Source organism: Patagioenas fasciata, chromosome W (genome assembly GCF_037038585.1).
Source record: "Patagioenas fasciata isolate bPatFas1 chromosome W, bPatFas1.hap1, whole genome shotgun sequence".
Taxonomy (NCBI): domain Eukaryota; kingdom Metazoa; phylum Chordata; class Aves; order Columbiformes; family Columbidae; genus Patagioenas; species Patagioenas fasciata.
The window spans coordinates 5,502,687-5,646,865 of NC_092559.1; positions in this window are offsets into that span (position 1 = coordinate 5,502,687).

The window sequence follows — 144,179 nt, forward strand, 5'->3', positions numbered from 1 at the left end:
CAAATCTAAACCTAAACCCAAATCTAAACCTAAAATCTAAACCTAACCCCAAATCTAAACCTAACCCCAAATCTAAACCCCAAATCTAAACCTAACCCCAACCCCTAACCCCAAATCTAAACCTAACACCAAATCTAAACCTAAAATCTAAACCTAACCCCAAATCTAAACCTAACCCCAAATCTAAACCTAAAATCTAAACCTAACCCCAAATCTAAACCTTACCCCAAATCTAAACCTAAAATCTAAACCTAACCCCAAATCTAAACCTAAAATCTAAACCTAAAATCTAAACCTAACCCCAAATCTAAACCTAAAATCTAAACCTAACCCCAAATCTAAACCTAACCCCAAATCTAAACCTAAAATCTAAACCTAACCCCAAATCTAAACCTAAAATCTAAACCTAACCCCAAATCTAAACCTAAAATCTAAACCTAACCCCAAATCTAAACCTAAAACCTAAACCTAACCCCAAATCTAAACCTAAAATCTAAACCTAACCCCAAATCTAAACCTAACCCCAAATCTAAACCTAAAATCTAAACCTAACCCCAAATCTAAACCTAAAATCTAAACCTAAAATCTAAACCTAACCCCAAATCTAAACCTAACCCCAAATCTAAACCTAAAATCTAAACCTAACCCCAAATCTAAACCTAACCCCATATCTAAACCTAAAACCTAAACCTAACCCCAAATCTAAACCTAAAATCTAAACCTAACCCCAAATCTAAACCTAACCCCAAATCTAAACCTAAAATCTAAACCTAACCCCAAATCTAAACCTAAAATCTAAACCTAACCCCAAATCTAAACCTAAAACCTAAACCTAACCCCAAATCTAAACCTAAAATCTAAACCTAACCCCAAATCTAAACCTAACCCCAAATCTAAACCTAAAATCTAAACCTAACCCCAAATCTAAACCTAAAATCTAAACCTAAAATCTAAACCTAACCCCAAATCTAAACCTAACCCCAAATCTAAACCTAAAATCTAAACCTAACCCCAAATCTAAACCTAACCCCAAATCTAAACCTAAAACCTAAACCTAACCCCAAATCTAAACCTAAAATCTAAACCTAACCCCAAATCTAAACCTAACCCCAAATCTAAACCTAAAATCTAAACCTAACCCCAAATCTAAACCTAAAATCTAAACCTAACCCCAAATCTAAACCTAAAACCTAAACCTAACCCCAAATCTAAACCTAAAATCTAAACCTAACCCCAAATCTAAACCTAACCCCAAATCTAAACCTAAAATCTAAACCTAACCCCAAATCTAAACCTAAAATCTAAACCTAAAATCTAAACCTAACCCCATATCTAAACCTAACCCCAAATCTAAACCTAAAATCTAAACCTAACCCCAAATCTAAACCTAACCCCATATCTAAACCTAAAATCTAAACCTAACCCCAAATCTAAACCTAAAATCTAAACCTAACCCCAAATCTAAACCTAACCCCAAATCTAAACCTAAAATCTAAACCTAACCCCAAATCTAAACCTAACCCCAAATCTAAACCTAACCCCAAATCTAAACCTAAAACCTAAACCTAACCCCAAATCTAAACCTAAAATCTAAACCTAACCCCAAATCTAAACCTAACCCCAAATCTAAACCTAAAATCTAAACCTAACCCCAAATCTAAACCTAAAATCTAAACCTAACCCCAAATCTAAACCTAACCCCAAATCTAAACCTAAAATCTAAACCTAACCCCAAATCTAAACCTAACCCCATATCTAAACCTAAAATCTAAACCTAACCCCAAATCTAAACCTAAAATCTAAACCTAACCCCAAATCTAAACCTAACCCCAAATCTAAACCTAAAATCTAAACCTAAACCCAAATCTAAACCTAACCCCAAATCTAAACCTAACCCCAAATCTAAACCTAAAATCTAAACCTAACCCCAAATTTAAACCTAAAATCTAAACCTAACCCCAAATCTAAACCTAAAATCTAAACCTAACCCCAAATCTAAACCTAACCCCAAATCTAAACCTAAAATCTAAACCTAACCCCAAATCTAAACCTAACCCCAAATCTAAACCTAAAATCTAAACCTAACCCCAAATCTAAACCTAATATCTAAACCTAACCCCAAATCTAAACCTAAAATCTAAACCTAACCCCAAATCTAAACCTAAACCCAAATCTAAACCTAAAATCTAAACCTAACCCCAAATATAAACCTAACCCCAAAACTAAACCTAAAATCTAAACCTAACCCCAAATCTAAACCTAAAATCTAAACCTGACCCCAAATCTAAACCTAAAATCTAAACCTGACCCCAAATCTAAACCTAAAATCTAAACCTAACCCCAAATCTAAACCTAACCCCAAATCTAAACCTAAAACCTAAACCTAACCCCAAATCTAAACCTAACCACAAACCCTAACTCCAAATCTAAACCTAACCCCAAATCTAAACCTAACCCCAACCCCTAACCCCAAATCTAAAACTAACCCCAAATCTAAACCTAACCCCGACCCCTAACCCAAAATCTAAACCTAACCCCAAATCTAAACCTAACCCCAACCCTTAACCCCAAATCTAAACCTAACCCCAGATCTAAACCTAACCCCAAATCTAAACCCCAAATCTAAACCTAACCCCAACCCCTACCCCAAATCTAAACCTAACCCCAAATCTAAACCCCAAATCTAAAACTAACCCCAAATCTAAACCTAACCCCAACCCCTAAACCCAAATCTAAACCTAACCACAACAACTAACCCCAAATCTAAACCTAACCCCAAATCTAAACCTAACCCCAACCCCTAACCCCAAATCTAAACCTAACCCAAACCCCTAACCCCAAATCCAAACCTAAGCCCAAATCTAAACCAAACCCCAACCCCTAACCCCAACCCCTAACCCCAAATCTAAACCTAACCCCAATTCCTAACCCCAACCCCTAACCCCAAATCTAAACCTAACCCCAACCCCTAACCCCAACCCCTAACCCCAAATCTAAACCTAACCCCAAATCTAAACCTAACCCCAACCTCTAACCCCAGATCTAAACCTAACCCCAAATCTAAACCTAAACCCAACCCCTAACCCCAAATCTAAACCTAACCCCAAATCTAAACCTAAACCCAACCCCTAAACCCAAACCCTAACCCCAACCCCAAACCCCAACCCCTAACCCCAAATCTAAACCTAACCCCAACCCCTAAACCCAACCCCTAAATTAAATCTAAAAATAACCCCAACCCCTAACCCCAACCCCTATCCCCAAATCTAAACCTAACCCCAAATCTAAAACTAACCCCAACCCCTAACCCCAAATATAAACCTAACCCCAAATCTAAACCTAACCCCAACCGCTAACCCCAAATCTAAACCTAACCCCAAATGTAAACCTAACCTCAATCCCTGAACCCAATTCTAAATCTAACCCCAAATCTAAACCTAACCCCAACCCCTACCCCCAAATCTAAACCTAACCCCAAATCTAAACCTAACCCCAACCCCTAACCCCAAATATAAACCTAACGCCAAATCTTAACCTAAACCCAACCCCAAACCCCAAATCTAAACCTAACCCCAAATCTAAACCTAACCCCAACCCCTAACCCCAACCCCTAACCCCAAATCTAAACCTAACCCCAAATCTAAAACTAACCCCAAATCAAAACCTAAAATCTAAACCTAACCCCAAATCTAAACCTAACCCCAACCCCTAACCCCAACCCCTAACCCTAAATCTAAACCTAACCCCAAATCTAAACCTAACCCAAAACCCTAACTCCAAATCTAAACCTAACCCCAAATCTAAACCTAACCCCAACCCCTAACCCCAAATCTAAAACTAACCCCAAATCTAAACCTAACCCCGACCCCTAACCTCAAATCTAAACCTAACCCAAAATCTAAAGCTAACCCCAACCCCTAACCCCAAATCTAAACCTAACCCCAAATCTAAACCTAACCACAACCCTTAACCCCAAATCTAAACCTAACCCCAAATCTAAACCTAACCCCAAATCTAAACCCCAAATGTAAACCTAACCCCAACCCCTAACCCCAAATCTAAACCTAACCCCAAATCTAAAGCTAACCCCAACCCCTAACCCCAACCCCTAAACCCAAATCTAAACCTAACCCCAAATCTAAACCTAACCCCAAATCTAAATCTAAAATCTAAACCTAACCCCGAATCTAAACCTAAACCCAACCCCTAACCCCAAATCTAAACCTAACCCCAAATCTAAACCTAACGCAAATCCCTAACCCCAAATCTAAACCTAAACAAAATCTAAACCTAACCCCAACCCCTAACCCCAAATTTAAACCCAAACCCAACCCCTAAACCAAATCTAAACCTAGCCTCAACCCCTAAACCCAAATCTAAACCTAACCCCAGATCTAAACCTAACCCCAACCCCTAAATCCAATTCTAAATCTAACACCAAATCTAAACCTAAAATCTAAACCTAACCCCAAATCTAAACCTAAAATCTAAACCTGACCCCAAATCTAAACCTAACCCCAAATCTAAACCTAAAATCTAAACCTGAACCCAAATCTAAACCTAAAATCTACACCTAACCCCTAATCTAAACCTAAAATCTAAACCTAACCCCAAATCTAAACCTAAAATCTAAACCTAACCCCAAATCTAAACCTAACCCCAAATCTAAATCTAAAATCTAAACCTAAAATCTAAACCTAACCCCAAATCTAAACCTAACCCCAAATCTAAACCTAAAATCTAAACCTAACCCCAAATCTAAACCTAAAATCTAAACCTAACCCCAAATCTAAACCTCAACCCAAATCTAAACCTAAAATCTAAACCTAACCCCAAATCTAAACCTAAAATCTAAACCTAACCCCAAATCCAAACCTAACCCCAAATGTAAACCTAAAATCTAAACGTAACCCCAAATCTAAACCTAAAATCTAAACCTAACCCCAAATCTAAACCTAACCCCAAATCTAAACCTAACCCCAAATCTAAACCTAAAATCTAAACCTAACCCCAAATCTAAACCTAAAATCTAAACGTAACCCCAAATCTAAACCTAATCCCAAATCTAAACCTAAAATCTAAACCTAACCCCAAATCTAAACCTAACCCCAAATCTAAACCTAAAATCTAAACCTAACCCCAAATCTAAACCTAAAATCTAAACCTAACCCCAAATCTAAACCTAACCACAAATCTAAACCTAAAATCTAAACCTAACCCCAAATCTAAACCTAAAATCTAAACCTAACCCCAAATCTAAGCCTAACCCCAAATCTAAACCTAAAATCTAAACCTAACCCCAAATCTAAACCTAACCCCAAATCTAAACCTAAAATCTAAACCTAACCCCAAATCTAAACCTTACCACAAATATAAACCTAAAATCTAAACCTAACCCCAAATCTAAACCCCAAATCTAAACCTAACCCCAAATCTAAACCTAACCCCAAATCTAAACCTAAAACCTAAACCTAACCCCAAATCTAAACCTAACCCCAAATCTAAACCGAAAATCTAAACCTAACCCCAAATCTAAACCTAACCCCAAATCTAAACCTAAAATCTAAACCTAACCCCAAATCTAAACCTAACCCCAAATCTAAACCTAAAATCTAAACCTAACCCCAAATTTAAACCTAAAATCTAAACCTAACCCCAAATCTAAACCTAAAATCTAAACCTAACCCCAAATCTAAACCTAACCCCAAATCTAAACCTAAAATCTAAACCTAACCCCAAATCTAAACCTAAAATCTAAACCCAACCCCAAATCTAAACCTAACCCCAAATCTAAACCTAAAATCTAAACCTAACCCCAAATCTAAACCTAACCCCAAATCTAAAGCTAACCCCAACCCCTAACCCCAAATCTAAACCTAACCCCAAATCTAAACCTAACCCCAACCCTTAACCCCAAATCTAAACCTAACCCCAGATCTAAACCTAACCCCAAATCTAAACCCCAAATCTAAACCTAACCCCAACCCCTAACCCCAAATCTAAACCTAACCCCAAATCTAAACCCCAAATCTAAAACTAACCCCAAATCTAAACCTAACCCCAAATCTAAACCTAACCCCAACCCCTAAACCCAAATCTAAACCTAACCACAACAACTAACCCCAAATCTAAACCTAACCCCAAATCTAAACCTAACCCCAACCCCTAACCCCAAATCTAAACCTAACCCAAACCCCTAACCCCAAATCCAAACCTAACCCCAAATCTAAACCAAACCCCAACCCCTAACCCCAACCCCTAACCCCAAATCTAAACCTAACCCCAATTCCTAACCCCAACCCCTAACCCCAAATCTAAACCTAACCCCAACCCCTAACCCCAACCCCTAACCCCAAATCTAAACCTAACCCCAACCTCTAACCCCAAATCTAAACCTAACCCCAAATCTAAACCTAACCCCAACCTCTAACCCCAGATCTAAACCTAACCCCAAATCTAAACCTAAACCCAACCCCTAACCCCAAATCTAAACCTAACCCCAAATCTAAACCTAAAATCTAAACGTAACCCCAAATCTAAACCTAATCCCAAATCTAAACCTAAAATCTAAACCTAACCCCAAATCTAAACCTAACCCCAAATCTAAACCTAAAATCTAAACCTAACCCCAAATCTAAGCCTAACCCCAAATCTAAACCTAAAATCTAAACCTAACCCCAAATCTAAACCTAACCCCAAATCTAAACCTAACCCCAAATCTAAACCTAAAATCTAAACCTAACCCCAAATCTAAACCTTACCACAAATATAAACCTAAAATCTAAACCTAACCCCAAATCTAAACCCCAAATCTAAACCTAACCCCAAATCTAAACCTAAAATCTAAACCTAACCCCAAATCTAAACCTAACCCCAAATCTAAACCGAAAATCTAAACCTAACCCCAAATCTAAACCTAACCCCAAATCTAAACCTAAAATCTAAACCTAACCCCAAATCTAAACCTAACCCCAAATCTAAACCTAAAATCTAAACCTAACCCCAAATTTAAACCTAAAATCTAAACCTAACCCCAAATCTAACCCTAAAATCTAAACCTAACCCCAAATCTAAACCTAACCCCAAATCTAAACCTAAAATCTAAACCTAACCCCAAATCTAAACCTAACCCCAAATCTAAACCTAAAATCTAAACCTAACCCCAAATCTAAACCTAACCCCAAATCTAAACCTAAATTCTAAACCTAACCCCAAAACTAAACCTAAAATCTAAACCTAACCCCAAATCTAAACCTAACCCCAAATCTAAACCTAAAATCTAAACCTAACCCCAAATCTAAACCTAAAATCTAAACCTAACCCCAAATCTAAACCTAACCCCAAATCTAAACCTAAAATCTAAACCTAACCCCAAATCTAAACCTAACCCCATATCTAAACCTAAAATCTAAACCTAACCCCAAATCTAAACCTAAAATCTAAACCTAACCCCAAATCTAAACCTAACCCCAAATCTAAACCTAAAATCTAAACCTAACCCCAAATCTAAACCTTACCCCAAATCTAAACATAAATCTAAACCTAACCCCAAATCTAAACCTAAAATCTAAACCTAACCCCAAATCTAAACCTAAAATCTAAACCTAACCCCAAATCTAAACCTAACCCCAAATCTAAACCTAAAATCTAAACCTAACCCCAAATCTAAACCTAAAATCTAAACCTAACCCCAAATCTAAACCTAACCCCAAATCTAAACCTAAAATCTAAACCTAACCCCAAATCTAAACCTAATATCTAAACCTAACCCCAAATCTAAACCTAAAATCTAAACCTAACCCCAAATCTAAACCTAACCCCAAATCTAAACCTAAAATCTAAACCTAACCCCAAATCTAAACCTAACCCCAAATCTAAACCTAAAATCTAAACCTAACCCCAAATCTAAACCTAAAATCTAAACCTAACCCCAAATATAAACCTAACCCCAAAACTAAACCTAAAATCTAAACCTAACCCCAAATCTAAACCTAAAATCTAAACCTGACCCCAAATCTAAACCTAAAATCTAAACCTAACCCCAAATCTAAACCTAACCCCAAATCTAAACCTAAAATCTAAACCTAACCCCAAATCTAAACCTAACCCCAAATCTAAACCCCAAATCTAAAACTAACCCCAAATCTAAACCTAACCCCGACCCCTAACCCAAAATCTAAACCTAAACCCAAATCTAAAGCTAACCCCAACCCCTAACCCCAAATCTAAACCTAACCCCAAATCTAAACCTAACCCCAACCCTTAACCCCAAATCTAAACCTAACCCCAGATCTAAACCTAACCCCAAATCTAAACCCCAAATCTAAACCTAACCCCAACCCCTAACCCCAAATCTAAACCTAACCCCAAATCTAAACCCCAAATCTAAAACTAACCCCAAATCTAAACCTAACCCCAAATCTAAACCTAACCCCAACCCCTAAACCCAAATCTAAACCTAACCACAACAACTAACCCCAAATCTAAACCTAACCCCAAATCTAAACCTAACCCCAACCCCTAACCCCAAATCTAAACCTAACCCAAACCCCTAACCCCAAATCCAAACCTAACCCCAAATCTAAACCAAACCCCAACCCCTAACCCCAACCCCTAACCCCAAATCTAAACCTAACCCCAATTACTAACCCCAACCCCTAACCCCAAATCTAAACCTAACCCCAACCCCTAACCCCAACCCCTAACCCCAAATCTAAACCTAACCCCAAATCTAAACCTAACCCCAACCTCTAACCCCAGATCTAAACCTAACCCCAAATCTAAACCTAAACCCAACCCCTAACCCCAAATCTAAACCTAACCCCAAATCTAAACCTAAACCCAACCCCTAACCCCAAACCCTAACCCCAACCCCAAACCCCAACCCCTAACCCCAAATCTAAACCTAACCCCAACCCCTAAACTGAACCCCTAAATTAAATCTAAAAATAACCCCAACCCCTAACCCCAACCCCTATCCCCAAATCTAAACCTAACCCCAAATCTAAAACTAACCCCAACCCCTAACCCCAAATATAAACCTAACCCCAAATCTAAACCTAACCCCAACCGCTAACCCCAAATCTAAACCTAACCCCAAATCTAAACCTAACCTCAATCCCTGAACCCAATTCTAAATCTAACCCCAAATCTAAACCTAACCCCAACCCCTACCCCCAAATCTAAACCTAACCCCAAATCTAAACCTAACCCCAACCCCTAACCCCAAATATAAACCTAACGCCAAATCTTAACCTAAACCCAACCCCAAACCCCAAATCTAAACCTAACCCCAAATCTAAACCTAACCCCAACCCCTAACCCCAACCCCTAACCCCAAATCTAAACCTAACCCCAAATCTAAACCTAACCCCAAATCAAAACCTAAACTCTAAACCTAACCCCAAATATAAACCTAAACCCAAACCCTAACCCCAAATCTAAACCCAAAATTCTAAACCTAACCACAAATCTAAACCTAAAACCTAAACCTAACCCCAAATCTAAACCTAAAATCTAAACCTAACCCCAAATCTAAACCTAAAATCTCAACCTAACCCCAAATCTAAACCTAACCCCAAATCTAAACCTAAAATCTAAACCTAACCCCAAATCTAAACCTAAAATCTAAACCTAACCCCAAATCTAAAACTAACCCCAAATCTAAACCCCAAATCTAAACCTAACCCCAACCCCTAACCCCAAATCTAAACCTAACCCCAAATCTAAACCTAACCCCAACCCCTAACTGAAAATCTAAACCTAACCCCAAATCTAAACCTAACCCCAACCCCTAACACCAAATCTAAACCTAACCCCAAATCTAAACCTAACCCCAACCCCTAACACCAAATCTAAACCTAACCCCAAATCTAAACCTAACCTCAACCCCTAACCCCAAATCTAAACCTAACCCCAAATCTAAACCTAAAATATATACCTAACCCCAAATCTAAACCTAACCCCAAATCTAAACCTAAAATCTAAACCTAACCCCAAATCTAAACCTAACCCCAAATCTAAACCTAAAATCTAAACCTAACCCCAAATCTAAACCTAAAATCTAAACCTAACCCCAAATCTAAACCTAACACCAAATCTAAACCTAAAATCTAAACCTAACCCTAAATCTAAACCTAACCCCAAATCTAAACCTAATATCTAAACCTAACCCCAAATCTAAACCTAAAATCTAAACCTAACCCCAAATCTAAACCTAACCCCAAATCTAAACCTAAAATCTAAACCTAACCCCAAATCTAAACCTAACCCCAAATCTAAACCTAAAATCTAAACCTAACCCCAAATCTAAACCTAAAATCTAAACCTAACCCCAAATATAAACCTAACCCCAAAACTAAACCTAAAATCTAAACCTAACCCCAAATCTAAACCTAAAATCTAAACCTGACCCCAAATCTAAACCTAAAATCTAAACCTAACCCCAAATCTAAACCTAACCCCAAATCTAAACCTAAAATCTAAACCTAACCCCAAATCTAAACCTAACCCCAAACCCTAACCCCAAATCTAAAACTAACCCCAAATCTAAACCTAACCCCGACCCCTAACCCAAAATCTAAACCTAAACCCAAATCTAAAGCTAACCCCAACCCCTAACCCCAAATCTAAACCTAACCCCAAATCTAAACCTAACCCCAACCCTTAACCCCAAATCTAAACCTAACCCCAGATCTAAACCTAACCCCAAATCTAAACCCCAAATCTAAACCTAACCCCAACCCCTAACCCCAAATCTAAACCTAACCCCAAATCTAAACCCCAAATCTAAAACTAACCCCAAATCTAAACCTAACCCCAAATCTAAACCTAACCCCAACCCCTAAACCCAAATCTAAACCTAACCACAACAACTAACCCCAAATCTAAACCTAACCCCAAATCTAAACCTAACCCCAACCCCTAACCCCAAATCTAAACCTAACCCAAACCCCTAACCCCAAATCCAAACCTAACCCCAAATCTAAACCAAACCCCAACCCCTAACCCCAACCCCTAACCCCAAATCTAAACCTAACCCCAATTACTAACCCCAACCCCTAACCCCAAATCTAAACCTAACCCCAACCCCTAACCCCAACCCCTAACCCCAAATCTAAACCTAACCCCAAATCTAAACCTAACCCCAACCTCTAACCCCAGATCTAAACCTAACCCCAAATCTAAACCTAAACCCAACCCCTAACCCCAAATCTAAACCTAACCCCAAATCTAAACCTAAACCCAACCCCTAACCCCAAACCCTAACCCCAACCCCAAACCCCAACCCCTAACCCCAAATCTAAACCTAACCCCAACCCCTAAACCGAACCCCTAAATTAAATCTAAAAATAACCCCAACCCCTAACCCCAACCCCTATCCCCAAATCTAAACCTAACCCCAAATCTAAAACTAACCCCAACCCCTAACCCCAAATATAAACCTAACCCCAAATCTAAACCTAACCCCAACCGCTAACCCCAAATCTAAACCTAACCCCAAATCTAAACCTAACCTCAATCCCTGAACCCAATTCTAAATCTAACCCCAAATCTAAACCTAACCCCAACCCCTACCCCCAAATCTAAACCTAACCCCAAATCTAAACCTAACCCCAACCCCTAACCCCAAATATAAACCTAACGCCAAATCTTAACCTAAACCCAACCCCAAACCCCAAATCTAAACCTAACCCCAAATCTAAACCTAACCCCAACCCCTAACCCCAACCCCTAACCCCAAATCTAAACCTAACCCCAAATCTAAACCTAACCCCAAATCAAAACCTAAACTCTAAACCTAACCCCAAATATAAACCTAAACCCAAACCCTAACCCCAAATCTAAACCCAAAATTCTAAACCTAACCACAAATCTAAACCTAAAACCTAAACCTAACCCCAAATCTAAACCTAAAATCTAAACCTAACCCCAAATCTAAACCTAAAATCTCAACCTAACCCCAAATCTAAACCTAACCCCAAATCTAAACCTAAAATCTAAACCTAACCCCAAATCTAAACCTAAAATCTAAACCTAACCCCAAATCTAAAACTAACCCCAAATCTAAACCCCAAATCTAAACCTAACCCCAACCCCTAACCCCAAATCTAAACCTAACCCCAAATCTAAACCTAACCCCAACCCCTAACACCAAATCTAAACCTAACCCCAAATCTAAACCTAACCCCAACCCCTAACACCAAATCTAAACCTAACCCCAAATCTAAACCTAACCCCAACCCCTAACACCAAATCTAAACCTAACCCCAAATCTAAACCTAACCTCAACCCCTAACCCCAAATCTAAACCTAACCCCAAATCTAAACCTAAAATATATACCTAACCCCAAATCTAAACCTAACCCCAAATCTAAACCTAAAATCTAAACCTAACCCCAAATCTAAACCTAACCCCAAATCTAAACCTAAAATCTAAACCTAACCCCAAATCTAAACCTAAAATCTAAACCTAACCCCAAATCTAAACCTAACACCAAATCTAAACCTAAAATCTAAACCTAACCCTAAATCTAAACCTAACCCCAAATCTAAAGCCAAAATTCTAAACCTAACCCCAAATCTAAACCTAAAACCTAAACCTAACCCCAAATCTAAACCTAAAATCTAAACCTAACCCCAAATCTGAACCTAAAATCTAAACCTAACCCCAAATCTAAACCTAACCCCAAATCTAAACCTAAAATCTAAACCTAACCCCAAATCTAAACCTAACCCCAACCCCTAACCCCAAATCTAAACCTAACCCCAAATATAAACCTAACCCCAACCCCTAACTCCAAATCTAAACCTAACCCCAAATCTAAACCTAACCCCAACCCCTAACACCAAATCTAAACCTAACCCCAAATCTAAACCTAACCCCAACCCCTAACCCCAAATCTAAACCTAACCCCAAATCTAAACGTAACCCCAAACCCTAACTCCAAATCTAAACCTAACCCCAAATCTAAACCTAACCCCAACCCCTAACCCCAAATCTAAAACTAACCCCAAATCTAAACCTAACCCCGACCCCTAACCCCAAATCTAAACCTGACCCAAAATCTAAAGCTAACCCCAACCCCTAACCCCAAATCTAAACCTAACCCCAAATCTAAACCTAAAATCTAAACCTAACCCCAAATCTAAACCTAACCCCAAATCTAAACCTAAAATCTAAACCTAACCCCAAATCTAAACCTAATCCCAAATCTAAACCTAAAATCTAAACCTAACCCCAAATCTAAACCTAACCCCAAATCTAAACCTAAAATCTAAACCTAACCCCAAATCTAAACCTAAAATCTAAACCTAACCCCAAATCTAAACCTAACCACAAATCTAAACCTAAAATCTAAACCTAACCCCAAATCTAAACCTAAAATCTAAACCTAACCCCAAATCTAAGCCTAACCCCAAATCTAAACCTAAAATCTAAACCTAACCCCAAATCTAAACCTAACCCCAAATCTAAACCTAACCCCAAATCTAAACCTAAAATCTAAACCTAACCCCAAATCTAAACCTAACCCCAAATCTAAACCTAAAATCTAAACCTAACCCCAAATCTAAACCTAACCCCAAACCCTAACCCCAAATCTAAAACTAACCCCAAATCTAAACCTAACCCCGACCCCTAACCCAAAATCTAAACCTAAACCCAAATCTAAAGCTAACCCCAACCCCTAACCCCAAATCTAAACCTAACCCCAAATCTAAACCTAACCCCAACCCTTAACCCCAAATCTAAACCTAACCCCAGATCTAAACCTAACCCCAAATCTAAACCCCAAATCTAAACCTAACCCCAACCCCTAACCCCAAATCTAAACCTAACCCCAAATCTAAACCCCAAATCTAAAACTAACCCCAAATCTAAACCTAACCCCAAATCTAAACCTAACCCCAACCCCTAAACCCAAATCTAAACCTAACCACAACAACTAACCCCAAATCTAAACCTAACCCCAAATCTAAACCTAACCCCAACCCCTAACCCCAAATCTAAACCTAACCCAAACCCCTAACCCCAAATCCAAACCTAACCCCAAATCTAAACCAAACCCCAACCCCTAACCCCAACCCCTAACCCCAAATCTAAACCTAACCCCAATTACTAACCCCAACCCCTAACCCCAAATCTAAACCTAACCCCAACCCCTAACCCCAACCCCTAACCCCAAATCTAAACCTAACCCCAAATCTAAACCTAACCCCAACCTCTAACCCCAGATCTAAACCTAACCCCAAATCTAAACCTAAACCCAACCCCTAACCCCAAATCTAAACCTAACCCCAAATCTAAACCTAAACCCAACCCCTAACCCCAAACCCTAACCCCAACCCCAAACCCCAACCCCTAACCCCAAATCTAAACCTAACCCCAACCCCTAAACCGAACCCCTAAATTAAATCTAAAAATAACCCCAACCCCTAACCCCAACCCCTATCCCCAAATCTAAACCTAACCCCAAATCTAAAACTAACCCCAACCCCTAACCCCAAATATAAACCTAACCCCAAATCTAAACCTAACCCCAACCGCTAACCCCAAATCTAAACCTAACCCCAAATCTAAACCTAACCTCAATCCCTGAACCCAATTCTAAATCTAACCCCAAATCTAAACCTAACCCCAACCCCTACCCCCAAATCTAAACCTAACCCCAAATCTAAACCTAACCCCAACCCCTAACCCCAAATATAAACCTAACGCCAAATCTTAACCTAAACCCAACCCCAAACCCCAAATCTAAACCTAACCCCAAATCTAAACCTAACCCCAACCCCTAACCCCAACCCCTAACCCCAAATCTAAACCTAACCCCAAATCTAAACCTAACCCCAAATCAAAACCTAAACTCTAAACCTAACCCCAAATATAAACCTAAACCCAAACCCTAACCCCAAATCTAAACCCAAAATTCTAAACCTAACCACAAATCTAAACCTAAAACCTAAACCTAACCCCAAATCTAAACCTAAAATCTAAACCTAACCCCAAATCTAAACCTAAAATCTCAACCTAACCCCAAATCTAAACCTAACCCCAAATCTAAACCTAAAATCTAAACCTAACCCCAAATCTAAACCTAAAATCTAAACCTAACCCCAAATCTAAAACTAACCCCAAATCTAAACCCCAAATCTAAACCTAACCCCAACCCCTAACCCCAAATCTAAACCTAACCCCAAATCTAAACCTAACCCCAACCCCTAACTGAAAATCTAAACCTAACCCCAAATCTAAACCTAACCCCAACCCCTAACACCAAATCTAAACCTAACCCCAAATCTAAACCTAACCCCAACCCCTAACACCAAATCTAAACCTAACCCCAAATCTAAACCTAACCTCAACCCCTAACCCCAAATCTAAACCTAACCCCAAATCTAAACCTAAAATATATACCTAACCCCAAATCTAAACCTAACCCCAAATCTAAACCTAAAATCTAAACCTAACCCCAAATCTAAACCTAAAATCTAAACCTAACCCCAAATCTAAACCTAACACCAAATCTAAACCTAAAATCTAAACCTAACCCTAAATCTAAACCTAACCCCAAATCTAAAGCCAAAATTCTAAACCTAACCCCAAATCTAAACCTAAAACCTAAACCTAACCCCAAATCTAAACCTAAAATCTAAACCTAACCCCAAATCTGAACCTAAAATCTAAACCTAACCCCAAATCTAAACCTAACCCCAAATCTAAACCTAAAATCTAAACCTAACCCCAAATCTAAACCTAACCCCAACCCCTAACCCCAAATCTAAACCTAACCCCAAATATAAACCTAACCCCAACCCCTAACTCCAAATCTAAACCTAACCCCAAATCTAAACCTAACCCCAACCCCTAACACCAAATCTAAACCTAACCCCAAATCTAAACCTAACCCCAACCCCTAACCCCAAATCTAAACCTAACCCCAAATCTAAACGTAACCCCAAACCCTAACTCCAAATCTAAACCTAACCCCAAATCTAAACCTAACCCCAACCCCTAACCCCAAATCTAAAACTAACCCCAAATCTAAACCTAACCCCGACCCCTAACCCCAAATCTAAACCTGACCCAAAATCTAAAGCTAACCCCAACCCCTAACCCCAAATCTAAACCTAACCCCAAATCTAAACCTAAAATCTAAACCTAACCCCAAATCTAAACCTAACCCCAAATCTAAACCTAAAATCTAAACCTAACCCCAAATCTAAACCTAATCCCAAATCTAAACCTAAAATCTAAACCTAACCCCAAATCTAAACCTAACCCCAAATCTAAACCTAAAATCTAAACCTAACCCCAAATCTAAACCTAAAATCTAAACCTAACCCCAAATCTAAACCTAACCACAAATCTAAACCTAAAATCTAAACCTAACCCCAAATCTAAACCTAAAATCTAAACCTAACCCCAAATCTAAGCCTAACCCCAAATCTAAACCTAAAATCTAAACCTAACCCCAAATCTAAACCTAACCCCAAATCTAAACCTAAAATCTAAACCTAACCCCAAATCTAAACCTTACCACAAATATAAACCTAAAATCTAAACCTAACCCCAAATCTAAACCCCAAATCTAAACCTAACCCCAAATCTAAACCTAACCCCAAATCTAAACCTAAAATCTAAACCTAACCCCAAATCGAAACCTAACCCCAAATCTAAACCGAAAATCTAAACCTAACCCCAAATCTAAACCTAACCCCAAATCTAAACCTAAAATCTAAACCTAACCCCAAATCTAAACCTAACCCCAAATCTAAACCTAAAATCTAAACCTAACCCCAAATTTAAACCTAAAATCTAAACCTAACCCCAAATCTAACCCTAAAATCTAAACCTAACCCCAAATCTAAACCTAACCCCAAATCTAAACCTAAAATCTAAACCTAACCCCAAATCTAAACCTAACCCCAAATCTAAACCTAAAATCTAAACCTAACCCCAAATCTAAACCTAACCCCAAATCTAAACCTAAAATCTAAACCTAACCCCAAATCTAAACCTAACCCCATATCTAAACCTAAAATCTAAACCTAACCCCAAATCTAAACCTAAAATCTAAACCTAACCCCAAATTAAACCTAACCCCAAATCTAAACCTAAAATCTAAACCTAACCCCAAATCTAAACCTTACCCCAAATCTAAACATAAATCTAAACCTAACCCCAAATCTAAACCTAAAATCTAAACCTAACCCCAAATCTAAACCTAAAATCTAAACCTAACCCCAAATCTAAACCTAACCCCAAATCTAAACCTAAAATCTAAACCTAACCCCAAATCTAAACCTAAAATCTAAACCTAACCCCAAATCTAAACCTAACCCCAAATCTAAACCTAAAATCTAAACCTAACCCCAAATCTAAACCTAATATCTAAACCTAACCCCAAATCTAAACCTAAAATCTAAACCTAACCCCAAATCTAAACCTAACCCCAAATCTAAACCTAAAATCTAAACCTAACCCCAAATCTAAACCTAACCCCAAATCTAAACCTAAAATCTAAACCTAACCCCAAATCTAAACCTAAAATCTAAACCTAACCCCAAATATAAACCTAACCCCAAAACTAAACCTAAAATCTAAACCTAACCCCAAATCTAAACCTAAAATCTAAACCTGACCCCAAATCTAAACCTAAAATCTAAACCTAACCCCAAATCTAAACCTAACCCCAAATCTAAACCTAAAATCTAAACCTAACCCCAAATCTAAACCTAACCCCAAACCCTAACCCCAAATCTAAAACTAACCCCAAATCTAAACCTAACCCCGACCCCTAACCCAAAATCTAAACCTAAACCCAAATCTAAAGCTAACCCCAACCCCTAACCCCAAATCTAAACCTAACCCCAAATCTAAACCTAACCCCAACCCTTAACCCCAAATCTAAACCTAACCCCAGATCTAAACCTAACCCCAAATCTAAACCCCAAATCTAAACCTAACCCCAACCCCTAACCCCAAATCTAAACCTAACCCCAAATCTAAACCCCAAATCTAAAACTAACCCCAAATCTAAACCTAACCCCAAATCTAAACCTAACCCCAACCCCTAAACCCAAATCTAAACCTAACCACAACAACTAACCCCAAATCTAAACCTAACCCCAAATCTAAACCTAACCCCAACCCCTAACCCCAAATCTAAACCTAACCCAAACCCCTAACCCCAAATCCAAACCTAACCCCAAATCTAAACCAAACCCCAACCCCTAACCCCAACCCCTAACCCCAAATCTAAACCTAACCCCAATTACTAACCCCAACCCCTAACCCCAAATCTAAACCTAACCCCAACCCCTAACCCCAACCCCTAACCCCAAATCTAAACCTAACCCCAAATCTAAACCTAACCCCAACCTCTAACCCCAGATCTAAACCTAACCCCAAATCTAAACCTAAACCCAACCCCTAACCCCAAATCTAAACCTAACCCCAAATCTAAACCTAAACCCAACCCCTAACCCCAAACCCTAACCCCAACCCCAAACCCCAACCCCTAACCCCAAATCTAAACCTAACCCCAACCCCTAAACCGAACCCCTAAATTAAATCTAAAAATAACCCCAACCCCTAACCCCAACCCCTATCCCCAAATCTAAACCTAACCCCAAATCTAAAACTAACCCCAACCCCTAACCCCAAATATAAACCTAACCCCAAATCTAAACCTAACCCCAACCGCTAACCCCAAATCTAAACCTAACCCCAAATCTAAACCTAACCTCAATCCCTGAACCCAATTCTAAATCTAACCCCAAATCTAAACCTAACCCCAACCCCTACCCCCAAATCTAAACCTAACCCCAAATCTAACCCTAACCCCAACCCCTAACCCCAAATATAAACCTAACGCCAAATCTTAACCTAAACCCAACCCCAAACCACAAATCTAAACCTAACCCCAAATCTAAACCTAACCCCAACCCCTAACCCCAACCCCTAACCCCAAATCTAAACCTAACCCCAAATCTAAACCTAACCCCAAATCAAAACCTAAACTCTAAACCTAACCCCAAATATAAACCTAAACCCAAACCCTAACCCCAAATCTAAACCCAAAATTCTAAACCTAACCACAAATCTAAACCTAAAACCTAAACCTAACCCCAAATCTAAACCTAAAATCTAAACCTAACCCCAAATCTAAACCTAAAATCTCAACCTAACCCCAAATCTAAACCTAACCCCAAATCTAAACCTAAAATCTAAACCTAACCCCAAATCTAAACCTAAAATCTAAACCTAACCCCAAATCTAAAACTAACCCCAAATCTAAACCCCAAATCTAAACCTAACCCCAACCCCTAACCCCAAATCTAAACCTAACCCCAAATCTAAACCTAACCCCAACCCCTAACTGAAAATCTAAACCTAACCCCAAATCTAAACCTAACCCCAACCCCTAACACCAAATCTAAACCTAACCCCAAATCTAAACCTAACCCCAACCCCTAACACCAAATCTAAACCTAACCCCAAATCTAAACCTAACCCCAACCCCTAACACCAAATCTAAACCTAACCCCAAATCTAAACCTAACCTCAACCCCTAACCCCAAATCTAAACCTAACCCCAAATCTAAACCTAAAATATATACCTAACCCCAAATCTAAACCTAACCCCAAATCTAAACCTAAAATCTAAACCTAACCCCAAATCTAAACCTAACCCCAAATCTAAACCTAAAATCTAAACCTAACCCCAAATCTAAACCTAAAATCTAAACCTAACCCCAAATCTAAACCTAACACCAAATCTAAACCTAAAATCTAAACCTAACCCTAAATCTAAACCTAACCCCAAATCTAAAGCCAAAATTCTAAACCTAACCCCAAATCTAAACCTAAAACCTAAACCTAACCCCAAATCTAAACCTAAAATCTAAACCTAACCCCAAATCTGAACCTAAAATCTAAACCTAACCCCAAATCTAAACCTAACCCCAAATCTAAACCTAAAATCTAAACCTAACCCCAAATCTAAACCTAACCCCAACCCCTAACCCCAAATCTAAACCTAACCCCAAATATAAACCTAACCCCAACCCCTAACTCCAAATCTAAACCTAACCCCAAATCTAAACCTAACCCCAACCCCTAACACCAAATCTAAACCTAACCCCAAATCTAAACCTAACCCCAACCCCTAACCCCAAATCTAAACCTAACCCCAAATCTAAACGTAACCCCAAACCCTAACTCCAAATCTAAACCTAACCCCAAATCTAAACCTAACCCCAACCCCTAACCCCAAATCTAAAACTAACCCCAAATCTAAACCTAACCCCGACCCCTAACCCCAAATCTAAACCTGACCCAAAATCTAAAGCTAACCCCAACCCCTAACCCCAAATCTAAACCTAACCCCAAATCTAAACCTAAAATCTAAACCTAACCCCAAATCTAAACCTAACCCCAAATCTAAACCTAAAATCTAAACCTAACCCCAAATCTAAACCTAATCCCAAATCTAAACCTAAAATCTAAACCTAACCCCAAATCTAAACCTAACCCCAAATCTAAACCTAAAATCTAAACCTAACCCCAAATCTAAACCTAAAATCTAAACCTAACCCCAAATCTAAACCTAACCACAAATCTAAACCTAAAATCTAAACCTAACCCCAAATCTAAACCTAAAATCTAAACCTAACCCCAAATCTAAGCCTAACCCCAAATCTAAACCTAAAATCTAAACCTAACCCCAAATCTAAACCTAACCCCAAATCTAAACCTAACCCCAAATCTAAACCTAAAATCTAAACCTAACCCCAAATCTAAACCTTACCACAAATATAAACCTAACATCTAAACCTAACCCCAAATCTAAACCCCAAATCTAAACCTAACCCCAAATCTAAACCTAACCCCAAATCTAAACCTAAAATCTAAACCTAACCCCAAATCTAAACCTAACCCCAAATCTAAACCGAAAATCTAAACCTAACCCCAAATCTAAACCTAACCCCAAATCTAAACCTAAAATCTAAACCTAACCCCAAATCTAAACCTAACCCCAAATCTAAACCTAAAATCTAAACCTAACCCCAAATTTAAACCTAAAATCTAAACCTAACCCCAAATCTAACCCTAAAATCTAAACCTAACCCCAAATCTAAACCTAACCCCAAATCTAAACCTAAAATCTAAACCTAACCCCAAATCTAAACCTAAAATCTAAACCTAACCCCAAATCTAAACCTAACCCCAAATCTAAACCTAAAATCTAAACCTAACCCCAAATCTAAACCTAACCCCAAATCTAAACCTAAATTCTAAACCTAACCCCAAAACTAAACCTAAAATCTAAACCTAACCCCAAATCTAAACCTAACCCCAAATCTAAACCTAAAATCTAAACCTAACCCCAAATCTAAACCTAAAATCTAAACCTAACCCCAAATCTAAACCTAACCCCAAATCTAAACCTAAAATCTAAACCTAACCCCAAATCTAAACCTAACCCCATATCTAAACCTAAAATCTAAACCTAACCCCAAATCTAAACCTAAAATCTAAACCTAACCCCAAATCTAAACCTAACCCCAAATCTAAACCTAAAATCTAAACCTAACCCCAAATCTAAACCTTACCCCAAATCTAAACATAAATCTAAACCTAACCCCAAATCTAAACCTAAAATCTAAACCTAACCCCAAATCTAAACCTAAAATCTAAACCTAACCCCAAATCTAAACCTAACCCCAAATCTAAACCTAAAATCTAAACCTAACCCCAAATCTAAACCTAAAATCTAAACCTAACCCCAAATCTAAACCTAACCCCAAATCTAAACCTAAAATCTAAACCTAACCCCAAATCTAAACCTAATATCTAAACCTAACCCCAAATCTAAACCTAAAATCTAAACCTAACCCCAAATCTAAACCTAACCCCAAATCTAAACCTAAAATCTAAACCTAACCCCAAATCTAAACCTAACCCCAAATCTAAACCTAAAATCTAAACCTAACCCCAAATCTAAACCTAAAATCTAAACCTAACCCCAAATATAAACCTAACCCCAAAACTAAACCTAAAATCTAAACCTAACCCCAAATCTAAACCTAACCCCAAATCTAAACCTAAAATCTAAACCTAACCCCAAATCTAAACCTAAAATCTAAACCTAACCCCAAATCTAAACCTAACCCCAAATCTAAACCTAAAATCTAAACCTAACCCCAAATCTAAACCTAATATCTAAACCTAACCCCAAATCTAAACCTAAAATCTAAACCTAACCCCAAATCTAAACCTAACCCCAAATCTAAACCTAAAATCTAAACCTAACCCCAAATCTAAACCTAACCCCAAATCTAAACCTAAAATCTAAACCTAACCCCAAATCTAAACCTAAAATCTAAACCTAACCCCAAATATAAACCTAACCCCAAAACTAAACCTAAAATCTAAACCTAACCCCAAATCTAAACCTAAAATCTAAACCTGACCCCAAATCTAAACCTAAAATCTAAACCTAACCCCAAATCTAAACCTAACCCCAAATCTAAACCTAAAATCTAAACCTAACCCCAAATCTAAACCTAACCCCAAACCCTAACCCCAAATCTAAAACTAACCCCAAATCTAAACCTAACCCCGACCCCTAACCCAAAATCTAAACCTAAACCCAAATCTAAAGCTAACCCCAACCCCTAACCCCAAATCTAAACCTAACCCCAAATCTAAACCTAACCCCAACCCTTAACCCCAAATCTAAACCTAACCCCAGATCTAAACCTAACCCCAAATCTAAACCCCAAATCTAAACCTAACCCCAACCCCTAACCCCAAATCTAAACCTAACCCCAAATCTAAACCCCAAATCTAAAACTAACCCCAAATCTAAACCTAACCCCAAATCTAAACCTAACCCCAACCCCTAAACCCAAATCTAAACCTAACCACAACAACTAACCCCAAATCTAAACCTAACCCCAAATCTAAACCTAACCCCAACCCCTAACCCCAAATCTAAACCTAACCCAAACCCCTAACCCCAAATCCAAACCTAACCCCAAATCTAAACCAAACCCCAACCCCTAACCCCAACCCCTAACCCCAAATCTAAACCTAACCCCAATTACTAACCCCAACCCCTAACCCCAAATCTAAACCTAACCCCAACCCCTAACCCCAACCCCTAACCCCAAATCTAAACCTAACCCCAAATCTAAACCTAACCCCAACCTCTAACCCCAGATCTAAACCTAACCCCAAATCTAAACCTAAACCCAACCCCTAACCCCAAATCTAAACCTAACCCCAAATCTAAACCTAAACCCAACCCCTAACCCCAAACCCTAACCCCAACCCCAAACCCCAACCCCTAACCCCAAATCTAAACCTAACCCCAACCCCTAAACCGAACCCCTAAATTAAATCTAAAAATAACCCCAACCCCTAACCCCAACCCCTATCCCCAAATCTAAACCTAACCCCAAATCTAAAACTAACCCCAACCCCTAACCCCAAATATAAACCTAACCCCAAATCTAAACCTAACCCCAACCGCTAACCCCAAATCTAAACCTAACCCCAAATCTAAACCTAACCTCAATCCCTGAACCCAATTCTAAATCTAACCCCAAATCTAAACCTAACCCCAACCCCTACCCCCAAATCTAAACCTAACCCCAAATCTAAACCTAACCCCAACCCCTAACCCCAAATATAAACCTAACGCCAAATCTTAACCTAAACCCAACCCCAAACCCCAAATCTAAACCTAACCCCAAATCTAAACCTAACCCCAACCCCTAACCCCAACCCCTAACCCCAAATCTAAACCTAACCCCAAATCTAAACCTAACCCCAAATCAAAACCTAAACTCTAAACCTAACCCCAAATATAAACCTAAACCCAAACCCTAACCCCAAATCTAAACCCAAAATTCTAAACCTAACCACAAATCTAAACCTAAAACCTAAACCTAACCCCAAATCTAAACCTAAAATCTAAACCTAACCCCAAATCTAAACCTAAAATCTCAACCTAACCCCAAATCTAAACCTAACCCCAAATCTAAACCTAAAATCTAAACCTAACCCCAAATCTAAACCTAAAATCTAAACCTAACCCCAAATCTAAAACTAACCCCAAATCTAAACCCCAAATCTAAACCTAACCCCAACCCCTAACCCCAAATCTAAACCTAACCCCAAATCTAAACCTAACCCCAACCCCTAACTGAAAATCTAAACCTAACCCCAAATCTAAACCTAACCCCAACCCCTAACACCAAATCTAAACCTAACCCCAAATCTAAACCTAACCCCAACCCCTAACACCAAATCTAAACCTAACCCCAAATCTAAACCTAACCTCAACCCCTAACCCCAAATCTAAACCTAACCCCAAATCTAAACCTAAAATATATACCTAACCCCAAATCTAAACCTAACCCCAAATCTAAACCTAAAATCTAAACCTAACCCCAAATCTAACCCTAAAATCTAAACCTAACCCCAAATCTAAACCTAACCCCAAATCTAAACCTAAAATCTAAACCTAACCCCAAATCTAAACCTAAAATCTAAACCTAACCCCAAATCTAAACCTAACCCCAAATCTAAACCTAAAATCTAAACCTAACCCCAAATCTAAACCTAACCCCAAATCTAAACCTAAATTCTAAACCTAACCCCAAAACTAAACCTAAAATCTAAACCTAACCCCAAATCTAAACCTAACCCCAAATCTAAACCTAAAATCTAAACCTAACCCCAAATCTAAACCTAAAATCTAAACCTAACCCCAAATCTAAACCTAACCCCAAATCTAAACCTAAAATCTAAACCTAACCCCAAATCTAAACCTAACCCCATATCTAAACCTAAAATCTAAACCTAACCCCAAATCTAAACCTAAAATCTAAACCTAACCCCAAATCTAAACATAAATCTAAACCTAACCCCAAATCTAAACCTAAAATCTAAACCTAACCCCAAATCTAAACCTAAAATCTAAACCTAACCCCAAATCTAAACCTAACCCCAAATCTAAACCTAAAATCTAAACCTAACCCCAAATCTAAACCTAAAATATAAACCTAACCCCAAATCTAAACCTAACCCCAAATCTAAACCTAAAATCTAAACCTAACCCCAAATCTAAACCTAATATCTAAACCTAACCCCAAATCTAAACCTAAAATCTAAACCTAACCCCAAATCTAAACCTAACCCCAAATCTAAACCTAAAATCTAAACCTAACCCCAAATCTAAACCTAACCCCAAATCTAAACCTAAAATCTAAACCTAACCCCAAATCTAAACCTAAAATCTAAACCTAACCCCAAATATAAACCTAACCCCAAAACTAAACCTAAAATCTAAACCTAACCCCAAATCTAAACCTAAAATCTAAACCTGACCCCAAATCTAAACCTAAAATCTAAACCTAACCCCAAATCTAAACCTAACCCCAAATCTAAACCTAAAATCTAAACCTAACCCCAAATCTAAACCTAACCCCAAACCCTAACCCCAAATCTAAAACTAACCCCAAATCTAAACCTAACCCCGACCCCTAACCCAAAATCTAAACCTAAACCCAAATCTAAAGCTAACCCCAACCCCTAACCCCAAATCTAAACCTAACCCCAAATCTAAACCTAACCCCAACCCTTAACCCCAAATCTAAACCTAACCCCAGATCTAAACCTAACCCCAAATCTAAACCCCAAATCTAAACCTAACCCCAACCCCTAACCCCAAATCTAAACCTAACCCCAAATCTAAACCCCAAATCTAAAACTAACCCCAAATCTAAACCTAACCCCAAATCTAAACCTAACCCCAACCCCTAAACCCAAATCTAAACCTAACCACAACAACTAACCCCAAATCTAAACCTAACCCCAAATCTAAACCTAACCCCAACCCCTAACCCCAAATCTAAACCTAACCCAAACCCCTAACCCCAAATCCAAACCTAACCCCAAATCTAAACCAAACCCCAACCCCTAACCCCAACCCCTAACCCCAAATCTAAACCTAACCCCAATTACTAACCCCAACCCCTAACCCCAAATCTAAACCTAACCCCAACCCCTAACCCCAACCCCTAACCCCAAATCTAAACCTAACCCCAAATCTAAACCTAACCCCAACCTCTAACCCCAGATCTAAACCTAACCCCAAATCTAAACCTAAACCCAACCCCTAACCCCAAATCTAAACCTAACCCCAAATCTAAACCTAAACCCAACCCCTAACCCCAAACCCTAACCCCAACCCCAAACCCCAACCCCTAACCCCAAATCTAAACCTAACCCCAACCCCTAAACCGAACCCCTAAATTAAATCTAAAAATAACCCCAACCCCTAACCCCAACCCCTATCCCCAAATCTAAACCTAACCCCAAATCTAAAACTAACCCCAACCCCTAACCCCAAATATAAACCTAACCCCAAATCTAAACCTAACCCCAACCGCTAACCCCAAATCTAAACCTAACCCCAAATCTAAACCTAACCTCAATCCCTGAACCCAATTCTAAATCTAACCCCAAATCTAAACCTAACCCCAACCCCTACCCCCAAATCTAAACCTAACCCCAAATCTAAACCTAACCCCAACCCCTAACCCCAAATATAAACCTAACGCCAAATCTTAACCTAAACCCAAACCCAAACCCCAAATCTAAACCTAACCCCAAATCTAAACCTAACCCCAACCCCTAACCCCAACCCCTAACCCCAAATCTAAACCTAACCCCAAATCTAAACCTAACCCCAAATCAAAACCTAAACTCTAAACCTAACCCCAAATATAAACCTAAACCCAAACCCTAACCCCAAATCTAAACCCAAAATTCTAAACCTAACCACAAATCTAAACCTAAAACCTAAACCTAACCCCAAATCTAAACCTAAAATCTAAACCTAACCCCAAATCTAAACCTAAAATCTCAACCTAACCCCAAATCTAAACCTAACCCCAAATCTAAACCTAAAATCTAAACCTAACCCCAAATCTAAACCTAAAATCTAAACCTAACCCCAAATCTAAAACTAACCCCAAATCTAAACCCCAAATCTAAACCTAACCCCAACCCCTAACCCCAAATCTAAACCTAACCCCAAATCTAAACCTAACCCCAACCCCTAACTGAAAATCTAAACCTAACCCCAAATCTAAACCTAACCCCAACCCCTAACACCAAATCTAAACCTAACCCCAAATCTAAACCTAACCCCAACCCCTAACACCAAATCTAAACCTAACCCCAAATCTAAACCTAACCTCAACCCCTAACCCCAAATCTAAACCTAACCCCAAATCTAAACCTAAAATATATACCTAACCCCAAATCTAAACCTAACCCCAAATCTAAACCTAAAATCTAAACCTAACCCCAAATCTAAACCTAACCCCAAATCTAAACCTAAAATCTAAACCTAACCCCAAATCTAAACCTAAAATCTAAACCTAACCCCAAATCTAAACCTAACACCAAATCTAAACCTAAAATCTAAACCTAACCCTAAATCTAAACCTAACCCCAAATCTAAAGCCAAAATTCTAAACCTAACCCCAAATCTAAACCTAAAACCTAAACCTAACCCCAAATCTAAACCTAAAATCTAAACCTAACCCCAAATCTGAACCTAAAATCTAAACCTAACCCCAAATCTAAACCTAACCCCAAATCTAAACCTAAAATCTAAACCTAACCCCAAATCTAAACCTAACCCCAACCCCTAACCCCAAATCTAAACCTAACCCCAAATATAAACCTAACCCCAACCCCTAACTCCAAATCTAAACCTAACCCCAAATCTAAACCTAACCCCAACCCCTAACACCAAATCTAAACCTAACCCCAAATCTAAACCTAACCCCAACCCCTAACCCCAAATCTAAACCTAACCCCAAATCTAAACGTAACCCCAAACCCTAACTCCAAATCTAAACCTAACCCCAAATCTAAACCTAACCCCAACCCTTAACCCCAAATCTAAAACTAACCCCAAATCTAAACCTAACCCCGACCCCTAACCCCAAATCTAAACCTGACCCAAAATCTAAAGCTAACCCCAACCCCTAACCCCAAATCTAAACCTAACCCCAAATCTAAACCTAACCACAACCCTTAACCCCAAATCTAAACCTAACCCCAAATCTAAACCCCAAGTCTAAACCTAACCCCAACCCCTAACCCCAAATCTAAACCTAACCCCAAATCTAAACCTAACCCCAACCCCTGACCCCAACCCCTAAACCCAAATCTAAACCTAACCCCAAATCTAAACCTAACGCAAATCCCTAACCCCAAATCTAAACCTAAACAAAATCTAAACCTAACCCCAACCCCTAACCCCAAATTTAAATCCAAACCCAACCCCTAAACCAAATCTAAACCTAGCCTCAACCCCTAAACCCAAATCTAAACCTAACTCCAGATCTAAACCTAACCCCAACCCCTAAATCCAATTCTAAATCTAACCCCAAATCTAAACCTAAAATCTAAACCTAACCCCAAATCTAAACCTAAAATCTATACCTAACCCCAAATCTAAACCTAAAATCTAAACCTAACCCCAAATCTAAACCTAACCCCAAATCTAAACCTAAAATCTAAACCTGAACCCAAATCTAAACCTAAAATCTACACCTAACCCCTAATCTAAACCTAAAATCTAAACCTAACCCCAAATCTAAACCTAAAATCTAAACCTAACCCCAAATCTAAACCTAACCCCAAATCTAAACCTAAAATCTAAACCTAAAATCTAAACCTAACCCCAAATCTAAACCTAACCCCAAATCTAAACCTAAAATCTAAACCTAACCCCAAATCTAAACCTAACCCCAAATCTAAACCTAAAATCTAAACCTAACCCCAAATCTAAACCTAAAATCTAAACCTAACCCCAAATCTAAACCTCACCCCAAATCTAAACCTAAAATCTAAACCTAACCCCAAATCTAAACCTAAAATCTAAACCTAACCCCAAATCTAAACCTAACCCCAAATGTAAATCTAAAATCTAAACGTAACCCCAAATCTAAACCTAAATTCTAAACCTAACCCCAAATCTAAACCTAACCCCAAATCTAAACCTAAAATCTAAACCTAACCCCAAATCTAAACCTAAAATCTAAACGTAAACCCAAATCTAAACCTAACCCCAAATCTAAACCTAAAATCTAAACCTAACCCCAAATCTAAACCTAACCCCAAATCTAAACCTAAAATCTAAACCTAACCCCAAATCTAAACCTAAAATCTAAACCTAACCCCAAATCTAAACCTAACCACAAATCTAAACCTAAAATCTAAACCTAACCCCAAATCTAAACCTAAAACCTAAACCTAACCCAAAATCTAAGCCTAACCCCAAATCTAAACCTAAAATCTAAACCTAACCCCAAATCTAAACCTAACCCCAAATCTAAACCTAAAATCTAAACCTAACCCCAAATCTAAATCTTACCCCAAATATAAACCTGAAATCTAAACCTAACCCCAAATCTAAACCCCAAATCTAAACCTAACCCCAAATCTAAACCTAACCCCAAATCTAAAACTAAAATCTAAACCTAACCCCAAATCTAAACCTAACCCCAAATCTAAACCGAAAATCTAAACCTAACCCCAAATCTAAACCTAACCCCAAATCTAAACCTAAAATCTAAACCTAACCCCAAATCTAAACCTAACCCCAAATCTAAACCTAAAATCTAAACCTAACCCCAAATTTAAACCTAAAATCTAAACCTAACCCCAAATCTAAACCTAAAATCTAAACCTAACCCCAAATCTAAACCTAACCCCAAATCTAAACCTAAAATCTAAACCTAACCCCAAATCTAAACCTAAAATCTAAACCTAACCCCAAATCTAAACCTAACCCCAAATCTAAACCTAAAATCTAAACCTAACCCCAAATCTAAACCTAAAATCTAAACCTAACCCCAAATCTAAACCTAACCCCAAGTCTAAACCTAAAATCTAAACCTAACCCCAAAACTAAACCTAACCCCATATCTAAACCTAAAATCTAAACCTAACACCAAATCTAAACCTAAAATCTAAACCTAACCCCAAATCTAAACCTAACCCCAAATCTAAACCTAAAATCTAAACCTAACCCCAAATCTAAACCTTACCCCAAATCTAAACCTAAAATCTAAACCTAACCCCAAATCTAAACCTAAAATCTAAACCTAAAATCTAAACCTAACCCCAAATCTAAACCTAAAATCTAAACCTAACCCCAAATCTAAACCTAACCCCAAATCTAAACTTAAAATCTAAACCTAACCCCAAATCTAAACCTAAAATCTAAACCTAACCCCAAATCTAAACCTAAAACCTAAACCTAACCCCAAATGTAAACCTAAAATCTAAACCTAACCCCAAATCTAAACCTAACCCCAAATCTAAACCTAAAATCTAAACCTAACCCAAAATCTAAACCTAAAATCTAAACCTAACCCCAAATCTAAACCTAAAATCTAAACCTAACCCCAAATCTAAACCTAACCCCATATCTAAACCTAAAATCTAAACCTAACCCCAAATCTAAACCTAAAATCTAAACCTAACCCCAAATCTAAACCTAACCCCAAATCTAAACCTAAAATCTAAACCTAACCCCAAATCTAAACCTTACCCCAAATCTAAACCTAAAATCTAAACCTAACCCCAAATCTAAACCTTACCCCAAATCTAAACCTAAAATCTAAACCTAACCCCAAATCTAAACCTAAAATCTAAACCTAACCCCAAATCTAAACCTAACCCCAAATCTAAACCTAAAATCTAAACCTAACCCCAAATCTAAACCTTACCCCAAATATAAACCTAAAATCTAAACCTAACCCCAAATCTAAACCTAAAATCTAAACCTAACCCCAAATCTAAACCTAACCCCAAATCTAAAACTAAAATCTAAACCTAACCCCAAATCTAAACCTAAAATCTAAACCTAACCCCAAATCTAAACCTAACCCCAAATCTAAACCTAAAATCTAAACCTAACCCCAAATCTAAACCTAAAATCTAAACCTAACCCCAAATCTAAACCTCACCCCAAATCTAAACCTAACCCCAAATCTAAACCTAAAATCTAAACCTAACCCCAAATTTAAACCTAAAATCTAAACCTAACCCCAAATCTAAACCTAACCCCAAATCTAAACCTAAAATCTAAACCTAAACCCAAATCTAAACCTAACCCCAAATCTAAACCTAAAATCTAAACCTAACCCCAAATCTAAACCTAAAATCTAAACCTAACCCCAAATCTAAACCTAAAATCTAAACCTAAACCCAAATCTAAACCTAACCCCAAATCTAAACCTAAAATCTAAACCTAACCCCAAATCTAAACCTAAAATCTAAACCTAACCCCAAATCTAAACCTAACCCCAAATCTAAACCTAAAACCTAAACCTAACCCCAAATCTAAACCTAAAATCTAAACGTAACCCCAAATCTAAACCTAACCCCAAATCTAAACCTAAAATCTAAACCTAACCCCAAATCTAAACCTAAAATCTAAACCTAACCCCAAATCTAAACCTAAAATCTAAACCTAACCCCAAATCTAAACCTAAAATCTAAACCTAACCCCAAATCTAAACCTAATCCCAAATCTAAACCTAAAATCTAAACCTAACCCCAGATCTAAACCTTACCCCAAATCTAAACCTAAAATCTAAACCTAACCCCAAATCTAAACCTAAAATCTAAACCTAACCCCAAATCTAAACCTAAAATCTAAACCTAAAATCTAAACCTAACCCCAAATCTAAACCTAAAATCTAAACCTAACCCCAAATCTAAACCTAACCCCAAATCTAAACCTAAAATCTAAACCTAACCCCAAATCTAAACCTGACCCCAAATCTAAACCTAACACCAAATCTAAACAAAAAATCTAAACCTAACCCCAAATCTAAACCTAAAATCTAAACCTAACCCCAAATCTAAACCTAACCCCAAATCTAAACCTAAAATCTAAACCTAACCCCAAATCTAAACCTAAAATCTAAACCTAACCCCAAATCTAAACCTAACCCCAAATCTAAACCTAAAATCTAAACCTAAAATCTAAACCTAACCCCAAATCTAAACCTAACCCCAAATCTAAACCTAAAATCTAAACCTAACCCCAAATCTAAACCTAACCCCAAATCTAAACCTAAAATCTAAACCTAACCCCAAATCTAAACCTAACCCCAAATCTAAACCTAAAATCTAAACCTAACCCCAAATCTAAACCTAAAATCTAAACCTAACCCCAAATCTAAACCTAACCCCAAATCTAAACCTAACACCAAATCTAAACAAAAAATCTAAACCTAACCCCAAATCTAAACCTAAAATCTAAACCTAACCCCAAATCTAAACCTAACCCCAAATCTAAACCTAAAATCTAAACCTAACCCCAAATCTAAACCTAAAATCTAAACCTAACCCCAAATCTAAACCTAACCCCAAATCTAAACCTAAAATCTAAACCTAACCCCAAATCTAAACCTAACCCCAAATCTAAACCTAAAATCTAAACCTAACCCCAAATCTAAACCTAACCCCAAATCTAAACTAAAATCTAAACCTAAAATCTAAACCTAAAATCTAAACCTAAAATCTAAACCTAACCCCAAATCTAAACCTAACCCCAAATCTAAACCTAAAATCTAAACCTAACCCCAAATCTAAACCTAACCCCATATCTAAACCTGAAATCTAAACCTAACCCCAAATCTAAACCTAAAAACTAAACCTAACCCCAAATCTAAACTAAAATCTAAACCTAACCCCAAATCTAAACCTAAAATCTAAACCTAAAATCTAAACCTAACCCCAAATCTAAACCTAACCCCAAATCTAAACCTAAAATCTAAACCTAACCCCAAATCTAAACCTAACCCCATATCTAAACCTAAAATCTAAACCTAACCCCAAATCTAAACCTAAAATCTAAACCTAACCCCAAATCTAAACCTTACCCCAAATCTAAACCTAAAATCTAAACCTAACCCCAAATCTAAACCTAAAATCTAAACCTAACCCCAAATCTAAACCTAAAATCTAAACCTAAAATCTAAACCTAACCCCAGATCTAAACCTTACCCCAAATATAAACCTAAAATCTAAACCTAACCCCAAATCTGAACCTAAAATCTAAACCTAACCCCAAATCTAAACCTAACCCCAAATCTAAACCTAAAATCTAAACCTAACCCCAAATCTAAACCTAAAATCTAAACCTAACCCCAAATCTAAACCTAAAATCTAAACCTAAAATCTAAACCTAACCCCAAATCTAAACCTTACCCCAAATCTAAACCTAAAATCTAAACCTAACCCCAAATCTAAACCTAAAATCTAAACCTAACCCCAAATCTAAACCTAACCCCAAATCTAAACCTAAAATCTAAACCTAACCCCAAATCTAAACCTTACCCCAAATCTAAACCTAAAATCTAAACCTAACCCCAAATCTAAACCTTACCCCAAATCTAAACCTAAAATCTAAACCTAACCCCAAATCTAAACCTAAAATCTAAACCTAACCCCAAATCTAAACCTAACCCCAAATCTAAACCTAAAATCTAAACCTAACCCCAAATCTAAACCTTACCCCAAATATAAACCTAAAATCTAAACCTAACCCCAAATCTAAACCTAAAATCTAAACCTAACCCCAAATCTAAACCGAACCCCAAATCTAAACCTAAAATCTAAACCTAACCCCAAATCTAAACCTAAAATCTAAACCTAACCCCAAATCTAAACCTAACCCCAAATCTAAACCTAAAATCTAAACCTAACCCCAAATCTAAACCTAACCCCAAATCTAAACCTAAAATCTAAACCTAACCCCAAATCTAAACCTAAAATCTAAACCTAAACCCAAATCTAAACCTAACCCCAAATCTAAACCTAAAATCTAAACCTAACCCCAAATCTAAACCTAAAATCTAAACCTAACCCCAAATCTAAACCTAACCCCAAATCTAAACCTAAAACCTAAACCTAACCCCAAATCTAAACCTAAAATCTAAACGTAACCCGAAATCTAAACCTAACCCCAAATCTAAACCTAAAATCTAAACCTAACCCCAAATCTAAACCTAAAATCTAAACCTAACCCCAAATCTAAACCTAAAATCTAAACCTAACCCCAAATCTAAACCTAATCCCAAATCTAAACCTAAAATCTAAACCTAACCCCAAATCTAAACCTTACCCCAAATCTAAACCTAAAATCTAAACCTAACCCCAAATCTAAACCTAAAATCTAAACCTAACCCCAAATCTAAACCTAAAATCTAAACCTAAAATCTAAACCTAACCCCAAATCTAAACCTAACCCCAAATCTAAACCTAAAATCTAAACCTAACCCCAAATCTAAACCTAACCCCAAATCTAAACCTAAAATCTAAACCTAACCCCAAATCTAAACCTAAAATCTAAACCTAACCCCAAATCTAAACCTAACCCCAAATCTAAACCTAACACCAAATCTAAACAAAAAATCTAAACCTAACCCCAAATCTAAACCTAAAATCTAAACCTAACCCCAAATCTAAACCTAACCCCAAATCTAAACCTAAAATCTAAACCTAACCCCAAATCTAAACCTAACCCCAAATCTAAACCTAAAATCTAAACCTAACCCCAAATCTAAACCTAACCCCAAATCTAAACCTAAAATCTAAACCTAACCCCAAATTTAAACCTAAAATCTAAACCTAACCCCAAATCTAAACCTAAAATCTAAACCTAACCCCAAATCTAAACCTAACCCCAAATCTAAACCTAAAATCTAAACCTAACCCCAAATCTAAACCTAAAATCTAAACCTAACCCCAAATCTAAACCTAAAATCTAAACCTAACCCCAAATCTAAACCTAAAATCTAAACCTAAACCCAAATCTAAACCTAACCCCAAATCTAAACCTAAAATCTAAACCTAACCCCAAATCTAAACCTAAAATCTAAACCTAACCCCAAATCTAAACCTAACCCCAAATCTAAACCTAAAACCTAAACCTAACCCCAAATCTAAACCTAAAATCTAAACGTAACCCGAAATCTAAACCTAACCCCAAATCTAAACCTAAAATCTAAACCTAACCCCAAATCTAAACCTAAAATCTAAACCTAACCCCAAATCTAAACCTAAAATCTAAACCTAACCCCAAATCTAAACCTAATCCCAAATCTAAACCTAAAATCTAAACCTAACCCCAAATCTAAACCTTACCCCAAATCTAAACCTAAAATCTAAACCTAACCCCAAATCTAAACCTAAAATCTAAACCTAACCCCAAATCTAAACCTAAAATCTAAACCTAAAATCTAAACCTAACCCCAAATCTAAACCTAAAATCTAAACCTAACCCCAAATCTAAACCTAACCCCAAATCTAAACCTAAAATCTAAACCTAACCCCAAATCTAAACCTAACCCCAAATCTAAACCTAAAATCTAAACCTAACCCCAAATCTAAACCTAAAATCTAAACCTAACCCCAAATCTAAACCTAACCCCAAATCTAAACCTAACACCAAATCTAAACAAAAAATCTAAACCTAACCCCAAATCTAAACCTAAAATCTAAACCTAACCCCAAATCTAAACCTAACCCCAAATCTAAACCTAAAATCTAAACCTAACCCCAAATCTAAACCTAAAATCTAAACCTAACCCCAAATCTAAACCTAACCCCAAATCTAAACCTAAAATCTAAACCTAACCCCAAATCTAAACCTAACCCCAAATCTAAACCTAAAATCTAAACCTAACCCCAAATCTAAACCTAACCCCAAATCTAAACTAAAATCTAAACCTAAAATCTAAACCTAAAATCTAAACCTAAAATCTAAACCTAACCCCAAATCTAAACCTAACCCCAAATCTAAACCTAAAATCTAAACCTAACCCCAAATCTAAACCTAACCCCATATCTAAACCTGAAATCTAAACCTAACCCCAAATCTAAACCTAAAAACTAAACCTAACCCCAAATCTAAACTAAAATCTAAACCTAACCCCAAATCTAAACCTAAAATCTAAACCTAAAATCTAAACCTAACCCCAAATCTAAACCTAACCCCAAATCTAAACCTAAAATCTAAACCTAACCCCAAATCTAAACCTAACCCCATATCTAAACCTAAAATCTAAACCTAACCCCAAATCTAAACCTAAAATCTAAACCTAACCCCAAATCTAAACCTTACCCCAAATCTAAACCTAAAATCTAAACCTAACCCCAAATCTAAACCTAAAATCTAAACCTAACCCCAAATCTAAACCTAAAATCTAAACCTAAAATCTAAACCTAACCCCAGATCTAAACCTTACCCCAAATATAAACCTAAAATCTAAACCTAACCCCAAATCTGAACCTAAAATCTAAACCTAACCCCAAATCTAAACCTAACCCCAAATCTAAACCTAAAATCTAAACCTAACCCCAAATCTAAACCTAAAATCTAAACCTAACCCCAAATCTAAACCTAAAATCTAAACCTAAAATCTAAACCTAACCCCAAATCTAAACCTTACCCCAAATCTAAACCTAAAATCTAAACCTAACCCCAAATCTAAACCTAAAATCTAAACCTAACCCCAAATCTAAACCTAACCCCAAATCTAAACCTAAAATCTAAACCTAACCCCAAATCTAAACCTTACCCCAAATCTAAACCTAAAATCTAAACCTAACCCCAAATCTAAACCTTACCCCAAATCTAAACCTAAAATCTAAACCTAACCCCAAATCTAAACCTAAAATCTAAACCTAACCCCAAATCTAAACCTAACCCCAAATCTAAACCTAAAATCTAAACCTAACCCCAAATCTAAACCTTACCCCAAATATAAACCTAAAATCTAAACCTAACCCCAAATCTAAACCTAAAATCTAAACCTAACCCCAAATCTAAACCGAACCCCAAATCTAAACCTAAAATCTAAACCTAACCCCAAATCTAAACCTAAAATCTAAACCTAACCCCAAATCTAAACCTAACCCCAAATCTAAACCTAAAATCTAAACCTAACCCCAAATCTAAACCTAACCCCAAATCTAAACCTAAAATCTAAACCTAACCCCAAATCTAAACCTAAAATCTAAACCTAACCCCAAATCTAAACCTAAAATCTAAACCTAAACCCAAATCTAAACCTAACCCCAAATCTAAACCTAAAATCTAAACCTAACCCCAAATCTAAACCTAAAATCTAAACCTAACCCCAAATCTAAACCTAACCCCAAATCTAAACCTAAAACCTAAACCTAACCCCAAATCTAAACCTAAAATCTAAACGTAACCCGAAATCTAAACCTAACCCCAAATCTAAACCTAAAATCTAAACCTAACCCCAAATCTAAACCTAAAATCTAAACCTAACCCCAAATCTAAACCTAAAATCTAAACCTAACCCCAAATCTAAACCTAATCCCAAATCTAAACCTAAAATCTAAACCTAACCCCAAATCTAAACCTTACCCCAAATCTAAACCTAAAATCTAAACCTAACCCCAAATCTAAACCTAAAATCTAAACCTAACCCCAAATCTAAACCTAAAATCTAAACCTAAAATCTAAACCTAACCCCAAATCTAAACCTAACCCCAAATCTAAACCTAAAATCTAAACCTAACCCCAAATCTAAACCTAACCCCAAATCTAAACCTAAAATCTAAACCTAACCCCAAATCTAAACCTAAAATCTAAACCTAACCCCAAATCTAAACCTAACCCCAAATCTAAACCTAACACCAAATCTAAACAAAAAATCTAAACCTAACCCCAAATCTAAACCTAAAATCTAAACCTAACCCCAAATCTAAACCTAACCCCAAATCTAAACCTAAAATCTAAACCTAACCCCAAATCTAAACCTAAAATCTAAACCTAACCCCAAATCTAAACCTAACCCCAAATCTAAACCTAACCCCAAATCTAAACCTAACCCCAAATCTAAACCTAACCCCAAATCTAAACCTAAAATCTAAACCTAACCCCAAATCTAAACTTAACCCCAAATCTAAACCGAAAAACTAAACCTAACCCCAAATCTAAACTAAAATCTAAACCTAACCCCAAATCTAAACCTAAAATCTAAACCTAAAATCTAAACCTAACCCCAAATCTAAACCTAAAATCTAAACCTAACCCCAAATCTAAACCTAACCCCAAATCTAAACCTAAAATCTAAACCTAACCCCAAATCTAAACCTAAAATCTAAACCTAACCCCAAATCTAAACCTAACCCCAAATCTAAACCTAAAATCTAAACCTAACCCCAAATCTAAACCTAACCCCAAATCTAAACCTAAAATCTAAACCTAACCCCAAATCTAAACCTAAAATCTAAACCTAACCCCAAATCTAAACCTAAAATCTAAACCTAAACCCAAATCTAAACCTAACCCCAAATCTAAACCTAAAATCTAAACCTAACCCCAAATCTAAACCTAAAATCTAAACCTAACCCCAAATCTAAACCTAACCCCAAATCTAAACCTAAAACCTAAACCTAACCCCAAATCTAAACCTAAAATCTAAACGTAACCCGAAATCTAAACCTAACCCCAAATCTAAACCTAAAATCTAAACCTAACCCCAAATCTAAACCTAAAATCTAAACCTAACCCCAAATCTAAACCTAAAATCTAAACCTAACCCCAAATCTAAACCTAATCCCAAATCTAAACCTAAAATCTAAACCTAACCCCAAATCTAAACCTTACCCCAAATCTAAACCTAAAATCTAAACCTAACCCCAAATCTAAACCTAAAATCTAAACCTAACCCCAAATCTAAACCTAAAATCTAAACCTAAAATCTAAACCTAACCCCAAATCTAAACCTAACCCCAAATCTAAACCTAAAATCTAAACCTAACCCCAAATCTAAACCTAACCCCAAATCTAAACCTAAAATCTAAACCTAACCCCAAATCTAAACCTAAAATCTAAACCTAACCCCAAATCTAAACCTAACCCCAAATCTAAACCTAACACCAAATCTAAACAAAAAATCTAAACCTAACCCCAAATCTAAACCTAAAATCTAAACCTAACCCCAAATCTAAACCTAACCCCAAATCTAAACCTAAAATCTAAACCTAACCCCAAATCTAAACCTAAAATCTAAACCTAACCCCAAATCTAAACCTAACCCCAAATCTAAACCTAAAATCTAAACCTAACCCCAAATCTAAACCTAACCCCAAATCTAAACCTAAAATCTAAACCTAACCCCAAATCTAAACTTAACCCCAAATCTAAACCGAAAAACTAAACCTAACCCCAAATCTAAACTAAAATCTAAACCTAACCCCAAATCTAAACCTAAAATCTAAACCTAAAATCTAAACCTAAGCCCAAATCTAAACCTAACCCCAAATCTAAACCTAAAATCTAAACCTAACCCCAAATCTAAACCTTACCCCAAATATAAACCTAAAATCTAAACCTAACCCCAAATCTGAACCTAAAATCTAAACCTAACCCCAAATCTAAACCTAACCCCAAATCTAAACCTAAAATCTAAACCTAACCCCAAATCTAAACCTAAAATCTAAACCTAAAATCTAAACCTAACCCCAAATCTAAACCTAACCCCAAATCTAAACCTAAAATCTAAACCTAAAATCTAAACCTAACCCCAAATCTAAACCTAACCCCAAATCTAAACCTAAAATCTAAACCTAACCCCAAATCTAAACCTAAAATCTAACAATAACCCCAAATCTAAACCTAACCCCAAATCTAAACCTAAAATCTAAACCTAACCCCAAATCTAAACCTAACCCCAAATCTAAACCTAAAATCTAAACCTAACCCCAAATCTAAACCTAACGCCAAATTTAAACCTAAAATCTAAACCTAACCCCAAATCTAAACCTAAAATCTAAACCTAACCCCAAATCTAAACCTAACCCCAAATCTAAACCTAAAATCTAAACCTAACCCCAAATCTAAACCTAAAATCTAAACCTAACCCCAAATCTAAACCTAACCCCAAATCTAAACCTAAAATCTAAACCTAACCCCAAATCTGAAACTAAAATCTAAACCTAACCCCAAATCTAAACCTAAAATCTAAACCTAACCCCAAATCTAAACCTAAAATCTAAACCTAACCCCAAATCTAAACCTAAAATCTAAACCTAACCCCAAATCTAAACCTAAAATCTAAACCTAAAATCTAAACCTAACCCCAAATCTAAACCTAAAATCTAAACCTAACCCCAAATCTAAACCTAACCCCAAATCTAAACCTAAAATCTAAACCTAACCCCAAATCTAAACCTAACCCCAAATCTAAACCTAAAATCTAAACCTAACCCCAAATCTAAACCTAAAATCTAAACCTAACCCCAAGTCTAAACCTAACCCCAAATCTAAACCTAACCCCAAATCTAAACAAAAAATCTAAACCTAACCCCAAATCTAAACCTAAAATCTAAACCTAACCCCAAATCTAAACCTAACCCCAAATCTAAACCTAAAATCTAAACCTAACCCCAAATCTAAACCTAAAATCTAAACCTAACCCCAAATCTAAACCTGAAATCTAAACCTAACCCCAAATCTAAACCTGAAATCTAAACCTAACCCCAAATCTAAACCTAAAATCTAAACCTAACCCCAAATCTAAACCTGAAATCTAAACCTAACCCCAAATCTAAACCTAAAATCTAAACCTAACCCCAAATCTAAACCTAACCCCAAAACTAAACCTAAAATCTAAACCTAACCCCAAATCTAAACCTAAAATCTAAACCTAACCCCAAATCTAAACCTAACCCCAAAACTAAACCTAAAATCTAAACCTAACCCCAAATCTAAACTTAACCCCAAATCTAAACCGAAAAACTAAACCTAACCCCAAATCTAAACTAAAATCTAAACCTAACCCCAAATCTAAACCTAAAATCTAAACCTAACCCCAAATCTAAACCTAAAATCTAAACCTAACCCCAAATCTAAACCTAACCCCAAATCTAAACCTAAAATCTAAATCTAACCCCAAATCTAAACCTACAATCTAAACCTAACCCGAAATCTAAACCTAACCCCAAATCTAAACCTAAAATCTAAACCTAACCCCAAATCTAAACCTAACCCCAAATCTAAACCTAAAATCTAAACCTAACCCCAAATCTAAACCTAACCCCAAATCTATACCTAACCCCAAATCAAAACCTAAAATCTAAACCTAACCCCAAATCTAAACCTAAAATCTAAACCTAACCCCAAATCTAAAGCTAAGCCCAACTCTAAACCTAAAATCTAAACCTAACCCCAAATCTAAACCTAAAATCTAAACCTAAAATCTAAACCTAACCCCAAATCTAAACCTAAAATCTAAACCTAACCCCAAATCTAAACCTAACCCCAAATCTAAACCCCAAATCTAAACCTAACCCCAAATCTAAACCTAACCCCAAATCTAAACCAAAAATCTAAACCTAACCGCAAATCTAAACCTAACCCCAACCCCTAACCCCAAATCTAAACCTAACCCCAAATCTAAACCTAACCCCAACCCCTAACTCCAAATCTAAACGTAACCCCAAATCTAAACCTAACCCCAACCCCTAACCCCAAATCTAAACCTAACCCCAAATCTAAACCTAACCTCAACCCCTAACCCCAAATCTAAACCTAACCCCAAATCTAAACCTAAACCCAACCCCTAACTCCAAATCTAAACCTAACCCCAAATCTAAACCTAACCCCAAATCTAAACCACAAATCTAAACCTAACCCCAAATCTAAACCTAACCCCAAATCTAAACCTAAAATCTAAACCTAACCCCAAATCTAAACCTAACCCCAACACCTAACCCCAAATCTAAACCTAAACCCAACCCCTAACTCCAAATCTAAACCTAACCCCAAATCTAAACCTAACCCCAAATCTAAACCACAAATCTAAACCTAACCCCAAATCTAAACCTAACCCCAAATCTAAACCTAAAATCTAAACCTAACCCCAAATCTAAACCTAACCCCAACCCCTAACCCCAAATCTAAACCTAACCCCAAATCTAAACCTAACCCCAACCCCTAACGCCTACTCTAAACCTAACCCCAAATCTAAACCTAAACCTCAACCCCTAACCCCAAATCTAAACCTAACCCCAAATCTAAACCTAAAATCTAAACCTAACCCCAAATCTAAACCTAACCCCAACACCTAACCCCAAATCTAAACCTAAACCCAACCCCTAACTCCAAATCTAAACCTAACCCCAAATCTAAACCTAACCCCAAATCTAAACCACAAATCTAAACCTAACCCCAAATCTAAACCTAACCCGAAATCTGAACCTAAAATCTAAACCTAACCCGAAATCTGAACCTAAAATCTAAACCTAACCCCAAATCTAAACCTAAAATCTAAACCTAACCCCAAATCTAAACCCCAAATCTAAACCTAACCCCAAATCTAAACCTAAAATCTAAACCTAACCCCAAATCTAAACCTAACCCCAAATCTAAACCTAAAATCTAAACCTAACCCCAAATCTAAACCTAACCCCAAATCTAAACCTAAAATCTAAACCTAACCCCAAATCTTAACCTAAAATCTAAACCTAACCCCAAATCTAAACCTAAAATCTAAACCTAACCCCAAATCTAAACCTAAAATCTAAACCTAACCCCAAATCTAAACCTAACCCCAAATCTAGACCTAAAATCTAAACCTAACACCAAATCAAACCTAACCCCAAATCTAAACCTAAAATCTAAACCTAACCCCAAATCTAAACCTAAAATCTAAACCTAACCCCAAATCTAAACCTAACCCCAAATCTAAACCTAAAATCTAAACCTAACCCCAAATCTAAACCTAAAATCTAAACCTAACCCCAAATCTAAACCTAAAATCTAAACCTAACCCCAAATCTAAACCTAACCCCAAATCTAAACCTAAAATCTAAACCTAACCCCAAATCTAAACCTAAAATCTAAACCTAACCCCAAATCTGAACCTAAAATCTAAACCTAACCCGAAATCTGAACCTAAAATCTAAACCTAACCCCAAATCTAAACCTAAAATCTAAACCTAACCGCAAATCTAAACCTAACCCCAAATCTAAACTTAAAATCTAAACCTAACCACAAATCTAAACCCCAAATCTAAACCTAACCCCAAATCTAAACCTAAAATCTAAACCTAACCCCAAATCTAAACCTAACCCCAAATCTAAACCTAAAATCTAAACCTAACCCCAAATCTAAACCTAAAATCTAAACCTAACCCCAAATCTAAACCTAACCCCAAATCTAAACCTAAAATCTAAACCTAACCCCAAATCTAAACCTAAAATCTAAACCTAACCCCAAATCTAAACCTAACCCCAAATCTAAACCTAAAATCTAAACCTAACCCCAAATCTAAACCTAAAATCTAAACCTAACCCCAAATCTAAACCTAAAATCTAAACCTAACCCCAAATCTAAACCTAACCCCAAATCTAAACCTAAAATCTAAACCTAACCCCAAATCTAAACCTAAAATCTAAACCTAACCCCAAATCTAAACCAAAAATCTAAACCTAACCCCAAATCTAAACCTAACTCCAAATCTAACCCCAAATCTAAACCTAACCCCAAATCTAAACCTAAAATCTAAACCTAACCCCAAATCTAAACCTAAAATCTAAACCTAACCCCAAATCTAAACCTAAAATCTAAACCTAAACCCAAATCTAAACCTAACCCCAAATCTAAACCTAAAATCTAAACCTAACCCCAAATCTAAACCTAAAATCTAAACCTAACCCCAAATCTAAACCTAACCCCAAATCTAAACCTAAAACCTAAACCTAACCCCAAATCTAAACCTAAAATCTAAACGTAACCCGAAATCTAAACCTAACCCCAAATCTAAACCTAAAATCTAAACCTAACCCCAAATCTAAACCTAAAATCTAAACCTAACCCCAAATCTAAACCTAAAATCTAAACCTAACCCCAAATCTAAACCTAATCCCAAATCTAAACCTAAAATCTAAACCTAACCCCAAATCTAAACCTTACCCCAAATCTAAACCTAAAATCTAAACCTAACCCCAAATCTAAACCTAAAATCTAAACCTAACCCCAAATCTAAACCTAAAATCTAAACCTAAAATCTAAACCTAACCCCAAATCTAAACCTAACCCCAAATCTAAACCTAAAATCTAAACCTAACCCCAAATCTAAACCTAACCCCAAATCTAAACCTAAAATCTAAACCTAACCCCAAATCTAAACCTAAAATCTAAACCTAACCCCAAATCTAAACCTAACCCCAAATCTAAACCTAACACCAAATCTAAACAAAAAATCTAAACCTAACCCCAAATCTAAACCTAAAATCTAAACCTAACCCCAAATCTAAACCTAACCCCAAATCTAAACCTAAAATCTAAACCTAACCCCAAATCTAAACCTAAAATCTAAACCTAACCCCAAATCTAAACCTAACCCCAAATCTAAACCTAAAATCTAAACCTAACCCCAAATCTAAACCTAACCCCAAATCTAAACCTAAAATCTAAACCTAACCCCAAATCTAAACTTAACCCCAAATCTAAACCGAAAAACTAAACCTAACCCCAAATCTAAACTAAAATCTAAACCTAACCCCAAATCTAAACCTAAAATCTAAACCTAAAATCTAAACCTAAGCCCAAATCTAAACCTAACCCCAAATCTAAACCTAAAATCTAAACCTAACCCCAAATCTAAACCTTACCCCAAATATAAACCTAAAATCTAAACCTAACCCCAAATCTGAACCTAAAATCTAAACCTAACCCCAAATCTAAACCTAACCCCAAATCTAAACCTAAAATCTAAACCTAACCCCAAATCTAAACCTAAAATCTAAACCTAAAATCTAAACCTAACCCCAAATCTAAACCTAACCCCAAATCTAAACCTAAAATCTAAACCTAAAATCTAAACCTAACCCCAAATCTAAACCTAACCCCAAATCTAAACCTAAAATCTAAACCTAACCCCAAATCTAAACCTAAAATCTAACAATAACCCCAAATCTAAACCTAACCCCAAATCTAAACCTAAAATCTAAACCTAACCCCAAATCTAAACCTAACCCCAAATCTAAACCTAAAATCTAAACCTAACCCCAAATCTAAACCTAACGCCAAATTTAAACCTAAAATCTAAACCTAACCCCAAATCTAAACCTAAAATCTAAACCTAACCCCAAATCTAAACCTAACCCCAAATCTAAACCTAAAATCTAAACCTAACCCCAAATCTAAACCTAAAATCTAAACCTAACCCCAAATCTAAACCTAACCCCAAATCTAAACCTAAAATCTAAACCTAACCCCAAATCTGAAACTAAAATCTAAACCTAACCCCAAATCTAAACCTAAAATCTAAACCTAACCCCAAATCTAAACCTAAAATCTAAACCTAACCCCAAATCTAAACCTAAAATCTAAACCTAACCCCAAATCTAAACCTAAAATCTAAACCTAAAATCTAAACCTAACCCCAAATCTAAACCTAAAATCTAAACCTAACCCCAAATCTAAACCTAACCCCAAATCTAAACCTAAAATCTAAACCTAACCCCAAATCTAAACCTAACCCCAAATCTAAACCTAAAATCTAAACCTAACCCCAAATCTAAACCTAAAATCTAAACCTAACCCCAAGTCTAAACCTAACCCCAAATCTAAACCTAACCCCAAATCTAAACAAAAAATCTAAACCTAACCCCAAATCTAAACCTAAAATCTAAACCTAACCCCAAATCTAAACCTAACCCCAAATCTAAACCTAAAATCTAAACCTAACCCCAAATCTAAACCTAAAATCTAAACCTAACCCCAAATCTAAACCTGAAATCTAAACCTAACCCCAAATCTAAACCTGAAATCTAAACCTAACCCCAAATCTAAACCTAAAATCTAAACCTAACCCCAAATCTAAACCTGAAATCTAAACCTAACCCCAAATCTAAACCTAAAATCTAAACCTAACCCCAAATCTAAACCTAACCCCAAAACTAAACCTAAAATCTAAACCTAACCCCAAATCTAAACCTAAAATCTAAACCTAACCCCAAATCTAAACCTAACCCCAAAACTAAACCTAAAATCTAAACCTAACCCCAAATCTAAACTTAACCCCAAATCTAAACCGAAAAACTAAACCTAACCCCAAATCTAAACTAAAATCTAAACCTAACCCCAAATCTAAACCTAAAATCTAAACCTAACCCCAAATCTAAACCTAAAATCTAAACCTAACCCCAAATCTAAACCTAACCCCAAATCTAAACCTAAAATCTAAATCTAACCCCAAATCTAAACCTACAATCTAAACCTAACCCGAAATCTAAACCTAACCCCAAATCTAAACCTAAAATCTAAACCTAACCCCAAATCTAAACCTAACCCCAAATCTAAACCTAAAATCTAAACCTAACCCCAAATCTAAACCTAACCCCAAATCTATACCTAACCCCAAATCAAAACCTAAAATCTAAACCTAACCCCAAATCTAAACCTAAAATCTAAACCTAACCCCAAATCTAAAGCTAAGCCCAACTCTAAACCTAAAATCTAAACCTAACCCCAAATCTAAACCTAAAATCTAAACCTAAAATCTAAACCTAACCCCAAATCTAAACCTAAAATCTAAACCTAACCCCAAATCTAAACCTAACCCCAAATCTAAACCCCAAATCTAAACCTAACCCCAAATCTAAACCTAACCCCAAATCTAAACCAAAAATCTAAACCTAACCGCAAATCTAAACCTAACCCCAACCCCTAACCCCAAATCTAAACCTAACCCCAAATCTAAACCTAACCCCAACCCCTAACTCCAAATCTAAACGTAACCCCAAATCTAAACCTAACCCCAACCCCTAACCCCAAATCTAAACCTAACCCCAAATCTAAACCTAACCTCAACCCCTAACCCCAAATCTAAACCTAACCCCAAATCTAAACCTAAACCCAACCCCTAACTCCAAATCTAAACCTAACCCCAAATCTAAACCTAACCCCAAATCTAAACCACAAATCTAAACCTAACCCCAAATCTAAACCTAACCCCAAATCTAAACCTAAAATCTAAACCTAACCCCAAATCTAAACCTAACCCCAACACCTAACCCCAAATCTAAACCTAAACCCAACCCCTAACTCCAAATCTAAACCTAACCCCAAATCTAAACCTAACCCCAAATCTAAACCACAAATCTAAACCTAACCCCAAATCTAAACCTAACCCCAAATCTAAACCTAAAATCTAAACCTAACCCCAAATCTAAACCTAACCCCAACCCCTAACCCCAAATCTAAACCTAACCCCAAATCTAAACCTAACCCCAACCCCTAACGCCTACTCTAAACCTAACCCCAAATCTAAACCTAAACCTCAACCCCTAACCCCAAATCTAAACCTAACCCCAAATCTAAACCTAACCCCAACCCCTAACCCCAAATCTAAAACTAACCCCAAATCTAAACCTAACCCCGACCCCTAATTCCAAATCTAAACCTAACCCCAAATCTAAAGCTAACCCCAACCCCTAAACCCAAATCTAAACCTAACCCGAAATCTAAACCTAATCCCAACCCCTAACCCCAAATCTAAACCCCAAATCTAAACCTAACCCCAACCCCTAACCCCAAATCTAAACCTAACCCCAAATCTAAACCCCAAATCTAAAACTAACACTAAATCTAAACCTAACCCCAAATCTAAACCCCAAATCTAAACCTAACCCCAAACCTAAACCTAACACCAACCCCTAAAACCAAATCTAAACCTAACCTACAACTAACCCCAAATCTAAACCTAACCCCAAATCTAAACCTAACCCCAACCCCTAACCCCAAATCCAAACCTAACCCCAAATCTAAACCTAACCCCAACCCCTAACCCCAAACCCTAACCCCAAATCTAAACCTACCCCCAATTCCTAACCCCAACCCCTAACCCCAAATCTAAACCTAACCCCAACCCCTAACCCCAACCCCTAACCCCAAATCTAAACCTAACTCCAAATCTAAACCTAACCCCAAACCCTAACCCCAACCCCTAACGCCCACCCCTAACCCCAAATCTAAACCTAACCCCAACCCCTAAGCCCAAATCTAAACCTAACCCCAAATCTAAACCTAACCCCAAACCCTAACCCCAAAACTATACCTAACCCCAAATCTAATCCTAACCCCAACCCCTAACCCCAAATCTAAAACTAACCCCAAATCTAAACCTAACCCCAACCCCTAGCCCCAAATCTAAACCTAACCCCAAATCTAAACTTAACCCCAACCCCTAACCCCAAATCTAAACCTAACCCCATATCTAAACCTAACCCCAACCCCTAACCCCAAATCGAAACCTAACCCCAAATCTAAACCTAACCCCAACCCCTAACCCCAAATCTAAACCTAACCCCAAATCTAAACCTAACCCCAACCTCTAACCCCAACTCTAAACCTAACCCCAAATCTAAACCTAACCCCAACCTTTAACCCCAAATCTAAACCTAACCCCAAATCTAAACCTAAACCCAACCCCTAACCCCAAACCCTAACCCCAACCCCTAACTCCAACCCCTAACCCCAAATCTAAACCTAACCCCAACCCCTAAACCCAACCCCTATCCCCAAATCTAAACCTAACCCCAAATCTAAACCTAACCCCAACCCCTAACCCCAAATATAAACCTAACCCCAAATCTAAACCTAACCCCAACCGCTAACCCCAAATCTAAACCTAACCCCAAATCTAAACCTAACCTCAATCCCTGAACCCAATTCTAAATCTAACCCCAAATCTAAACCTAACCCCAACCCCTACCCCCAAATCTAAACCTAACCCCAAATCTAAACCTAACCCCAACCCCTAACCCCAAATATAAACCTAACGCCAAATCTTAACCTAAACCCAACCCCAAACCCCAAATCTAAACCTAACCCCAAATCTAAACCTAACCCCAACCCCTAACCCCAACCCCAAACCCCAAATCTAAACCTAACCCCAAATCTAAACCTAACCCCAACCCCTAACCCCAACCCCTAACCCCAAATCTAAACCTAACCCCAAATCTAAACCTAACCCCAAACCCTAACCCCAAATCTAAACCCAAACCCAACCCCTAACCCCAAATCTAAACCTAACCTCAACCCCTAACCCCAAATCTAAACCTAACCTCAGATCTAAACCTAACCCCAACCCCTAATTCCAATTCTAAATCTAACACCAAATCTAAACCTAAAATCTAAACCTAACCCCAAATCTAAACCTAAAATATATACCTAACCCCAAATCTAAACCTCACCCCAAATCTAAACCTAAAATCTAAACCTAACCCCAAATCTAAACCTAAAACCTAAACCTAACCCCAAATCTAAACCTAACCCCAAATCTAAACCTAAAATCTAAACCTAACCCCAAATCTAAACCTAAAATCTAAACCTAACACCAAATCTAAACCTAAAATCTAAACATAACCCCAAATCTAAACCTAACCCCAAATCTAAACCCAAAATTCTAAACCTAACCCCAAATCTAAACCTAAAACCTAAACCTAACCCCAAATCTAAACCTAAAATCTAAACCTAACCCCAAATCTAAACCTAAAATCTAAACCTAACCCCAAATCTAAACCTAACCCCAAATCTAAACCTAAAATCTAAACCTAACCCCAAATCTAAACCTAAAATCTAAACCTAACCCCAAATCTAAACCTAACCCCAAATCTAAACCTAAAATCTAAACCTAACCCCAAATCTCAACCTAACCACAACCCCTAACCCCAAATCTAAACCTAACCCCAAATCTAAACGTAACCCCAACCCCTAACTCCAAATCTAAACCTAACCCCAAATCTAAACCTAACCCCAACCCCTAACACCAAATCTAAACCTAACCCCAAATCTAAACCTAACCCCAACCCCTAACCCCAAATCTAAACCTAACCCCAAATCTAAACCTAACCCCAACCCCTAACCCCAAATCTAAAACTAACCCCATATCTAAACCTAACCCCAAATCTAAACCTAACCACAACCCTTAACCCCAAATCTAAACCTAACCCCAAATCTAAACCTAACCCCAAATCTAAACCCCAAATCTAAACCTAACCCCAACCCCTAACCCCAAATTTAACCTAACCCCAAATCTAAACCCCAAATCTAAAACTAACCCCAAATCTAAACCTAACCCCAAATCTAAACCTAACCCCAACCCCTAAACCCAAATCTAAACCTAACCACAACAACTAACCCCAAATCTAAACCTAACCCCAAATCTAAACCTAACCCCAACCCCTAACCCCAAATCTAAACCTAACCCAAACCCCTAACCCCAAATCCAAACCTAACCCCAAATCTAAACCAAACCCCAACCCCTAACCCCAACCCCTAACCCCAAATCTAAACCTAACCCCAACCCCTAACCACAACCCCTAACCCCAAATCTAAACCTAACCCTAAATCTAAACCTAACCCCAAACCCTAACCCCAAATCTAAACCTAACCCCAAACCCTAACCCCAAAGCTAAACCTAACCCCAGATCTAAACCTAACCCCAAACCCTAACCCCAAATATAAACCTAACCCCAAATCTAAACCTAACCCCAACCCCTAACCCCAAATCTAAACCTAACCCCAAATCTAAACCTAACCTCAATCCCTAACCCCAATTCTAAACCTAACCCCAAATCTAAACCTAACCCCCAACCCCTAATCCCAAATATAAACCTAACCCCAAATCTAAACCTAACCCCAACCCCTAACTCCAACCCCTAACCCCAAAACTAAACCTAACCCCAAATCTAAACCTAACCCCAACCCCTAACCCCAAATCTAAACCTAACCCCAAAGCTAAACCTAACCCCAATCCCTAACCCCAAATCTAAACCTACACAAAATCTAAACCTAACCCCAAATCTAAACCTAACCCCAAAGCTAAACCTAACCCCAATCCCTAACCCCAAATCTAAACCTAAACAAAATCTAAACCTAACCCCAACACCTAACCCCAAATCTAAACCCAAACCCAACCCCTAATTTAAAATCTAAACCTAACCTCAACCCCTAACCCCAAATCGAAACCTAACCCCAGATCTAAACCTAACCCCAAATCTAAACCTAAAATCTAAACCTAACCCCAAATCTAAACCTAACCCCAAATCTAAACCTAAAATCTAAACCTAACCCCAAATCTAAACCTAAAATCTAAACCTAACCCCAAATCTAAACCTAAACTCTAAACCTAACCCCAAATCTAAACCTAAAACCTAAACCTAACCCCAAATCTAAACCTAACCCCAAATCTAAACCTAAAATCTAAACCTAACCCCAAATCTAAACATAACCCCAACCCCTAACCCCAAATCTAAACCCAAACCCAACCCCTAACCTAAAATCTAAACCTAACCTCAACCCCTAACCCCAAATCTAAACCTAACCCCAGATCTAAACCTAACCCCAACCCCAAACCCCAATTCTAAATCTAACACCAAATCTAAACCCAAAATCTAAACCTAACCCCAAATCTAAACCTAAAATCTAAACCTAACCCCAAATCTAAACCTAACCCCAAATCTAAACCTAAAATCTAAACCTAACCCCGAATCTAAACCTAACCCCAAATCTAAACCTTAAATCTAAACCTAACCCCAAATCTTAACCTAAAATCTAAACCTAACCCCAAATCTAAACCTAACCCCAAATCTAAACCTAAAATCTAAACCTAACCCCAAATCTAAACCTAACCCCAAATCTAAACCTAAAATCTAAACCTAACCCCAAATCTAAACCTAAAATCTAAACCTAAAATCTAAACCTAACCCCAAATCTAAACCTAACCCAAATCTAAACCTAACCCCAAATCTAAACCTAAAATCTAAACCTAACCCCAAATCTAAACCTAACCCCAAATCTAAACCTAAAATCTAAACCTAACCCCAAATCTAAACCTAAAATCTAAACCTAAGCCCAAATCTAAACCTAAAATCTAAACCTACAATATAAATCTAAACCTAATATCTAAACCTAACCCCAAATCTAAACCTAAAATCTAAACCTAACCCCAAATCTAAACCTAACCCCAAATCTAAACCTAAAATCTAAACCTAACCCCAAATCTAAACCTAACCCCAAATCTAAACCTAAAATCTAAACCTAACCCCAAATCTAAACCTAAAATCTAAACCTAACCCCAAATCTAAACCTAACCCCAAATCTAAACCTAACCCCAAATCTAAACCTTAAATCTAAACCTAACCCCAAATCTTAACCTAAAATCTAAACCTAACCCCAAATCTAAACCTAACCCCAAATCTAAACCTAAAATCTAAACCTAAAATCTAAACCTAACCCCAAATCTAAACCTAACCCAAATCTAAACCTAACCCCAAATAAAAACCTAAAATCTAAACCTAACCCCAAATCTAAACCTAACCCCAAATCTAAACCTAAAATCTAAACCTAACCCCAAATCTAAACCTAAAATCTAAACCTAAGCCCAAATCTAAACCTAAAATCTAAACCTACAATATAAATCTAAACCTAATATCTAAACCTAACCCCAAATCTAAACCTAAAATCTAAACCTAACCCCAAATCTAAACCTAACCCCAAATCTAAACCTAAAATCTAAACCTAACCCCAAATCTAAACCTAACCCCAAATCTAAACCTAAAATCTAAACCTAACCCCAAATCTAAACCTAAAATCTAAACCTAACCCCAAATCTAAACCTAACCCCAACCCCTAACCCCAAATCTAAACCTAATCCCAAATCTAAACCTAACCCCAACCCCTAACCCCAAATCTAAAACTAACCCCATATCTAAACCTAACCCCGACCCCTAACCCCAAATCTAAACCTAACCCCAAATCTAAACCTAACCACAACCCTTAACCCCAAATCTAAACATAACCCCAAATCTAAACCTAACCCCAAATATAAACCCCAAATCTAAACCTAACCCCAACCCCTAACCCGAAATCTAAACCTAACCCCAAATCTAAACCCCAAATCTAAAACTAACCCCAAATCTAAACCTAACCCCAAATCTAATCATAACCCCAAATCTAAACCTAACCCCAAATATAAACCCCAAATCTAAACCTAACCCCAACCCCTAACCCGAAATCTAAACCTAACCCCAAATCTAAACCCCAAATCTAAAACTAACCCCAAATCTAAACCTAACCCCAAATCTAAACCTAACCCCAACCCCTAAACCCAAATCTAAACCTAACCACAACAACTAACCCTAAATCTAAACCTAACCCCAAATCTAAACCTAACCCCGACCCCTAACCCCAAATCTAAACCTAACCCAAACCCCTAACCCCAAATCCAAACCTAACCCCAAATCTAAACCAAACCCCAACCCCTAACCCCAACCCCTAACCCCAAATCTAAACCTAACCACAATTCCTAACCCCAACCCCTAACCCAAAATCTAAACCTAACCCCAACCCCTAACCACAACCCCTAACCCCAAATCTAAACCTAACCCCAAATCTAAACCTAACCCCAAACCCTAACCCCAAATCTAAACCTAACCCCAAATCTAAACCTAACCCCAAACCCTAACCCCAAAGCTAAACTAAACCCCAGATCTAAACCTAACCCCAAACCCTAACCCCAAATATAAACCTAACCCCAAATCTAAACCTAACCCCAACCCCTAACCCCAAATCTAAACCTAACCCCAAATCTAAACCTAACCTCAATCCCTAACTCCAATTCTAAACCTAACCCCAAATCTAAACCTAACCCCCAACCCCTAATCCCAAATATAAACCTAACCCCAAATCTAAACCTAACCCCAACCCCTAACTCCAACCCCTAACCCCAAATCTAAACCTAACCCCAAATCTAAACCTAAACCCAAATCTAAACCTAACCCCAACCCCTAACCCCAAATCTAAACCTAACCCCAAAGCTAAACCTAACCCCAATCCCTAACCCCAATCCCTAACCCCAAATCTAAACCTACACAAAATCTAAACCTAACCCCAAAGCTAAACCTAACCCCAATCCCTAACCCCAAATCTAAACCTACACAAAATCTAAACCTAACCCCAAATCTAAACCTAAAATCTAAACCTAACCCCAAATCTAAACCTAAAATCTAAACCTACAATATAAATCTAAACCTAATATCTAAACCTAACCCCAAATCTAAACCTAAAATCTAAACCTAACCCCAAATCTAAACCTAACCCCAAATCTAAACCTAAAATCTAAACCTAACCCCAAATCTAAACCTAACCTCAAATCTAAACCTAAAATCTAAACCTAACCCCAAATCTAAACCTAAAATCTAAACCTAACCCCAACTCTAAACCTAACCCCAAATCTAAACCTAACCCCAACCCCTAACCCCAAATCCAAACCTAACCCCAAATCTAAACCAAACCCCAACCCCTAACCCCAACCTCTAACCCCAAATCTAAACCCAACCCCAATTCCTAACCCCAACCCCTAACCCCAAATCTAAACCTAACCCCAAATCTAAACCTAACCCCAAACCCTAACCCCAAATCTAAACCTAACCCCAAATCTAAACCTAACCCCAAACCCTAACCCCAAAGCTAAACCTAACCCCAGATCTAAACCTAACCCCAAACCCTAACCCCAAATATAAACCTAACCCCAAATCTAAACCTAACCCCAACCCCTAACCCCAAATCTAAACCTAACCCCAAATCTAAACCTAACCTCAATCCCTAACTCCAATTCTAAACCTAACCCCAAATCTAAACCTAACCCCTACCCCTAATCCCAAATATAAACCTAACCCCAAATCTAAACCTAACCCCAACCCCTAACTCCAACCCCTAACCCCAAATCTAAACCTAACCCCAAATCTAAACCTAAACCCAAATCTAAACCTAACCCCAACCCCTAACCCCAAATCTAAACCTAACCCCAAAGCTAAACCTAACCGCAATCCCTAACCCCAAATCTAAACCTACACAAAATCTAAACCTAACCCCAAATCTAAACCTAACCCCAAAGCTAAACCTAACCCCAATCCCTAACCCCAAATCTAAACCTAAACAAAATCTAAACCTAACCCCAACCCCTAACCCAAAATCTAAACCCAAACCCAACCCCTAATTTAAAATCTAAACCTAACCTCAACCCCTAACCCCAAATCGAAACCTAACCCCAGATCTAAACCTAACCCCAAACCCTAACCCCAACCCCTAACGCCAACCCCTAAACCCAAATCTAAACCTAACCCCAACTCCTAACCCCAAATCTAAACCTAACCCCAAATCTAAACCTAACCCCAACCCCTAACCCCAAATATAAACCTAACCCCAAATCTAAACCTAACCCCAAACCCTAACCCCAAATCTAAACCTAACCCCAAATCTAAACCTAACCTCAATCCCTAACTACAATTCTAAACCTAACCCCAAATCTAAACCTAACCCCCAACCCCTAATCCCAAATATAAACCTAACCCCAAATCTAAACCTAACCCCAACCCCTAACTCCAACCCCTAACCCCAAATCTAAACCTAACCCCAAATCTAAACCTAACCCCAACCCCTAACCCCAAATCTAAACCTAACCCCAAAGCTAAACCTAACCCCAATCCCTAACCCCAAATCTAAACCTACACAAAATCTAAACCTAACCCCAAATCTAAACCTAACCCCAAAGCTAAACCTAACCCCAATCCCTAACCCCAAATCTAAACCTAAACAAAATCTAAACCTAACCTCAACTCCTAACCCCAAATCGAAACCTAACCCCAGATCTAAACCTAACCCCAAATCTAAACCTAAAATCTAAACCTAACCCCAAATCTAAACCTAACCCCAAATCTAAACCTAAAATCTAAACCTAACCCCAAATCTAAACCTAAAATCTAAACCTAACCCCAAATCTAAACCTAAAATCTAAACCTAACCCCAAATCTAAACCTAAACTCTAAACCTAACCCCAAATCTAAACCTAACCCCAAATCTAAACCTAAAATCTAAACCTAACCCCAAATCTAAACCTAACCCCAAATCTAAACCTAAAATCTAAACCTAACCCCAAATCTAAACCTAACCCCAACCCCTAACCCCAAATCTAAACCTAACCCCAAATCTAAACCTAACCCCAATCCCTAACCCCAAATCTAAACCTAAACAAAATCTAACCCTAACCCCAACCCCTAACCCCAAATCTAAACCCAAACCCAACCCCTAACCTAAAATCTAAACCTAACCTCAACCCCTAACCCCAAATCTAAACCTAACCCCAGATCTAAACCTAACCCCAACCCCAAACCCCAATTCTAAATCTAACACCAAATCTAAACCCAAAATCTAAACCTAACCCCAAATCTAAACCTAAAATCTAAACCTAACCCCAAATCTAAACCTAACCCCAAATCTAAACCTAAAATCTAAACCTAACCCCGAAACTAAACCTAACCCCAAATCTAAACCTTAAATCTAAACCTAACCCCAAATCTTAACCTAAAATCTAAACCTAACCCCAAATCTAAACCTAACCCCAAATCTAAACCTAAAATCTAAACCTAACCCCAAATCTAAACCTAACCCCAAATCTAAACCTAAAATCTAAACCTAACCCCAAATCTAAACCTAAAATCTAAACCTAACCCCAAATCTAAACCTAAAATCTAAACCTACAATATAAATCTAAACCTAATATCTAAACCTAACCCCAAATCTAAACCTAAAATCTAAACCTAACCCCAAATCTAAACCTAACCCCAAAACTAAACCTAAAATCTAAACCTAACCCCAAATCTAAACCTAACCCCAAATCTAAACCTAAAATCTAAACCTAACCCCAAATCTAAACCTAAAATCTAAACCTAACCCCAAATCTAAACCTAACCCCAAATCTAAACCTAACCCCAACCCCTAACCCCAAATCTAAACCTAACCCCAAATCTAAACCTAACCCCAAACCCTAACTCCAAATCTAAACCTAACCCCAAATCTAAACCTAACCCCAACCCCTAATCCCAAATCTAAAACTAACCCCATATCTAAACCTAACCCCGACCCCTAACCCCAAATCTAAACCTAACCCAAAATCTAAAGCTAACCCCAACCCCTAACCCCAAATCTAAACCTAACCCCAAATCTAAACCTAACCACAACCCTTAACCCCAAATCTAAACCTAACCCCAAATCTAAACCTAACCCCAAATCTAAACCTAAAATCTAAACCTAACCCCAAATCTAAACCTAACCCCAACCCCTAACCCCAAATCTAAACCTAACCCCAAATCTAAACCTAACCCCAATCCCTAACCCCAAATCTAAACCTAAACAAAATCTAACCCTAACCCCAACCCCTAACCCCAAATCTAAACCCAAACCCAACCCCTAACCTAAAATCTAAACCTAACCTCAACCCCTAACCCCAAATCTAAACCTAACCCCAGATCTAAACCTAACCCCAACCCCAAACCCCAATTCTAAATCTAACACCAAATCTAAACCCAAAATCTAAACCTAACCCCAAATCTAAACCTAAAATCTAAACCTAACCCCAAATCTAAACCTAAAATCTAAACCTAACCCCGAATCTAAACCTAACCCCAAATCTAAACCTTAAATCTAAACCTAACCCCAAATCTTAACCTAAAATCTAAACCTAACCCCAAATCTAAACCTAACCCCAAATCTAAACCTAAAATCTAAACCTAACCCCAAATCTAAACCTAACCCCAAATTTAAACCTAAAATCTAAACCTAACCCCAAATCTAAACCTAAAATCTAAACCTAACCCCAAATCTAAACCTAAAATCTAAACCTACAATATAAATCTAAACCTAATATCTAAACCTAACCCCAAATCTAAACCTAAAATCTAAACCTAACCCCAAATCTAAACCTAACCCCAAAACTAAACCTAAAATCTAAACCTAACCCCAAATCTAAACCTAACCCAAATCTAAACCTAAAATCTAAACCTAACCCCAAATCTAAACCTAAGATCTAAACCTAACCCCAAATCTAAACCTAACCCCAAATCTAAACCTAACCCCAACCCCTAACCCCAAATCTAAACCTAACCCCAAATCTAAACCTAACCCCAAACCCTAACTCCAAATCTAAACCTAACCCCAAATCTAAACCTAACCCCAACCCCTAATCCCAAATCTAAAACTAACCCCATATCTAAACCTAACCCCGACCGCTAACCCCAAATCTAAACCTAACCCAAAATCTAAAGCTAACCCCAACCCCTAACCCCAAATCTAAACCTAACCCCAAATCTAAACCTAACCACAACCCTTAACCCCAAATCTAAACCTAACCCCAAATCTAAACCTAACCCCAAATCTAAACCCCAAATCTAAACCTAACCCCAACCCCTAACCCCAAATCTAAACCTAACCCCAAATCTAAACCCCAAATCTAAAACTAACCCCAAATCTAAACCGAACCCCAAATCTAAACCTAACCCCAACCCCTAAACCCAAATCTAAACCTAACCACAACAACTAACCCCAAATCTAAACCTAACCCCAAATCTAAACCTAACCCCAACCACTAAACCCAAATCTAAACCTAACCACAACAACTAACCCCAAATCTAAACCTAACCCCAAATCTAATCCTAACCCCAACCCCTAACCCCAAATCTAAACCTAACCCAAACCCCTAACCCCAAATCCAAACCTAACCCCAAATCTAAACCAAACCCCAACCCCTAACCCCAACCCCTAACCCCAAATCTAAACCTAACCCCAATTCCTAAACCCAACCCCTAACCCAAAATGTAAACCTAACCCCAACCCCTAACCACAACCCCTAACCCCAAATCTAAACCTAACCCCAAATCTAAACCTAACCCCAAACCCTAACCCCAAATCTAAACCTAACCCCAAATCTAAACCTAACCCCAAACCCTAACCCCAAAGCTAAACCTAAACCCAGATCTAAACCTAACCCCAAACCCTAACCCCAAATATAAACCTAACCCCAAATCTAAACCTAACCCCAACCCCTAACCCGAAATCTAAACCTAACCCCAAATCTAAACCTAACCTCGAATCTTTAACTCCAGTTCTAAACCTAACCCCAAATCTAAACCTAACCCGCAACCCCTAATCCCAAATATAAACCTAACCCCAAATCTAAACCTAACCCCAACCCCTAACTCCAACCCCTAACCCCAAATCTAAACCTAACCCCAAATCTAAACCTAAACCCAAATCTAAACCTAACCCCAACCCCTAACCCCAAATCTAAACCTAACCCCAAAGCTAAACCTAACCCCAATCCCTAACCCCAAATCTAAACCTACACAAAATCTAAACCTAACCCCAAATCTAAACCTAACCCCAAAGCTAAACCTAACCCAAATCCCTAACCCCAAATCTAAACCTACACAAAATCTAAACCTAACCCCAAATCTAAACCTAAAATCTAAACCTAACCCCAAATCTAAACCTAAAATCTAAACCTACAATATAAATCTAAACCTAATATCTAAACCTAACCCCAAATCTAAACCTAAAATCTAAACCTAACCCCAAATCTAAACCTAACCCCAAATCTAAACCTAAAATCTAAACCTAACCCCAAATCTAAACCTAACCCCAAATCTAAACCTAAAATCTAAACCTAACCCCAAATCTAAACCTAAAATCTAAACCTAACCCCAAATCTAAACCTAACCCCAAATCTAAACCTAACCCCAACCCCTAACCCCAAATCTAAACCTAACCCCAAATCTAAACCTAACCCCAAACCCTAACTCCAAATGTAAACCTAACCCCAAATCTAAACCTAACCCCAACCCCTAACCCCAAATCTAAAACTAACCCCATATCTAAACCTAACCCCGACCCCTAACCCCAAATCTAAACCTAACCCAAAATCTAAAGCTAACCCCAACCCCTAACCCCAAATCTAAACCTAACCCCAAATCTAAACCTAACCACAACCCTTAACCCCAAATCTAAACCTAACCCCAAATCTAAACCTAACCCCAAATCTAAACCCCAAATCTAAACCTAACCCCAACCCCTAACCCCAAATCTAAACCTAACCCCAAATCTAAACCCCAAATCTAAAACTAACCCCAAATCTAAACCTAACCCCAAATCTAAACCTAACCCCAAGCCCTAACCCCAAATCTAAACCTAACCCAAACCCCTAACCCCAAATCCAAACCTAACCCCAAATCTAAACCAAACCCCAACCCCTAACCCCAACCCCTAACCCCAAATCTAAACCTAACCCCAATTCCTAACCCCAACCCCTAACCCAAAATCTAAACTCTAAACCTAACCCCAAATCTAAACCCAAACCCAACCCCTAACCTAAAATCTAAACCTAACCTCAACCCCTAACCCCAAATCTAAACCTAACCCCAGATCTAAACCTAACCCCAACCCCAAACCCCAATTCTAAATCTAACACCAAATCTAAACCCAAAATCTAAACCTAACCCCAAATCTAAACCTAAAATCTAAACCTAACCCCAAATCTAAACCTAACCCCAAATCTAAACCTAAAATCTAAACCTAACCCCGAATCTAAACCTAACCCCAAATCTAAACCTTAAATCTAAACCTAACCCCAAATCTTAACCTAAAATCTAAACCTAACCCCAAATCTAAACCTAACCCCAAATCTAAACCTAAAATCTAAACCTAACCCCAAATCTAAACCTAACCCCAAATCTAAACCTAAAATCTAAACCTAACCCCAAATCTAAACCTAAAATCTAAACCTAAAATCTAAACCTAACCCCAAATCTAAACCTAACCCAAATCTAAACTTAACCCCAAATCTAAACCTAAAATCTAAACCTAACCCCAAATCTAAACCTAACCCCAAATCTAAACCTAAAATCTAAACCTAACCCCAAATCTAAACCTAAAATCTAAACCTAAGCCCAAATCTAAACCTAAAATCTAAACCTACAATATAAATCTAAACCTAATATCTAAACCTAACCCCAAATCTAAACCTAAAATCTAAACCTAACCCCAAATCTAAACCTAACCCCAAATCTAAACCTAAAATCTAAACCTAACCCCAAATCTAAACCTAAAATCTAAACCTAACCCCAAATCTAAACCTAAAATCTAAACCTAACCCCAAATCTAAACCTAACCCCAAATCTAAACCTAAAATCTAAACCTAACCCCAAATCTAAACCTAAAATCTAAACCTAAAATCTAAACCTAACCCCAAATCTAAACCTAACCCAAATCTAAACCTAACCCCAAATCTAAACCTAAAATCTAAACCTAACCCCAAATCTAAACCTAACCCCAAATCTAAACCTAAAATCTAAACCTAACCCCAAATCTAAACCTAACCCCAAATCTAAACCTAAAATCTAAACCTAACCCCAAATCTAAACCTAAAATCTAAACCTAACCCCAAATCTAAACCTAAAATCTAAACCTAACCCCAAATCTAAACCTAACCCCAAATCTAAACCTAACCCCAAATCTAAACCTTAAATCTAAACCTAACCCCAAATCTTAACCTAAAATCTAAACCTAACCCCAAATCTAAACCTAACCCCAAATCTAAACCTAAAATCTAAACCTAAAATCTAAACCTAACCCCAAATCTAAACCTAACCCAAATCTAAACCTAACCCCAAATAAAAACCTAAAATCTAAACCTAACCCCAAATCTAAACCTAACCCCAAATCTAAACCTAAAATCTAAACCTAACCCCAAATCTAAACCTAAAATCTAAACCTAAGCCCAAATCTAAACCTAAAATCTAAACCTACAATATAAATCTAAACCTAATATCTAAACCTAACCCCAAATCTAAACCTAAAATCTAAACCTAACCCCAAATCTAAACCTAACCCCAAATCTAAACCTAAAATCTAAACCTAACCCCAAATCTAAACCTAACCCCAAATCTAAACCTAAAATCTAAACCTAACCCCAAATCTAAACCTAAAATCTAAACCTAACCCCAAATCTAAACCTAACCCCAAATCTAAACCTAACCCCAACCCCTAACCCCAAATCTAAACCTAATCCCAAATCTAAACCTAACCCCAACCCCTAACCCCAAATCTAAAACTAACCCCATATCTAAACCTAACCCCGACCCCTAACCCCAAATCTAAACCTAACCCAAAATCTAAAGCTAACCCCAACCCCTAACCCCAAATCTAAACCTAACCCCAAATCTAAACCTAACCACAACCCTTAACCCCAAATCTAAACATAACCCCAAATCTAAACCTAACCCCAAATATAAACCCCAAATCTAAACCTAACCCCAACCCCTAACCCCAAATCTAAACCTAACCCCAAATCTAAACCCCAAATCTAAAACTAACCCCAAATCTAAACCTAACCCCAAATCTAAACCTAACCCCAACCCCTAAACCCAAATCTAAACCTAACCACAACAACTAACCCTAAATCTAAACCTAACCCCAAATCTAAACCTAACCCCGACCCCTAACCCCAAATCTAAACCTAACCCAAACCCCTAACCCCAAATCCAAACCTAACCCCAAATCTAAACCAAACCCCAACCCCTAACCCCAACCCCTAACCCCAAATCTAAACCTAACCACAATTCCTAACCCCAACCCCTAACCCAAAATCTAAACCTAAACAAAATCTAAACCTAACCCCAACACCTAACCCCAAATCTAAACCCAAACCCAACCCCTAATTTAAAATCTAAACCTAACCTCAACCCCTAACCCCAAATCGAAACCTAACCCCAGATCTAAACCTAACCCCAAATCTAAACCTAAAATCTAAACCTAACCCCAAATCTAAACCTAACCCCAAATCTAAACCTAAAATCTAAACCTAACCCCAAATCTAAACCTAAAATCTAAACCTAACCCCAAATCTAAACCTAAACTCTAAACCTAACCCCAAATCTAAACCTAACCCCAAATCTAAACCTAAAACCTAAACCTAACCCCAAATCTAAACCTAACCCCAAATCTAAACCTAAAATCTAAACCTAACCCCAAATCTAAACATAACCCCAACCCCTAACCCCAAATCTAAACCCAAACCCAACCCCTAACCTAAAATCTAAACCTAACCTCAACCCCTAACCCCAAATCTAAACCTAACCCCAGATCTAAACCTAACCCCAACCCCAAACCCCAATTCTAAATCTAACACCAAATCTAAACCCAAAATCTAAACCTAACCCCAAATCTAAACCTAAAATCTAAACCTAACCCCAAATCTAAACCTAACCCCAAATCTAAACCTAAAATCTAAACCTAACCCCGAATCTAAACCTAACCCCAAATCTAAACCTTAAATCTAAACCTAACCCCAAATCTAAACCTAAAATCTAAACCTAACCCCAAATCTAAACCTAACCCCAAATCTAAACCTAAAATCTAAACCTAACCCCAAATCTAAACCTAACCCCAAATCTAAACCTAAAATCTAAACCTAACCCCAAATCTAAACCTAAAATCTAAACCTAAAATCTAAACCTAACCCCAAATCTAAACCTAACCCAAATCTAAACCTAACCCCAAATCTAAACCTAAAATCTAAACCTAACCCCAAATCTAAACCTAACCCCAAATCTAAACCTAAAATCTAAACCTAACCCCAAATCTAAACCTAAAATCTAAACCTAAGCCCAAATCTAAACCTAAAATCTAAACCTACAATATAAATCTAAACCTAATATCTAAACCTAACCCCAAATCTAAACCTAAAATCTAAACCTAACCCCAAATCTAAACCTAACCCCAAATCTAAACCTAAAATCTAAACCTAACCCCAAATCTAAACCTAACCCCAAATCTAAACCTAAAATCTAAACCTAACCCCAAATCTAAACCTAAAATCTAAACCTAACCCCAAATCTAAACCTAAAATCTAAACCTAACCCCAAATCTAAACCTAACCCCAAATCTAAACCTAACCCCAAATCTAAACCTTAAATCTAAACCTAACCCCAAATCTTAACCTAAAATCTAAACCTAACCCCAAATCTAAACCTAACCCCAAATCTAAACCTAAAATCTAAACCTAAAATCTAAACCTAACCCCAAATCTAAACCTAACCCAAATCTAAACCTAACCCCAAATAAAAACCTAAAATCTAAACCTAACCCCAAATCTAAACCTAACCCCAAATCTAAACCTAAAATCTAAACCTAACCCCAAATCTAAACCTAAAATCTAAACCTAAGCCCAAATCTAAACCTAAAATCTAAACCTACAATATAAATCTAAACCTAATATCTAAACCTAACCCCAAATCTAAACCTAAAATCTAAACCTAACCCCAAATCTAAACCTAACCCCAAATCTAAACCTAAAATCTAAACCTAACCCCAAATCTAAACCTAACCCCAAATCTAAACCTAAAATCTAAACCTAACCCCAAATCTAAACCTAAAATCTAAACCTAACCCCAAATCTAAACCTAACCCCAAATCTAAACCTAACCCCAACCCCTAACCCCAAATCTAAACCTAATCCCAAATCTAAACCTAACCCCAACCCCTAACCCCAAATCTAAAACTAACCCCATATCTAAACCTAACCCCGACCCCTAACCCCAAATCTAAACCTAACCCAAAATCTAAAGCTAACCCCAACCCCTAACCCCAAATCTAAACCTAACCCCAAATCTAAACCTAACCACAACCCTTAACCCCAAATCTAAACATAACCCCAAATCTAAACCTAACCCCAAATATAAACCCCAAATCTAAACCTAACCCCAACCCCTAACCCGAAATCTAAACCTAACCCCAAATCTAAACCCCAAATCTAAAACTAACCCCAAATCTAAACCTAACCCCAAATCTAAACCTAACCCCAACCCCTAAACCCAAATCTAAACCTAACCACAACAACTAACCCTAAATCTAAACCTAACCCCAAATCTAAACCTAACCCCGACCCCTAACCCCAAATCTAAACCTAACCCAAACCCCTAACCCCAAATCCAAACCTAACCCCAAATCTAAACCAAACCCCAACCCCTAACCCCAACCCCTAACCCCAAATCTAAACCTAACCACAATTCCTAACCCCAACCCCTAACCCAAAATCTAAACCTAACCCCAACCCCTAACCACAACCCCTAACCCCAAATCTAAACCTAACCCCAAATCTAAACCTAACCCCAAACCCTAACCCCAAATCTAAACCTAACCCCAAATCTAAACCTAACCCCAAACCCTAACCCCAAAGCTAAACTAAACCCCAGATCTAAACCTAACCCCAAACCCTAACCCCAAATATAAACCTAACCCCAAATCTAAACCTAACCCCAACCCCTAACCCCAAATCTAAACCTAACCCCAAATCTAAACCTAACCTGAATCCCTAACTCCAATTCTAAACCTAACCCCAAATCTAAACCTAACCCCCAACCCCTAATCCCAAATATAAACCTAACCCCAAATCTAAACCTAACCCCAACCCCTAACTCCAACCCCTAACCCCAAATCTAAACCTAACCCCAAATCTAAACCTAAACCCAAATCTAAACCTAACCCCAACCCCTAACCCCAAATCTAAACCTAACCCCAAAGCTAAACCTAACCCCAATCCCTAACCCCAATCCCTAACCCCAAATCTAAACCTACACAAAATCTAAACCTAACCCCAAAGCTAAACCTAACCCCAATCCCTAACCCCAAATCTAAACCTACACAAAATCTAAACCTAACCCCAAATCTAAACCTAAAATCTAAACCTAACCCCAAATCTAAACCTAAAATCTAAACCTACAATATAAATCTAAACCTAATATCTAAACCTAACCCCAAATCTAAACCTAAAATCTAAACCTAACCCCAAATCTAAACCTAACCCCAAATCTAAACCTAAAATCTAAACCTAACCCCAAATCTAAACCTAACCTCAAATCTAAACCTAAAATCTAAACCTAACCCCAAATCTAAACCTAAAATCTAAACCTAACCCCAACTCTAAACCTAACCCCAAATCTAAACCTAACCCCAACCCCTAACCCCAAATCCAAACCTAACCCCAAATCTAAACCAAACCCCAACCCCTAACCCCAACCTCTAACCCCAAATCTAAACCCAACCCCAATTCCTAACCCCAACCCCTAACCCCAAATCTAAACCTAACCCCAAATCTAAACCTAACCCCAAACCCTAACCCCAAATCTAAACCTAACCCCAAATCTAAACCTAACCCCAAACCCTAACCCCAAAGCTAAACCTAACCCCAGATCTAAACCTAACCCCAAACCCTAACCCCAAATATAAACCTAACCCCAAATCTAAACCTAACCCCAACCCCTAACCCCAAATCTAAACCTAACCCCAAATCTAAACCTAACCTCAATCCCTAACTCCAATTCTAAACCTAACCCCAAATCTAAACCTAACCCCTACCCCTAATCCCAAATATAAACCTAACCCCAAATCTAAACCTAACCCCAACCCCTAACTCCAACCCCTAACCCCAAATCTAAACCTAACCCCAAATCTAAACCTAAACCCAAATCTAAACCTAACCCCAACCCCTAACCCCAAATCTAAACCTAACCCCAAAGCTAAACCTAACCCCAATCCCTAACCCCAAATCTAAACCTACACAAAATCTAAACCTAACCCCAAATCTAAACCTAACCCCAAAGCTAAACCTAACCCCAATCCCTAACCCCAAATCTAAACCTAAACAAAATCTAAACCTAACCCCAACCCCTAACCCAAAATCTAAACCCAAACCCAACCCCTAATTTAAAATCTAAACCTAACCTCAACCCCTAACCCCAAATCGAAACCTAACCCCAGATCTAAACCTAACCCCAAACCCTAACCCCAACCCCTAACGCCAACCCCTAAACCCAAATCTAAACCTAACCCCAACTCCTAACCCCAAATCTAAACCTAACCCCAAATCTAAACCTAACCCCAACCCCTAACCCCAAATATAAACCTAACCCCAAATCTAAACCTAACCCCAAACCCTAACCCCAAATCTAAACCTAACCCCAAATCTAAACCTAACCTCAATCCCTAACTACAATTCTAAACCTAACCCCAAATCTAAACCTAACCCCCAACCCCTAATCCCAAATATAAACCTAACCCCAAATCTAAACCTAACCCCAACCCCTAACTCCAACCCCTAACCCCAAATCTAAACCTAACCCCAAATCTAAACCTAACCCCAACCCCTAACCCCAAATCTAAACCTAACCCCAAAGCTAAACCTAACCCCAATCCCTAACCCCAAATCTAAACCTACACAAAATCTAAACCTAACCCCAAATCTAAACCTAACCCCAAATCTAACCCTAACCCCAACCCCTAACCCCAAATCTAAACCCAAACCCAACCCCTAACCTAAAATCTAAACCTAACCTCAACCCCTAACCCCAAATCTAAACCTAACCCCAGATCTAAACCTAACCCCAACCCCAAACCCCAATTCTAAATCTAACACCAAATCTAAACCCAAAATCTAAACCTAACCCCAAATCTAAACCTAAAATCTAAACCTAACCCCAAATCTAAACCTAACCCCAAATCTAAACCTAAAATCTAAACCTAACCCCGAAACTAAACCTAACCCCAAATCTAAACCTTAAATCTAAACCTAACCCCAAATCTTAACCTAAAATCTAAACCTAACCCCAAATCTAAACCTAACCCCAAATCTAAACCTAAAATCTAAACCTAACCCCAAATCTAAACCTAACCCCAAATCTAAACCTAAAATCTAAACCTAACCCCAAATCTAAACCTAAAATCTAAACCTAACCCCAAATCTAAACCTAAAATCTAAACCTACAATATAAATCTAAACCTAATATCTAAACCTAACCCCAAATCTAAACCTAAAATCTAAACCTAACCCCAAATCTAAACCTAACCCCAAAACTAAACCTAAAATCTAAACCTAACCCCAAATCTAAACCTAACCCCAAATCTAAACCTAAAATCTAAACGTAACCCCAAATCTAAACCTAAAATCTAAACCTAACCCCAAATCTAAACCTAACCCCAAATCTAAACCTAACCCCAACCCCTAACCCCAAATCTAAACCTAACCCCAAATCTAAACCTAACCCCAAACCCTAACTCCAAATCTAAACCTAACCCCAAATCTAAACCTAACCCCAACCCCTAATCCCAAATCTAAAACTAACCCCATATCTAAACCTAACCCCGACCCCTAACCCCAAATCTAAACCTAACCCAAAATCTAAAGCTAACCCCAACCCCTAACCCCAAATCTAAACCTAACCCCAAATCTAAACCTAACCACAACCCTTAACCCCAAATCTAAACCTAACCCCAAATCTAAACCTAACCCCAAATCTAAACCTAAAATCTAAACCTAACCCCAAATCTAAACCTAACCCCAACCCCTAACCCCAAATCTAAACCTAACCCCAAATCTAAACCTAACCCCAATCCCTAACCCCAAATCTAAACCTAAACAAAATCTAACCCTAACCCCAACCCCTAACCCCAAATCTAAACCCAAACCCAACCCCTAACCTAAAATCTAAACCTAACCTCAACCCCTAACCCCAAATCTAAACCTAACCCCAGATCTAAACCTAACCCCAACCCCAAACCCCAATTCTAAATCTAACACCAAATCTAAACCCAAAATCTAAACCTAACCCCAAATCTAAACCTAAAATCTAAACCTAACCCCAAATCTAAACCTAAAATCTAAACCTAACCCCGAATCTAAACCTAACCCCAAATCTAAACCTTAAATCTAAACCTAACCCCAAATCTTAACCTAAAATCTAAACCTAACCCCAAATCTAAACCTAACCCCAAATCTAAACCTAAAATCTAAACCTAACCCCAAATCTAAACCTAACCCCAAATCTAAACCTAAAATCTAAACCTAACCCCAAATCTAAACCTAAAATCTAAACCTAACCCCAAATCTAAACCTAAAATCTAAACCTACAATATAAATCTAAACCTAATATCTAAACCTAACCCCAAATCTAAACCTAAAATCTAAACCTAACCCCAAATCTAAACCTAACCCCAAAACTAAACCTAAAATCTAAACCTAACCCCAAATCTAAACCTAACCCAAATCTAAACCTAAAATCTAAACCTAACCCCAAATCTAAACCTAAAATCTAAACCTAACCCCAAATCTAAACCTAACCCCAAATCTAAACCTAACCCCAACCCCTAACCCCAAATCTAAACCTAACCCCAAATCTAAACCTAACCCCAAACCCTAACTCCAAATCTAAACCTAACCCCAAATCTAAACCTAACCCCAACCCCTAATCCCAAATCTAAAACTAACCCCATATCTAAACCTAACCCCGACCGCTAACCCCAAATCTAAACCTAACCCAAAATCTAAAGCTAACCCCAACCCCTAACCCCAAATCTAAACCTAACCCCAAATCTAAACCTAACCACAACCCTTAACCCCAAATCTAAACCTAACCCCAAATCTAAACCTAACCCCAAATCTAAACCCCAAATCTAAACCTAACCCCAACCCCTAACCCCAAATCTAAACCTAACCCCAAATCTAAACCCCAAATCTAAAACTAACCCCAAATCTAAACCGAACCCCAAATCTAAACCTAACCCCAACCCCTAAACCCAAATCTAAACCTAACCACAACAACTAACCCCAAATCTAAACCTAACCCCAAATCTAAACCTAACCCCAACCACTTAACCCAAATCTAAACCTAACCACAACAACTAACCCCAAATCTAAACCTAACCCCAAATCTAATCCTAACCCCAACCCCTAACCCCAAATCTAAACCTAACCCAAACCCCTAACCCCAAATCCAAACCTAACCCCAAATCTAAACCAAACCCCAACCCCTAACCCCAACCCCTAACCCCAAATCTAAACCTAACCCCAATTCCTAAACCCAACCCCTAACCCAAAATGTAAACCTAACCCCAACCCCTAACCACAACCCCTAACCCCAAATCTAAACCTAACCCCAAATCTAAACCTAACCCCAAACCCTAACCCCAAATCTAAACCTAACCCCAAATCTAAACCTAACCCCAAACCCTAACCCCAAAGCTAAACCTAAACCCAGATCTAAACCTAACCCCAAACCCTAACCCCAAATATAAACCTAACCCCAAATCTAAACCTAACCCCAACCCCTAACCCGAAATCTAAACCTAACCCCAAATCTAAACCTAACCTCGAATCCCTAACTCCAGTTCTAAACCTAACCCCAAATCTAAACCTAACCCCCAACCCCTAATCCCAAATATAAACCTAACCCCAAATCTAAACCTAACCCCAACCCCTAACTCCAACCCCTAACCCCAAATCTAAACCTAACCCCAAATCTAAACCTAAACCCAAATCTAAACCTAACCCCAACCCCTAACCCCAAATCTAAACCTAACCCCAAAGCTAAACCTAACCCCAATCCCTAACCCCAAATCTAAACCTACACAAAATCTAAACCTAACCCCAAATCTAAACCTAACCCCAAAGCTAAACCTAACCCAAATCCCTAACCCCAAATCTAAACCTACACAAAATCTAAACCTAACCCCAAATCTAAACCTAAAATCTAAACCTAACCCCAAATCTAAACCTAAAATCTAAACCTACAATATAAATCTAAACCTAATATCTAAACCTAACCCCAAATCTAAACCTAAAATCTAAACCTAACCCCAAATCTAAACCTAACCCCAAATCTAAACCTAAAATCTAAACCTAACCCCAAATCTAAACCTAACCCCAAATCTAAACCTAAAATCTAAACCTAACCCCAAATCTAAACCTAAAATCTAAACCTAACCCCAAATCTAAACCTAACCCCAAATCTAAACCTAACCCCAACCCCTAACCCCAAATCTAAACCTAACCCCAAATCTAAACCTAACCCCAAACCCTAACTCCAAATGTAAACCTAACCCCAAATCTAAACCTAACCCCAACCCCTAACCCCAAATCTAAAACTAACCCCATATCTAAACCTAACCCCGACCCCTAACCCCAAATCTAAACCTAACCCAAAATCTAAAGCTAACCCCAACCCCTAACCCCAAATCTAAACCTAACCCCAAATCTAAACCTAACCACAACCCTTAACCCCAAATCTAAACCTAACCCCAAATCTAAACCTAACCCCAAATCTAAACCCCAAATCTAAACCTAACCCCAACCCCTAACCCCAAATCTAAACCTAACCCCAAATCTAAACCCCAAATCTAAAACTAACCCCAAATCTAAACCTAACCCCAAATCTAAACCTAACCCCAAGCCCTAACCCCAAATCTAAACCTAACCCAAACCCCTAACCCCAAATCCAAACCTAACCCCAAATCTAAACCAAACCCCAACCCCTAACCCCAACCCCTAACCCCAAATCTAAACCTAACCCCAATTCCTAACCCCAACCCCTAACCCAAAATCTAAACCTAACCCCAACCCCTAACCACAACCCCTAACCCCAAATCTAAACCTAACCCCAAATCTAAACCTAACCCCAAATCTAAACCTAAAATCTAAACCTAACCCCAAATCTAAACCTAACCCCAACCCCTAACCCCAAATCTAAACCTAACCCCAAATCTAAACCTAACCCCAATCCCTAACCCCAAATCTAAACCTAAACAAAATCTAACCCTAACCCCAACCCCTAACCCCAAATCTAAACCCAAACCCAACCCCTAACCTAAAATCTAAACCTAACCTCAACCCCTAACCCCAAATCTAAACCTAACCCCAGATCTAAACCTAACCCCAACCCCAAACCCCAATTCTAAATCTAACACCAAATCTAAACCCAAAATCTAAACCTAACCCCAAATCTAAACCTAAAATCTAAACCTAACCCCAAATCTAAACCTAACCCCAAATCTAAACCTAAAATCTAAACCTAACCCCGAATCTAAACCTAACCCCAAATCTAAACCTTAAATCTAAACCTAACCCCAAATCTTAACCTAAAATCTAAACCTAACCCCAAATCTAAACCTAACCCCAAATCTAAACCTAACCCCAAATCTAAACCTAAAATCTAAACCTAACCCCAAATCTAAACCTAAAATCTAAACCTAACCCCAAATCTAAACCTAAAATCTAAACCTACAATATAAATCTAAACCTAATATCTAAACCTAACCCCAAATCTAAACCTAAAATCTAAACCTAACCCCAAATCTAAACCTAACCCCAAAACTAAACCTAAAATCTAAACCTAACCCCAAATCTAAACCTAACCCAAATCTAAACCTAAAATCTAAACCTAACCCCAAATCTAAACCTAAAATCTAAACCTAACCCCAAATCTAAACCTAACCCCAACCCCTAACCCCAAATCTAAACCTAACCCCAAATCTAAACCTAACCCCAACCCCTAATCCCAAATCTAAAACTAACCCCATATCTAAACCTAACCCCGACCGCTAACCCCAAATCTAAACCTAACCCAAAATCTAAAGCTAACCCCAACCCCTAACCCCAAATCTAAACCTAACCCCAAATCTAAACCTAACCACAACCCTTAACCCCAAATCTAAACCTAACCCCAAATCTAAACCTAACCCCAAATCTAAACCCCAAATCTAAACCTAACCCCAACCCCTAACCCCAAATCTAAACCTAACCCCAAATCTAAACCCCAAACCTAAAACTAACCCCAAATCTAAACCGAACCCCAAATCTAAACCTAACCCCAACCCCTAAACCCAAATCTAAACCTAACCACAACAACTAACCCCAAATCTAAACCTAACCCCAAATCTAAACCTAACCCCAACCACTAAACCCAAATCTAAACCTAACCACAACAACTAACCCCAAATCTAAACCTAACCCCAAATCTAATCCTAACCCCAACCCCTAACCCCAAATCTAAACCTAACCCAAACCCCTAACCCCAAATCCAAACCTAACCCCAAATCTAAACCAAACCCCAACCCCTAACCCCAACCCCTAACCCCAAATCTAAACCTAACCCCAATTCCTAAACCCAACCCCTAACCCAAAATGTAAACCTAACCCCAACCCCTAACCACAACCCCTAACCCCAAATCTAAACCTAACCCCAAATCTAAACCTAACCCCAAAACCTAACCCCAAATCTAAACCTAACCCCAAATCTAAACCTAACCCCAAACCCTAACCCCAAAGCTAAACCTAAACCCAGATCTAAACCTAACCCCAAACCCTAACCCCAAATATAAACCTAACCCCAAATCTAAACCTAACCCCAACCCCTAACCCGAAATCTAAACCTAACCCCAAATCTAAACCTAACCTCAATCCCTAACTCCAGTTCTAAACCTAACCCCAAATCTAAACCTAACCCCCAACCCCTAATCCCAAATATAAACCTAACCCCAAATCTAAACCTAACCCCAACCCCTAACTCCAACCCCTAACCCCAAATCTAAACCTAACCCCAAATCTAAACCTAAACCCAAATCTAAACCTAACCCCAACCCCTAACCCCAAATCTAAACCTAACCCCAAAGCTAAACCTAACCCCAATCCCTAACCCCAAATCTAAACCTACACAAAATCTAAACCTAACCCCAAATCTAAACCTAACCCCAAAGCTAAACCTAACCCAAATCCCTAACCCCAAATCTAAACCTACACAAAATCTAAACCTAACCCCAAATCTAAACCTAAAATCTAAACCTAACCCCAAATCTAAACCTAAAATCTAAACCTACAATATAAATCTAAACCTAATATCTAAACCTAACCCCAAATCTAAACCTAAAATCTAAACCTAACCCCAAATCTAAACCTAACCCCAAATCTAAACCTAAAATCTAAACCTAACCCCAAATCTAAACCTAACCCCAAATCTAAACCTAAAATCTAAACCTAACCCCAAATCTAAACCTAAAATCTAAACCTAACCCCAAATCTAAACCTAACCCCAAATCTAAACCTAACCCCAACCCCTAACCCCAAATCTAAACCTAACCCCAAATCTAAACCTAACCCCAAACCCTAACTCCAAATGTAAACCTAACCCCAAATCTAAACCTAACCCCAACCCCTAACCCCAAATCTAAAACTAACCCCATATCTAAACCTAACCCCGACCCCTAACCCCAAATCTAAACCTAACCCAAAATCTAAAGCTAACCCCAACCCCTAACCCCAAATCTAAACCTAACCCCAAATCTAAACCTAACCACAACCCTTAACCCCAAATCTAAACCTAACCCCAAATCTAAACCTAACCCCAAATCTAAACCCCAAATCTAAACCTAACCCCAACCCCTAACCCCAAATCTAAACCTAACCCCAAATCTAAACCCCAAATCTAAAACTAACCCCAAATCTAAACCTAACCCCAAATCTAAACCTAACCCCAAGCCCTAACCCCAAATCTAAACCTAACCCAAACCCCTAACCCCAAATCCAAACCTAACCCCAAATCTAAACCAAACCCCAACCCCTAACCCCAACCCCTAACCCCAAATCTAAACCTAACCCCAATTCCTAACCCCAACCCCTAACCCAAAATCTAAACCTAACCCCAACCCCTAACCACAACCCCTAACCCCAAATCTAAACCTAACCCCAAATCTAAACCTAACCCCAAATCTAAACCTAAAATCTAAACCTAACCCCAAATCTAAACCTAACCCCAACCCCTAACCCCAAATCTAAACCTAACCCCAAATCTAAACCTAACCCCAATCCCTAACCCCAAATCTAAACCTAAACAGAATCTAACCCTAACCCCAACCCCTAACCCCAAATCTAAACCCAAACCCAACCCCTAACCTAAAATCTAAACCTAACCTCAACCCCTAACCCCAAATCTAAACCTAACCCCAGATCTAAACCTAACCCCAACCCCAAACCCCAATTCTAAATCTAACACCAAATCTAAACCCAAAATCTAAACCTAACCCCAAATCTAAACCTAAAATCTAAACCTAACCCCAAATCTAAACCTAACCCCAAATCTAAACCTAAAATCTAAACCTAACCCCAAATCTAAACCTAACCCCAAATCTAAACCTTAAATCTAAACCTAACCCCAAATCTTAACCTAAAATCTAAACCTAACCCCAAATCTAAACCTAAAATCTAAACCTAACCCCAAATCTAAACCTAACCCCAAATCTAAACCTAAAATCTAAACCTACAATATAAATCTAAACCTAATATCTAAACCTAACCCCAAATCTAAACCTAAAATCTAAACCTAACCCCAAATCTAAACCTAACCCCAAAACTAAACCTAATATCTAAACCTAACCCCAAATCTAAACCTAACCCAAATCTAAACCTAAAATCTAAACCTAACCCCAAATCTAAACCTAAAATCTAAACCTAACCCCAAATCTAAACCTAACCCCAAATCTAAACCTAACCCCAACCCCTAACCCCAAATCTAAACCTAACCCCAAATCTAAACCTAACCCCAAACCCTAACTCCAAATCTAAACCTAACCCCAAATCTAAACCTAACCCCAACCCCTAATCCCAAATCTAAAACTAACCCCATATCTAAACCTAACCCCGACCGCTAACCCCAAATCTAAACCTAACCCAAAATCTAAAGCTAACCCCAACCCCTAACCCCAAATCTAAACCTAACCCCAAATCTAAACCTAACCACAACCCTTAACCCCAAATCTAAACCTAACCCCAAATCTAAACCTAACCCCAAATCTAAACCCCAAATCTAAACCTAACCCCAACCCCTAACCCCAAATCTAAACCTAACCCCAAATCTAAACCCCAAATCTAAAACTAACCCCAAATCTAAACCGAACCCCAAATCTAAACCTAACCCCAACCCCTAAACCCAAATCTAAACCTAACTACAACAACTAACCCCAAATCTAAACCTAACCCCAAATCTAAACCTAACCCCAACCACTAAACCCAAATCTAAACCTAACCACAACAACTAACCCCAAATCTAAACCTAACCCCAAATCTAATCCTAACCCCAACCCCTAACCCCAAATCTAAACCTAACCCAAACCCCTAACCCCAAATCCAAACCTAACCCCAAATCTAAACCAAACCCCAACCCCTAACCCCAACCCCTAACCCCAAATCTAAACCTAACCCCAATTCCTAAACCCAACCCCTAACCCAAAATGTAAACCTAACCCCAACCCCTAACCACAACCCCTAACCCCAAATCTAAACCTAACCCCAAATCTAAACCTAACCCCAAACCCTAACCCCAAATCTAAACCTAACCCCAAATCTAAACCTAACCCCAAACCCTAACCCCAAAGCTAAACCTAAACCCAGATCTAAACCTAACCCCAAACCCTAACCCCAAATATAAACCTAACCCCAAATCTAAACCTAACCCCAACCCCTAACCCGAAATCTAAACCTAACCCCAAATCTAAACCTAACCTCAATCCCTAACTCCAGTTCTAAACCTAACCCCAAATCTAAACCTAACCTCAATCCCTAACCCCAAATCTAAACCTAACCCCAACCCCTAACTCCAACCCCTAACCCCAAATCTAAACCTAACCCCAAATCTAAACCTAAACCCAAATCTAAACCTAACCCCAACCCCTAACCCCAAATCTAAACCTAACCCCAAAGCTAAACCTAACCCCAATCCCTAACCCCAAATCTAAACCTACACAAAATCTAAACCTAACCCCAAATCTAAACCTAACCCCAAAGCTAAACCTAACCCAAATCCCTAACCCCAAATCTAAACCTACACAAAATCTAAACCTAACCCCAAATCTAAACCTAAAATCTAAACCTAACCCCAAATCTAAACCTAAAATCTAAACCTACAATATAAATCTAAACCTAATATCTAAACCTAACCCCAAATCTAAACCTAAAATCTAAACCTAACCCCAAATCTAAACCTAACCCCAAATCTAAACCTAAAATCTAAACCTAACCCCAAATCTAAACCTAAAATCTAAACCTAACCCCAAATCTAAACCTAACCCCAAATCTAAACCTAACCCCAACCCCTAACCCCAAATCTAAACCTAACCCCAAATCTAAACCTAACCCCAACCCCTAACTCCAAATGTAAACCTAACCCCAAATCTAAACCTAACCCCAACCCCTAACCCCAAATCTAAAACTAACCCCATATATAAACCTAACCCCGACCCCTAACCCCAAATCTAAACCTAACCCAAAATCTAAAGCTAACCCCAACCCCTAACCCCAAATCTAAACCTAACCCCAAATCTAAACCTAACCACAACCCTTAACCCCAAATCTAAACCTAACCCCAAATCTAAACCTAACCCCAAATCTAAACCCCAAATCTAAACCTAACCCCAACCCCTAACCCCAAATCTAAACCTAACCCCAAATCTAAACCCCAAATCTAAAACTAACCCCAAATCTAAACCTAACCCCAAATCTAAACCTAACCCCAACCCCTAACCCCAAATCTAAACCTAACCCAAACCCCTAACCCCAAATCCAAACCTAACCCCAAATCTAAACCAAACCCCAACCCCTAACCCCAACCCCTAACCCCAAATCTAAACCTAACCCCAATTCCTAACCCCAACCCCTAACCCAAAATCTAAACCTAACCCCAACCCCTAACCACAACCCCTAACCCCAAATCTAAACCTAACCCCAAATCTAAACCTAACCCCAAACCCTAACCCCAAATCTAAACCTAACCCCAAATCTAAACCTAACCCCAAACCCTAACCCCAAAGCTAAACCTAACCCCAGATCTAAACCTAACCCCAAACCCTAACCCCAAATATAAACCTAACCCCAAATCTAAACCTAACCCCAACCCCTAACCCCAAATCTAAACCTAACCCCAAATCTAAACCTAACCTCAATCCCTAACTCCAATTCTAAACCTAACCCCAAATCTAAACCTAACCCCCAACCCCTAATCCCAAATATAAACCTAACCCCAAATCTAAACCTAACGCCAACCCCTAACTCCAACCCCTAACCCCAAATCTAAACCTAACCCCAAATCTAAACCTAAACCCAAATCTAAACCTAACCCCAACCCCTAACCCCAAATCTAAACCTAACCCCAAAGCTAAACCTAACCCCAATCCCTAACCCCAAATCTAAACCTACACAAAATCTAAACCTAACCCCAAATCTAAACCTAACCCCAAAGCTAAACCTAACCCCAATCCCTAACCCCAAATCTAAACCTAAACAAAATCTAAACCTAACCCCAACCCCTAACCCCAAATCTAAACCCAAACCCAACCCCTAATTTAAAATCTAAACCTAACCTCAACCCCTAACCCCAAATCGAAACCTAACCCCAGATCTAAACCTAACCCCAAACCCTAACCCCAACCCCTAACGCCAACCCCTAACCCCAAATCTAAACCTAACCCCAACCCCTAACCCCAAATCTAAACCTAACCCCAAATCTAAACCTAACCCCAACCCCTAACCCCAAATCTAAACCTAACCCCAAATCTAAACCTAACCCCAAACCCTAACCCCAAATCTAAACCTAACCCCAAATCTAAACCTAACCTCAATCCCTAACTCCAATTCTAAACCTAACCCCAAATCTAAACCTAACCCCCAACCCCTAATCCCAAATATAAACCTAACCCCAAATCTAAACCTAACCCCAACCCCTAACTCCAACCCCTAACCCCAAATCTAAACCTAACCCCAAATCTAAACCTAACCCAACCCCTAACCCCAAATCTAAACCTAACCCCAAAGCTAAACCTAACCCCAATCCCTAACCCCAAATCTAAACCTACACAAAATCTAAACCTAACCCCAAATCTAAACCTAACCCCAAAGCTAAACCTAACCCCAATCCCTAACCCCAAATCTAAACCTAAACAAAATCTAACCCTAACCCCAACCCCTAACCCCAAATCTAAACCCAAACCCAACCCCTAACGTAAAATCTAAACCTAACCTCAACCCCTAACCCCAAATCTAAACCTAACCCCAGATCTAAACCTAACCCCAACCCCAAACCCCAATTCTAAATCTAACACCAAATCTAAACCCAAAATCTAAACCTAACCCCAAATCTAAACCTAAAATCTAAACCTAACCCCAAATCTAAACCTAACCCCAAATCTAAACCTAAAATCTAAACCTAACCCCGAATCTAAACCTAACCCCAAATCTAAACCTAAAATCTAAACCTAACCCCAAATCTTAACCTAAAATCTAAACCTAACCCCAAATCTAAACCTAACCCCAAATCTAAACCTAAAATCTAAACCTAACCCCAAATCTAAACCTAAAATCTAAACCTAACCCCAAATCTAAACCTAACCCCAAATCTAAACCTAACCCCAAATCTAAACCTAAAATCTAAACCTAACCCCAAATCTAAACCTAACCCCAAATCTAAACCTAAAATCTAAACCTAACCCCAAATCTAAACCTAAAATCTAAACCTAACCCCAAATCTAAACCTAAAATCTAAACCTACAATATAAATCTAAACCTAATATCTAAACCTAACCCCAAATCTAAACCTAAAATCTAAACCTAACCCCAAATCTAAACCTAACCCCAAATCTAAACCTAAAATCTAAACCTAACCCCAAATCTAAACCTAACCCCAAATCTAAACCTAAAATCTAAACCTAACCCCAAATCTAAACCTAAAATCTAAACCTAACCCCAAATATAAACCTAACCCCAAAACTAAACCTAAAATCTAAACCTAACCCCAAATCTAAACCTAAAATCTAAACCTGACCCCAAATCTAAACCTAAAATCTAAACCTGACCCCAAATCTAAACCTAAAATCTAAACCTAACCCCAAATCTAAACCTAACCCCAAATCTAAACCTAAAATCTAAACCTAACCCCAAATCTAAACCTAACCCCAAACCCTAACTCCAAATCTAAACCTAACCCCAAATCTAAACCTAACCCCAATCCCTAACCCCAAATCTAAAACTAACCCCAAATCTAAACCTAACCCCGACCCCTAACCCAAAATCTAAACCTAACCCCAAATCTAAAGCTAACCCCAACCCCTAACCCCAAATCTAAACCTAACCCCAAATCTAAACCTAACCCCAACCCTTAACCCCAAATCTAAACCTAACCCCAGATCTAAACCTAACCCCAAATCTAAACCCCAAATCTAAACCTAACCCCAACCCCTAACCCCAAATCTAAACCTAACCCCAAATCTAAACCCCAAATCTAAAACTAACCCCAAATCTAAACCTAACCCCAAATCTAAACCTAACCCCAACCCCTAAACCCAAATCTAAACCTAACCACAACAACTAACCCCAAATCTAAACCTAACCCCAAATCTAAACCTAACCCCAACCCCTAACCCCAAATCTAAACCTAACCCAAACCCCTAACCCCAAATCCAAACCTAACCCCAAATCTAAACCAAACCCCAACCCCTAACCCCAACCCCTAACCCCAAATCTAAACCTAACCCCAATTCCTAACCCCAACCCCTAACCCCAAATCTAAACCTAACCCCAACCCCTAACCCCAACCCCTAACCCCAAATCTAAACCTAACCCCAAATCTAAACCTAACCCAAACCTATAACCCCAAATCTAAACCTAACCCCAAATCTAAACCTAACCCCAACCCCTAACGCCAAACCCAAACCTAACCCAAAATCTAAACCTAAACCCAACCCCTAACCCCAAATCTAAACCTAACCCCAAATCGAAACCTAAACCCAACCCCTAACCCCAAACCCTAACCCCAACCCCAAACCCCAACCCCTAACCCCAAATCTAAACCTAACCCCAACCCCTAAACCCAACCCCTAAATTAAATCTAAAAATAACCCCAACCCCTAACCCCAACCCCTATCCCCAAATCTAAACCTAACCCCAAATCTAAAACTAACCCCAACCCCTAACCCCAAATATAAACCTAACCCCAAATCTAAACCTAACCCCAACCGCTAACCCCAAATCTAAACCTAACCCCAAATCTAAACCTAACCTCAATCCCTGAACCCAATTCTAAATCTAACACCAAATCTAAACCTAAAATCTAAACCTAACCCCAAATCTAAACCTAAAATCTAAACCTAACCCCAAATCTAAACCTAACCCCAAATCTAAACCTAACCCCAAATCTAAACCTCAAATCTAAACCTAACCCCAAATCTAAACCTAACCCCAAATCTAAACCTAACCCCAACCCCTAACCCCAAATCTAAACCTAACCCCAAATCTAAACCTAACCCCAATCCCTAACCCCAAATCTAAACCTAAACAAAATCTAAACCTAACCCCAACCCCTAACCCCAAATCTAAACCTAACCCAAACCCCTAACCCCAAATCTAAACCTAACCCCAAATCTAAACCAAACCCCAACCCCTAACCCCAACCCCTAACCCCAAATCTAAACCTAACCCCAATTCCTAACCCCAACCCCTAACCCAAAATCTAAACCTAACCACAACCCCTAACCCTAAATCTAAACCTAACCCCAAATCTAAACCTAACTCCAAACCCTAATCCCAAAACTAAACCTAACGCCAAATTTAAACCTAACCCCAACCTCTAACCCCAAATCTAAACCTAACCCCAAATCTAAACCTAACCCCAAACCCTAACCCCAAAGCTAAACCTAACCCCAGATCTAAACCTGACCTCAAACCCTAACCCCAACCCCTAACGCCAACCCCTAACCCCAAATCTAAACCTAACCCCAACCCCTAACCCCAAATCTAAACCTAACCCCAAATCTAAACCTAACCCCAACCCCTAGCCCAAATATAAACCTAACCCCAAATCTAAACCTAAACCCAACCCCTAACCCCAAATCTAAACCTAACCCCAAATCTAAACCTAACCTCAATCCCTAACTCCAATTCTAAACCTAACCCCAAATCTAAACCTAACCCCCAACCCCTAATCCCAAATATAAACCTAACCCCAAATCTAAACCTAACCCCAACCCCTAACTCCAACCCCTAACCCCAAATCTAAACCTAACCCCAAATCTAAACCTAACCCCAAATCTAAACCTAAAATCTAAACCTAACCCCAAATCTAAACCTAACCCCAACCCCTAACCCCAAATCTAAAACTAACCCCAAAGCTAAACTTAACCCCAATCCCTAACCCCAAATCTAAACCTAAACAAAATCTAAACCTAACCCAAACCCCTAATCCCAAATCTAAACCCAAACCCAACCCCTAATTTAAAATCTAAACCTAACCTCAACCCCTAACCCCAAATCGAAACCTAACCCCAGATCTAAACCTAAGCCCAACCCCAAACCCCAATTCTAAATCTAACACCAAATCTAAACCTAAAATCTAAACCTAACCCCAAATCTAAACCTAAAATCTAAACCTAACCCCAAATCTAAACCTAACCCCAAATCTAAACCTAAAATCTAAACCTAACCCCAAATCTAAACCTCAAATCTAAACCTAACCCCAAATCTAAACCTAACCCCAAATCTAAACCTAAAATCTAAACCTAACCCCAAATCTAAACCTAACCCCAACCCCTAACCCCAAATCTAAAACTAACCCCAAAGCTAAACTTAACCCCAATCCCTAACCCCAAATCTAAACCTAAACAAAATCTAAACCTAACCCAAACCCCTAATCCCAAATCTAAACACAAACCCAACCCCTAATTTAAAATCTAAACCTAACCTCAACCCCTAACCCCAAATCGAAACCTAACCCCAGATCTAAACCTAAGCCCAACCCCAAACCCCAATTCTAAATCTAACACCAAATCTAAACCTAAAATCTAAACCTAACCCCAAATCTAAACCTAAAATCTAAACCTAACCCCAAATCTAAACCTAACCCCAAATCTAAACCTAAAATCTAAACCTAACCCCAAATCTAAACCTCAAATCTAAACCTAACCCCAAATCTAAACCTAACCCCAAATCTAAACCTAAAATCTAAACCTAACCCCAAATCTAAACCTAACCCCAAATCTAAACCTAAAATCTAAACCTAACCCCAAATCTAAACCTAAACTCTAAACCTAACCCCAAATCTAAACCTAAAATCTAAACCTAACCCCAAATCTAAACCTAACCCCAAATCTAAACCTAAAATCTAAACCTAACCCCAAATCTAAACCTAACCCCAACCCCTAACCCCAAATCTAAACCTAACCCCAAATCTAAACCTAACCCCAATCCCTAACCCCAAATCTAAACCTAAACAAAATCTAAACCTAACCCCAACCCCTAACTTCAAATCTAAACCTAACCCAAACCCCTAACCCCAAATCTAAACCTAACCCCAAATCTAAAGCAAACCCCAACCCCTAACCCCAACCCCTAACCCCAAATCTAAACCTAACCCCAATTCCTAACCCCAACCCCTAACCCAAAATCTAAACCTAACCCCAACCCCTAACCACAACCCCTAACCCTAAATCTAAACCTAACCCCAAATCTAAACCTAACCCCAAACCCTAATCCCAAAACTAAACCTAACGCCAAATTTAAACCTAACCCCAACCTCTAACCCCAAATCTAAACCTAACCCCAAATCTAAACCTAACCCCAAACCCTAACCCCAAAGCTAAACCTAACCCCAGATCTAAACCTAACCTCAAACCCTAACCTCAACCCCTAACGCCAACCCCTAACCCCAAATCTAAACCTAACCCCAACCCCTAACCCCAAATCTAAACCTAACCCCAAATCTAAACCTAACCTCAACCCCTAACCCCAAATATAAACCTAACCCCAAATCTAAACCTAAACCCAACCCCTAACCCCAAATCTAAACCTAACCCCAAATCTAAACCTAACCTCAATCCCTAACTCCAATTCTAAACCTAACCCCAAATCTAAACCTAACCCCCAACCCCTAATCCCAAATCTAAACCTAACCCCAAATCTAAACCTAACCCCAAATCTAAACCTAAAATCTAAACCTAACCCCAAATCTAAACCTAACCCCAACCCCTAACCCCAAATCTAAAACTAACCCCAAAGCTAAACTTAACCCCAATCCCTAACCCCAAATCTAAACCTAAACAAAATCTAAACCTAACCCAAACCCCTAATCCCAAATCTAAACCCAAACCCAACCCCTAATTTAAAATCTAAACCTAACCTCAACCCCTAACCCCAAATCGAAACCTAACCCCAGATCTAAACCTAAAATCTAAACCTAACCCCAGTTCTAAATCTAACACCAAATCTAAACCTAAAATCTAAACCTAACCCCAAATCTAAACCTAAAATCTAAACCTAACCCCAAATCTAAACCTAACCCCAAATCTAAACCTAAAATCTAAACCTAACCCCAAATCTAAACCTAACCCCAACCCCTAACCCCAAATCTAAACCTAACCCCAAATCTAAACCTAACCCCAAACCCTAACCCCAAATCTAAACCTAAACAAAATCTAAACCTAAACCCAACCCCTAACCCCAAATCTAAACCTAACCCAAACCCCTAACCCCAAATCCAAACCTAAGCCCAAATCTAAACCAAACCCCAGATCTAAACCTAACCCCAACCCCAAACCCCAATTCTAAATCTAAACCCAAATCTAAACCTAAAATCTAAACCTAACCCCAAATCTAAACCTAAAATCTAAACCTAACCCCAAATCTAAACCTAACCCCAAATCTAAACCTAAAATCTAAACCTAACCTCGAATCTAAACCTAACCCCAAATCTAAACCTTAAATCTAAACCTAACCCCAAATCTTAACTTAAAATCTAAACCTAACCCCAAATCTAAACCTAACCCCAAATCTAAACCTAAAATATAAACCTAACCCCGAATCTAAACCTAACCCCAAATCTAAACCTAAAATCTAAACCTAACCCCAAATCTAAACCTAAAATCTAAACCTAACCCCAAATCTAAACCTAACCCCAAATCTAAACCTAAAATCTAAACATAACCCCAAATCTAAACCTAATATCTAAACCTAACCCCAAACCCTAACTCCAAATCTAAACCTAACCCCAAATCTAAACCTAACCCCAACCCCTAACCCCAAATCTAAAAATAACCCCAAATCTAAACCTAACCCCGACCCCTAACCCAAAATCTAATCCTAACCCCTAATCTAAAGCTAACCCCAACCCCTAACCCCAAATCTAAACCTAACCCCAACCCTTAACCCCAAATCTAAACCTAACCCCAGATGTAAACCTAACCCCAAATCTAAACCCCAAATCTAAACCTAACCCCAATCCCTAACCCCAAATATAAACCTAACCCCAAATCTAAACCCCAAATCTAAAACTAACCCCAAATCTAAACCTAACCCCAAATCTAAACCTAACCCCAACCCCTAAACCCAAATCTAAACCTAAACACAACAACTAACCCCAAATCTAAACCTAACCCCAAATCTAAACCTAACCCCAACCCCTAACCCCAAATCTAAACCTAACCCAAACCCCTAACCCCAAATCCAAACCTAACCCCAAATCTAAACCAAACCCCAACCCCTAACCCCAACCCCTAACCCCAAATCTAAACCTAACCCCAATTCCTAACCCCAACCCCTAACCCTAAATCTAAACCTAACCCCAACCCCTAACCCCAACCCCTAACCCCAAATGTAAACCTAACCCCAAATCTAAACCTAACCCCAACCTCTAACCCCAAATTTAAAAATAACCCCAAATCCAAACCTAACCCCAACCTCTAACCCCAAATCTAAACCTAACCCCAAACCCTAACCCCAAACCTAAACCTAACCCCAAATCTAAACATAACCCCAAACCCTAATCCCAACCCCTAACGCCAAACCCTAACCCCAAATCTAAACCTAAACCCAACCCCTAACCCCAAATCTAAACCTATCCCCAAATCTAAAACTAACCCCAACCCCTAACCCCAAATATAAACCTAACCCCAAATCTAAACCTAACCCCAACCCCTAACCCCAAATCTAAACCTAACCCCAAATCTAAACCTAACCTCAATCCCTGACCCCAATTCTAAATCTAACCCCAAATCTAAACCTAACCCCCAACCCCTAACTCCAAATCTAAACCTAACCCCAAATCTAAACCTAACCCCAACCCCTAACCTCAAATATAAACCTAACCCCAAATCTTAACCTAAACCCAACCCCTAACCCCAAATCTAAACCTAACCCCAAATCTAAACCTAACCCCAAACCCTAACCAGAACCCCTAACCCCAAATCTAAACCTAACCCCAAATCTAAAACTAACCCCAAATCTAAACCTAAAATATAAACCTAACCCCAAATCTAAACCTAACCCCAACCCCTAACCCCAAATCTAAATCTAACCCCAAATCTAAAGCTAACCCCAATCCCTAACCCCAAATCTAAACCTAAACAAAATCTAAACCTAACCCCAACCCCTAACCCCAAATCTAAACCCAAACCCAACCCCTAACCTAAAATCTAAACCTAACCTCAACCCCTAACTCCAAATCTAAACCTAACCCCAGATCTAAACCTAACCCCAACCCCAAACCCCAATTCTAAATCTAACACCAAATCTAAACCTAAAATCTAAACCTAACCCCAAATATAAACCTAACACCAAATCTAAACCTAAAATCTAAACCTAACACCAAATCTAAACCTAAAATCTAAACCTAACCCCAAATCTAAACCTAACCCCAAATCTAAACTTAAAATCTAAACCTAATCCCAAATCTAAACCTAAAATCTAAACATAACCCCAAATCTAAACCTAAAATCTTAACCTAACCCCAAATATAAACCTAACACCAAATCTAAACCTAAAATCTAAACCTAACCCCAAATCTAAACCTAACCCCAAATATAAACCTAAAATCTAAACCTAATCCCAAATCTAAACCTAAAATCTAAACCTAATCCCAAATCTAAACCTAAAATCTAAACATAACCCCAAATCTAAACCTAAAATCTTAACCTAACCCCAAATATAAACCTAACACCAAATCTAAACCTAAAATCTAAACCTAATCCCAAATCTAAACCTAAAATCTAAACCTAACCCCAAATCTAAACCTAAAATCTACTCCTAACTCCAAATCTAAACCTAACCCCAAATCTAAATGTAACCCCAACCCCTAACACCAAATCTAAACCTAACCCCAAATCTAAATCTAACCCCAACCCCTAACACCAAATCTAAACCTAACCCCAAATCTAAACCTAACCCCAAACCCTAACTCCAAATCTAAACCTAACCCCAAATCTAAACCTAACCCCAACCCCTAACACCAAATCTAAAACTAACCCCAAATCTAAACCTAACCCCGACCCCTAACCCCAAATCTAAACCTAACCCCAAATCTAAACCTAAAATCTAAACCTAACCCCAAATCTAAACCTAAAATCTAAACCTAACCCCAAATCTAAACCAAACCCCAAATCTAAACCTAAAATCTAAACCTAACCCCAAATCTAAACCTAAAATCTAAACCTAACCCCAAATCTAAACCTAACCCCAAATATAAACCTAAAATCTAAACCTAACCCCATATCTAAACCTAAAATCTAAACCTAACCCCATATCTAAACCTAAAATCTAAACCTAACCCCAAATCTAAACCTAACCCCAAATCTAAACCTAAAATCTAAACCTAAACCCAAATCTAAACCTAAAATCTAAACCTAACACCAAATCTAAACCTAAAATCTAAACCTAACCCCAAATCTAAACCTAACCCCAAATCTAAACCTAACCCCAACCCCTACCCCCAAATCTAAACCTAACCCCAAATCTAAACCTAACCCCAAACCCTAACCCCAAATCTAAACCTAAACAAAATCTAAACCTAACCCTAACCCCTAACCCCAAATCTAAACCCAAACCCAACCCCTAACCTAAAATCTAAACCTAACCTCAACCCCTAACCCCAAATCTAAACCTAACCCCAGATCTAATCCTAACCCCAACCCCAAACCCCAATTCTAAATCTAACACCAAATCTAAACCTAATATCTAAATGTAACCCCAAATCTAAACTAAAATCTAAACCTAACCCCAAGTCTAAACCTAAAATCTAAACCTAACCGCAAATCTAAACTTAAAATCTAAACCTAACCCCAAATCTAAACCTAAAATCTAAACCTAACCCCAAATCTAAACCTAGAATCTAAACCTAACCCCAAATCTAAACCTAACCCCAAATCTAAACCTAAAATCTAAACCTAACCCCAACCCCTAACCCCAAATCTAATCCTAACCCCAAATCTAAACCTAACCCCAACCCCTAACTCCAAATCTAAACCTAACCCCAAATCTAAACCTAACCCCAACCCCTAACCCCAAATCTAAACCTAACCCCAAATCTAAAGCTAACCCCAACCCCTAACCCCAAATCTAAACCTAACCCCAACCCCTAACTCCAAATCTAAACCTAACCCCAAATCTAAACCTAACCCCAACCCCTAAACCCAAATCTAAAACTAACCCCAAATCTAAACCTAACCCCGACCCCTAACCCCAAATCTAAACCTAACCCCAAATCTAAAGCTAACCCCAACCCCAAACCCCAAATCTAAACCTAACCCCAAATCTAAACCTAACCCCAACCAAAATCCCAAATCTAAACCTAACCCCAGATCTAAACCTAACCCCAAATCTAAACCCCAAATCTAAACCTAACCCCAACCCCTAACCCCAAATCTAAACCTAACCCGAAATCTAAAACCCAAATCTAAAACTAACCCCAAATCTAAACCTAACCCCAAATCTAAACCTAACCCAACCCCTAAACCCAAATGTAAACCTAACCACAACAACTAACCCCAAATCTAAACCTAACCCCAAATCTAAACCTAACCCCAACCCCTAACCCCAAATCTAAACCTAACCCAAACCCCTAACCCCAAATCCAAACCTAACCCCAAATCTAAACCAAACCCCAACCCCTAATCCCAACCCCTAACCCCAAATCTAAACCTAACCCCAATTCCTAACCCCAACCCCTAACCCCAAATCTAAACCTAACCCAAAATCTAAACCTAACCCCAATCCCTAACCCCAAATCTAAACCTAAAAAAAATCTAAACCTAACCCCAACACCTAACCTCAAATCTAAACCCAAACCCAACCCCTAACCTAAAATCTAAACCTAACCTCAACCCCTAACCCCAAATCTAAACCTAACCCCAGATCTAAACCTAACCCCAACCCCAAACCCCAGTTCTAAATCTAACACCAAATCTAAACCTAAAATCTAAACCTAACCCCAAATCTAAACCTAACCCCAAATCTAAACCTAAAATCTAAACGTAACCCCAAATCTAAACCTAAAATCTAAACCTAACCCCAAATCTAAACCTAAAATCTAAACCTAACCCCAAATCTAAACCAAACCCCAAATCTAAACCTAAAATCTAAACCTAACCCCAAATCTAAACCTAAAATCTAAACGTAACCCCAAATCTAAACCTAACCCCACATATAAACCTAAAATCTAAACCTAACCCCATATCTAAACCTAAAATCTAAACCTAACCCCAAATCTAAACCTAAAATCTAAACCTAACCCCAAATCTAAACCTAACCCCAAATCTAAACCTAAAATCTAAACCTAAACCCAAATCTAAACCTAAAATCTAAACCTAACCCCAAATCTAAACCTAACCCCAAATCTAAACCTAAAATCTAAACCTAACCCCAAATGGAAACCTAACCCCAACCCCTACCCCCAAATCTAAACCTAACCCCAAATCTAAACCTAACCCCAATCCCTAATCCCAAAGCTAAACCTAATCAAAATCTAAACCTAACCCCAACCCCTAACCCCAAATCTAAAACCAAACCCAACCCCTAACCTAAAATCTAAACCTAACCTCAACCCCTAAACCCAAATCTAAACCTAACCCCAGATCTAAACCTAACCCCAACCCCAAACCCCAATTCTAAATCTAACACCAAATCTAAACCTAAAATCTAAACCTAACCCCAAATCTAAACCTAAAATCTAAACCTAACCCCAAATCTAAACCTAACCCCAAATCTAAACCTAAAATCTAAACCTAACCCCAAATCTAAACCTTAAATCTAAACCTAACCCCAAATCTTAACCTAAAATCTAAACCTAACCCCAAATCTAAACCTAACCCCAAATCTAAACCTAAAATCTAAACCTAACCCCAAATCTAAACCTAACCCCAAATCTAAACCTAAACTCTAAACCTAACCCCAAAGCTAAACCTAACCCCAAATCCAAACCTAAAATCTAAACCTAACCCAAAACCTAAACCTAAAATCTAAACATAACCCCAAATCTAAACCTAAAATCTAAACCTAACCCCAAATCTAAACCTAACCCCAAATCTAAACATAAAATCTAAACCTAACCCCAAATCTAAACCTAAAATCTAAACCTAACCCCAAATCTAAACCTAACCCCAAATCTAAACCTAAAATCTAAACCTAACCCCAAATCTAACCCTAAAATCTAAACCTAACCCCAAATCTAAACCTAACCCCAAATCTAAACCTACAATATAAACCTAACCCCAAATCTAAACCTAAAATCTAAACCTAACCCCAAATCTAAACCTAAAATCTAAACCTAACCCCAAATCTAAACCTAACCCCAAATCTAAACCTAAAATCTAAACCTAACCCCAAATCTAAACCTAAAATCTAAACCTAACCCCAAATCTAAACCTAACCCCAAATCTAAACCTAAAATCTAAACCTAACCCCAAATCTAAACCTAACCCCAACACCTAACCCCAAATCTAAACCTAAAATCTAAACCTAACCCCAAATCTAAACCTAACCCCAAATCTAAACCTAAAATCTAAACCTAACCCCAAATCTAAACCTAACCCCAACCCCTAACCCCAAATCTAAACCTAACCCCAAATTTAAACCTAACCCCAACCCCTAACTCCAAATCTAAACCTAACCCCAAATCTAAACCTAACCCCAACCCCTAACTCCAAATCTAAACCTAACCCCAAATCTAAACCTAACCCCAACCCCTAACACCAAATCTAAACCTAACCCCAAATCTAAACCTAACCCCAACCCCTAACCCCAAATCTAAACCTAACCCCAAATCTAAACCTAACCCCAAACCCTAACTCCAAATCTAAACCTAACCCCAAATCTAAACCTAACCCCAACCCCTCACCCCAAATCTAAAACTAACCCCAAATCTAAACCTAACCCCGACCCCTAACCCCAAATCTAAACCTAACCCAAAATCTAAAGCTAACCCCAACCCCTAACCCCAAATCTAAACCTAACCCCAAATCTAAACCTAACCCTAACCCTTAACCCCAAATCTAAACCTAACCCCAAATCTAAACCTAACCCCAAATCTAAACCCCAAATCTAAACCTAACCCCAAATCTAAACCTAACCCCAAATCTAAACCCCAAATCTAAAACTAACCCCAAATCTAAACCTAACCCCAAATCTAAACCTAACTCCAACCCCTAAACCCAAATCTAAACCTAACCACAACAACTAACCCCAAATCTAAACCTAACCCCAAATCTAAACCTAACCCCAACCCCTAACCCCAAATATAAACCTTATCCAAACCCCTAACCCCAAATCCAAACCTAACCCCAATCTAAACCAAACCCCAACCCCTAACCCCAACCCCTAACCCCAAATCTAAACCTAACCCCAACCCCTAACCACAACCCCTAACCCCAAATCTAAACCTAACCCCAAATCTAAACCTAACCCTAAACCCTAACCCCAAATCTAAACCTAACCCCAAATCTAAACCTAACCCCAACCTCTAACCCCAAATCTAAACCTAACCCCAAATCTAAACCTAACTCCAAACCCTAACCCCAAACCTAAACCTAACCCCAGATCTAAACCTAATCTCAAACCCTAACCCCAACCCCTAACGCCAACCCCTAACCCCAAATCTAAACCTAACCCCAACCCCTAACCCCAAATCTAAACCTAACCCCAAATCTAAACCTAACCCCAACCCCTAACCCCAAATATAAACCTAACCACAAATCTAAACCTAACCCCAACCCCTAACCCCAAATCTAAACCTAACCCCAAATCTAAACCTAACCTCAATCCCTGACCCCAATTCTAAACCTAACCCCAAATCTAAACCTAACCCCCAACCCCTACCCCCAAATCTAAACCTAACCCCAAATCTAAACCTAACCCCAACCCCTAACCCCAAATATAAACCTAACCCCAAATCTTAACCTAAACCCAACCCCTAACCCCAAATCTAAACCTAACCCCAAATCTAAACCTAACCCCAACCCCTAATCCCAAACCCTAACCGCAAATCTAAACCTAACCCCAAATCTAAACCTAACCCCAATCCCTAACCCCAAATCTAAACCTAAACAAAATCTAAACCTAACCCCAAATCTAAACCTAAAATCTAAACCTAACCCCAAATCTAAACCTAAAATCTAAACCTAACCCCAAATCTAAACCTAACCCCAAATCTAAACCTAAAATCTAAACCTAACCCCAAATCTAAACCTAAAATCTAAACCTAACCCCAAATCTAAACCAAACCCCAAATCTAAACCTAAAATCTAAACCTAACCCCAAATCTAAACCTAAAATCTAAACCTAACCCCAAATCTAAACCTAACCCCAAATATAAACCTAAAATCTAAACCTAACCCCATATCTAAACCTAAAATCTAAACCTAACCCCATATCTAAACCTAAAATCTAAACCTAACCCCAAATCTAAACCTAACCCCATATCTAAACCTAAAATCTAAAGCTAAACCCAAATCTAAACCTAAAATCTAAACCTAACACCAAATCTAAACCTAAAATCTAAACCTAACCCCAAATCTAAACCTAACCCCAAATCTAAACCTAACCCCAACTCCTACCCCCAAATCTAAACCTAACCCCAAATCTAAACCTAACCCCAAACCCTAACCCCAAATCTAAACCTAAACAAAATCTAAACCTAACCCTAACCCCTAACCCCAAATCTAAACCCAAACCCAACCCCTAACCTAAAATCTAAACCTAACCTCAACCCCTAACCCCAAATCTAAACCTAACCCCAGATCTAATCCTAACCCCAACCCCAAACCCCAATTCTAAATCTAACACCAAATCTAAACCTAAAATCTAAACGTAACCCCAAATCTAAACCTAAAATCTAAACCTAACCCTAAGTCTAAACCTAAAATCTAAACCTAACCCCAAATCTAAACTTAAAATCTAAACCTAACCCCAAATCTAAACCTAAAATCTAAACCTAACCCCAAATCTAAACCTAACCCCAAATCTAAACCTAAAATCTAAACGTAACCCCAAATCTAAACCTAAAATCTAAACCTAACCCCAAATCTAAACCTAAAATCTAAACCTAACCCCAAATCTAAACCTAACCCCAAATCTAAACCTAAAATCTAAACCTAACCCCAACCCCTAACCCCAAATCTAATCCTAACCCCAAATCTAAACCTAACCCCAACCCCTAACTCCAAATCTAAACCTAACCCCAAATCTAAACCTAACCCCAACCCCTAACCCCAAATCTAAACCTAACCCCAAATCTAAAGCTAACCCCAACCCCTAACCCCAAATCTAAACCTAACCCCAACCCCTAACTCCAAATCTAAACCTAACCCCAAATCTAAACCTAACCCCAACCCCTAAACCCAAATCTAAAACTAACCCCAAATCTAAACCTAACCCCGACCCCTAACCCCAAATCTAAACCTAACCCCAAATCTAAAGCTAACCCCAACCCCAAACCCCAAATCTAAACCTAACCCCAAATCTAAACCTAACCCCAACCAAAATCCCAAATCTAAACCTAATCCCAGATCTAAACCTAACCCCAAATCTAAACCCCAAATCTAAACCTAACCCCAACCCCTAACCCCAAATCTAAACCTAACCCGAAATCTAAAACCCAAATCTAAAACTAACCCCAAATCTAAACCTAACCCCAAATCTAAACCTAACCCAACCCCTAAACCCAAATGTAAACCTAACCACAACAACTAACCCCAAATCTAAACCTAACCCCAAATCTAAACCTAACCCCAACCCCTAACCCCAAATCTAAACCTAACCCAAACCCCTAACCCCAAATCCAAACCTAACCCCAAATCTAAACCAAACCCCAACCCCTAATCCCAACCCCTAACCCCAAATCTAAACCTAACCCCAATTCCTAACCCCAACCCCTAACCCCAAATCTAAACCTAACCCCAACCCCTAACCCCAACACCTAACCCCAAATCTAAACCTAACCCCAAATCTAAACCTAACCCCAACCCCTATCCCCAAATCTAAACCTAACCCCAAATCTAAAACTAACCCCAACCCCTAACCCCAAATATAAACCTAACCCCAAATCTAAACCTAACCCCAACCGCTAACCCCAAATCTAAACCTAACCCCAAATCTAAACCTAACCTCAATCCCTGAACCCAATTCTAAATCTAACCCCAAATCTAAACCTAACCCCAACCCCTACCCCCAAATCTAAACCTAACCCCAAATCTAAACCTAACCCCAACCCCTAACCCCAAAGATAAACCTAACGCCAAATCTTAACCTAAACTCAACCCCAAACCCCAAATATAAACCTAACCCCAAATCTAAACCTAACCCCAAACCCTAACCCCAAATATAACCTAAACAAAATCTAAACCTCACCCCAACCCCTAACCCCAAATCTAAACCCAAACCCAACCCCTAACCCCAAATCTAAACCTAACCCCAACCCCTAATTCCAATTCTAAATCTAACACCAAATCTAAACCTAAAATCTAAACCTAACACCAAATCTAAACCTAAAATATATACCTAACCCCAAATCTAAACCTAACCCCAAATCTAAACCTAAAATCTAAACCTAACCCCAAATCTAAACCTAACCCCAAATATAAACCTAAAATCTAAACCTAACCCCAAATCTAAACCTTACCCCAAATATAAACCTAAAATCTAAACCTAACCCCAAATCTAAACCTAAAATCTAAACCTAACCCCAAATCTAAACCTAAAATCTAAACCTAACCCCAAATCTAAACCTAAAATCTAAACCTAACCCCAAATCTAAACCTAACACCAAATCTAAACCTAAAATCTAAACCTAACGCCAAATCTAAACCTAAACCCAAATCTAAACCCAAAATTCTAAACCTAACCCCAAATCTAAACCTAAAACCTAAACCTAACCCCAAATCTAAACCTAAAATCTAAACCTAACCCCAAATCTAAACCTAACCCCAAATCTAAACCTAAAATCTAAACCTAACCCCAAATCTAAACCTAAAATCTAAACCTAACCCCAAATCTAAACCTAACCCCAAATCTAAACCTAACCCCAAATCTAAACCCCAAATCTAAACCTAACCCCAACCCCTAACCCCAAATCTAAACCTAACATCAAATCTAAACCTAACCCCAACCCCTAACTGAAAATCTAAACCTAACCCCAAATCTAAACCTAACCCCAACCCCTAACACCAAATCTAAACCTAACCCCAAATCTAAACCTAACCCCAACCCCTAACCCCAAACCTAAACCTAACCCCAAATCTAAACCTAAACCCAAACCCTAACTCCAAATCTAAACCTAACCCCAACCCCTAACCCCAAATCTAAAACTAACCCCAAATCTAAACCTAACCCCAAATCTAAACCTAACTCTAAACCCTAACCCCAAATCTAAACCTAACCCCAAATCTAAACCTAACCCCAACCTCTAACCCCAAATCTAAACCTAACCCCAAATCTAAACCTAACTCCAAACCCTAACCCCAAACCTAAACCTAACCCCAGATCTAAACCTAATCTCAAACCCTAACCCCAACCCCTAACGCCAACCCCTAACCCCAAATCTAAACCTAACCCCAACCCCTAACCCCAAATCTAAACCTAACCCCAAATCTAAACCTAACCCCAACCCCTAACCCCAAATATAAACCTAACCACAAATCTAAACCTAACCCCAACCCCTAACCCCAAATCTAAACCTAACCCCAAATCTAAACCTAACCTCAATCCCTGACCCCAATTCTAAACCTAACCCCAAATCTAAACCTAACCCCCAACCCCTACCCCCAAATCTAAACCTAACCCCAAATCTAAACCTAACCCCAACCCCTAACCCCAAATATAAACCTAACCCCAAATCTTAACCTAAACCCAACCCCTAACCCCAAATCTAAACCTAACCCCAAATCTAAACCTAATCCCAACCCCTAATCCCAACCCCTAACCCCAAATCTAAACCTAACCCCAAATCTAAACCTAACCCCAATCCCTAACCCCAAATCTAAACCTAAACAAAATCTAAACCTAACCCCAAATCTAAACCTAAAATCTAAACCTAACCCCAAATCTAAACCTAAAATCTAAACCTAACCCCAAATCTAAACCTAAAATCTAAACCTAACCCCAAATCTAAACCTAACACCAAATCTAAACCTAAAATCTAAACCTAACGCCAAATCTAAACCTAAACCCAAATCTAAACCCAAAATTCTAAACCTAACCCCAAATCTAAACCTAAAACCTAAACCTAACCCCAAATCTAAACCTAAAATCTAAACCTAACCCCAAATCTAAACCTAAAATCTAAACCTAACCCCAAATCTAAACCTAACCCCAAATCTAAACCTAAAATCTAAACCTAACCCCAAATCTAAACCTAAAATCTAAACCTAACCCCAAATCTAAACCTAACCCCAAATCTAAACCCCAAATCTAAACCTAACCCCAACCCCTAACCCCAAATCTAAACCTAACATCAAATCTAAACCTAACCCCAACCCCTAACTGAAAATCTAAACCTAACCCCAAATCTAAACCTAACCCCAACCCCTAACACCAAATCTAAACCTAACCCCAAATCTAAACCTAACCCCAACCCCTAACCCCAAACCTAAACCTAACCCCAAATCTAAACCTAAACCCAAACCCTAACTCCAAATCTAAACCTAACCCCAACCCCTAACCCCAAATCTAAAACTAACCCCAAATCTAAACCTAACCCCAAATCTAAACCTAACTCTAAACCCTAACCCCAAATCTAAACCTAACCCCAAATCTAAACCTAACCCCAACCTCTAACCCCAAATCTAAACCTAACCCCAAATCTAAACCTAACTCCAAACCCTAACCCCAAACCTAAACCTAACCCCAGATCTAAACCTAATCTCAAACCCTAACCCCAACCCCTAACGCCAACCCCTAACCCCAAATCTAAACCTAACCCCAACCCCTAACCCCAAATCTAAACCTAACCCCAAATCTAAACCTAACCCCAACCCCTAACCCCAAATATAAACCTAACCACAAATCTAAACCTAACCCCAACCCCTAACCCCAAATCTAAACCTAACCCCAAATCTAAACCTAACCTCAATCCCTGACCCCAATTCTAAACCTAACCCCAAATCTAAACCTAACCCCCAACCCCTACCCCCAAATCTAAACCTAACCCCAAATCTAAACCTAACCCCAACCCCTAACCCCAAATATAAACCTAACCCCAAATCTTAACCTAAACCCAACCCCTAACCCCAAATCTAAACCTAACCCCAAATCTAAACCTAATCCCAACCCCTAATCCCAACCCCTAACCCCAAATCTAAACCTAACCCCAAATCTAAACCTAACCCCAATCCCTAACCCCAAATCTAAACCTAAACAAAATCTAAACCTAACCCCAAATCTAAACCTAAAATCTAAACCTAACCCCAAATCTAAACCTAAAATCTAAACCTAACCCCAAATCTAAACCTAACCCCAAATCTAAACCTAAAATCTAAACCTAAACCCAAATCTAAACCTAAAATCTAAACCTAACCCCAAATCTAAACCAAACCCCAAATCTAAACCTAAAATCTAAACCTAACCCCAAATCTAAACCTAAAATCTAAACCTAACCCCAAATCTAAACCTAACCCCAAATATAAACCTAAAATCTAAACCTAACCCCATATCTAAACCTAAAATCTAAACCTAACCCCAAATCTAAACCTAACCCCAAATCTAAACCTAAAATCTAAACCTAAACCCAAATCTAAACCTAAAATCTAAACCTAACCCCAAATCTAAACCAAACCCCAAATCTAAACCTAAAATCTAAACGTAACCCCAAATCTAAACCTAAAATCTAAACCTAACCCCAAGTCTAAACCTAAAATCTAAACCTAACCCCAAATCTAAACTTAAAATCTAAACCTAACCCCAAATCTAAACCTAAAATCTAAACCTAACGCCAAATCTAAACCTAACCCCAACCCCTAACCCCAAATCTAAACCTAACCCAACCCCTAAACCCAAATGTAAACCTAACCACAACAACTAACCCCAAATCTAAACCTAACCCCAAATCTAAACCTAACCCCAACCCCTAACCCCAAATCTAAACCTAACCCAAACCCCTAACCCCAAATCCAAACCTAACCCCAAATCTAAACCAAACCCCAACCCCTAATCCCAACCCCTAACCCCAAATCTAAACCTAACCCCAATTCCTAACCCCAACCCCTAACCCCAAATCTAAACCTAACCCCAACCCCTAACCCCAACACCTAACCCCAAATCTAAACCTAACCCCAAATCTAAACCTAACCCCAACCCCTATCCCCAAATCTAAACCTAACCCCAAATCTAAAACTAACCCCAACCCCTAACCCCAAATATAAACCTAACCCCAAATCTAAACCTAACCCCAACCGCTAACCCCAAATCTAAACCTAACCCCAAATCTAAACCTAACCTCAATCCCTGAACCCAATTCTAAATCTAACCCCAAATCTAAACCTAACCCCAACCCCTACCCCCAAATCTAAACCTAACCCCAAATCTAAACCTAACCCCAACCCCTAACCCCAAAGATAAACCTAACGTCAAATCTTAACCTAAACTCAACCCCAAATCCCAAATATAAACCTAACCCCAAATCTAAACCTAACCCCAAACCCTAACCCCAAATATAACCTAAACAAAATCTAAACCTCACCCCAACCCCTAACCCCAAATCTAAACCCAAACCCAACCCCTAACCCCAAATCTAAACCTAACCTCAACCCCTAACCCCAAATCTAAACCTAACCCCAGATCTAAACCTAACCCCAACCCCTAATTCCAATTCTAAATCTAACACCAAATCTAAACCTAAAATCTAAACCTAACACCAAATCTAAACCTAAAATATATACCTAACCCCAAATCTAAACCTAACCCCAAATCTAAACCTAAAATCTAAACCTAACCCCAAATCTAAACCTAACCCCAAATATAAACCTAAAATCTAAACCTAACCCCAAATCTAAACCTTACCCCAAATATAAACCTAAAATCTAAACCTAACCCCAAATCTAAACCTAAAATCTAAACCTAACCCCAAATCTAAACCTAAAATCTAAACCTAACCCCAAATCTAAACCTAACACCAAATCTAAACCTAAAATCTAAACCTAACGCCAAATCTAAACCTAAACCCAAATCTAAACCCAAAATTCTAAACCTAACCCCAAATCTAAACCTAAAACCTAAACCTAACCCCAAATCTAAACCTAAAATCTAAACCTAACCCCAAATCTAAACCTAAAATCTAAACCTAACCCCAAATCTAAACCTAACCCCAAATCTAAACCTAAAATCTAAACCTAACCCCAAATCTAAACCTAAAATCTAAACCTAACCCCAAATCTAAACCTAACCCCAAATCTAAACCCCAAATCTAAACCTAACCCCAACCCCTAACCCCAAATCTAAACCTAACCCCAAATCTAAACCTAACCCCAACCCCTAACTGAAAATCTAAACCTAACCCCAAATCTAAACCTAACCCCAACCCCTAACACCAAATCTAAACCTAACCCCAAATCTAAACCTAACCCCAACCCCTAACCCCAAACCTAAACCTAACCCCAAATCTAAACCTAAACCCAAACCCTAACTCCAAATCTAAACCTAACCCCAACCCCTAACCCCAAATCTAAAACTAACCCCAAATCTAAACCTAACCCCAAATCTAAACCCCAAATCTAAACCTAACCCAAAATCTAAAGCTAACCCCAACCCCTAACCCCAAATCTAAACCTAAGCCCAAATCTAAACCTAACCACAACCCTTAACCCCAAATCTAAACCTAACCCCAAATCTAAACCTAACCCCAAATCTAAACCCCAAATCTAAACCTAACCCCAACCCCTAACCCCAAATCTAAACCTAACCCTAAATCTAAACCCCAAATCTAAAACTAACCCCAAATCTAAACCTAACCCCAAATCTAAACCTAACCCCAACCCCTAAACCCAAATCTAAACCTAACCACAATAACTAACCCCAAATCTAAACCTAACCCCAAATCTAAACCTAACCCCAACCCCTAACCCCAAATCTAAACCTAACCCAAACCCCTAACCCCAAATCCAAACCTAACCCCAAATCTAAACCAAACCCCAACCCCTAACCCCAACCCCTAACCCCAAATCTAAACCTAACCCCAATTCCTAACCCCAACCCCTAACCCAAAATCTAAACCTAACCCCAACCCCTAACCACAACCCCTAACCCTAAATCTAAACCTAACCCCAAATCTAAACCTAACTCCAAACCCTAATCCCAAAACTAAACCTAACGCCAAATCTAAACCTAACCCCAAATCTAAACCTAACCCCAAACCCTAACCCCAAAGCTAAAGCTAACCCCAGATCTAAACCTAACCTCAAACCCTAACCCCAACCCCTAACGCCAACCCCTAACCCCAAATCTAAACCTAACCCCAACCCCTAACCCCAAATATAAACCTAACCCCAAATCTAAACCTAAACCCAACCCCTAACCCCAAATCTAAACCTAACCCCAAATCTAAACCTAACCTCAATCCCTAACTCCAATTCTAAACCTAACCCCAAATCTAAACCTAACCCCCAACCCCTAATCCCAAATATAAACCTAACCTCAAATCTAAACCTAACCCCAACCCCTAACTCCAACCCTAACCCCAAATCTAAACCTAACCCCCAACCCCTAATCCCAAATATAAACCTAACCTCAAATCTAAACCTAACCCCAACCCCTAACTCCAACCCCTAACCCCAAATCTAAACCTAACCCCAAATCTAAACCTAAAATCTAAACCTAACCCCAAATCTAAACCTAACCCCAACCCCTAACCCCAAATCTAAAACTAACCCCAAAGCTAAACTTAACCCCAATCCCTAACCCCAAATCTAAACCTAAACAAAATCTAAACCTAACCCAAACCCCTAATCCCAAATCTAAACCCAAACCCAACCCCTAATTTAAAATCTAAACCTAACCTCAACCCCTAACCCCAAATCGAAACCTAACCCCAGATCTAAACCTAAGCCCAACCCCAAACCCCAATTCTAAATCTAACACCAAATCTAAACCTAAAATCTAAACCTAACCCCAAATCTAAACCTAAAATCTAAACCTAACCCCAAATCTAAACCTAACCCCAAATCTAAACTTAAAATCTAAACCTAACCCCAAATCTAAACCTCAAATATAAACCTAACCCCAAATCTAAACCTAACCCCAAATCTAAACCTAAAATCTAAACCTAACCCCAAATCTAAACCTAAACTCTAAACCTAACCCCAAATCTATACCTAAAATCTAAACCTAACCCCAAATCTAAACCTAACCCCAAATCTAAACCTAAAATCTAAACCTAACCCCAAATCTAAACCTAACCCCAACCCCTAACCCCAAATCTAAACCTAACCCCAGATCTAAACCTAACCCCAATCCCTAACCCCAAATCTAAACCTAACCCCAAATCTAAACCTAAAATCTAAACCTAAACCCAAATCTAAACCTAAAATCTAAACCTAACACCAAATCTAAACCTAAAATCTAAACCTAACCCCAAATCTAAACCTAACCCCAAATCTAAACCTAACCCCAACCCCTACCCCCAAATCTAAACCTAACCCCAAATCTAAACCTAACCCCAAATCTAAACCTAAACAAAATCTAAACCTAACCCCAACCCCTAACCCCAAATCTAAACCCAAACCCAACCCCTAACCTAAAATCTAAACCTAACCTCAACCCCTAACCCCAAATCTAAACCTAACCCCAGATCTAATCCTAACCCCAACCCCTACCCCCAAATCTAAACCTAACCCCAAATCTAAACCTAACCCCAACCCCTAACCCCAAAGATAAACCTAACGCCAAATCTTAACCTAAACCCAACCCCAAACCCCAAATATAAACCTAACCCCAAATCTAAACCTAACCCCAAACCCTAACCCCAAATATAACCTAAACAAAATCTAAACCTCACCCCAACCCCTAACCCCAAATCTAAACCCAAACCCAACCCCTAACCCCAAATCTAAACCTAACCTCAACCCCTAACCCCAAATCTAAACCTAACCCCAGATCTAAACCTAACCCCAACCCCTAAATCCAATTCTAAATCTAACACCAAATCTAAACCTAAAATCTAAACCTAACACCAAATCTAAACCTAAAATATATACCTAACCCCAAATCTAAACCTTAGATCTAAACCTAACACCAAATCTAAACCTAAAATATATACCTAACCCCAAATCTAAACCTAACCCCAAATCTAAACCTAAAATCTAAACCTAACCCCAAATATAAACCTAACCCCAAATATAAACCTAAAATCTAAACCTAACCCCAAATCTAAACCTTACCCCAAATATAAACCTAAAATCTAAACCTAACCCCAAATCTAAACCTAAAATCTAAACCTAACCCCAAATCTAAACCTAAAATCTAAACCTAACCCCAAATCTAAACCTAACCCCAAATCTAAACCTAAAATCTAAACCTAACGCCAAATCTAAACCTAAACCCAAATCTAAACCCAAAATTCTAAACCTAACCCCAAATCTAAACCTAAAACCTAAACCTAACCCCAAATCTAAACCTAAAATCTAAACCTAACCCCAAATCTAAACCTAAAATCTAAACCTAACCCCAAATCTAAACCTAACCCCAAATCTAAACCTAAAATCTAAACCTAACCCCAAATCTAAACCTAAAATCTAAACCTAACCCCAAATCTAAACCTAACCCCAAATCTAAACCCCAAATCTAAACCTAACCCCAACCCCTAACCCCAAATCTAAACCTAACCCCAAATCTAAACCTAACCCCAACCCCTAACTGAAAATCTAAACCTAACCCCAAATCTAAACCTAACCCCAACCCCTAACACCAAATCTAAACCTAACCCCAAATCTAAACCTAACCCCAACCCCTAACCCCAAACCTAAACCTAACCCCAAATCTAAACCTAAACCCAAACCCTAACTCCAAATCTAAACCTAACCCCAACCCCTAACCCCAAATCTAAAACTAACCCCAAATCTAAACCTAACCCTGACCCCTAACCCCAAATCTAAACCTAACCCAAAATCTAAAGCTAACCCCAACCCCTAACCCCAAATCTAAACCTAACCCCAAATCTAAACCTAACCACAACCCTTAACCCCAAATCTAAACCTAACCCCAAATCTAAACCTAACCCCAAATCTAAACCCCAAATCTAAACCTAACCCCAACCCCTAACCCCAAATCTAAACCTAACCCTAAATCTAAACCCCAAATCTAAAACTAACCCCAAATCTAAACCTAACCCCAAATCTAAACCTAACCCGAACCCCTAAACCCAAATCTAAACCTAACCACAATAACTAACCCCAAATCTAAACCTAACCCCAAATCTAAACCTAACCCCAACCCCTAACCCCAAATCTAAACCTAACCCAAACCCCTAACCCCAAATCCAAACCTAACCCCAAATCTAAACCAAACCCCAACCCCTAACCCCAACCCCTAACCCCAAATCTAAACCTAACCCCAATTCCTAACCCCAACCCCTAACCCAAAATCTAAACCTAACCCCAACACCTAACCACAACCGCTAACCCTAAATCTAAACCTAACCCCAAATCTAAACCTAACTCCAAACCCTAATCCCAAAACTAAACCTAACGCCAAATCTAAACTTAACCCCAACCTCTAACCCCAAATCTAAACCTAACCCCAAATCTAAACCTAACCCCAAACCCTAACCCCAAAGCTAAATCTAACCCCAGATCTAAACCTAACCTCAAACCCTAACCCCAACTCCTAACGCCAACCCCTAACCCCAAATCTAAACCTAACCCCAACCCCTAACCCCAAATATAAACCTAACCCCAAATCTAAACCTAACCCCAAATCTAAACCTAACCTCAATCCCTAACTCCAATTCTAAACCTAACCCCAAATCTAAACCTAACCCCCAACCCCTAATCCCAAATATAAACCTAACCTCAAATCTAAACCTAATCCCAACCCCTAACTCCAACCCCTAACCCCAAATCTAAACCTAACCCCAAATCTAAACCTAAAATCTAAACCTAACCCCAAATCTAAACCTAACCCCAACCCCTAACCCCAAATCTAAAACTAACCCCAAAGCTAAACTTAACCCCAATCCCTAACCCCAAATCTAAACCTAAAGAAAATCTAAACCTAACCCAAACCCCTAATCCCAAATCTAAACCCAAACCCAACCCCTAATTTAAAATCTAAACCTAACCTCAACCCCTAACCCCGAATCGAAACCTAACCCCAGATCTAAACCTAAGCCCAATCCCAAACCCCAATTCTAAATCTAACACCAAATCTAAACCTAAAATCTAAACCTAACCCCAAATCTAAACCTAAAATCTAAACCTAACCCCAAATCTAAACCTAACCCCAAATCTAAACCTAAAATCTAAACCTAACCCCAAATCTAAACCTCAAATCTAAACCTAACCCCAAATCTAAACCTAACCCCAAATCTAAACCTAAAATCTAAACCTAACCCCAAATCTAAACCTAAACTCTAAACCTAACCCCAAATCTAAACCTAAAATCTAAACCTAACCCCAAATCTAAACCTAACCCCAAATCTAAACCTAAAATCTAAACCTAACCCCAAATCTAAACCTAACCCCAACCCCTAACCCCAAATCTAAACCTAACCCCAGATCTAAACCTAACCCCAATCCCTAACCCCAAATCTAAACCTAAACAAAATCTAAACCTAACCCCAACCCCTAACCCCAAATCTAAACCCAAACCCAATCCCTAACCTAAAATCTAAACCTAACCTCAACCCCTAAACCCACATCTAAACCTAACCCCAGATCTAAACCTAACCCCAACCCCAAACCCCAATTCTAAATCTAACACCAAATCTAAACCTAAAATCTAAACCTAACCCCAAATCTAAACCTAACCCCAAATCTAAACCTAAAATCTAAACCTAACCCCAAATCTAAACCTAACCCCAAATCTAAACCTAAAATCTAAACCTGACCCCAAATCTAAACCTAAAATCTAAACCTAACCCCAAATCTAAACCTAACCCCAAATCTAAACCTAAAATCTAAACCTAACCCCAAATCTAAACCTAACCCCAAACCCTAACTCCAAATCTAAACCTAACCCCAAATCTAAACCTAACCCCAACCCCTAACCCCAAATCTAATAATAACCCCAAATCTAAACCTAACCCCGAACCCTAACCCAAAATCTAATCCTAACCCCAAATCTAAAGCTAACTCCAACCCCTAACCCCAAATCTAAACCTAACCCCAAATCTAAACCTAACCCCAACCCTTAACCCCAAATCTAAACCTAACCCCAGATGTAAACCTAACCCCAAATCTAAACCCCAAATCTAAACCTAACCCCAACCCCTAAACCCAAATCTAAACCTAACCCGAAATCTAAACCCCAAATCTAAAACTAACCCCAAATCTAAACCTAACCCCAAATCTAAACCTAACCCCAACCCCTAAACCCAAATCTAAACCTAAACACAACAACTAACCCCAAATCTAAACCTAACCCCAAATCTAAACCTAACCCCAACCCCTAACCCCAAATCTAAACCTAACCCAAACCCCTAACCCCAAATCCAAACCTAACCCCAAATCTAAACCAAACCCCAACCCCTAACCCCAACCCCTAACCCCAAATCTAAACCTAACCCCAATTCCTAACCCCAACCCCTAACCCCAAATCTAAACCTAACCCCAACCCCTAACCCCAACCCCTAACCCCAAATCTAAACCTAACCCCAAATCTAAACCTAACCCCAACCTCTAACCCCAAATCTAAAAATAACCCCAAATCCAAACCTAACCCCAACCTCTAACCCCAAATCTAAACCTAACCCCAAACCCTAACCCCAAACCTAAACCTAACCCCAAATCTAAACATAACCCCAAACCCTAATCCCAACCCCTAACGCCAAACCCTAACCCCAAATCTAAACCTAAACCCAACCCCTTACCCCAAATCTAAACCTATCCCCAAATCTAAACCTAACCCCAACCCCTAACCCCAAATATAAACCTAACCCCAAATCTAAACCTAACCCCAACCCCTAACCCCAAATCTAAACCTAACCCCAAATCTAAACCTAACCTCAATCCCTGACCCCAATTCTAAACCTAACCCCAAATCTAAACCTAACCCCCAACCCCTAACTCCAAATCTAAACCTAACCCCAAATCTAAACCTAACCCCAACCCCTAACCTCAAATATAAACCTAACCGCAAATCTAAACCTAACCCCAAATCTAAACCTCAAATCTAAACCTAACCCCAAATCTAAACCTAACCCCAACCCCTAACCAGAACCCCTAACACCAAATCTAAACCTAACCCCAACCCCTAACCTCAAATATAAACCTAACCGCAAATCTAAACCTAACCCCAAATCTAAACCTCAAATCTAAACCTAACCCCAAATCTAAACCTAACCCCAACCCCTAACCAGAACCCCTAACCCCAAATCTAAACCTAACCCCAAAATTAAACCTAACCCCAAATCTAAACCTAAAATCTAAACCTAACCGCAAATCTAAACCTAAAATCTAAACCTAACCCCAAATCTAAACCTAAAATCTAAACCTAATCCCAAATCTAAACCTAAAATCTAAACCTAACCCCAAATCTAAACCTAAAATCTAAACCTAACCCCAAATCTAAACCTAAAATCTAAACCTAATCCCAAATCTAAACCTAAAATCTAAACCTAATCCCAAATCTAAACCTAAAATCTAAACATAACCCCAAATCTAAACCTAAAATCTTAACCTAACCCCAAATATAAACCTAACACCAAATCTAAACCTAAAATCTAAACCTAACCCCAAATCTAAACCTAAAATCTAAACCTAACCCCAAATCTAAACCTAACCCCAAATCTAAACCTAAAATCTAAACCTAACCCCAAATCTAAACCTAACCCCAAATCTAAGCCTAACCCAAACTCCTAACTCCAAATCTAAACCTAACCCCAAATCTAAATCTAACCCCAACCCCTAACACCAAATTTAAATCTAACCCCAAATCTAAACCTAACCCCAACCCCTAACCCCAAATCTAAACCTAACCCCAAATCTAAACCTAACCCCAAACCCTAACTCCAAATCTAAACCTAACCCCAAATCTAAACCTAACCCCAACCTCTAACCCCAAATCTAAAACTAACCCCAAATCTAAACCTAACCCCGACCCCTAACCCCAAATCTAAACCTAACCCAAAATCTAAAGCTAACCCCAACCCCTAACCCCAAATCTAAACCTAAGCCCAACCCTTAACCCCAAATCTAAAACTAACCCCAAATCTAAACCTAACCCCGACCCCTAACCCCAAATCTAAACCTAACCCAAAATCTAAAGCTAACCCCAACCCCTAACCCCAAATCTAAACCTAACCCCAAATCTAAACCTAACCCCAACCCTTAACCCCAAATCTAAACCTAACCCCAAATCTAAACCTAACCCCAAATCTAAACCCCAAATCTAAACCTAACCCCAACCCCTAACCCCAAATCTAAACCTAACCCCAAATCTAAACCCCAAATCTAAAACTAACCCCAAATCTAAACCTAACCCCAAATCTAAACCTAACTCCAACCCCTAAACCCAAATCTAAACCTAACCACAACAACTAACACCAAATCTAAACCTAACCCCAAATCTAAACCTAACCCCAACCCCTAACCCCAAATCTAAACCTTATCCAAACCCCTAACCCCAAATCCAAACCTAACCCCAAATCTAAACCAAACCCCAACCCCTAACCCCAACCCCTAACCCCAAATCTAAACCTAACCCCAATTCCTAACCCCAACCCCTAACCACAACCCCTAACCCCAAATCTAAACCTAACCCCAAATCTAAACCTAACCCCAAATCTAAACCTAAAATCTAAACCTAACCCCAAATCTAAACCTAACCCCAACCCCTAACCCCAAATCTAAAACTAACCCCAAAGCTAAACTTAACCCCAATCCCTAACCCCAAATCTAAACCTAAAGAAAATCTAAACCTAACCCAAACCCCTAATCCCAAATCTAAACCCAAACCCAACCCCTAATTTAAAATCTAAACCTAACCTCAACCCCTAACCCCAAATCGAAACCTAACCCCAGATCTAAACCTAAGCCCAATCCCAAACCCCAATTCTAAATCTAACACCAAATCTAAACCTAAAATCTAAACCTAACCCCAAATCTAAACCTAAAATCTAAACCTAACCCCAAATCTAAACCTAACCCCAAATCTAAACCTAAAATCTAAACCTAACCCCAAATCTAAACCTCAAATCTAAACCTAACCCCAAATCTAAACCTAACCCCAAATCTAAACCTAAAATCTAAACCTAACCCCAAATCTAAACCTAAACTCTAAACCTAACCCCAAATCTAAACCTAAAATCTAAACCTAACCCCAAATCTAAACCTAACCCCAAATCTAAACCTAAAATCTAAACCTAACCCCAAATCTAAACCTAACCCCAACCCCTAACCCCAAATCTAAACCTAACCCCAGATCTAAACCTAACCCCAATCCCTAACCCCAAATCTAAACCTAAACAAAATCTAAACCTAACCCCAACCCCTAACCCCAAATCTAAACCCAAACCCAATCCCTAACCTAAAATCTAAACCTAACCTCAACCCCTAAACCCAAATCTAAACCTAACCCCAGATCTAAACCTAACCCCAACCCCAAACCCCAATTCTAAATCTAACACCAAATCTAAACCTAAAATCTAAACCTAACCCCAAATCTAAACCTAAAATCTAAACCTAACCCCAAATCTAAACCTAACCCCAAATCTAAACCTAAAATCTAAACCTAACCTCGAATCTAAACCTAACCCCAAATCTAAACATTAAATCTAAACCTAACCCCAAATCTTAACCTAAAATCTAAACCTAACCCCAAATCTAAACCTAACCCCAAATCTAAACCTAAAATCTAAACCTAACCCCAAATCTAAACCTAATATCTAAACCTAACCCCAAATCTAAACCTAAAATCTAAACCTAACCCCAAATCTAAACCTAACCCCAAATCTAAACCTAAAATCTAAACCTAACCCCAAATCTAAACCTAACCCCAAATCTAAACCTAAAATCTAAACCTGACCCCAAATCTAAACCTAAAATCTAAACCTAACCCCAAATCTAAACCTAACCCCAAATCTAAACCTAAAATCTAAACCTAACCCCAAATCTAAACCTAACCCCAAACCCTAACTCCAAATCTAAACCTAACCCCAAATCTAAACCTAACCCCAACCCCTAACCCCAAATCTAATAATAACCCCAAATCTAAACCTAACCCCGAACCCTAACCCAAAATCTAATCCTAACCCCAAATCTAAAGCTAACTCCAACCCCTAACCCCAAATCTAAACCTAACCCCAAATCTAAACCTAACCCCAACCCTTAACCCCAAATCTAAACCTAACCCCAGATGTAAACCTAACCCCAAATCTAAACCCCAAATCTAAACCTAACCCCAACCCCTAAACCCAAATCTAAACCTAACCCCAAATCTAAACCCCAAATCTAAACATAACCCCAAATCTAAACCTAACCCCAAATCTAAACCTAACCCCAACCCCTAACCCCAAATCTAAACCTAACCCCAAATCTAAACCTAACCCCAACCCCTAACTGAAAATCTAAACCTAACCCCAAATCTAAACCTAACCCCAACCCCTAACACCAAATCTAAACCTAACCCCAAATCTAAACCTAACCCTAACCCCTAACCCCAAACCTAAACCTAACCCCAAATCTAAACCTAAACCCAAACCCTAACTCCAAATCTAAACCTAACCCCAACCCCTAACCCCAAATCTAAAACTAACCCCAAATCTAAACCTAACCCTGACCCCTAACCCCAAATCTAAACCTAACCCAAAATCTAAAGCTAACCCCAACCCCTAACCCCAAATCTAAACCTAAGCCCAAATCTAAACCTAACCACAACCCTTAACCCCAAATCTAAACCTAACCCCAAATCTAAACCTAACCCCAAATCTAAACCCCAAATCTAAACCTAACCCCAACCCCTAACCCCAAATCTAAACCTAACCCTAAATCTAAACCCCAAATCTAAAACTAACCCCAAATCTAAACCTAACCCCAAATCTAAACCTAACCCCAACCCCTAAACCCAAATCTAAACCTAACCACAATAACTAACCCCAAATCTAAACCTAACCCCAAATCTAAACCTAACCCCAACCCCTAACCCCAAATCTAAACCTAACCCAAACCCCTAACCCCAAATCCAAACCTAACCCCAAATCTAAACCAAACCCCAACCCCTAACCCCAACCCCTAACCCCAAATCTAAACCTAACCCCAATTCCTAACCCCAACCCCTAACCCAAAATCTAAACCTAACCCCAACCCCTAACCACAACCCCTAACCCTAAATCTAAACCTAACCCCAAATCTAAACCTAACTCCAAACCCTAATCCCAAAACTAAACCTAACGCCAAATCTAAACCTAACCCCAACCTCTAACCCCAAATCTAAACCTAACCCCAAATCTAAACCTAACCCCAAACCCTAACCCCAAAGCTAAACCTAACCCCAGATCTAAACCTAACCTCAAACCCTAACCCCAACCCCTAACGCCAACCCCTAACCCCAAATCTAAACCTAACCCCAACCCCTAACCCCAAATCTAAACCTAACCCCAAATCTAAACCTAACCTCAATCCCTAACTCCAATTCTAAACCTAACCCCAAATCTAAACCTAACCCCCAACCCCTAATCCCAAATATAAACCTAACCTCAAATCTAAACCTAAACCCAACCCCTAACCCCAAATCTAAACCTAACCCCAAATCTAAACCTAACCTCAATCCCTAACTCCAATTCTAAACCTAACCCCAAATCTAAACCTAACCCCCAACCCCTAATCCCAAATATAAACCTAACCTCAAATCTAAACCTAACCCCAACCCCTAACTCCAACCCCTAACCCCAAATCTAAACCTAACCCCCAACCCCTAATCCCAAATATAAACCTAACCTCAAATCTAAACCTAACCCCAACCCCTAACTCCAACCCCTAACCCCAAATCTAAACCTAACCCCAAATCTAAACCTAAAATCTAAACCTAACCCCAAATCTAAACCTAACCCCAACCCCTAACCCCAAATCTAAAACTAACCCCAAAGCTAAACTTAACCCCAATCCCTAACCCCAAATCTAAACCTAAACAAAATCTAAACCTAACCCAAACCCCTAATCCCAAATCTAAACCCAAACCCAACCCCTAATTTAAAATCTAAACCTAACCTCAACCCCTAACCCCAAATCGAAACCTAACCCCAGATCTAAACCTAAGCCCAACCCCAAACCCCAATTCTAAATCTAACACCAAATCTAAACCTAAAATCTAAACCTAACCCCAAATCTAAACCTAAAATCTAAACCTAACCCCAAATCTAAACCTAACCCCAAATCTAAACCTAAAATCTAAACCTAACCCCAAATCTAAACCTCAAATCTAAACCTAACCCCAAATCTAAACCTAACCCCAAATCTAAACCTAAAATCTAAACCTAACCCCAAATCTAAACCTAAACTCTAAACCTAACCCCAAATCTATACCTAAAATCTAAACCTAACCCCAAATCTAAACCTAACCCCAAATCTAAACCTAAAATCTAAACCTAACCCCAAATCTAAACCTAACCCCAACCCCTAACCCCAAATCTAAACCTAACCCCAGATCTAAACCTAACCCCAATCCCTAACCCCAAATCTAAACCTAACCCCAAATCTAAACCTAAAATCTAAACCTAAACCCAAATCTAAACCTAAAATCTAAACCTAACACCAAATCTAAACCTAAAATCTAAACCTAACCCCAAATCTAAACCTAACCCCAAATCTAAACCTAACCCCAACCCCTACCCCCAAATCTAAACCTAACCCCAAATCTAAACCTAACCCCAAACCCTAACCCCAAATCTAAACCTAAACAAAATCTAAACCTAACCCCAACCCCTAACCCCAAATCTAAACCCAAACCCAACCCCTAACCTAAAATCTAAACCTAACCTCAACCCCTAACCCCAAATCTAAACCTAACCCCAGATATAATCCTAACCCCAACCCCTACCCCCAAATCTAAACCTAACCCCAAATCTAAACCTAACCCCAACCCCTAACCCCAAAGATAAACCTAACGCCAAATCTTAACCTAAACCCAACCCCAAACCCCAAATATAAACCTAACCCTAAATCTAAACCTAACCCCAAACCCTAACCCCAAATATAACCTAAACAAAATCTAAACCTCACCCCAACCCCTAACCCCAAATCTAAACCCAAACGCAACCCCTAACCCCAAATCTAAACCTAACCTCAACCCCTAACCCCAAATCTAAACCTAACCCCAGATCTAAACCTAACCCCAACCCCTAAATCCAATTCTAAATCTAACACCAAATCTAAACCTAAAATCTAAACCTAACACCAAATCTAAACCTAAAATATATACCTAACCCCAAATCTAAACCTTAGATCTAAACCTAACACCAAATCTAAACCTAAAATATATACCTAACCCCAAATCTAAACCTAACCCCAAATCTAAACCTAAAATCTAAACCTAACCCCAAATCTAAACCTAACCCCAAATATAAACCTAAAATCTAAACCTAACCCCAAATCTAAACCTTACCCCAAATATAAACCTAAAATCTAAACCTAACCCCAAATCTAAACCTAAAATCTAAACCTAACCCCAAATCTAAACCTAAAATCTAAACCTAACCCCAAATCTAAACCTAAAATCTAAACCTAGCACCAAATCTAAACCTAACCCCAAATCTAAACCTAAAATCTAAACCTAACGCCAAATCTAAACCTAAACCCAAATCTAAACCCAAAATTCTAAACCTAACCCCAAATCTAAACCTAAAACCTAAACCTAACCCCAAATCTAAACCTAAAATCTAAACCTAACCCCAAATCTAAACCTAAAATCTAAACCTAACCCCAAATCTAAACCTAACCCCAAATCTAAACCTAAAATCTAAACCTAACCCCAAATCTAAACCTAAAATCTAAACCTAACCCCAAATCTAAACCTAACCCCAAATCTAAACCCCAAATCTAAACCTAACCCCAACCCCTAACCCCAAATCTAAACCTAACCCCAAATCTAAACCTAACCCCAACCCCTAACTGAAAATCTAAACCTAACCCCAAATCTAAACCTAACCCCAACCCCTAACACCAAATCTAAACCTAACCCCAAATCTAAACCTAACCCCAACCCCTAACCCCAAACCTAAACCTAACCCCAAATCTAAACCTAAACCCAAACCCTAACTCCAAATCTAAACCTAACCCCAACCCCTAACCCCAAATCTAAAACTAACCCCAAATCTAAACCTAACCCTGACCCCTAACCCCAAATCTAAACCTAACCCAAAATCTAAAGCTAACCCCAACCCCTAACCCCAAATCTAAACCTAACCCCAAATCTAAACCTAACCACAACCCTTAACCCCAAATCTAAACCTAACCCCAAATCTAAACCTAACCCCAAATCTAAACCCCAAATCTAAACCTAACCCCAACCCCTAACCCCAAATCTAAACCTAACCCTAAATCTAAACCCCAAATCTAAAACTAACCCCAAATCTAAACCTAACCCCAAATCTAAACCTAACCCCAACCCCTAAACCCAAATCTAAACCTAACCACAATAACTAACCCCAAATCTAAACCTAACCCCAAATCTAAACCTAACCCCAACCCCTAACCCCAAATCTAAACCTAACCCAAACCCCTAACCCCAAATCCAAACCTAACCCCAAATCTAAACCAAACCCCAACCCCTAACCCCAACCCCTAACCCCAAATCTAAGCCTAACCCCAATTCCTAACCCCAACCCCTAACCCAAAATCTAAACCTAACCCCAACCCCTAACCACAACCGCTAACCCTAAATCTAAACCTAACCCCAAATCTAAACCTAACTCCAAACCCTAATCCCAAAACTAAACCTAACGCCAAATCTAAACTTAACCCCAACCTCTAACCCCAAATCTAAACCTAACCCCAAATCTAAACCTAACCCCAAACCCTAACCCCAAAGCTAAATCTAACCCCAGATCTAAACCTAACCTCAAACCCTAACCCCAACCCCTAACGCCAACCCCTAACCCCAAATCTAAACCTAACCCCAACCCCTAACCCCAAATATAAACCTAACCCCAAATCTAAACCTAAACCCAACCCCTAACCCCAAATCTAAACCTAACCCCAAATCTAAACCTAACCTCAATCCCTAACTCCAATTCTAAACCTAACCCCAAATCTAAACCTAACCCCCAACCCCTAATCCCAAATATAAACCTAACCTCAAATCTAAACCTAATCCCAACCCCTAACTCCAACCCCTAACCCCAAATCTAAACCTAACCCCAAATCTAAACCTAAAATCTAAACCTAACCCCAAATCTAAACCTAACCCCAACCCCTAACCGCAAATCTAAAACTAACCCCAAAGCTAAACTTAACCCCAATCCCTAACCCCAAATCTAAACCTAAAAAAAATCTAAACCTAACCCAAACCCCTAATCCCAAATCTAAACCCAAACCCAACCCCTAATTTAAAATCTAAACCTAACCTCAACCCCTAACCCCAAATCGAAACCTAACCCCAGATCTAAACCTAAGCCCAATCCCAAACCCCAATTCTAAATCTAACACCAAATCTAAACCTAAAATCTAAACCTAACCCCAAATCTAAACCTAAAATCTAAACCTAACCCCAAATCTAAACCTAACCCCAAATCTAAACCTAAAATCTAAACCTAACCCCAAATCTAAACCTCAAATCTAAACCTAACCCCAAATCTAAACCTAACCCCAAATCTAAACCTAAAATCTAAACCTAACCCCAAATCTAAACCTAAACTCTAAACCTAACCCCAAATCTAAACCTAAAATCTAAACCTAACCCCAAATCTAAACCTAACCCCAAATCTAAACCTAAAATCTAAACCTAACCCCAAATCTAAACCTAACCCCAAACCCTAACCCCAAATCTAAACCTAACCCCAGATCTAAACCTAACCCCAATCCCTAACCCCAAATCTAAACCTAAACAAAATCTAAACCTAACCCCAACCCCTAACCCCCAATCTAAACCCAAACCCAATCTTTAACCTAAAATCTAAACCTAACCTCAACCCCTAAACCCAAATCTAAACTTAACCCCAGATCTAAACCTAACCCCAACCCCAAACCCCAATTCTAAATCTAACACCAAATCTAAACCTAAAATCTAAACCTAACCCCAAATCTAAACCTAAAATCTAAACCTAACCCCAAATCTAAACCTAACCCCAAATCTAAACCTAAAATCTAAACCTAACCTCGAATCTAAACCTAACCCCAAATCTAAACATTAAATCTAAACCTAACCCCAAATCTTAACCTAAAATCTAAACCTAACCCCAAATCTAAACCTAACCCCAAATCTAAACCTAAAATCTAAACCTAACCCCAAATCTAAACCTAATATCTAAACCTAACCCCAAATCTAAACCTAAAATCTAAACCTAACCCCAAATCTAAACCTAACCCCAAATCTAAACCTAAAATCTAAACCTAACCCCAAATCTAAACCTAACCCCAAATCTAAACCTAAAATCTAAACCTGACCCCAAATCTAAACCTAAAATCTAAACCTAACCCCAAATCTAAACCTAACCCCAAATCTAAACCTAAAATCTAAACCTAACCCCAAATCTAAACCTAACCCCAAACCCTAACTCCAAATCTAAACCTAACCCCAAATCTAAACCTAACCCCAACCCCTAACCCCAAATCTAATAATAACCCCAAATCTAAACCTAACCCCGAACCCTAAGCCAAAATCTAATCCTAACCCCAAATCTAAAGCTAACTCCAACCCCTAACCCCAAATCTAAACCTAACCCCAAATCTAAACCTAACCCCAACCCTTAACCCCAAATCTAAACCTAACCCCAGATGTAAACCTAACCCCAAATCTAAACCCCAAATCTAAACCTAACCCCAACCCCTAAACCCAAATCTAAACCTAACCCCAAATCTAAACCCCAAATCTAAAACTAACCCCAAATCTAAACCTAACCCCAAATCTAAACCTAACCCCAACCCCTAAACCCAAATCTAAACCTAAACACAACAACTAACCCCAAATCTAAACCTAACCCCAAATCTAAACCTAACCCCAACCCCTAACCCCAAATCTAAACCTAACCCAAACCCCTAACTCCAAATCCAAACCTAACCCCAAATCTAAACCAAACCCCAACCCCTAACCCCAACCCCTAACCCCAAATCTAAACCTAACCCCAATTCCTAACCCCAACCCCTAACCCCAAATCTAAACCTAACCCCAACCCCTAACCCCAACCCCTAACCCCAAATCTAAACCTAACCCCAAATCTAAACCTAACCCCAACCTCTAACCCCAAATCTAAAAATAACCCCAAATCCAAACCTAACCCCAACCTCTAACCCCAAATCTAAACCTAACCCCAAACCCTAACCCCAAACCTAAACCTAACCCCAAATCTAAACATAACCCCAAACCCTAATCCCAACCCCTAACGCCAAACCCTAACCCCAAATCTAAACCTAAACCCAACCCCTAACCCCAAATCTAAACCTATCCCCAAATCTAAACCTAACCCCAACCCCTAACCCCAAATATAAACCTAACCCCAAATCTAAACCTAACCCCAACCCCTAACCCCAAATCTAAACCTAACCCCAAATCTAAACCTAACCTCAATCCCTGACCCCAATTCTAAACCTAACCCCAAATCTAAACCTAACCCCCAACCCCTAACTCCAAATCTAAACCTAACCCCAAATCTAAACCTAACCCCAACCCCTAACCTCAAATATAAACCTAACCGCAAATCTAAACCTAACCCCAAATCTAAACCTCAAATCTAAACCTAACCCCAAATCTAAACCTAACCCCAACCCCTAACCAGAACCCCTAACCCCAAATCTAAACCTAACCCCAAAACTAAACCTAACCCCAAATCTAAACCTAAAATCTAAACCTAACCCCAAATCTAAACCTAAAATCTAAACCTAATCCCAAATCTAAACCTAAAATCTAAACCTAACCCCAAATCTAAACCTAAAATCTAAACCTAACCCCAAATCTAAACCTAAAATCTAAACCTAATCCCAAATCTAAACCTAAAATCTAAACATAACCCCAAATCTAAACCTAAAATCTTAACCTAACCCCAAATATAAACCTAACACCAAATCTAAACCTAAAATCTAAACCTAACCCCAAATCTAAACCTAACCCCAAATCTAAACCTAAAATCTAAACCTAATCCCAAATCTAAACCTAAAATCTAAACATAACCCCAAATCTAAACCTAAAATCTAAACATAACCCCAAATCTAAACCTAAAATCTTAACCTAACCCCAAATATAAACCTAACACCAAATCTAAACCTAAAATCTAAACCTAACCCCAAATCTAAACCTAAAATCTAAACCTAACCCCAAATCTAAACCTAACCCCAAATCTAAACCTAAAATCTAAACCTAACCCCAAATCTAAACCTAACCCCAAATCTAAGCCTAACCCAAACTCCTAACTCCAAATCTAAACCTAACCCCAAATCTAAATCTAACCCCAACCCCTAACACCAAATTTAAACCTAACCCCAAATCTAAACCTAACCCCAACCCCTAACCCCAAATCTAAACCTAACCCCAAATCTAAACCTAACCCCAAACCCTAACTCCAAATCTAAACCTAACCCCAAATCTAAACCTAACCCCAACCTCTAACCCCAAATCTAAAACTAACCCCAAATCTAAACCTAACCCCGACCCCTAACCCCAAATCTAAACCTAACCCAAAATCTAAAGCTAACCCCAACCCCTAACCCCAAATCTAAACCTAAGCCCAACCCTTAACCCCAAATCTATAACTAACCCCAAATCTAAACCTAACCCCGACCCCTAACCCCAAATCTAAACCTAACCCAAAATCTAAAGCTAACCCCAACCCCTAACCCCAAATCTAAACCTAACCCCAAATCTAAACCTAACCCCAACCCTTAACCCCAAATCTAAACCTAACCCCAAATCTAAACCTAACCCCAAATCTAAACCCCAAATCTAAACCTAACCCCAACCCCTAACCCCAAATCTAAACCTAACCCCAAATCTAAACCCCAAATCTAAAACTAACCCCAAATCTAAACCTAACCCCAAATCTAAACCTAACTCCAACCCCTAAACCCAAATCTAAACCTAACCACAACAACTAACACCAAATCTAAACCTAACCCCAAATCTAAACCTAACCCCAACCCCTAACCCCAAATCTAAACCTTATCCAAACCCCTAACCCCAAATCCAAACCTAACCCCAAATCTAAACCAAACCCCAACCCCTAACCCCAACCCCTAACCCCAAATCTAAACCTAACCCCAATTCCTAACCCCAACCCCTAACCACAACCCCTAACCCCAAATCTAAACCTAACCCCAAATCTAAACCTAACCCCAAATCTAAACCTAAAATCTAAACCTAACCCCAAATCTAAACCTAACCCCAACCCCTAACCCCAAATCTAAAACTAACCCCAAAGCTAAACTTAACCCCAATCCCTAACCCCAAATCTAAACCTAAAGAAAATCTAAACCTAACCCAAACCCCTAATCCCAAATCTAAACCCAAACCCAACCCCTAATTTAAAATCTAAACCTAACCTCAACCCCTAACCCCAAATCGAAACCTAACCCCAGATCTAAACCTAAGCCCAATCCCAAACCCCAATTCTAAATCTAACACCAAATCTAAACCTAAAATCTAAACCTAACCCCAAATCTAAACCTAAAATCTAAACCTAACCCCAAATCTAAACCTAACCCCAAATCTAAACCTAAAATCTAAACCTAACCCCAAATCTAAACCTCAAATCTAAACCTAACCCCAAATCTAAACCTAACCCCAAATCTAAACCTAAAATCTAAACCTAACCCCAAATCTAAACCTAAACTCTAAACCTAACCCCAAATCTAAACCTAAATTCTAAACCTAACCCCAAATCTAAACCTAACCCCAAATCTAAACCTAAAATCTAAACCTAACCCCAAATCTAAACCTAACCCCAACCCCTAACCCCAAATCTAAACCTAACCCCAGATCTAAACCTAACCCCAATCCCTAACCCCAAATCTAAACCTAAACAAAATCTAAACCTAACCCCAACCCCTAACCCCAAATCTAAACCCAAACCCAATCCCTAACCTAAAATCTAAACCTAACCTCAACCCCTAAACCCAAATCTAAACCTAACCCCAGATCTAAACCTAACCCCAACCCCAAACCCCAATTCTAAATCTAACACCAAATCTAAACCTAAAATCTAAACGTAACCCCAAATCTAAACCTAAAATCTAAACCTAACCCCAAATCTAAACCTAACCCCAAATCTAAACCTAAAATCTAAACCTAACCTCGAATCTAAACCTAACCCCAAATCTAAACATTAAATCTAAACCTAACCCCAAATCTTAACCTAAAATCTAAACCTAACCCCAAATCTAAACCTAACCCCAAATCTAAACCTAAAATCTAAACCTAACCCCAAATCTAAACCTAATATCTAAACCTAACCCCAAATCTAAACCTAAAATCTAAACCTAACCCCAAATCTAAACCTAACCCCAAATCTAAACCTAAAATCTAAACCTAACCCCAAATCTAAACCTAACCCCAAATCTAAACCTAAAATCTAAACCTGACCCCAAATCTAAACCTAAAATCTAAACCTAACCCCAAATCTAAACCTAACCCCAAATCTAAACCTAAAATCTAAACCTAACCCCAAATCTAAACCTAACCCCAAACCCTAACTCCAAATCTAAACCTAACCCCAAATCTAAACCTAACCCCAACCCCTAACCCCAAATCTAATAATAACCCCAAATCTAAACCTAACCCCGAACCCTAACCCAAAATCTAATCCTAACCCCAAATCTAAAGCTAACTCCAACCCCTAACCCCAAATCTAAACCTAACCCCAAATCTAAACCTAACCCCAACCCTTAACCCCAAATCTAAACCTAACCCCAGATGTAAACCTAACCCCAAATCTAAACCCCAAATCTAAACCTAACCCCAACCCCTAAACCCAAATCTAAACCTAACCCCAAATCTAAACCCCAAATCTAAAACTAACCCCAAATCTAAACCTAACCCCAAATCTAAACCTAACCCCAACCCCTAAACCCAAATCTAAACCTAAACACAACAACTAACCCCAAATCTAAACCTAACCCCAAATCTAAACCTAACCCCAACTCCTAACCCCAAATCTAAACCTAACCCAAACCCCTAACCCCAAATCCAAACCTAACCCCAAATCTAAACCAAACCCCAACCCCTAACCCCAACCCTTAACCCCAAATCTAAACCTAACCCCAATTCCTAACCCCAACCCCTAACCCCAAATCTAAACCTAACCCCAACCCCTAACCCCAACCCCTAACCCCAAATCTAAACCTAAACCCAAATCTAAACCTAACCCCAACCTCTAACCCCAAATCTAAAAATAACCCCAAATCCAAACCTAACCCCAACCTCTAACCCCAAATCTAAACCTAACCCCAAACCCTAACCCCAAACCTAAACCTAACCCCAAATCTAAACATAACCCCAAACCCTAATCCCAACCCCTAACGCCAAACGCTAACCCCAAATCTAAACCTAAACCCAACCCCTAACCCCAACCCCTAACCCCAAATCTAAACCTAACCCCAAATCTAAACCTAACCCTAAACCCTAACCCCAAATCTAAACCTAACCCCAAATCTAAACCTAACCCCAAATCTAAACCTAACTCCAAACCCTAACCCCAAACCTAAACCTAACCCTAAACCCTAACCCCAAATCTAAACCTAACCCCAAATCTAAACCTAACCCCAAATCTAAACCTAACTCCAAACCCTAACCCCAAACCTAAACCTAACCCCAGATCTAAACCTAACCCCAAACCCTAACCCCAACCCCTAACACCAAACCCTAACCCCAAATCTAAACCTAACCCCAACCCCTAACCCCAAATCTAAACCTAACCCCAAATCTAAACCTAACCCCAACCCCTAACCCCAAATATAAACCTAACCACAAATCTAAACCTAACCCCAACACCTAACCCCAAATCTAAACCTAACCCCAAATCTAAACCTAACCTCAATCCCTGACCCCAATTCTAAACCTAACCCCAAATCTAAACCTAACCCCAACCCCTACCCCCAAATCTAAACCTAACCCCAAATCTAAACCTAACCCCAACCCCTAACCCCAAATATAAACCTAACCCCAAATCTTAACCTAAACCCAACCCCTAACCCCAAATCTAAACCTAACCCCAAATCTAAACCTAACCCCAACCCCTAACCCGAACCCCTAACCCCAAATCTAAACCTAACCCCAAATCTAAACCTAACCCCAATCCCTAACCCCAAATCTAAACCTAAACAAAATCTAAACCTAACCCCAAATCTAAACCTAAAATCTAAACCTAACCCCAAATCTAAACCTAAAATCTAAACCTAACCCCAAATCTAAACCTAACCCCAAATATAAACCTAAAATCTAAACCTAACCCCAAATCTAAACCTAAAATCTAAACCTAACCCCAAATCTAAACCAAACCCCAAATCTAAACCTAAAATCTAAACCTAACCCCAAATCTAAACCTAAAATCTAAACCTAACCCCAAATCTAAACCTAACCCCAAATCTAAACCTAAAATCTAAACCTAACCCCAAATCTAAACCTAAAATCTAAACCTAACCCCAAATCTAAACCTAACCCCAAATATAAACCTAAAATCTAAACCTAACCCCAAATCTAAACCTAAAATCTAAACCTAACCCCAAATCTAAACCAAACCCCAAATCTAAACCTAAAATCTAAACCTAACCCCAAATCTAAACCTAAAATCTAAACCTAACCCCAAATCTAAACCTAACCCCAAATATAAACCTAAAATCTAAACCTAACCCCATATCTAAACCTAAAATCTAAACCTAACCCCAAATCTAAACCTAAAATCTAAACCTAACCCCGAATCTAAACCTAACCCCAAATCTAAACCTAAAATCTAAACCTAAACCCAAATCTAAACCTGAAATCTAAACCTAACACCAAATCTAAACCTAAAATCTAAACCTAACCCCAAATCTAAACCTAACCCCAAATCTAAACCTAACCCCAACCCCTACCCCCAAATCTAAACCTAACCCCAAATCTAAACCTAACCCCAATCCCTAACCCCAAATCTAAACCTAAACAAAATCTAAACCTAACCCCAACCCCTAACCCCAAATCTAAACCCAAACCCAACCCCTAACCTAAAATCTAAACCTAACCTCAACCCCTAACCCCAAATCTAAACCTAACCCCAGAGCTAATCCTAACCCCAACCCGAAACCCCAATTCTAAATCTAACACCAAATCTAAACCTAAAATCTAAACCTAACCCCAAATCTAAACCTAAAATCTAAACCTAACCCCAAGTCTAAACCTAAAATCTAAACCTAACCCCAAATCTAAACTTAAAATCTAAACCTAACCCCAAATCTAAACCTAACCCCAAATCTAAACCTAAAATCTAAACCTAACCCCAAATCTAAACCTAACCCCAAATCTAAACCTAAAATCTAAACGTAACCCCAAATCTAAACCTAAAATCTAAACCTAACCCCAAATCTAAACCTAAAATCTAAACCTAACCCCAAATCTAAACCTAACCCCAACCCCTAACCCCAAATCTAAACCTAACCCCAAATCTAAACCTAACCCCAACCCCTAACTCCAAATCTAAACCTAACCCCAAATCTAAACCTAACCCCAACCCCTAACACCAAATCTAAACCTAACCCCAAATCTAAACCTAACCCCAACCCCTAACCCCAAATCTAAACCTAACCCCAAATCTAAACGTAACCCCAACCCCTAAATCCAAATCTAAACCTAACCCCAAATCTAAACCTAACCCCGACCCCTAACCCCAAATCTAAACCTAACCCCAAATCTAAAGCTAACCCCAACCCCTAACCCCAAATCTAAACCTAACCCCAAATCTAAACCTAACCCCAACCAAAACCCCAAATCTAAACCTAACCCCAGATCTAAACCTAACCCCAAATCTAAACCCCAAATCTAAACCTAACCCCAACCCCTAACCCCAAATCTAAACCTAACCTGAAATCTAAAACCCAAATCTAAAACTAACCCCAAATCTAAACCTAACCCCAAATCTAAACCTAACCCAACCCCTAAACCCAAATGTAAACCTAACCACAACAACTAACCCCAAATCTAAACCTAACCCCAAATCTAAACCTAACCCCAACCCCTAACCCCAAATCTAAACCTAACCCAAACCCCTAACCCCAAATCCAAACCTAACCCCAAATCTAAACCAAACCCCAACCCCTAATCCCAAACCCTAACCCCAAATCTAAACCTAACCCCAATTCCTAACCCCAACCCCTAACCCCAAATCTAAACCTAACCCCAACCCCTAACCCCAACACCTAACCCCAAATCTAAACCTAACCCCAAATCTAAACCTAACCCCAACCCCTATCCCCAAATCTAAACCAAACCCCAAATCTAAAACTAACCCCAACTCCTAACCCCAAATATAAACCTAACCCCAAATCTAAACCTAACCCCAACCGCTAACCCCAAATCTAAACCTAACCCCAAATCTAAACCTAACCTCAATCCCTGAACCCAATTCTAAATCTAACCCCAAATCTAAACCTAACTCCAACCCCTACCCCCAAATCTAAACCTAACCCCAAATCTAAACCTAACCCCAACCCCTTACGCCAAATATAAACCTAACGCCAAATCTTAACCTAAACCCAACCCCAAACCCCAAATCTAAACCTAACCCCAAATCTAAACCTAACCCCAACCCCTAACCCCAACCCCTAACCCCAAATCTAAACCTAACCCCAAATCTAAACCTAACCCCAAATCAAGACCTAAAATCTAAACCTAACCCCAAATCTAAACCTAAACCCAACGCCTAACCCCAAATATAAACCTAACCCCAAATCTAAACCTAACCACAAACCCTAACCCCAAATATAACCTAAACAAAATCTAAACCTCACCCCAACCCCTAACCCCAAATCTAAACCCAAACGCAACCCCTAACCCCAAATCTAAACCTAACCTCAACCCCTAACCCCAAATCTAAACCTAACCCCAGATCTAAACCTAACCTCAACCCCTAATTCCAATTCTAAATCTAACACCAAATCTAAACCTAAAATCTAAACCTAACACCAAATCTAAACCTAAAATATATACCTAACCCGAAATCTAAACCTAACCCTAAATCTAAACCTAAAATCTAAACCTAACCCCAAATCTAAACCTAACCCCAAATATAAACCTAAAATCTAAACCTAACCCCAAATCTAAACCTTACCCCAAATCTAAACCTAAAATCTAAACCTAACCCCAAATCTAAACCTAAAATCTAAACCTAACCCCAAATCTAAACCTAACACCAAATCTAAACCTAAAATCTAAACCTAACCCCAAATCTAAACCTAAACCCAAATCTAAACCCAAAATTCTAAACCTAACCCCAAATCTAAACCTAAAACCTAAACCTAACCCCAAATCTAAACCTAAAATCTAAACCTAACCCCAAATCTAAACCTAAAATGTAAACCTAACCCCAAATCTAAACCTAACCCCAAATCTAAACCTAAAATCTAAACCTAACCCCAAATCTAAACCCCAAATCTAAACCTAAACCCAACCCCTAACCCCAAATCTAAACCTAACCCCAAATCTAAACCTAACCCCAACCCCTAACTGAAAATCTAAACCTAACCCCAAATCTAAACCTAACCCCAACCCCTAACACCAAATCTAAACCTAACCCCAAATCTAAACCTAACCCCAACCCCTAACCCCAAATCTAAACCTAACCCCAAATCTAAACCTAAACCCAAACCCTAACTCCAAATCTAAACCTAACCCCAAATCTAAACCTAACCCCAACCCCTAACCCCAAATCTAAAACTAACCCCAAATCTAAACCTAACCCCGACCCCTAACCCCAAATCTAAACCTAACCCAATATCTAAAGCTAACCCCAACCCCTAACCCCAAATCTAAACCTAACCCCAAATCTAAACCTAACCACAACCCTTAACCCCAAATCTAAACCTAACCCCAAATCTAAACCCCAAATCTAAACCTAACCCCAACCCCTAACCCCAAATCTAAACCTAACCCTAAATCTAAACCTAACCCCAACCCCTAACCCCAAATCTAAACCCCAAATCTAAAGCTAACCCCAACCCCTAACCCCAAATCTAAACCTAACCCCAAATCTAAACCTAAACCCAAACCCTAACCCCAAATCTAAACCTAACCCCAAATCTAAACCTAACCCCAAATCTAAACCCCAAATCTAAACCTAACCCCAACCCCTAACCCCAAATCTAAACCTAACCCTAAATCTAAACCCCAAATCTAAAACTAACCCCAAATCTAAACCTAACCCCAAATCTAAACCTAACCCCAACCCCTAAACCCAAATCTAAACCTAACCCCAACCCCTAACCCCAAATCTAAACCTAACCCAAACCCCTAACCCCAAATCCAAACCTAACCCCAAATCTAAACCAAACCCCAACCCCTAACCCCAAATCTAAACCTAACCCCAACCCCTAACCCCAACACCTAACCCCAAATCTAAACCTAACCCCAAATCTAAACCTAACCCCAACCCCTATCCCCAAATCTAAACCAAACCCCAAATCTAAAACTAACCCCAACTCCTAACCCCAAATATAAACCTAACCCCAAATCTAAACCTAACCCCAACCGCTAACCCCAAATCTAAACCTAACCCCAAATCTAAACCTAACCTCAATCCCTGAACCCAATTCTAAATCTAACCCCAAATCTAAACCTAACTCCAACCCCTACCCCCAAATCTAAACCTAACCCCAAATCTAAACCTAACCCCAACCCCTAACGCCAAATATAAACCTAACGCCAAATCTTAACCTAAACCCAACCCCAAACCCCAAATCTAAACCTAACCCCAACCCCTAACCCCAACCCCTAACCCCAAATCTAAACCTAACCCCAAATCTAAACCTAACCCCAAATCAAAACCTAAAATCTAAACCTAACCCCAATTCTAAACCTAAACCCAACGCCTAACCCCAAATATAAACCTAACCCCAAATCTAAACCTAACCACAAACCCTAACCCCAAATATAACCTAAGCAAAATCTAAACCTCACCCCAACCCCTAACCCCAAATCTAAACCCAAACGCAATCCCTAACCCCAAATCTAAACCTAACCTCAACCCCTAACCCCAAATCTAAACCTAACCCCAGATCTAAACCTAACCTCAACCCCTAATTTCAATTCTAAATCTAACACCAAATCTAAACCTAAAATCTAAACCTAACACCAAATCTAAACCTAAAATATATACCTAACCCCAAATCTAAACCTAACCCCAAATCTAAACCTAAAATCTAAACCTAACCCCAAATCTAAACCTAACCCCAAATATAAACCTAAAATCTAAACCTAACCCCAAATCTAAACCTTACCCCAAATATAAACCTAAAATCTAAACCTAACCCCAAATCTAAACCTAAAATCTAAACCTAACCCCAAATCTAAACCTAAAATCTAAACCTAACCCCAAATCTAAACCTAACACCAAATCTAAACCTAAAATCTAAACCTAACCCCAAATCTAAACCTAAACCCAAATCTAAACCCAAAATTCTAAACCTAACCCCAAATCTAAACCTAAAACCTAAACCTAACCCCAAATCTAAACCTAAAATCTAAACCTAACCCCAAATCTAAACCTAAAATGTAAACCTAACCCCAAATCTAAACCTAACCCCAAATCTAAACCTAAAATCTAAACCTAACCCCAAATCTAAACGCCAAATCTAAACCTAACCCCAACCCCTAACCCCAAATCTAAACCTAACCCCAAATCTAAACCTAACCCCAACCCCTAACTGAAAATCTAAACCTAACCCCAAATCTAAACCTAACCCCAACCCCTAACACCAAATCTAAACCTAACCCCAAATCTAAACCTAACCCCAACCCCTAACCCCAAATCTAAACCTAACCCCAAATCTAAACCTAAACCCAAACCCTAACTCCAAATCTAAACCTAACCCCAAATCTAAACCTAACCCCAACCCCTAACCCCAAATCTAAAACTAACCCCAAATCTAAACCTAACCCCGACCCCTAACCCCAAATCTAAACCTAACCCAAAATCTAAAGCTAACCCCAACCCCTAACCCCAAATCTAAACCTAACCCCAAATCTAAACCTAACCACAACCCTTAACCCCAAATCTAAACCTAACCCCAAATCTAAACCCCAAATCTAAACCTAACCCCAACCCCTAACCCCAAATCTAAACCTAACCCTAAATCTAAACCTAACCCCAACCCCTAACCCCAAATCTAAACCCCAAATCTAAAGCTAACCCCAACCCCTAACCCCAAATCTAAACCTAACCCCAAATCTAAAGCTAACCCCAACCCCTAACCCCAAATCTAAACCTAACCCCAAATCTAAAGCTAACCCCAACCCCTAACCCCAAATCTAAACCTAACCCCAAATCTAAACCTAACCCCAAATCTAAACCCCAAATCTAAACCTAACCCCAACCCCTAACCCCAAATCTAAACTTAACCCTAAATCTAAACCCCAAATCTAAAACTAACCCCAAATCTAAACCTAACCCCAAATCTAAACCTAACCCCAACCCCTAAACCCAAATCTAAACCTAACCACAATAACTAACCCCAAATCTAAACCTAACCCCAAATCTAAACCTAACCCCAACCCCTAACCCCAAATCTAAACCTAACCCAAACCCCTAACCCCAAATCTAAACCTAACCCCAAATCTAAACCAAACCCCAACCCCTAACCCCAACCCCTAACCCCAAATCTAAACCTAACCCCAAATCTAAACCAAACCCCAACCCCTAACCCCAACCCCTAACCCCAAATCTAAACCTAACCCCAATTCCTAACCCCAACCCCTAACCCAAAATCTAAACCTAACCCCAACCCCTAACCACAACCCCTAACCCTAAATCTAAACCTAACCCCAAATCTAAAACTAACTCCAAACCCTAATCCCAAAACTAAACCTAACGCCAAATCTAAACCTAACCCCAACCTCTAACCCCAAATCTAAACCTAACCCCAAATCTAAACCTAACCCCAAACCCTAACCCCAAAGCTAAACCTAACCCCAGATCTCAAACCCTAACCCCAACCCCTAACGCCAACCCCTAACCCCAAATCTAAACCTAACCCCAACCCCTAACCCCAAATCTAAACCTAACCCCAAATCTAAACCTAACCCCAACCCCTAACCCCAAATATAAACCTAACCCCAAATCTAAACCTAAACCCAACCCCTAACCCCAAATCTAAACCTAACCACAAATCTAAACCTGACCTCAATCCCTAACTCCAATTCTAAACCTAACCCCAAATCTAAACCTAACCCCCAACCCCTAATCCCAAATATAAACCTAACCCCAAATCTAAACCTAACCCCAACCCCTAACTCCAACCCCTAACCCCAAATCTAAACCTAACCCCAAATCTAAACCTAACCCCAAATCTAAACCTAAAATCTAAACCTAACCCCAAATCTAAACCTAACCCCAACCCCTAACCCCAAATCTAAAACTAACCCCAAAGCTAAACTTAACCCCAATCCCTAACCCCAAATCTAAACCTAAACAAAATCTAAACCTAACCCAAACCCCTAATCCCAAATCTAAACCCAAACCCAACCCCTAATTTAAAATCTAAACCTAACCTCAACCCCTAACCCCAAATCGAAACCTAACCCCAGATCTAAACCTAAGCCCAACCCCAAACCCCAATTCTAAATCTAACACCAAATCTAAACCTAAAATCTAAACCTAACCCCAAATCTAAACCTAAAATCTAAACCTAACCCCAAAATCTAAACCTAACCCCAAATCTAAACCTAAAATCTAAACCTAACCCCAAATCTAAACCTCAAATCTAAACCTAACCCCAAATCTAAACCTAACCCCAAATCTAAACCTAAAATCTAAACCTAACCCCAAATCTAAACCTAAACTCTAAACCTAACCCCAAATCTAAACCTAAAATCTAAACCTAACCCCAAATCTAAACCTAACCCCAAATCTAAACCTAAAATCTAAACCTAACCCCAAATCTAAACCTAACCCCAACCCCTAACCCCAAATCTAAACCTAACCCCAAATCTAAACCTAACCCCAATCCCTAACCCCAAATCTAAACCTAAACAAAATCTAAACCTAACCCCAACTCCTAACCCCAAATCTAAACCCAAACCCAATCCCTAACCTAAAATCTAAACCTAACCTCAACCCCTAACCCCAAATCTAAACCTAACCCCAGATCTAAACCTAACCCCAACCCCAAACCCCAATTCTAAATCTAACACCAAATCTAAACCTAAAATCTAAACCTAACCCCAAATCTAAATGTAAAATCTAAACCTAACCCCAAATCTAAACCTAACCCCAAATCTAAACCTAAAATCTAAACCTAACCTCGAATCTAAACCTAATCCCAAATCTAAACCTTAAATCTAAACCTAACCCCAAATCTTAACCTAAAATCTAAACCTAACCCGAAATCTAAACCTAACCCCAAATCTAAACCTAAAATCTAAACCTAACCCCAAATCTAAACCTAACCCCAAATCTAAACCTAAAATCTAAACCTAACCCCAAATCTAAACCTAAAATCTAAACCTAACCCCAAATCTAAACCTAACCCCAAATCTAAACCTAAAATCAAACCTAACCCCAAATCTAAACCTAATATCTAAACCTAACCCCAAATCTAAACCTAAAATCTAAACCTAACCTCAAATCTAAACCTAACCCCAAATCTAAACCTAACCCCAAATCTAAACCTAAAATCTAAACCTAACCCCAAATCTAAACCTAACCCCAAACCCTAACTCCAAATCTAAACCTAACCCCAAATCTAAACCTAACCCCAACCCCTAAGCCCAAATCTAAAAATAACCCCAAATCTAAACCTAACCCCGACCCCTAACCCAAAATGTAATCCTAACCCCAAATCTAAAGCTAACCCCAACCCCTAACCCCAAATCTAAACCTAACCCCAAATCTAAATCTAACCCCAACCCTTAACCCCAAATCTAAACCTAACCCCAGATGTAAACCTAACCCCAAATCTAAACCCCATATCTAAACCTAACCCCAACCCCTAATCCCAAATCTAAACCTAACCCCAAATCTAAACCCCAAATCTAAAACTAACCCCAAATCTAAACCTAACCCCAAATCTAAACCTAAACACAACAACTAACCCCAAATCTAAACCTAACCCCAAATCTAAACCTAACCCCAACCTCTAACCCCAAATCTAAACCTAACCCCAAACCCCTAACCCCAAATCCAAACCTAACCCCAAATCTAAACCAAACCCCAACCCCTAACCCCAACCCCTTACCCCAAATCTAAACCTAACCCCAATTCCTAACCCCAACCCCTAACCCCAAATCTAAACCTAACCCCAACCCCTAACCCCAACCCCTAACCCCAAATCTAAACCTAACCCCAAATCTAAACCTAACCCCAACCTCTAACCCCAAATCTAAAAATAACCCCAAATCCAAACCTAACCCCAACCTCTAACCCCAAATCTAAACCTAACCCCAAACCCTAATCCCAACCCCTAACGCCAAACCCTAACCCCAAATCTAAACCTAAATCCAACCCCTAACCCCAAATCTAAACCTATCCCCAAATCTAAACCTAACCCCAACCCCTAACCCCAAATCTAAACCTAACCCCAACCCCTAACCAGAACCCCTAACCCCAAATCTAAACCTAACCCCAAAACTAAACCTAACACCAAATGTAAACCTAAAATCTAAACCTAACCCCAAATCTAAACCTAACCCCAACCCCTAACCCCAAATCTAAACCTAACCCCAAATCTAAACCTAACCCCAATCCCTAACCCCAAATCTAAACCTAAACAAAATCTAAACCTAACCCCAACCCCTAACCCCAAATCTAAACCCAAACCCAACCCCTAACCTAAAATCTAAACCTAACCTCAACCCCTAACCCCAAATCTAAACCTAACCCCAGATCTAAACCTAACCCCAAACCCAAACCCCAATTCTAAACCTAACCCCAAATCTAAACCTAAAATCTAAACCTAACCCCAAATCTAAACCTAACCCCAAATCTAAACCTAAAATCTAAACCTAACCCCAAATATAAACCTAAAATCTAAACATAACCCCAAATCTAAACCTAAAATCTAAACCTAACCCCAAATCTAAACCTAATCCCAAATCTAAACCTAAAATCTAAACATAACCCCAAATCTAAACCTAAAATCTAAACCTAACCCCAAATCTAAACCTAACACCAAATCAAAACCTAAAATCTAAACCTAACCCCAAATCTAAACCTAAAATTTAAAGCTAACCCCAAATCTAAACCTATCCCCAAATCTAAACCTAAGATCTAAACCTAATCCCAAATCTAAACCTAAAATCTAAACATAACCCCAAATCTAAACCTAAAATCTTAACCTAACCCCAAATATAAACCTAACACCAAATCTAAACCTAAAATCTAAACCTAACCCCAAATCTAAACCTAACCCCAAATCTAAACCTAAAATCTAAACCTAATCCCAAATCTAAACCTAAAATCTAAACCTAATCCCAAATCTAAACCTAAAATCTAAACATAACCCCAAATCTAAACCTAAAACCTTAACCTAACCCCAAATATAAACCTAACACCAAATCTAAACCTAAAATCTAAACCTAACCCCAAATCTAAACCTAAAATCTAAACCTAACCCCAAATCTAAACCTAACCCCAAATCTAAACCTAAAATCTAAACCTAACCCCAAATCTAAACCTAACCCCAAATCTAAGCCTAACCCCAACTCCTAACTCCAAATCTAAACCTAACCCCAAATCTAAATCTAACCCCAACCCCTAACACCAAATCTAAACCTAACCCCAAATCTAAACCTAACCCCAACCCCTAACCCCAAATCTAAACCTAACCCCAAATCTAAACCTAACCCCAAACCCTAACTCCAAATCTAAACCTAACCCCAAATCTAAACCTAACCCCAACCCCTAACCCCAAATCTAAAACTAACCCCAAATCTAAACCTAACCCCGACCCCTAACCCCAAATCTAAACCTAACCCAAAATCTAAAGCTAACCCCAACCCCTAACCCCAAATCTAAACCTAACCCCAAATCTAAACCTAACCCCAAATCTAAACCCCAAATCTAAACCTAACCCCAACCCCAAACCCCAAATCTAAACCTAACCCCAAATCTAAACCTAACTCCAACCCCTAAACCCAAATCTAAACCTAACCCCAACCCCTAACCCCAAATCTAAACCTAACCCCAAACCCCTAACCCCAAATCCAAACCTAACCCCAAATCTAAACCAAACCCCAACCCCTAACCCCAACCCCTAACCCCAAATCTAAACCTAACCCCAATTCCTAACCCCAACCCCTAACCCCAAATCTAAACCTAACCCCAACCCCTAACCACAACCCCTAACCCCAAATCTAAACCTAACCCCAAATCCAAACCTAACCCTAAACCCTAACCCCAAATCTAAACCTAACCCCAAATCTAAACCTAACCCCAACCTCTAACCCCAAATCTAAACCTAACCCCAAATCTAAACCTAACTCCAAACCCTAACCCCTAACCCCAACCTAACCCCAGATCTAAACCTAACCCCAAACCCTAACCCCAACCCCTAACGCCAAACCCTAACCCCAAATCTAAACCTAACCCCAACCCCTAACCCCAAATCTAAACCTAACCCCAAATCTAAACCTAACCCCAACCCCTAACCCCAAATATAAACCTAACCACAAATCTAAACCTAACCCCAACCCCTAACCCCAAATCTAAACCTAACCCCAAATCTAAACCTAACCTCAATCCCTGACCCCAATTCTAAACCTAACCCCAAATCTAAACCTAACCCCCAACCCCTACCCCCAAATCTAAACCTAACCCCAAATCTAAACCTAACCCCAACCCCTAACCCCAAATATAAACCTAACCTCAAATCTTAACCTAAACCCAACCCCTAACCCCAAATCTAAACCTAACCCCAAATCTAAACCTAACCCCAACCCCTAACCCCAACCCCTAACCCCAAATCTAAACCTAACCCCAAATCTAAACCTAACCCCAACCCCTACCCCCAAATCTAAACCTAACCCAAAATCTAAACCTAACCCCAATCCCTAACCCCAAATCTAAACCTAAACAAAATCTAAACCTAACCCCAACACCTAACCTCAAATCTAAACCCAAACCCAACCCCTAACCTAAAATCTAAAGCTAACCTCAACCCCTAACCCCAAATCTAAACCTAACCCCAGATCTAAACCTAACCCCAACCCCAAACCCCAGTTCTAAATCTAACACCAAATCTAAACCTAAAATCTAAACCTAACCCCAAATCTAAACCTAAAATCTAAACCTAACCCCAAATCTAAACCTAACCCCAAATCTAAACCTAAAATCTAAACGTAACCCCAAATCTAAACCTAAAATCTAAACCTAACCCCAAATCTAAACCTAACCCCAAATCTAAACCTAAAATCTAAACCTAACCCCAGTTCTAAACCTAACCCCAAATCTGAACCTAAAATCTAAACCTAACCCCAAATCTAAACCTAAAATCTAAACCTAACCCCAAATCTAAACCAAACCCCAAATCTAAACATAAAATCTAAACCTAACACCAAATCTAAACCTAAAATCTAAACCTAACCCCAAATCTAAACCTAACCCCAAATCTAAACCTAAAATCTAAACCTAACCCCAAATCTAAACCTAAAATCTAAACCTAACCCCAAATCTAAACCTAACCCCAAATCTAAACCTACAATATAAACCTAACCCCAAATCTAAACCTAAAATCTAAACCTAACCCCAAATCTAAACCTAAAATCTAAACCTAACCCCAAATCTAAACCTAACCCCAAATCTAAACCTAAAATCTAAACCTAACCCCAAATCTAAACCTAAAATCTAAACCTAACCCCAAATCTAAACCTAACCCCAAATCTAAACCTAAAATCTAAACCTAACCCCAAATCTAAACCTAACCCCAACACCTAACCCCAAATCTAAACCTAAAATCTAAACCTAACCCCAAATCTAAACCTAACACCAAATCTAAACCTAAAATCTAAACCTAACCCCAAATCTAAACCTAACCCCAACCCCTAACCCCAAATCTAAACCTAACCCCAAATCTAAACCTAACCCCAACCCCTAACTCCAAATCTAAACCTAACCCCAAATCTAAACCTAACCCCAACCCCTAACTCCAAATCTAAACCTAACCCCAAATCTAAACCTAACCCCAACCCCTAACACCAAATCTAAACCTAACCCCAAATCTAAACCTAACCCCAACCCCTAACCCCAAATCTAAACCTAACCCCAAATCTAAACCTAACCCCAAACCCTAACTCCAAATCTAAACCTAACCCCAAATCTAAACCTAACCCCAACCCCTAACCCCAAATCTAAACCTAACCCCAAATCTAAACCTAACCCCAAATCTAAACCTAACCCCAACCCCTAACCCCAAATCTAAACCTAACCCCAAATCTAAACCTAACCTCAATCCCTGACCCCAATTCTAAACCTAACCCCAAATCTAAACCTAACCCCCAACCCCTACCCCCAAATCTAAACCTAACCCCAAATCTAAACCTAACCCCAACCCCTAACCCCAAATATAAACCTAACCTCAAATCTTAACCTAAACCCAACCCCTAACCCCAAATCTAAACCTAACCCCAAATCTAAACCTAACCCCAACCCCTAACCCCAACCCCTAACCCCAAATCTAAACCTAACCCCAAATCTAAACCTAACCCCAACCCCTACCCCCAAATCTAAACCTAACCCAAAATCTAAACCTAACCCCAATCCCTAACCCCAAATCTAAACCTAAACAAAATCTAAACCTAACCCCAACACCTAACCTCAAATCTAAACCCAAACCCAACCCCTAACCTAAAATCTAAAGCTAACCTCAACCCCTAACCCCAAATCTAAACCTAACCCCAGATCTAAACCTAACCCCAACCCCAAACCCCAGTTCTAAATCTAACACCAAATCTAAACCTAAAATCTAAACCTAACCCCAAATCTAAACCTAAAATCTAAACCTAACCCCAAATCTAAACCTAACCCCAAATCTAAACCTAAAATCTAAACGTAACCCCAAATCTAAACCTAAAATCTAAACCTAACCCCAAATCTAAACCTAACCCCAAATCTAAACCTAAAATCTAAACCTAACCCCAGTTCTAAACCTAACCCCAAATCTGAACCTAAAATCTAAACCTAACCCCAAATCTAAACCTAAAATCTAAACCTAACCCCAAATCTAAACCAAACCCCAAATCTAAACATAAAATCTAAACCTAACACCAAATCTAAACCTAAAATCTAAACCTAACCCCAAATCTAAACCTAACCCCAAATCTAAACCTAAAATCTAAACCTAACCCCAAATCTAAACCTAAAATCTAAACCTAACCCCAAATCTAAACCTAACCCCAAATCTAAACCTACAATATAAACCTAACCCCAAATCTAAACCTAAAATCTAAACCTAACCCCAAATCTAAACCTAAAATCTAAACCTAACCCCAAATCTAAACCTAACCCCAAATCTAAACCTAAAATCTAAACCTAACCCCAAATCTAAACCTAAAATCTAAACCTAACCCCAAATCTAAACCTAACCCCAAATCTAAACCTAAAATCTAAACCTAACCCCAAATCTAAACCTAACCCCAACACCTAACCCCAAATCTAAACCTAAAATCTAAACCTAACCCCAAATCTAAACCTAACCCCAAATCTAAACCTAAAATCTAAACCTAACCCCAAATCTAAACCTAACCCCAACCCCTAACCCCAAATCTAAACCTAACCCCAAATCTAAACCTAACCCCAACCCCTAACTCCAAATCTAAACCTAACCCCAAATCTAAACCTAACCCCAACCCCTAACTCCAAATCTAAACCTAACCCCAAATCTAAACCGAACCCCAACCCCTAACACCAAATCTAAACCTAACCCCAAATCTAAACCTAACCCCAACCCCTAACCCCAAATCTAAACCTAACCCCAAATCTAAACCTAACCCCAAACCCTAACTCCAAATCTAAACCTAACCCCAAATCTAAACCTAACCCCAACCCCTAACCCCAAATCTAAACCTAACCCCAAATCTAAACCTAACCCCAAATCTAATCCTAACCCTAACCCTTAACCCCAAATCTAAACCTAACCCCAAATCTAAACCTAACCCCAAATCTAAACCCCAAATCTAAACCTAACCCCAACCCCTAACCCCAAATCTAAACCTAACACCAAATCTAAACCCCAAATCTAAAACTAACCCCAAATCTAAACCTAACCCCAAATCTAAACCTAACTCCAACCCCGAAACCCAAATCTAAACCTAACCACAACAACTAACCCCAAATCTAAACCTAACCCCAAATCTAAACCTAACCCCAACCCCTAACCCCAAATCTAAACCTTATCCAAACCCCTAACCCCAAATCCAAACCTAACCCCAAATCTAAACCAAACCCCAACCCCTAACCCCAACCCCTAACCCCAAATCTAAACCTAACCCCAACCCCTAACCACAACCCCTAACCCCAAATCTAAACCTAACCCCAAATCTAAACCTAACCCTAAACCCTAACCCCAAATCTAAACCTAACCCCAAATCTAAACCTAACCCCAACCTCTAACCCCAAATCTAAACCTAACCCCAAATCTAAACCTAACTCCAAACCCTAACCCCAAACCTAAACCTAACCCCAGATCTAAACCTAACCCCAAACCCTAACCCCAACCCCTAACACCAAACCCTAACCCCAAATCTAAACCTAACCCCAACCCCTAACCCCAAATCTAAACCTAACCCCAAATCTAAACCTAACCCCAACCCCTAACCCCAAATATAAACCTAACCACAAATCTAAACCTAACCCCAACCCCTAACCCCAAATCTAAACCTAACCCCAAATCTAAACCTAACCTCAATCCCTGACCCCAATTCTAAACCTAACCCCAAATCTAAACCTAACCCCCAACCCCTACACCCAAATCTAAACCTAACCCCAAATCTAAACCTAACCCCAACCCCTAACCCCAAATATAAACCTAACCCCAAATCTTAACCTAAACCCAACCCCTAACCCCAAATCTAAACCTAACCCCAAATCTAAACCTAACCCCAACCCCTAACCCCAACCCCTAACCCCAGATCTAAACCTAACCCCAAATCTAAACCTAACCCCAATCCCTAACCCCAAATCTAAACCTAAACAAAATCTAAACCTAACCCCAAATCTAAACCTAAAATCTAAACCTAACCCCAAATCTAAACCTAAAATCTAAACCTAACCCCAAATCTAAACCTAACCCCAAATCTAAACCTAAAATCTAAACCTAACCCCAAATCTAAACCTAAAATCTAAACCTAACCCCAAATCTAAACCAAACCCCAAATCTAAACCTAAAATCTAAACCTAACCCCAAATCTAAACCTAAAATCTAAACCTAACCCCAAATCTAAACCTAACCCCAAATCTAAACCTAAAATCTAAACCTAAACCCAAATCTAAACCTAAAATCTAAACCTAACACCAAATCTAAACCTAAAATCTAAACCTAACCCCAAATCTAAACCTAACACCAAATCTAAACCTAACCCCAACCCCTACCCCCAAATCTAAACCTAACCCCAAATCTAAACCTAACCCAAATCCCTAACCCCAAATCTAAACCTAAACAAAATCTAAACCTAACCCCAACCCCTAACCCCAAATCTAAACCCAACCCCAACCCCTAACCCCAAATCTAAACCCAAACCCAACCCCTAACCTAAAATCTAAACCTAACCTCAACCCCTAACCCCAAATCTAAACCTAACCCCAGATCTAATCCTAACCCCAACCCCAAACCCCAATTCTAAATCTAACACCAAATCTAAACCTAACCCCAAATCTAAACCTAAAATCTAAACCTAACCCCAAGTCTAAACCTAAAATCTAAACCTAACCCCAAATCTAAACTTAAAATCTAAACCTAACCCCAAATCTAAACCTAACCCCAAATCTAAACCTAAAATCTAAACCTAACCCCAAATCTAAACCTAACCCCAAATCTAAACCTAAAATCTAAACGTAACCCCAAATCTAAACCTAAAATCTAAACCTAACCCCAAATCTAAACCTAACCCCAAATCTAAACCTAAAATCTAAACCTAACCCCAAATCTAAACCTAAAATCTAAACCTAACCCCAAATCTAAACCTAACCCCAACCCCTAACCCCAAATCTAAACCTAACCCCAAATCTAAACCTAACCCCAACCCCTAACTCCAAATCTAAACCTAACCCCAAATCTAAACCTAACCCCAACCCCTAACACCAACTCTAAATCTAACCCCAAATCTAAACCTAACCCCAACCCCTAACCCCAAATCTAAACCTAACCCCAAATCTAAACATAACCCCAACCCCTAACTCCAAATCTAAACCTAACCCCAAATCTAAACCTAACCCCAACCCCTAAACCCAAATCTAAAACTAACCCCAAATCTAAACCTAACCCCGACCCCTAACCCCAAATCTAAACCTAACCCCAAATCTAAAGCTAACCCCAACCCCTAACCCCAAATCTAAACCTAACCCCAAATCTAAACCTAACCCCAACCAAAACCCCAAATCTAAACCTAACCCCAGATCTAAAACTAACCCCAAATCTAAACCCCAAATCTAAACCTAACCCCAACCCCTAACCCCAAATCTAAACCTAACCCGAAATCTAAAACCCAAATCTAAAACTAACCCCAAATCTAAACCTAACCCCAAATCTAAACCTAACCCAACCCCTAAACCCAAATGTAAACCTAACCACAACAACTAACCCCAAATCTAAACCTAACCCCAAATCTAAACCTAACCCCAACCCCTAACCCCAAATCTAAACCTAACCCAAACCCCTAACCCCAAATCCAAACCTAACCCCAAATCTAAACCAAACCCCAAGCCCTAATACCAACCCCTAACCCCAAATCTAAACCTAACCCCAGTTCCTAACCCCAACCCCTAACCCCAAATCTAAACCTAACCCCAACCCCTAACCCCAACACCTAACCCCAAATCTAAACCTAACCCCAAATCTAAACCTAACCCTAACCCCTAACCCCAAATCTAAACCTAACCCCAAATCTAAACCTAACCCCAACCTCTAACCCCAGATCTAAACCTAAACCCAATTCTAAACCTAACCCCAAACCCTAACCCCAAACCTAAACCTAACCCCAAATCTAAACCTAACCCCAAACCCTAACCCCAAATCTAAACCTAACCCCAAATCTAAACCTAACCCCAATCCCTAACCCCAAATATAAACCTAACCCCAAATCTTAACCTAAACCCAACCCCTAACCCCAAATCTAAACCTAACCCCAATCCCTAACCCCAAATCTAAACCTAACCCCAAATCTAAACCTAACCCCAACCCCTAACCCCAAATCTAAACCTAACTCCAAATCTAAACCTAACCCCAACCCCTAACCCCAAATCTAAACCTAACCCCAAATCTAAACCTAACCTCAATCCCTGATCCCAATTCTAAACCTAACCCCAAATCTAAACCTAACCGCCAACCCCTACCCCCAAATCTAAACCTAACCCCAAATCTAAACCTAACCCCAATCCCTAACCCCAAATATAAACCTAACCCCAAATCTTAACCTAAACCCAACCCCTAACCCCAAATCTAAACCTAACCCCATATCTAAACCTAACCCCAACCCCTAACCCCAACCCCTAACCCCAAATCTAAACCTAACCCCAAATCTAAACCTAAAATCTAAGCCTAACCCCAAATCTAAACCTAACCCCAACCCCTAACCGCAAATCTAACCTAACCCCAAATCTAAACCTAACCCCAACCCCTAACCCCAAATCTAAACCTAAACCCAAATCTAAACCTAACCCCAACCCCTACCCCCAAATCTAAACCTAACCCCAAATCTAAACCTAACCCCAATCCCTAACCCCAAATCTAAACCTAAACAAAATCTAAACCTAACCCCAACCCCTAACCCCAAATCTAAACCCAAACCCAACCCCTAACCTAAAATCTAAACCTAACCTCAACCCCTAACCCCAAATCTAAACCTAACCCCAGATCTAATCCTAACCCCAACCCCAAACCCCAATTCTAAATCTAACACCAAATCTAAACCTAAAATCTAAACCTAACCCCAAATCTAAACCTAAAATCTAAACCTAACCCCAAGTCTAAACCTAAAATCTAAACCTAACCCCAAATCTAAACTTAAAATCTAAACCTAACCCCAAATCTAAACCTAACCCCAAATCTAAACCTAAAATCTAAACCTAACCCCAAATCTAAACCTAACCCCAAATCTAAACCTAAAATCTAAACGTAACCCCAAATCTAAACCTAAAATCTAAACCTAACCCCAAATCTAAACCTAAAATCTAAACCTAACCCCAAATCTAAACCTAACCCCAACCCCTAACCCCAAATCTAAACCTAACCCCAAATCTAAACCTAACCCCAACCCCTAACTCCAAATCTAAACCTAACCCCAAATCTAAACCTAACCCCAACCCCTAACACCAAATCTAAACCTAACCCCAAATCTAAACCTAACCCCAACCCCTAACCCCAAATCTAAACCTAACCCCAAATCTAAACCTAACCCCAACCCCTAACCCCAAATCTAAACCTAACCCAAACCCCTAACCCCAAACCTAAACCTAACCCCAAATCTAAACCTAACCCCAACCTCTAACCCCAGATATAAACCTAAACCCAATTCTAAACCTAACCCCAAACCCTAACCCCAAACCTAAACCTAACCCCAAATCTAAACCTAACCCCAAACCCTAACCCCAACCCCTAACGCCAACCCCTAACCCCAAATCTAAACCTAACCCCAACCCCCAACCCCAAATCTAAACCTAACCCCAAATCTAAACCTAACCCCAACCCCTAACCCCAAATCTAAACCTAACTCCAAATCTAAACCTAACCCCAACCCCTAACCCCAAATCTAAACCTAACCCCAAATCTAAACCTAACCTCAATCCCTGACCCCAATTCTAAACCTAACCCCAAATCTAAACCTAACCGCCAACCCCTACCCCCAAATCTAAACCTAACCCCAAATCTAAACCTAACCCCAATCCCTAACCCCAAATATAAACCTAACCCCAAATCTTAACCTAAACCCAACCCCTAACCCCAAATCTAAACCTAACCCCATATCTAAACCTAAAATCTAAACCTAACCCCAACCCCTAACCCCAAATCTAAACCTAACCCCAAATCTAAACCTAAAATCTAAGCCTAACCCCAAATCTAAACCTAACCCCAACCCCTAACCGCAAATCTAACCTAACCCCAAATCTAAACCTAACCCCAACCCCTAACCCCAAATCTAAACCTAAACAAAGTCTAAACCTAACCCCAACCCCTAACCCCAAATCTAAACCTAACCCCAAATGTAAACCTAACCCCAACCCCTAACCCCAAATCCAAACCTAACCCCAAATCTAAACCTAACCCCAACCCCTAACCCCAAATCTAAACCTAAAACCAAATCTAAACCTAACCTCAATCCCTGACCCCAGTTCTAAACCTAACCCCAAATCTAAACCTAACCCCAAATCTAAACCTAAAATCTAAACCTAACCCCAAATCTAAACCTAAAATCTAAACCTAACCCCAAATCTAAACCTAACCCCAAATCTAAACCTAAAATCTAAACCTAACCCCAAATCTAAACCTAACCTCAACCCCTAACCCCAAATCTAAACCTAACCCCAACCCCAAACCCCAGTTCTAAATCTAAAACCAAATCTAAACCTAAAATCTAAACCTAACCCCAAATCTAAACCTAAAATCTAAACCTAACCCCAAATCTAAACCTAACCCCAAATCTAAACCTAAAATCTAAACCTAACCCCAAATCTAAACCTAAAATCTAAACCTAACCCCAAATCTAAACCTAAGATCTAAACCTAACCCCAAATCTAAACCAAAACCCAAATCTAAACCTAAAATCTAAACCTAACCCCAAATCTAAACCTAAAATCTAAACCTAACCCCAAATCTAAACCTAACCCCAAATATAAACCTAAAATCTAAACCTAACCCCAAATCTAAACCTAAAATCTAAACCTAACCCCAAATCTAAACCTAAAATCTAAACGTAACCCGAAATCTAAACCTAACCCCAAATCTAAACCTAAAATCTAAACCTAACCCCAAATCTAAACCTAAAATCTAAACCTAAAATCTAAACCTAACCCCAAATCTAACCTAAAATCTAAACCTAACCCCATATCTAAACCTAAAATCTAAACCTAACCCCAATCCCTAACCCCAAATCTAAACCTAAACAAAATCTAAACCTAACCCCAACCCCTAACCCCAAATCTAAACCCAAACCCAACCCCTAACCTAAAATCTAAACCTAACCTCAACCCCTAACCCCAAATCTAAACCTAACCCCAGATCTAAACCTAACCCCAACCCCAAACCCCAATTCTAAATCTAACACCAAATCTAAACCTAAAATCTAAGCCTAACCCCAAATCTAAACCTAAAATCTAAACCTAACCCCAAATCTAAACCTAACCCCAAATCTAAACCTAACCCCAAATCTAAACCTAAAATCTAAACCTAACCCCAAATCTAAACCTAACCCCAAATCTAAACCTAAAATCTAAACCTAACCCCAAACCTAAACCTAACCCCAAATCTAAACCTAACCCCAAACCCTAACCCCAACCCCTAACGCCAACCCCTAACCCCAAATCTAAACCTAACCCCAACCCCTAACCCCAAATCTAAACCTAACCCCAAATCTAAACCTAACCCCAACCCCTAACCCCAAATCTAAACCTAACTCCAAATCTAAACCTAACCCCAACCCCTAACCCCAAATCTAAACCTAACCCCAAATCTAAACCTAACCTCAATCCCTGACCCCAATTCTAAACCTAACCCCAAATCTAAACCTAACCGCCAACCCCTACCCCCAAATCTAAACCTAACCCCAAATCTAAACCTAACCCCAATCCCTAACCCCAAATATAAACCTAACCCCAAATCTTAACCTAAACCCAACCCCTAACCCCAAATCTAAACCTAACCCCAAATCTAAACCTAAAATCTAAACCTAACCCCAAATCTAAACCTAAAATCTAAACCTAAAATCTAAACCTAACCCCAAATCTAACCTAAAATCTAAACCTAACCCCAAATCTAAACCTAACTCCAAATCTAAACCTAAAATCTAAACCTAACCCCAAATCTAAACCTAAAATCTAAACCTAACCCCAAATCTAAACCTAAAATCTAAACCTAAAATCTAAACCTAACCCCAAATCAAAACCTAATATCTAAACCTAACCCCAAATCTAAACCTAACCCCAAATCTAAACCTAAAATCTAAACCTAACCCCAAATCTAAACCTTATATCTAAACCTAACCCCAAATCTAAACCTAACCCCAAATCTAAACCTAAAATCTAAACCTAACCCCATATCTAAACCTAAAATCTAAACCTAACCCCAAATCTAAACCTAAAATCTAAACCTAACCCCAAATCTAAACCTAACCCCAAATCTAA